This window comes from Cinclus cinclus, chromosome 1 (genome assembly GCF_963662255.1).
Source record: "Cinclus cinclus chromosome 1, bCinCin1.1, whole genome shotgun sequence".
NCBI lineage: Eukaryota > Metazoa > Chordata > Aves > Passeriformes > Cinclidae > Cinclus > Cinclus cinclus.
In genome coordinates, this window is record NC_085046.1 from 134144761 (window position 1) to 134288939 (window position 144179).

General features: G+C 38.5%; 2 protein-coding genes across 7 annotated transcripts in view; both read right to left on the reverse strand.

The window, feature by feature from the left end:
• Positions 1 to 3843: 3843 nt before the first annotated feature.
• Positions 3844 to 104236, reverse strand: RSPO2 (R-spondin 2). 2 transcript variants are annotated; one of them, XM_062503424.1, is made up of 5 exons: positions 104143 to 104236; positions 48490 to 48678; positions 42450 to 42593; positions 41525 to 41713; positions 3844 to 4253 (listed from the first exon to the last, which is right to left on the reverse strand). In XM_062503424.1, the coding sequence occupies exons 1-5, from the start codon at positions 104234 to 104236 to the stop codon at positions 4144 to 4146; spliced, it is 726 nt and encodes a 241-aa protein (XP_062359408.1). In that variant the 3' UTR covers positions 3844 to 4143. The 2 variants fall into 2 exon arrangements, with proteins under 2 accessions (XP_062359408.1, XP_062359399.1); XM_062503415.1 differs by lacking the exon at positions 3844 to 4253 and adding an exon at positions 41356 to 41483 and having other exon boundaries at positions 41519 to 41713.
• A 23787-nt stretch (positions 104237 to 128023) lies between these two features.
• EIF3E (eukaryotic translation initiation factor 3 subunit E) overlaps positions 128024 to 144179 on the reverse strand; it is a 20329-nt gene continuing 4173 nt past the window's right edge. For 2 of the 5 annotated variants that reach the window (XM_062491261.1, XM_062491253.1), the window contains 12 exons: positions 143331 to 143448; positions 140675 to 140717; positions 140116 to 140220; positions 137970 to 138095; positions 136438 to 136562; positions 135599 to 135725; positions 133521 to 133622; positions 132718 to 132827; positions 132154 to 132219; positions 129836 to 129938; positions 129254 to 129388; positions 128024 to 128185 (listed from right to left, as the gene is read on the reverse strand). In XM_062491261.1, coding sequence (XP_062347245.1) covers positions 128147 to 128185; positions 129254 to 129388; positions 129836 to 129938; positions 132154 to 132219; positions 132718 to 132827; positions 133521 to 133622; positions 135599 to 135725; positions 136438 to 136562; positions 137970 to 138095; positions 140116 to 140220; positions 140675 to 140717; positions 143331 to 143448 — 1199 coding nt within the window. In that variant the 3' untranslated portion in view covers positions 128024 to 128146. Of the gene's footprint in view, positions 128186 to 129253; positions 129389 to 129835; positions 129939 to 132148; positions 132220 to 132717; positions 132828 to 133520; positions 133623 to 135598; positions 135726 to 136437; positions 136563 to 137969; positions 138096 to 140115; positions 140221 to 140674; positions 140718 to 143330; positions 143449 to 144179 lie in introns of those variants that run through there. The other 3 variants (XM_062491278.1, XM_062491269.1, XR_009933124.1) reach the window with 2 other exon arrangements.

The following is a 144179-nucleotide window of genomic DNA, read 5'->3' on the forward strand; positions in this document are numbered from 1 at the left end:
AAGAAATTATGCCAGGTTCAGCACAGAGCTTTTGGTAAAGAACTAAACAAAAAGCTGACAGTGGTTTCTGGGTTACACTTTCAGAAGGGTACATTTTGTTCTTCTTGGTGTCAGTCCAAAATAACTTCGGTCTAGAGCTTACTGGAATTCATGCTGGCTTACACCATTGGACATGAAAGTGAACTGGTGTCAAAAGACAAATACATTTTGTTGGTGAAGAGAGTTTGAATTGAAAAAACTCTCATACTCTCTGATAAGTAGTAGCATCAGCCTTCAGTAACATCACCCACTTTAAAAAGTACAGCACTTGTGCCAGAAATATCTGGCTATTTTTATTCTATATTTTATTTCATCTGCATAACAAAGTTGAAGCACTGAATTTTATTTTAATCTGTCTGGAAATGACCGGTCTTCTCATTTTATAAAGTTTCAATCAGGATTTTAGCAATATTTTTGTTCTAAAAAGTTAACGTGGCATTTAATTAATTTTTGGTCTATGTTCAGCTAATATGGATGAAAATCTAATTTTTTTTTCTGCTCTGCAGTTTTCTGTAACTCATACTGATAAATGGAAATATATCATGCATGTAAGCGCTATAACTATTCACCATTCTTTTGCTGATATCTTTATATTGAGCAAAAAGCTGTAAGAGAACAATTTCCTTATACTGACATTTGTATTATGGAAGGTTTGCATTAACATAATGTGGAATGTAACATTATCTTTTTTCCCCAGGAATCAACAAAGAGAACAATATAGCATATAAGAGACATATAACATTTTTTTCTCACTATCAAGAGCAGCTGAGATGTAATAAAGACCACTCAGCCACAAAATAATTGCTTTAAAGATGCACCTGGGGTTGTTTTTCTTTTTTTTTTTACTTTTTTCTTTCTTTTTCTGCTTGGTTTTATTTGGTTTGTTTTGTTTTAATTTAGAGACAGATATTAGGAGGCCAGGATAAGCTAAGGCAAACTGAGAATAGAGATATTCTAAATACACAGTACAGTATGCAATTGTCTTTTCTGGGACATGTCAATAAGATATAAAATAGAGTAAGCTTTTGAAAAAGTACTTTCTATTCCTCATAGCAACATAACAGCTTTTTAAAACTAATGACTACAGCATATAAAGTTATTTGTCCTCCTAATTTGAATCTTTTGTGGTTAAAATACATTTCCAATAGTGGATATATGATTCCAATTGAATCATTAAACTAGGGCATAAAATCCTTGTGAACACAAAAGTTCCACTGCTCTGAAACTTTCTCCTGTTTGAGAGAAATAGATTTAAATGGCAGTAACAGCTATGAAAGAGGGCAAAAGGTGGCAACTTTGTCAGCTGCTTACCAGAAAAGAACTCAGATCTTTGTTAATCCACTTCTGATCAAATTTAATGGAAATAAGAAGCACATTTGGCACAGGTTGTTTTTACGCTATCCAGCCTTAAAAACTTCTTCTTCACTTTATCAAGAAACAGTATCTGAAGATAACTCTGAGGTAGCCCTGTTTCAAGAAAATATTTGGACTAGCTGATCTCTCAAGGTCATAGATTCATCAAATCATAGAATATCTCAAGATGGAAAAGACCTATAAGCATCACTGAGTCCAATCCCTGCTCCTCACAGGAGAACCTAAAACTAAGCCATATTACTAAGAGCATTGTCCAGACACTCCTTGAGGTCCTGACACGCTTGGTGCCATGACCACTTCCCTGAGGAGCCTGTGGCCAAATGCCCTCTCGGTGCAGAGCCTTTTCCTAATGCCCAAGGAATGGTCCTTTCCAGCCTGCAGAGTACGATCCTACAAAACCCCAGTGCTATGAACACACTGACAGGGTCCACCATGCAAAGGCAGGATGTCTAGGACAAAGGAGGAACCACAGAGGACTACTCAGGGATAATTTTTTTTCATTCCACACTCCCATGAAAACTCTAAATGCAAAGGTGAGTGGAACAGTAGAAATCAATACACATCTAATGCTTGGGGTCTTTTCAAACAAAACAATTGTATGGAAAACCCTCACATTTTTTACTCCAGTAGAAGAAAATCTGCATCCCCCACCTTCTGCAATTTTATCACACGTATGAAATTCCAAAATAATATGCTATATGAATTAAAAAGGACCAAAAATATTATACTCAGAAGCTTGTGACGCCATTTTATTGTATTTTGTAGCATTCTTTCCATGACGTGCCTAATACAATATTTGTAACCACTACTGAAAGGCTTGTATGAGGGCATTAACTGCACTTACAGCCAAATTTGATAACCAATAAGCAAACAGACAGCTACAGTTCTTATTGTCTTTTTTTTTTTTTAAGTGAGCATTATATGTCCAAAATAACATCCCAGGATTAGAACAATCTTACTGTCTGTAACATTATTATGTTCTAGGTAAATATGAACATGCAGTGAAAACCTCACAGTTGAGTTGAAGCCCACAAGCAGTTTGATGGAAAAATCATATGTGTCTAACTACTGTACATTTTGGTAGTAAAGCTTGTCATAGCTAAATACAGATACATTTGTGCTTACAGATGCTTTATTTCCCTTGTTTATTTGAAAAGCATATAACTCATAAAACTATGTGGTATTATTGGGATTGTTCTAAAGTATATGTAAAAAAGAGGTTTGTGGAGGTCTGGGGTCTGTTTTGCTGTTTCAGATTTTAGTACAGGTCGTATGCAAGTTTTAGGCTTAAAAGTGAAATTATTTCTCTTAAGTGACAGCTTAAACAACAGGCATTTTAGTGCAGGCTTTCCCTGTCAGGTATCCAAAAATCACCTTGAATGCTAACTCAATAATTCTAGATTTCCATATTACATATCCTGTGCCATTTTTATGTTCTACACTGAAAATTGTCTCCACCTCTCCCCCCAAAAATATCCCAGAACAAAAAACAGCTGCAAAATAAATTTAAGTTTCTACAAATAGTTGGAAATACTGGGGAATCAATGTTTTCTATACTTTTGAATGGCTGACCTCACATGACTATATTTTTTTGTTTGTTTCTCCCTTATTCAGGGAGAAAAAATATTAATTTTCTTATCTGACTGCATCAGGACTACTGAAATAAAACACTTCATTACATTGGGGAAAAAAAAATAAGAAACTACACATACAGTCTTAGATACCAAGAACTTTACAGGTAATTTCTCTCCTGACACTCAAAACTTCTATCATAATCATGCCTCATCTTAAAAAAACATTAAACTTCTTTTTCTGAGACAAAATACATGGGGGCTGAGACAGAAGTACTGAATAGCAGAAAGAATTTGTGGATTACTGGTCTGGCAAGTATACTTCAAAGCTCACACTTCATTGTGAGGTTCAGTGCAAGGCAGTTCTGCAAAGGAGTGTGCTTTGCAAATGAAAAATAAAGAATCCAGTTTGTAACTATTGAGGAACATGAGAAGATAGTTAAAACATAGAAAAAAGTAAACATTTACTGGATTATTTAAAGTATGTTACTAGAACCAACGGGACATACCTTTAAACATGTATAAAGCATTATACATAAAAATGCATAGATGTACAGTAAATATGTTCATTTATACGTAGACAGAGTAGTATGTACACACGGAGTCTGTTGTGCTCGGTCTAAGCAGTGAATCCTGCAGCACGTTGTCTTAATTCAGTTTTATTATACAACTGTGTTGACGTAGCAGGTGTGAAAACAATGTGCATTAACACTAAGTAGGTAAGTCATATCCATTTACTCTTGAAATGTACAAATATAGGAAACAAAGGCCATAAATGCAATTGTACCTACACCTCCAATACTTCTTTTTTTTCTTATTTATTTAAATATGCATAAGTCCACCTTCTGGTGCTGGCGCAGGTTTCTTTCCTTGTCAACATGTTGACCAGGCACTCAGAAAAATATCTCTGATGCATTTCAGGACCACTTCCACTGATCCAACTGAGTGCACTCCTGACCTTGACGTCTTCAGGTCAAAAATGAGGAAAAAATAAAATAAAAAATATATAAATAAAACAAACAAGCTCATGGGCTTTATTTTCACAAGTTATTTGCCACCAATACTGTCAAAGCAGCTGAACTGTAGTGCATCCATGAGCAGGAGCATATAGCAGCTTTTGTGCACTTTGCAAAAAAATACATTAAGGAAAATCAGGTCTTTACTGGCTAGTTTTATCTGTTGCTAAAAAGATGCTGTGCTGCTTCTGAGCCCTTTCCATTAAATTCTTTTTCTTCTTTTTTTTGTCCTTCGTTTTTGCTGGCCTTCTCCCTAAAAAAAAAGAAAAAAAAGAATGAAAAACAAATAATAGCAATGAGTCAAGTAAAGAATCCAGAAGTGATATAAAAACCGCAACAAAAACAACTCAATGGTACAGAAATTTTCAATAGGGATTGCAATGGTAATGCTGGCTAAAGAGCTTCAATCATCAGTGAAAACACAAGTTTTCAGTATGTTACAAAAGGAAGCAGGATCCCCCGCTTTCATCACTTGTCCACAGGCTCAATTTTTCTGGTATGAATAACCATGTTGATGCAGGTTTCATTTTTGCCAGGGTGAGTTACACAAGCAGCATTATGCAAGTGCCCAAGGCCCAGAGCCAAATGAGTATGCAGACTCCTTACCCACTGGAAGCTGGATATATGCCTCATACCCTTGTGTAAATTTGCTTGAGTGAGTAATCCTATCTAAGTCCCATCCAATACATCTGTGATTTCAATGAGAAATTTGGCATTACAGCCCAAGAACTTGGTTGGATGCCATCCTACATGCTTTAGCAGAAACAGTACCACCTCTGAGAAGAGCTGTTGATATTGCTTATTGGTACATTGTGCCTAATTCTCATGGTTTATAACTGTGCAGAAACAAAAATTTAATTATGTCCTTCTGCTATTGGAAGTTTACTGAAAAATAAACAAAATTGGGAAATCAGGATAAATTCAGAAAAAAAAAGGTTTACAAGCTTTATGAATGAGAAAGTTTTTCCTGTTTAGCTCTAATAATAAATCAGTGCCCTTTGGTTATCACATCAAAGATAGCATGGACAGAAAAAATGTCAGATATAAAGGCCCTCATTGAGCAGTGCATTACCTTTTAAGTATATGCTTAAATCCTATCAAGTCTAGTAGGATTTAAGGAGACGACCAAATGTTGTCGGATGTGAGAATGGTCTGGATTTTCTTGGCAGTATCATATACTAAATATGTGATCAGTGGTAAAAAAATAAGGTTATTAAACACTAGAAGCACCAAATTAATAAACTTTCAGGAGCATTTAATGGATTCAAGAAGACAGTAAAAAGAAATTTGATTAGCAAATTACATAAAAATGTGAAAATGCACTTTTCATCTACATGGTCAGTACATTATGAATTGGGAAAAAATTTGCCAGTCTGGTTTTGTCTTACTTCTGTATAGTTTCTTAATTTAAAAGGTCCAAACCAGTGCAAAGAGTTTTTCTCTATTTGATAATAACACTGAATAAGTCTGATAATAAAGTTATTAAAATTTATGATTCATTAAAAATATATACATACTTCAGGTTACATATTTGTAATACACTTTCTAGGCTACTATTCTCTAGGAATTATTGGAGTCCTTGTATATAAAATAGGACACAAAGGTAACAAGAACATGAGTTTAGTCCATATTAAAAATCATAAGGGCCCTTGGAGTTTACTTCTGCTTCTCATTAAAGTCTGGCATTAAAGTTACTATGGCATTTTGCCATTTTTAAATCTAGTTAATCCTACACAATAAATCCTCAGTCCAACCAAGCATTAATCAAAGCAGCTTTTAAGTTTAAACTCTTTAGTAACCGTGTATCTAATGATGAGGCACACCTAATGAGGTCGCAGGGAAGGAACACTTGACACAAAGTGGCATTACACTAAGGTGGTTTGAATTATAAAAATTTCAATATATTTTTTCATGAAATGCTACTGGTTGGTATATTTTAAGGCATCAGAACTTGCGTAAATGTATTGTTGAACACTGTATTCTAACTTGAACTTTCAATATTCTACTTTTTTTTACCCAAATCTCTGAAATGCTTATTAAGGAAGAGTAGATGAGAGGAAATTATGTGAGAAAAGTGACCAATTCTGCTGGTCAATTGATTCTTCCAAGACTAGCAGAATCAACAGGAGCATTACTGGAAATTTCCTACCCAGTTTGCTCAGTGATCTTATCTTCTGGGGTTTTTCACTAAATAGACAAAGTAGTAAAAGAAATATAAACTTCAGTCAGTGCCTCATCTAGTTTGTCTATGACCTCCTCCAGAGAAATAGATTAATTGCTTACTACAAGTTTAAGGCAGTGAAAGACGCTATGATTTTTCTTCTAAAAAACTGAGCTGCATTGATAAAATGACACACAACAGAGTTGGTATCTCCAGGCCCTAGAAAGTAGCTCCTGCAACACAAACATCAAATCATATTGCCAGCACACTCCTCACAGGATATCCTTAAAATAGAAATGAATGGGACTAGAGTTCAATGATTTGACACCGCTGTGCAATAAACAGATTACAATGCTTCTGCAGCAATTGTCTCCATACCTGCCTTTTTTATTCCAAGGGAGACCAAGGGCAAATTACCTTCTTCTACATGTGCTGTGGCCTAGCAACCCATGCAGAGGCAGTATCCATCCCTGAGCCACTGATAAATGATAGTTTGTTCTTCTGTTAGGAGCACTTTGGCTGCTCACTATATCTCAAATTGCCCTGCTTTACAGATTACGTTTCATTATTTTCAGGACAATATTAAACCTCACAGAGAAAATCAGGATGATTTGGTGATGTTGAGTCCCAAATCCCAAAAGTAATTTTAAGCAGAAAACGGAATATAAAAGGTATTTCTTGGGTAATCATCAGCTCATATTTTTGGTAGAACACAACAGAGATTAGAGATTAGCAAGAAAAAACTGTTTACAAAGACTAGAGTCCAAACAAAGTATGCTGCTGAAGTCCCCGTGTATAAGAACTTTTATTAAATGCAGATTACAATTACAAGGCTTATTTTATCAGCAGAAACACAGTGAACAGAAGTGCCTTCTGAATACCTTGCTACAGACATCTTTCAAAGATCACGACTTTTACGATATGCAAAGTAGGTCCTCTGAGAGGATTTGTGAGCCAAGATATCCCATTTTCCCAACTGGAGGGCAGTGGGACAAGGACAGCCAATGGAGCAGACTGTCCCCAGGGCCAGGATGGCAGCAGCTACCTCTGCTCTGTGTCATGGACAGGTGTGGACAACCCCTGCGCAGGTTGTGTGCACAATCTCCCCCACACCTTGCCACACTCACTTCCTGCTCCTTACTAAGGAGCCCTGACCCCATTTGTGTCTCCATAGGAAGCAGCAGGGCTCTACCACGCTTGGATCTGCTGTGCAGTTGAAAAGGAGTGGATTTTTTTAGTAGCAATGTATTACAGTCCAGTACCTGCTGTGGCACAAAAAAAAAGGTAATTCCTGACTGAAGCAAATGAGGAGGGTGAGCAAAAGGACTCTGTCTCTTTAAAGGGGTTTTATCACCATCAAAAACAGGCTATAATATTATTGTACAGAACAGAAAGTGACAACACAAGAGAACTGGAGAGGGCATGTAGTGATAGGGCAGGAAGAAATATCTTTAAACTGAAGGAGGGTTGGTTAAGATTAGATATCTAGAAGAAATTATTTACTGCGAGGGTGGTGAGGCACAGTTACAGCTTGCCCAGGGAAGTTGTGCCTGCCCCACCCCTGGAAGTGTTCAAGGCCAAGTATGGATGAGGCTTTGACCAATCCAGTCTAGTGGAAGGTGTCCCTGCCCGTGGCAGTGGTTTGGAAGTAGATGATCTTTAAGGTCCCTTCCAACTCAAACCATTCTGTGGTTATATGAATATCTGAGACACTAAGTCTGATCCAATTACTTTATAAACTCCTCCTGACTAGAAGCAGTATCCAAGCAAGCAAACAATCATTGCAACTGCCAAGGACCACAGCCCTAGTTTAAAGTGACATTACATCCTTCCTAGTGGAAGGATGCTCATCTGCTTGTCACCTGGCAGATAGCAATGCACCTTGTTTCTGCTTTCCAGATTATAAGTCTCCAGATCAGTCCTCATCTTCAAACTTTTTTTTATTACTCTTGTCTTTATTTTTTTAAGAGACTGATGCTAGCAGCAGGGGGAGCAAATACAAATAATTCATAAAAAGAATAGGATATCTGAGCACTGTTCAAGTTACTGTATTCTTATATTTATTTTGACTGTGTATTCCCTTGCATACGAACTAGCTAACTAGCTTTTCCTCAGAAAGTATATTTTATCTCTGTCTAAAAACAGGCTCCTCAATTTCTGTTATCGAAGTCAACTCTGAACATGATTTACACAAATTGTTTAATTCTCTGTAAAGTCATATGTATGCACTGAAATGTATAAGGCCAATAAAGATGTGAAATGTAGCTGAATTCAGTGTTCAACTACCTACCAAAAAAAGCCTTGAAAGCCCAATCTATCATTCTGTATCTTGCATTTCTGCACTGGTTATTTTTGCAGAAGTAATATTGGTAAAGCCATTAATTTAAACTCTTAAGTCCAATTTTTAAAAATTCAGTTTCGCAGTTTGCTTTATAAATTACCAATGAGCAAGTCTTTATTTTTTAAGTAACTTATCCCAATGGGTGGCGTCTTTACAGTATTATTCATTAAACTTCTGTTTGGATCACTTAGTTCTGGTAGGTAGCTGGGCAATAATTATGCTATGTAATGAAATGTTATCATTAGCTAACCTTGTACCACATCTTTTAATGGCAACATATAGGTAATGTTCCAATAACATATATATAATGCAATTGTAACATAAATTCCTGAAAAAATATTATTTATGTTAATATACCCAGCAATTGTCTGTACACCAAAGAGAAACAGCTAGCAAAAAAAAAAAAAACAAAAAAAACAAAAAAAAAACAAAAAACCAAAAAAAAAAACAAAAAACCTTAAGCTGGGTCTTGCTGGGATATTTCTCTTCATTTTATGTTGCTTTTGCACCATTTTATCAGTGTTCCTCCTACAACTTATGCACTTGTGTTCAGTTTTCTGGTTTGTTTCATAACCCAAGCTAAAAGATGCTCGGAAAAACTGCATATTCCTCCTGTACGGACCCACCTGGTCAACTGAGGTTACACATGACCTTGTTTAGAAGGACCCTTTATCAGCTTCTGCCAGCTGCAAAGGCAGCTTTCTCCAGACAGAATTTGGGCAGCCGATTCCTAATACCCAGGGCAGTCCTGAGTTAAAAGACAGCAGATGTATTCACAGGGGCTTCCAGCCACATTTCTTGAGATTCTTGACTCAGCCAGACAGCAGCAGTTCAGTGTCTGCACTGTCCTTCATGCGGTGTATAAACACTGCAGCCCCTACTGCTGTCCTAACAAATCCTGCCCACCGGGAGCTTCAGCTGAGGAAGTACAGTATAGAGCCACACGAGGGCAGCAAATTTAAAACATTTAATAAAAGGGGAAAACAAAACAAAACGACCATCTGCACTATTATTTCACAGTGTAATTTCAGCAGTCTTACACACAAATCATCATATTAGAGCTATCAGAATGCTTAATACTCCCTTCCTTATTTAAAATATTTTTCTCTTCTATGGATGAATAATAAGCCATGAGATTTACACTTGTGTGCCTGTTTGCCTTCTGTGGATTTTCATACACAGAACTTTCACTAGTAGCAGCAAAGGCACAGGGGAGTCCTAAGATAACAGCAGACCCTGCCAAATACACTTTTCAGTCTTTTCTTCCCTTTCACTTGTCCTTTTAGGGGCTAAATAATGCACATTCATACATCATGCTCCTACAGCCGCAGTTCTACCACAGACCTCATGTGTGGCAACATTTCATCCATGTGGGAAACTAGAAAAGTTATCAAGTCATTTTACTGAAGGATGGCAACATCAGAGAACTAATGACGGCAGTGGAAAGATGATAGATTCTCAATGATCAACCTGTCAAGGAGATCAACTCAAGAGAAAGATGGCAGGTCACAGAATTGTAGAATAGAATCATTATGGTTGGAAAGGTCATCTAAGATCATCCAACCACCAATAAAGCACCACCACCATGTTTGCCACTAAACCCTGTCACAATCATAGAATCACAGAACCATTTAGGTTGGAAAAGACCTCTAAGATTGAGTCCAGTCAATCACCAGTTTGTCAACCAGACCATGGCATTAAGTGCCATGTCCAGTCTTTTCTTGAACACTTCTAGGAATGGTGACTCCAACCCCCTCCCTGGTTTAACAACCCCTTCTGTGAATAATTTCCTTCTGATGTCCTGCCTGAACCTTCCCTGGCACAGCTTGAGCCGATGTCTTCTAATCCCATCACTTGCTGCCTGGGTGAAGACCCCAACCCCTACAGCCTGGCTACAGCCTCCTTTCTTGTAGTTGCAGGGAGCAATAAGGTCTCCCCGATCCTCCTCTTCTCCAGGGGAAGCACACCCAAGCTGCCTCAGCCATTCCTCAGGCCAGCTTCAGGAGGATCTGCCTCTGGCAGGATGCTGGTCATGCACAGACCCACAAATGCCTCATCACTTACTTTGCATTTGAACCACACATCAAGCTACAGATAAACACTGACTGCAAAAATCCAAAAACCAAGCAAACAAAGAATTCAGTCCAGAAATTATTCCCCAGAAATAATTTATTTCCCAGGGCTTTCAGTTAAAAATTCTGGATACTGAAGATGCCAGAGAAATGCACAAATTGTTAAGAAATCTTATAAACACACACTCAATGGAAAAAAAAATCCCCACTGCTACAGAGTCATCCTCCTCCTAAAGTACGATTTACGAACCAGCATTGACAAGTGGCCCACAAGAAGGAGACATACAGAGCTTTAATAATTTTGCAAACCCCAATCCATGGGCATCTCTACCAATGTCACCCACTACTGAATTCATGACAGTTTTCCTAAACTAGTTTGCATTTCTGGATTTTTTTAATGAAATAACATTTAAGTTGAAATTGGCTGTGATCAATATGTGCTTTAGGAGGAATATGATTTGGAGGAAATCAGACAAAGTAAAATATCTTTTGGGGGAAGGAGTGAAAAACATTTGTTCTTGGATGGTGACACTGGAAAATAATTAAAGTTGAGGAGATGCAACAGGAATTGTCAAGTGTCAGAAACCACTTCCTCATTTTTCTGGGTGAATTTATGATGTCATTTGACCAAGCCTTGTGAACACATACTTGCCTCTGAAGACACCAGAAGGGATGGAATGATCACACAGAGTGCACCAGCTGCCCACAATACCATTTCAAATCCCCAAAGACCAGAATGTGTAAAGGTGGGTTAATAAACATTAGCAAAGCACTGAAACATGGTAACAATGAACATCACAGAAAGTAAGGAATTCTTTAATAATTCTTCATTTGCAAGGGTTAAATAATGTTCAGCAAATGAGCTATTAGAACAATTACTGAATAAGAATATAAAAAAATTCATACCATAATTATAGCCATCATCACAACAGATAAAAATAAGAAGCATATGAAGGCACTTCTTTCTTCATCTTTGAAATACCTCAGTTTGCAAGCTTACTGCTCTTCTTTTATTCTTTTTGGCGTAAGACTGGTAGCTAATGGTATAAATATATATTCCCAGACTAATAAAATTATTAATAGACTAAGAAGTGGGATTCAGTTACAAATACAGAGTTTGATGTTTTGTGTACATTCTTGTCTATTTGATGTCAGCTTTCCTGACGAAATCAGAAAAAATTCTGTCTTGAGTAAACCTTTCAACTTCTACACAAACCATTACAAAAGCACTCAGTGCAAAGCTGATCTTATTGAGTACCTGACATCCAAAATGCTGAAAGTTTATTTTCAACTTAATAATGTCACAACTTTAGGTAAATTATATCTATCCCAACCACCACTTAGTGTTGTGTGTACTTGATGTTTGCATACACTAGACATCAGCTACTGAGATGAAACCTAATTTAAAAGATTCAAAGATTAATTCTTCAAGTAAAAGAAATATCAAAATATTTCGAGTTTCTGCATCTAAATCCTGCTAGGTTTTTGTTTTGACATATCCATTAAGAAATTAAAGGTATTGCTACTTAGGACAAGAATAAGCAAAGCGAAGTTTTTCTTTTTTTTTCCCAAAATACCCATCTATTTTTCAACTGGCCTGAATACAAACAAACTAACCAATACTATAATCTGATGTTCTTTCCTTCTGGACAATATAGTGTCATCAGACACTGTCATCTGTTTAAGAAATACTGATTCCTACACAAAGAATGGAATTTACATGCCACAGCCTATTGAAAGTTCAGTAGAGTTTCCCTCAACTTTAGGGCAAATTAACTGGAAAAAGAGTCATCTTACACAGCTGAAATACAATGACTTTCCCACAGTGCAGTTTTCCAGCATATGCAGTAGAGGGCAATGAGATATGAACAGAAAACTGGCTTGCACTTCCAACATTTCCAGGAATATTATTTTTGTATTTGTAGAAGTACATATTCATGAAATAATATGGAAAGTGAAAGACTGAAAATTCACAAACATACACAGAGAAGAAAGCAAAAGTAAGCACTCTCGGGGAAGAGGAAAACAAATAAACTCAAGGGAATGTGGAAGCTCAATAAAACTCTCGTAGGAGCCCCATGTTTAACTGAATATACAGATACTCAAATGTTGGGTCCCACTGTCCTCTCAGTCACATTTGTGGGAAAACAGGTGAGTCTCCACTGCAGCCAAAATGTTTGTCTAATGTAAATTAAGCTCAGAATTCAAACAATATGAATATCAGTTGCATGCAGGGTACTCACTATTCTTATCCTAATCAAGAGCATGTCAGGTCAGATACTTTGCAAGCAGAGCCAAGCACAATATTTACAATGAATGGTTTGGGCTTGGTTATTTTCCTTCCTTTTACAGAGAAATATAAAGGAAATTTCAAAATAATAATTAAAAAAACCCACACTGTCAAGAGTATGCATACACATGTAAATATATTCTAACTCTTAAGGCAACAGTTATAGTTAAAAACTAACTGGCTTGAACTTCTCTAGGTTTCACTGGATACTAATCTGGCTTTAAAACTCCCTCTGCTCAGTATTTCAAAATCGATTATTTATTTTTCTTCCTGTTTCCAAGTAAATTTAATTTTTTTTTAATCACATCACACTGGGAATGAATGAAAAAATGAATTCTATTGAAACAATATTTATTTGTGGCACCCCCAAAGTTTAATTTCATACTGGAAATTGCATTTTACTCAATTAAGGGTTTTTTACAGAGAGGAAGATTATACTGAGAAATTAATTTTTTAAGAGATATATTTTCTTCTGTGGTATACTATTTAGTCATGAATGGTTGGTCCTTTTTTAATTCCCTTCAAGGATTCAGGTCAAGAACTGAAGACACCATAACTGAAGACTGAAGAACTGAAATTTGTCCCAGGATAATTTTCTTTTATTTTCTTCCTTTTTTATAACTGAAACAGCTCAAATATTGTTTTTATTATCCCTCATGCCTCTATTTAGGTATTGCATAGTAAATTCTATAGATGTTCAGGAAGAAAGAAGCCTAAATTAAACACCCGAAAACAAACCAAAGTACAGTCTAGCAGGAAGACTCATTCTAAACAATAACTGGAAGTGAACATTGATGTATCATTTCTAATAAGATGTAAAATTGTTGCCTCGTTCTTCTTCTGTAGTAAGGAGTGTACCAGGTGAACTGCTGCCCTGCACTGCTCACTGACACTGGATTTGTACTGTCAAGGTGCCAGGATATTCACAGTGTCTGTCTGAATTTGGTCAGGTAGTCTCTGTTTATCCCTAACTCCACTGCCCAATACAGTCCACACCTTTCCCTTCTCCATGGGCATTTGATCAGAACAATGATCCAAATTCAGCTTTGAGAACCTCCCTTTTCCTGTACATCCCACACATTATGGCCACAGACTTCTCCGTAGTGATGCTGGGTCTGCATTATTAAATTCAGCAGTGTCAGAGAACATCTCCAGACCCCACCTCAGTTGTCTGTCATGCTCTCTGTTCTTTCCAGAGAGGCAGCACAGCACAGGGCTGCTCCTGCAGGGATCTCCCTGGCTTGGGAGCTCTGAGAGGAACAATATGGATGTGGCACAAGCTGTGTCCCCAGCAGCTTTAGTGAGCTACGAGGGAGATAGTGACTATCTCAGAACTGTGGCCAGACAGGAGTTACATGATGGTTCTGGGTTACATGGCTTTATCCCTAGATTTGTTACAGTAGCTTTCTTGCTAGCATAATAAGAAGCACTTTCCCAAGACTATGAGGCCCTAATAATTCATACCTGCATACCTTTTCAAAGTCTGTAGATTAAATAATAAATACATGGGCAAATTAGATAATATATATCTCCTTTAGAATGCCTACACTTTACATTAATATAATTGAAAATATGTTTTATTGTTTAAAATTTAAGATGATGCAGTGATTACAAATGAGAATTGGGGTCAAGAGAACCTTTAGAGAGATCTCTTGCATAAACATGAGAAATGAAACATTAGTTTCATATGCTGTTGAGGCTACTAACCTGTTGAAGAAATTTGTCCAATCTAAATGTGAAGGCAAGAGGAGATGGAGGGTCCAATACTTTGCTAATTGCTCCACCAGTTAATCATTAATCTACCAGTTAATTTTCTCCACCAGAACTTTTGTCCAGTTCCAAACCTGAATTTTATTATGCAGGTAATTTTTATCAAATTGTTCATTTCTGTCCTAGATCAGACTGTAAATAAATATTTGTTCATCATCTGAGAAGTTAAACGTATGTCAGATTTTGTGCACCTTTTAAAGTTTATTTTGTAGTCCTCAGATAATTCTTTTTCACTTGTACCTGCAGTTTCCAACTGAACTGTTTAGTTTTCAAACATCGTCTGTAAAATACAGTTCTCAGTCTGGATGTCAGAATTCTGAAATTGATTTATTTTTCTTCTTCTTTATTACCAAAGTTATAGAGAAAGGAATCACATTTGAAAATTTTCCGTATATGTTGTAGTGGACACAAATTATTTATTTTGAGAAACACTGTTTTTTGGATGCCATTCTTCATCCTGGAGGTATGCTTTCCTAGTTCTATAACTCTTTGATCCTCCAGAATAACTTCACATTTAACAACATGAAAAGCAATTGTGATTGCTTTACACAGTAACTTACATTTTTTTCTTTGGGTCTACTCTACAGTGTATTTTAGGGTGTAGTCTATAGGATAGTTTACCATTATTCTCAAATTATTCATTTTTCTAAAAGATGTTTATATAACTGACTAAAACAATAAGTAATGCTTACAGATACATCTAGAGGCCATCATCACTTTTTCCTAGACATTCAGCCAGCAAATGCTTTAATTTTGTTTTGTCGTAAAGATAAAGAAAATTTAATAGGTCTATTAATGTCCTAAGTCTGAACACATTCAAGTATGGTAGGTAGATCTGAACATGACTCCTGTGATGCTTCTGTTAGCTTAATTTCTACAACTTCAAGTATTAATTGAAAAGGAACAAACTTTGCAGAAGTTTTCCATATATGACTGTACAGTATTAATCTCACAAAAAAGAAATTCTAATTTTAAAGTAATAATGTTTGGTTAAACTCTTCTGATGGTATGACAAAGCCAAACAAAGAAAACAAAAACAACCTGGGCTGGACTTTAACCATATGCCTGTAACACCTTTCACATCAGAAGCTGCAATAAGCAAAATGTGATCTCTCAGGGTGGTGCCTCAGAACCCAAGTCTGTTATTTATCTTCACTATTGAAATGTGTGTCTAGGAGAAGCCATTAGAAACATAACTGGAGTGTATGTTCAGAATGAAACCAGCATTAAAATTACAGGGAATGTCCCTTTTCTGAACCCAGCTGCAGCTGCTGGGGACACTTTTGTCCAAGCTCTTCCTCGGTGCCCACCAATCCAGCAGCTACTAGTCACAGCTTTGCAGGCAGAAGAGGCTGTAATAAAATTGTTGGCCCATGGAAGCAAAGTGTAGCGCCTGCAGGAAGGCTCAGCCTCACCTGTGCTGCTGGAGGCTGGGTGGAAAACTGTGCACATCTGTGTCCCTTCTCTGGACAGCTGTGCACTCCCACGTCCCTTCTCCTGACAGCTGTGCACGTGTGTCCCTTCTCTGGACTGCTGTGCACTCCCACGTCCCTTCTCCTGACAGCTGTGCATGTGTGTCCCTTCTCTGGACAGCTGTGCACTCCCATGTCCCATCTCCTGATGGCTGTGTACTCCCACGTTCCTTCTCTGGACAGATGTGCATTCCCATGTCCCTTCCTCTGGCACAGCTGCAGGAACACCTACAGCAAGGCAGTGCTGGCCTCATGTACAGCAACCACCCAAAATTGAACAAAGGCTTATCTGAACATTTTATCAGTAAATTGCAATAAGGCCGTGTCAATAAATTTATCCACAGGAGCTATTCATGTGCTTAAATATGCTAAACAACAAATATGTATTTCAACCCTAAGTGTATCAGTGCTTAAACACATTGTACTTAAAAGCATGTACTTTTACATTCAGCGCTGACCTGAAGAATACAACTAAAAAGATGTGGCTTTTTCCCTCCCAGAGGTAAGATTCTGATTTGCTGGGGAATCAATGAATGGTCTGCAGCATCTCTTTCACAGGAGCCTAGCACTGCAGATGCTCTCAGCACCACAGCAGGCTGTCTTTCCCCTCAGATTCCCCTCATATACACAGCAGCTGGAGACACACTTGGCATCACATGATATAAGAAACAATATAACATGGTGTCCAGTAATACATGTGGAGTGTACAAATATGTTCTCTTAATCTGAAATATATCTGCAGGAAAGACACTACTATAACATCTACCATTAGTTTAAACAACGTGTCAAAACTGAGTTGAAAAACAGCAGATTTTCTTGCATGAAACATTTGAAAGTATATATTCACTGAAAATTCAACTGAAAGTTGAAGGAAAATATGTGGGTATTTTCTTAAGAAGAAAAGGAAAAAAAAATACGTGAAACAAACACACCATGTAGCTTAAAGGCTACTTGCCATAAAAGGCTTTTCCTGACTGGAAGTTACAGTACAGATGTGCTTAAAAACAGATGTACATCAAAGACTGTTGATTAGAAGCACAGAGAGAAGTAATTATCAGTTTCAGTTTTTTTAAAAAAGAAATTCTTTATTCTAATACCAATAAAACCCTAGTATGTACAGAATGATTCTATGGGTTTAATTAGCCATATGAAAAATATAAATGAATTTGCTATTCCAGCTCCACATCATCAGATTCTTATGGCTACTTTGGGTGAGCTTGTAATGTATGTGAGATCTTGCCTTTATTATTATGTGACAGTATTAGTTTAAAGACTGAAACTGGTCAAGTTCTTTTGGGGTTTTTCCTTTTCTTTCCTTAGAAATGCCTGATGCAAATAATTCTTTGCACACCAGAGGTACTGGGCTGGCAGTCAGAGACTGGAATACAGTACAGCAGCACAAACTACAGTCCTTGCTAAGCTGGTAGCCAGCTGCAAGTGCTACACCTTTAAAAAAAATCAGTAACCTGGTGTGGTAGGTGGCATCCCTGCCCACTGCAGGAGGGTTGGAACTAGAGGGTCATTAAGGTCCCTCCCAATTAAAATAATTTATATGAAAATAAACAGATCCAGAGCACAGGTTTGAACACTGTCCTGAAATACTAGCAGGTATCCTGGCATGTTTCTTGTGCCAACTGTCTTCCAAGAACGCTACCTTCCTGTTTGTCTGCTCTTTGCAAAAGATTAAGAGACAATGAAACATTTACCTGAACACTTGAGACTTCACTAACTTCAAATTTACAGCTGTTTTTCAAGATGAACAATTTTTACAGATTAGATGTATGACCGATAAATGCCTGGACTGGAATACATGGTCCTGAAAACCAGACATGCAAGTTGAGGTTTAACCCAACAGGCAGCTAAACACTGCACAGCCATTTGCTAATTCCTCTTCAATGGGATGGGGGAGGAGAACTTGAAAAGAGGCAACATTCATGGGTTGTGATAAAAACAATTTCACAGGACAGAAAAAGAAGGGAAAATAACAGTAACAACAATACCCACGATGATGAGAGAATATAGAATACAAGTGATACACAGTGCAATTGCCCAGCCAGTCCTTGAGAAGTGGCTGCTAGCCTCCAGCCAATTCAATGCCATGTGGTCTGGAATATCCCTTTGTTCAGATGGGGTCAGCTGTCCTGGCTGTGTCCCCTCCCAGTTTTTTGTGTCCCCTCCAACTCCTTCCTTGCTGGCAGGGCAGCATGAGAAGCTGAGAAGTCCTCACCTTAGTGTAAACATTGTTCAGCAACAGCCAATGCACAAGTGTGCTATCAATATTTATTTTCATCCTAAATCTGAGCACTCTACCAGCTACTAGGAAGAAAATTATTACAAATGTATGACTTTGGCTACATACTTGGACTGGCTGATGTTTTAAGTGCTGGAAGGAACTATTAATTTGGACCAAGCTCAGCTAAGTGATTATCAGCTTCTCACATTGAGGTATGACTGATCTCTACCAAACGCTAATTATTTCATCATGTCAGCAAACACTCATTTCTTGGCCAGCACATTCATCACAATCTATTCCATATGTTGATTTAAACTCCCCTGTAAGACTAATAGTGGATGACAACTGGATCATTTAGGGTGTGACATTCTTACCAAATCTCAATTGTTTATTTTCTCTACTGAGACAATTAAACTACTATTACAGCCAGTTTCCTTCTCTCGAACTCAGACTGGAAGCATTTTCTTCTTCTCATTTACTGACTTCACAGAAATCCTTTCAAAATCCTGTCTGAATTTATTCTCCTTCCAATTTTGCATAATATCTCATAGTTTCCTTCTGTGTAGCCAAATGATTACTTACTCCCCCATTCTAACTAGCTGTTTTTAAAACTTCTTTCCACATATACGGGCTTTGAAAAATGTGATTTCTGTTGTAGCTCACTTCTGTGTAAATAAACTTTGGGTAATAGCTCTTTCCTCAAACCTGATTTCAATAGGAAATGTAAAGCACAGTTCACAGTTCAAAAGAAATGTTTGTACTACAGAATAAGCATTTCTCACTGATTTGTCTGTCAATTACAGGCAACTTAAATCTGCACAATTATTGGATTATTAGTTAAAAATTGCCAGTGTTGAAACATGTCTCCATCAGAACTATGGTAACATCCTAAGTAAGAGTAACAGGGTAGATTAACTCTCATATCTCCATGATGAACATTCACAAATTCATTAATCATTATTCATATGTAATTAACTAAACCAAAAAGTCCTGCCACCTGCAGCATAAGCATGACATCTAGAAAAAGAGTTTTAAAATGTACATCAGGACGTAATATAAACATCATACCTTAAGTTACAGAGTTATTTATATATTCAGATTTTCATTGATGCACAGTTAGCTTTTCAAAGGAAAATATCTTAGACGTTTGAACATTTCTAGAATACTGAAAAAATTTGACCACTTTAAAATACAAATCTGCCCAACAGACAAAACACACAGTAACATTTAAGAGTGATTAATAAGGTAAGAGCAACAAATCAATTACTCATTGTCAGGAAATGTGTCTATTCAGATTAAGTGATCATAATATTTTTTTTCCCAACAAATACAATTCTCTGATCTTTAAACAATACATTGTTTTGAAATACCTCTGATTTTATAAATTAGATGACTGATTTATCTTTTAATATCTGGATAAACATACAAGTGAAATTTTTGTGAATTAAGACTTTCCAAGCCAAGTCTCAACTGTGAGGGATTTTTTATGATTAAGAATGAATTCCTGGAAAACATGGTTTATCATAGAAAACTGGCAAAACTTACATAGTATTTGCCCTAAGAGGCGCCACTGTAATGGGCTGCAGATCTATGAATAGGCCAAGAACAGAAGCTAAAACTAACACTGAACAATACAATATGTTACTAAGTGGGAAGACAGGGTTTTCTTTTTTAAAAATTTAATAGATGGGATTGATTTCATCCATAATTTACATAATGAACAATTTAACTAGCTTCATCATTTCTCCAAAAAACATTGTTTTGATAAATGATTCTCTTCTGAAATTTCATCTGGCAATGAAATTTTGGTCATCTTTGAAGAACTGATTTATTCTCTTCATATGTACAAGAATTATTACTTGGAAAAATAATTGAGCTTTCAAACAACAGACCAGATATAAGTTACTATCACTAGGAGAATTTTGCTCATTCCATGCTGGCCATAAGTCTTGGACAATCACTGAAACTCAAATTTCAAAAATCCTTAAAAGCCTATATGCATAATTGGCTGCAAGAGTCAGCTGGTGGCATCAGAATACAAAAACATGACAGTGGCTGCTCTGGGTCAACCAAGGATCCACCAAAACCACTACTGCAGCAGTAGCCCAAAATTAACACATCAGTAATAGTATAAAAGTAGAACAAAGACATATATTCCCTTTCACAAGAAACTTCCCTAACTCACACGAGGCCTGCTATGGCCATGGACATATGGAGGCACTCACTCCAAGCAGAAGGGCTTGGAAACAGGTTTCTGCTGGAGAACGTTTGTCCCAGTCAAACCCTTGTAAGTGGAAGCCTCAGGCTGACTTTCCACCATTCAGGAGCTTCTTTGCCACTTCATGATGCTAATCCTGCAAATCAGGCTAGGACCATGTAACTATGACATTCTGATTTAAGATTTTTTGGCTGATAATAGATCAGGACAAACTTTTTTGCACAAAAGGGACAGATGACTTTATGTGAAACCGAAAAGTATGAAATCTAGGTTTATTTTAAAAGCATGAGACATGGATTGAATCTGCAAGTCTCACATGTATTGCCTGAGACGTGAGAGATCCTAAACAGTAAGGGAAAATGTGAACTGCTGTATGAGATTACACTATAGAGAGCAAAAGAAAGAGTGGAGGTACAGCTCACCATAACAGAGTTTTCACACTAAAATCAGGATATTTTACATGGCTTTCAAGTACCAAAGTTTGGAAAGACAGGCCCAGGATGGTAGTTACAAAAAATGAAAGCATGTGGAGACATTAATTTCTGATAAAATGAATGGCTAAAACTCCTGTTATGACTACGTCAGGCAACGCACTGAGTAAGATTTCTATCACCTTTAGGAAAAAGACAGAAAATTACTTTCACTGTGATTAAATGGGGTTGGAAAAGAGAAAAGCATCTGTTAATATTCTGTTCTGAGGCAAGCTTATTCAGCCAACTGTTGTGTTAATGCAAATGGTAACAGTTTGTTGCAGATGTGCAGTGGAATATAATGCAGCCAAATCCTCTGGGCTTTTTGAAGTAAGAAGCTATACACAGAAGATGTTGCTGTGTTTAAAAACCACTGTAAAGAGAATTTTAAGAACAGTGCCCCTTGCTTCAACTACCAACACTGCAAATGTTCAGTTGTAAACCTTATTTGGAGGAGATTAAGACATAGGTCGACTCAGAATCAAAGTCCAAGTGGCTAAAGGATTTCAGGCTTCTGTACTGACATTTCAAGGCAGACAGAATCTTTTTAGGTTCTAGTCACTTATTATGTTGATTTTAATTATTATTGTAGCAGAGAGACAGAGATAGAGTGACTATAAAATACAGGGATTATTTTAGGAGAGTGAGAAAGAGACACAAATGGTGCTAATGTCTCATTTTTAAGAATCAAACATCCACAGTATAGCAAGGAACTACATTCTATTTTCAGCCACACCAATTAAACAGCAGATATTTTCCTGACATTATACATCTCAGATAAGTTCTCATTAATTTTTTTCCATAGTGTTCCACAAGTTTCAGAAATTTTCTCTACAATCACCCTCAATGTTCCAGTGAGGTGGGCAGCTTCCCATCAGTCATCTAGTCATATAAATTGCCCTTCCCCAGTAAAGCAATAGACTAAAAGTCTCAGGTGAACTAAAATGGCAGGTTCTCTAAATTACATAGCACAAAAGCACATGTTATGTGACTTTTTCAAAAATTAATAATGGAGAACCACGTAATTAAGAAAAAAGCCATGAACATTTTACCCCTGGCAATATAGTTACATTTTAGGATAGCTAATATAACAATTTTGATTAATTTACCAACACTTCAAATTTGAAATCAAATTATGCATAGCAGAGAATGTTTGAAGTAAAAAAAAACTTTGAGCTTAAAAAGAGAGATCATCTGGTCCAACACCTCCTGCTCAAGCAGGACATTGCAGAGCCATTTGCCCCAGATTCTGTTCAAATGGCTTTGGAACATCTCCAGACTGGAAGACTGCACAACTACTTTGCACAGTCTGTGCCAGGAGTTGGTTGCCTTAGAGTGAAAAAGTGTTTGCTGATATTCAGAAGGAACCTCCTATGTTTCAGTTGATGCTCGTTGCCTTTTCTCCACTCTCCCTTGAGAATACATTAAATACATTAAATACATTAAATACATCAGTAAAATCCCCCTGAGTCCTCTCTCTAGGCTGAACAGCTTTGCCTATCTCTCTCTTAGCTCTTCCCCACTTCCAGCAGAGACACTCCAGTCCCTTCAATCATCTTCACTTAACCCTTCACTGAACTCACTCCACTATGTCCATGTCTCTTGTACTGGAGAGCCCAGAGGTGGACACACTACTCCAGTTGTGTCCTCACCACAGCTGAGTAGAGTGGAAGGATCTCCCTCATCCCACTGGCAATGCTTCCAATCCAGCAAAGGACATCATTAACCTTCTAGGCTGTAGAGGCTGTAATGGCACATTGCTGGCTCAAATACATAAATATATTGATATTTCTTATTTAAAAGTTAGATAAATATATTCCATCCACTTAGATTACCTATTAAATACAAAATGGTATCATCACCAAACATCAAAATTATTGGGCAGACTGATAAAAATCATCACTCTAGATTAATTACATAAATTAATTTATTTTACACAGGTTGAAAGAGCTTGCAAAATTGAAAGAGTGAATTACAGCATTTATGAGTAAAAGGAAAAGACATACACAGTAGAAACCTGTGTTTATTGGAGAAAAATAAAGTAGAAGCATAGGAAGCAGAAGTTAACCAGGGAAGTCAGGAGGAATATGGTTAAACAGGAGAAATGTGTCAAAAACTAAAGGAAGAAGAAAGCATTCAGGGGTCCAGAAATAGTTTTGGAAAGTGCTAGAAGTCTGTCAGTCACTAGATACCAACACCATGACAGAAGAAATGTTGACATGTTGACATTTTGGTGAAATCATTCACAAAATAAAGTAATTACTAATTTAATGCTTTTAAAATTAAATATTGTAATTATTTTGTGGAGGGCAGAAAACACATCATTATGCATGTCTGCTATGCTCAATAATTTCGAAAATGGAGGTTTTGGTGAAGCTACAACAATTTCACTAATAGTTGAAATTGTGATTTTCAGTATGCACTGTGCCAGCACAGTGTAAGAGTGGATCAATCTTTGTACAAGCATCCTGAGTGGAGAGTCACTCCATCAAACAAGAATATCAAATCTTGTCTCAGTACAGGACTGAAAAAATACATGATTTGAACGGAATATTATGAAATACTATGAATTTTCTTTTTCCTCAAGGGACTTAAGAAAACATATCAATTTTTTGTGGTTATGTTAGAGAGTTAAATTTTAAAAAAATAAATACCCAGAAGTAGAAATGTCCCAACAAAAATTCACAGTATGAGCAACAGCCATGTCTCCTCTCCAAGCTGCATGACTCCATTGAAAATCATTTATTTTAGTAACCAAGAATTGAAGTTCTAGGGTTATTTAGGAGCCACATCTTGACATTTAGAAAAATAACTGTATATCAAGTATCACAATTATACACAGTACAATAGCAGCATAATCACACAAAACAAAACACAATCCATTAACCACAATTTGAATATTTTCATATACTTCTGCAATTACTACTTTTAGCCAGTACTGGAAGCTCCAAAATCCTGGAGGAAAGTTTTTTCTTATGGCATGATTTTGAGAGATTTTACATTCCTTTTTAATGGTAAGATAAATTAAATCATGACTAAGACTTTTTGCAATGATATAGAAAGCTAAATATTCTTGAGGTCATGGCTAGGATTCTAGAGCTGTGGGTTAATACCCAGACTGTATTCAAAGACATACTGTGCTACCATTATTCCAAACTAGCATGTAATTCACAGGTAGCTACAACACAAAAATCTCTATCCTGCTATTCTGTCCCTTGACTTAAGCCTTTCAAAAATAGGTATTAAATACTTGAAAACAAATTGTGTATATATTCGCTGATATCAAGCAATTCCAAGAATAGTGCAACACCATTTTTAGTGCCAAACTCTTTCAAACTCCCATTTCTAAGCTAGTCAGAGAGGGCTCCTTGGGGAGTGTTCAGCACATCTGACCACTAAGTTATTTGTCTCGTTTGGACTGATACGTGTAACTGCAACATAGTCAGAAGTACTTCATAAATTAGGACACTGCTTCTGAGGAAAACAAGAGAACATGATTTTATGGGACTATTTTATAATCTAGAATTTTATAATCTTGTAGTTTAGTGTAGAGAAGTATAAGACTACAAAAATCTCCCAGCACACCCTGCAGTACCATTTCTCTGGGCAGAAAAGACTAACTTTACAATGAACATTTTCCCAAGCTTCTGAGGGATTTAGAACAGTGAGTCCATTTTGAAGTTAGTAAAGCATTTTTATAAAAGCTGAAGGAAACTTTGAACACACTCATCCCTCTGAAAGAATACTCTTCAGTAGCAAATGTTCAAAAGTGTTTAGCACTCCGTAGGGTTTGATAATAACAAAATTGTTATGGAACAAACTTTTGAAAGCCTGAACAATTGCAGCTGTGTATTAAAAGAAACACCAAAAGTGAAAGATAAAAAATTATTCCAGCTCCAAGTGTCTTCTGGAGTTAGGAAATACCAGCAAGCCTGGAAGCACACAAACAATTTTGGTTCTGTGCATGTACACATATATTTTAGTAGTATTATTATTATATCTAAACAGATGACTATTGTCTCAATCTTTATAATATGGGGTGTCAGTTTTTAGGGATAACACAATAAGCTTGAGGTGTAAATGAACATTATATATACCAAACTTAATCAGAAAACATCTAAGTACACGCAAAAGCTAAATGTGTTGACTGGCAGAAAAATAAAAGCAGAATAATAAATGCTGGCTCTTGAGGTAAAGTCACTCAGACAAAAATGTTTCTACATTTTAACATTATATACACAATTAGATACTCAATTTCCTGGTATTTTTCCATCAAAATAAAGCTAGACAGTAACAAACACTGTATGAAGCAAGGAAGATCGAGATCTGATATTTACCTTCATTATTTTTATAAGTCTGGCAGAAAAACACTCCAAAACTTCCAAACTAGACAAAGTAACTCTGACATTTATCTTCAGAAGTGTAAGATGACCATAAGTACAATTTAGCTTCTTTTTAACACGAAAATATGTTTGCTAGCAAAGATGAGATTGTGGAGCTGGTTTAGTATTAACTTCTGCCAGGCATAAACAACGTTTCTCTGAGTTACTACTTACTCATATGGCTAATGGCAGTAACTATTATCACTTCATTTTCTGTAAAATGGCTTAGGCTGGAAACCTCCCACACTTGACCCTTGTGACAACTCATAACTGTTAAACAATCGGCAAGTGCTTGCTTTACAAATCTCATACCTGAGGTAGCATGGTGACATCACTACCCTTCAACAGCCCTTTAAAATGAGATCTTTTGATTTTAACTTATTCTTAGCTGAACACCATATTCATGTGAACACTGCTGTAATCGGACAACTTCAATCATCTCAGCTTTGAAAACCACAAGTAGCACATTTTAAAAGAAAGCTATGTTTTACTAACGGAACGTGAAGACAAGTATTTTTATCTGAAGCAGGAAATTGCTGTGCTTAATACAGGATTTGGAAAGTCTGACTATATCACAACTGGGTTTAGTGCAATCTCTTTTTGGACACACAATTATACCTATTCAAGACAAATGAAACTGCTGACAGAAACCAAGGAAGTAAATTACCAGCTATTATTTTGCTCAGTCACAATTCATTGCATTAGCTAATTTTTTAGAGCTCAATAGAGAATATGAATTTCTAATCTTCTCAAATTAGCATGCCAGATAGTGCATTGAAGTGTTCCTTCACCAATAACACTTGATTTTTTGCTGCTGACTAGGTTTTACATAAATACCATGAAAACCAAATGTTTTCACACAGAAATACATCAGAGTTTTCACATGAATACCTAAAGTGAGACAGTGTTTCAGCAAACACTGAAAACTCTAAACCAGCACTTCTAAACATGTTTTTTTTAGGGTTGGATATCAGGTAAAATTTGACAATTACATTGAGTCAAAAATCATAAGCCAGTCACAAATAAAATTTAAAACCACTGGATTTTAATGGAATAATTAATTTCCAGTGCTTTTCACTTAATTTCTGGTGCTGAAACATCCAAAGTGTCCATTTGCTCTAACTTTTGCCTGCAGCTATAAAGACTGGAAAAACAGCTGAAACATTAAAATTATTATGTGGTGGTTCCAGCAGCTGAGCTTTAAGAAATCAGGAAACTGATTACACAAATTACTCAAGAAAGCAATACAGGGAACTACCAAAAATGTTCTCATTACGACTTTATTCTCTAAATCATTTTAGGAAGTAATAAGGTGAAACCTTTTTATAACAATTCCTGCAAGTGATACATGGTAACTTTCACAGTTCAAAGAGTTCTGCTGAAGGAAGTACCTGAGCTTCCTCACAAGTGTCCACAAGGAACAAATACTCTTACAGATTTCAGGGCAATTGTACCTTTTCTTTGGCAGCTGAAGAATTGCCACACTGACAGTACTGGAGTTTCACTCTCAAAAAAAGTGTCTTTCCAAAATCAGTCACTTTTGGTTGAGGGAGAAGAAAAATGCTTGCACATGACACCATTCTCAGAAGATCTCCGCTACTCTTTTGTCTGTTGTTGTCTTAGAACACGACAATTTTAAAAACTTCAGTAAGTGGTACAAAAGGTAAACACACCGATTCAATTGCTATTGAGCTGAGATGAAGCCTTTACCAATTCTAGAGAATTTACACAGTAACTGTCCAACTAGATGAAATTGTGGTTCACATAGAAAAATAAAACTCCTTTCAATAGATCTATGCCCTTTTTTAATAGCCATGAAAGATGATACAGAGATGCTGACTTGACCAACTGTCTAAAAAATAACAATCATTTTTAAGTGGTTGTTTTGAAGCATGTTGCTCCCAGCTTTGAAGTGCATGCACTGATGCAGACATTTGTAAATCCAAGTCCTACAAGACTATTTAAACTCTTATTCTGTACTCAGTTGAGGAAAGTGTATCACTTTTTGTAGGTTGTTTTATTATTTCTTCTAGGATAACCTTTGCTGGATTAGAGAGAGGTTCTAAAATTGCTCAATGAAGTGAGAAGGACTTTAGTTATATTTTAGCTCCTATTAACTTTTAAGTTCTGAGATTCCATTACTTCATGGAACAAGTAACAATTACAAAACAGATAAATTTGCTTCTCATTTAAACTAACCAAGCAATTAAACTTTTCTGGCTTTGATGGGACTTCTAATAACCCTCAAAAAGTTCACGCTCATCAATGCTATGAGAGATTAATAGCAATTTATCTATAAAACACCACTAACCTATGCCAGATAAGCATCTCACCCAAAGAATTGGGAGGTGAATGCTTTATAAGCTTGAGTCACAGTTTGAGATGTTGTAGACCTGTGACATTGTAATAAAAGGGGGAGAAAGTTCCCCTCCAAAGAAACTGAATTTCCTTTATCTCTCTGAAAGAAAATGTTCAGATGTTTGGAAGAAAACTAAGAGAAAAGTAAAATATTATTATTTCACAATATACTCCACCCAAAAAAACATTATTCTGGGGAAGACATATGAATCAACTTTTTTTTAGAGCTTGAAATTTGAAGAACAATTACTTATTTAATTAAAAAGACTCCAGTTGAAAGAACTGTTCAGCATGTTATAAGACTTCTCTCAAAACACTATGCTCTTTTTCAGGTCATCTCTATTCCTGAGTTCTGCAGAAATAATAAATCATCTACTCTTTTTCCTTGCCACAGCTGCAATAAAAGAATGAACTTTATCTCCCAGGATTTTTCCATTTGTATGTCTAGGGCTCATGATCCACTGGCGTCCCCTGCTCTCAAAAGAGGAATTATTGCAGCCTACATTCAGGCTGGCACTGGATTGCAGACACAATTAACAAAGTCTGGTGGCAGAATGATCATGTGCTGAGTGCTGCGAATTACAGCTGATAGCATCTGTTCATCCCACACAGAACATATATAGAATAATTTTCAGTGATTGTGAAAAACTGATTCTGATCTTACATCAAATGTCAGTAATTTATATTATCACACTGACACAATCTGTAATGATCTTGTAACAACTTCCTTTTTCTTCACACTTACCTCCATTTATTTTGCCACAGTACTTTCTTTTAGCTAGAAACCTCCCACCAGTTACTCCAGTTGCCTAATCAGAGCAATGACCTGAAGCCTGACACAGGACTTGCTCAGTAGATATTTTTCATCTGACAAGTTTTTATGGCCCAGAAATTTCTTCAGCCATCAGTTATCAAGTACAAAGTACTTTTTCCTGTTGTAAATACACTCAAAGAGTCCTACCCATATATCACTCAGTGCAATATGGCAGAGTTGCAAACTGATTTTTAGTGCCTATCCCCTGCACAATGTTTTGCAATGCTTAACATTATCTTCCATATTTGACCAAATTGTGGATTTTCTTTTCAGACACTAACAGAAATTAATGTTCAGATGTTATAAGGAACAGATGGTAAATGAGGAGGTAACAAAATAATCTGGTCCATAAATTCAGAGCAAAACTGAAAAGCCGAAATTTAACCATCTTTTCAGTAGTTTATAACTAACTTTGTTTCAGAACCCTTTTAAAAATTTGTCATGTCAAGTAGTAGATAAATGTAGCAACTTCATCAGTATTGAAGAAACTATAGTATTATAGATGCAATCTAGCTTCAGGGCAGCTATGCTAGATGTGATCAAAGCTGCTTGGTACTTGCCTCTAGTCAACAGCTAAGGTTTCATTGTGCAACTTTAAAAGCAATGAATTAAAAGAGTTTGACAGTTTTTTCTTTCTACAGTGCTGAACTTTTTGTATAAGTACAGTTGGCAACCCATTCAAAATGTCCACATTTGTATCTGACAGAGAAGCAGAATAATTTAAGAGCTGGCTGCCATTTCCATCAGGAGTTACTCTAACAAGTGCCATGGTGTTAACATGGGATATTGATGACGTTGGAAATCCCTGTGGTCTTTATGTTCCATGATATCTCAAGCAGCTATGTTGGAGTTGCAAGTCATGCCTCTTGTTTAAACTTAAAGTTTTTAATAAATTTTGCATGATGTAAAGCACCTGCTTTGGTGTCCTACTGCTGCTGCTCTTTGCAACTAAATACCTCTGACTTGGTACCAGGTTTGCAGAAGTCATCACACTTACATGTATGATCAGCTAAGAATGCCAAGGAATGCTCATAGGAAACCAATAAAAGGCTTAAAATAGACAAATATATGAACAGCCAAGCTAATATAGTTGTGTAAGTAGAATAGTCTTAAAACATGACCTAAAAACTTGCTATTGTGTCTGCAATATTTCTACAGAATAAATAGATGTGCACAGCATACAATTGAATTGTCAAACTAGAATGTACTGTGTAAGGCTGTATAAACTCAGCCTCATTTGAACCCAAATAGCATTCTACCTGGTTCACACTTTATGAAGAAACACAAACTGGTAGACTCTCACATTAAATGGCAAAGATGATGTGAGATACTTATTCAGTGGAGGACACTTTAAGACAGACTTTTGGGGCCCCTTCAAAATCTAAAGAGTGCTAGTTTAGACACACAGAATAAATATGTTTAAGATAGAGGATGTATCGCACAAAAGGGCCCTGCATTGTGTCCATCATAATTAATACTGCTTCTGTGTTGGAGCGTTTGGTGCAGAATGTTTATACTGACAAAGTATTGAGATACCTCCCTGGTATTGCATTGCTCTTTACATGTTACTACTCATTTTAGGCTAATTTATTCTTAAGACTATGCTCAGAATATATTTAAACCGACTGATTTTTAATGGATACAATACCATGCAACATCAATGCAGAGTGGGGATGCCCTGTCCATCATGAGAAATTCTTGCTTTCTCTCACTCTTTTCCTATGCTCAGGTTCCCACTCCTTTACCAAACACTATCTGCAGAATCCAAATCCAAACATTATCTGCAGTAATATTTTAGTTCTTCAGAATGAACCAGGGATTCGAAGTGTTCAAGAGTTAAGTTCTTTGCATTCACCTCTGAGGTGTAAAGAAAAATATACTACAGGAATCAGTGGTGCCCAAATTTCCAATATGAAATAAAACTATCTCAAGTTATCTCAGAAAGCTCTAAAAGACAACAACAAAAGGGAAAAAAAAAACAAAACAAAAAAAAAACCAAGCAACAATTAAAAAGAAAGAAAAAAGAATAGCGGATCTGTTCTTCCATTCCCCTTCTGCGATTGCCCTTCTGCTGTGCATGAGAGGGAAAGATGCAGACATACCTGGAACCTTTCTGTGAAGGACTTTCACTGTACAGCCCTAAAAATCAGTGCAGTTGACTCCAGCCTAGTTCTAGCACTGGTGGTCACACAAGTGAGAGCATGTGGGGAGATTGCTCCTTCACATATTCCCTCTTGGCACTCCCCCTTCACTCCTCTAGCTGTCTGCTGCAAAATAATTAAATTAAATCTGGCCTGTAGCAGAGTACTGGAAGCTGCTGCATTTATGCATCAAGCAGTGTGCCTTTCCAGAGTTACTGTGAGCCTCTCTGTAATAATTAGACAGGAATAAATCTCACAAGAGAATGAGTTCCCCAAGCTAGCATTCTTGATCTATGCTCCCATAGAGCAAATCACAGCTCTTCATCCCAAACACAGTACCTCATGACCTGGAAACATTATCTATGCACAGCACCATGCCAGATCTAATAAATCCTGTGTCTCAGCAGGGACCATTAACTCCTGTGCAGTATTATGCTGACACTTTTAAACTCTCAATTTCTTGAGCTACTTCATGCAGCATTGGCTTAGGAGTCTCTGAACTACACATCACTGTAGAATTGCACACTCTTTGTCTGATTTTAAAAGGCATGGGAAGCCATTCGTTGAATCAGCATGTGTGCATAGGCTTTACCTTCTCCTGCTGGCTGACAAAGCCATTAATTAGGAACCATATGTCTGTACCTCCATGATTTTTTTTCTGTCTAAAGAACCAAAAAGGAAGAAACATTCACTCTATTTCTCAGATTCTCCTCTCTCCTTCTCTTTCCTGGCTTCTTTACGCTCCACATTTGTGTTCTCTGGCTGTAGGATAAGAAGTGAACAACTTCTGCTGAATTTAGCCTGAAGCTGGGAGGCCCTGTCTTAGGCTACCTTAGGTTGCCACCAAGTGTCAAGCAAGCATGACACAGAGCATTCAAAATGATTCTCCAGAATTAAAAAGCTATTATCTTGGCTAGAGACAAGACATCACAATCACAGTTACAGCCGTGTAATGAGTCTCTGTCTTGACAGTCAAGCAGCTGCTGTTAGCTTGTGCACACTGCTGGCCTACTACTACAAGTAGGAGGGTGATCTATACTTAGATAATTTTTATTGGTACTGGATAAGGAGTACTGAGCTGATGGTCACTCACACAAACAATCACTGATATCAGTGACACCAAGACCGGAGGAAACCTGGGCTGCTGTGATCACACACTGGTGGAGTTTGTAGTCCTGAGCAATATGGGTCAGGCAAAGAGAAAAGTTGGGACCCTGAATTTTAGGAAAGCAGAATTCCAGCTGGTCAAGGAATTGTTCAATAGGACCCTGGTCTTATTTCTATTAGTCAATAGAAATCCCTGGTTTCCCTCCAGGAAACTTCCCTCAGGGACAAGGGGTTAGAAAAGAGCTGGTAGAATTTTAAGGATGCTTTCCATAGAACACAAGAGCACACAATTCCCAAGTGTAAGAAATCAGGAAAGCAAGGCAAGAGAGTGGCATGGCTGAGTTGAGACTTACTGGTCAAACTAAAGGGCAAGAAATAAACGCACAGGCACTGGAAGCAGGGCCAGGTATTCTGGGAAAAATATAGGCACTCTTCCTGGTTGTGTGGAGATGCAGTCAGGATGGCCAAGGTACAGCTGGATTTAACTTGGGGAGGGACAAAAAGAATAACAGGAAGGGTTTTACAGGTGTGCCAGCTAGAAAAGGAAAGTCAAAGAAAGTGTAAGCCCTGATGAGCAAAACTGACAAAACTGGTAACAACAGATGAGGAGAACAGTGAGGTACTCAACAACTTTTTTTGCCTCAGTCTTCCCCAGCAACCTCTCTTCCCACACCACTTGAGTGGAAGACGGGGGGAGTAAAATCCATCCTACTGTAACAGAAGATCAGGTTCATGACTGCCCAAAGATGTAGCTGATGTAGTTGCCAACTCCCTGTCCGTGATGTTTGAAAAATCATGGCAGTCAGATGAAATACCAGGTGACTGAAAAAAGGGAGTCACTATACCCACTTTTTTAAAGTGTAGGAGGCACAACCCTGGGAAATACTGATCTGTCAGCTTTACCTTTGTGCATGAGGATACCATGGAACAGCCAGGATGCAGCCCTTGTACCAATGCTATGTATACAAATACTATCTGTATAGCCTAGTGGGTTTATTACTTAAGAAGAGACTTCTCTGCAAAGAAAGCCTTATTGAACCTTTAAAAACTAAGAAAGGATGATTGCTCTCTAGTCATGCCACACCTGAGGCAGATGGCTCTCCAGACCTGCCATACCCAGGCTTGTGGTTTGGCAGAGGATATACATAGAATTGTGCCTAACTGATCCTAAGGGAGAAATGTGTAATCTCAGGCAGGTGAGCATTTTCTGGTTTCTCTGCTGTGACTGAAATGGCTGTACCATAATGTACAAAAAATAGCTCTTTGGTCAAGAATTAGAAATGAGTACATATATGGCTTTTCCTCCTACAAATGGATTGTGGTTTCAGAATGAACAAGAGACAAAAACCAACAGGAGTTACTTCATAAGGGTAATCACAATAAAATCCATCAAGTACCTTTTATGGACAAATTCAATCTGTGCACTTGGATCAGCCACAGCTCTTTTCAGTATTTGTATTTCCATGTGGATTAGCAGCTGGCTCTCCTTCAGTATTTTTAAACAACCCTGAATTGTAATAATTGCCATGGGACTATCCTAACTCATACTCTGGTACACTGTTATTCATTAAAACCAGATAACTCCCATAGGAGACACTGCAACACTCAATACTCATGCTACTTCTGAAGTATGGTGTACTTAAAGAAACACACATGTTAAAAGTACTTATCTGGTTTAAGATATAATAATGGCAATAAATAAATACATTGTGCATATTACCTATTAATGATTGGGAAAAGTATGTTAATATCTTCCCAAGAAAATAGCTCCTATTACTTTAATTAAAAAGGAGGATGAAGGATAATTCATACTCAGAAGGAAGAGGAAAATGCACTTGAGTTGGCTTTTCTGCACTGCTAGTAATGCCCTTGAAAGCCTTTAAAAATAAGTTGAAAATGTATCCTGCCTATATGATAAAATAATACATAAACTTCCACAGACTGAATCATCCTGATAAAGTCCATTACAAGATATGCTTTGGGCAGCGATACTGAAGAGGAAAACTAAAACAGAAATCAAATTACAACAATGCTTTTCTACAAAAGTGTTTTGCTAATGTCATGAAAAGTACCCTCTACAGGTCACTTGAGACAGATTTAATTTCTAGTTTATGCATTTTTAAATTCTGCTTCATTCAAAGAGACTGAAGTCCCTTAAAACTTTAAAATGTAATCCATCCGTTAAAAAAGCAAATCAAACCCTCACTTCACTACAACAGCACTCCGAGGAAGTTCAGGTTAGTTCTTTCTATCTAAGCTAAATTACAAGTTTCAATACAAATACTGCATTATTGCACCATATTCACACAAACCCACAAATTTTAGTAATTGTAATCGTTGGTCCTTGATGAATAGTACTTGGTTTCACAATTGAACATGACTGCTACTCAAACTGATGTTCAGGTTTATGTGGTTTATAAAAACTACAACTTTTCAAACATGAGTCAAAATGGATTGCATTTTCCCTTTAGAAAATAATTAAGGAATGGATTTCTCCCAACAATCTAAAAGAAAAATAAAAGCAATTATTTAAAAGTCACAGTAAGCTTATACTTGAGCTCATTTTAATGAATATGAATCAAATGCATGCCTAATAGAGTTATTTGCTCTCATAGCCAGAAAAAAAAAAAAAAAAGCACAAGAAATATCCACGTAATTTTTTGTTTCTAAGAAGAAAGATTACAGAAAACATGATACTTTAATGCTGAAAAGAAAAATCAGTTTCTTGCTAAATTTGAGTTACTTTATGGTATGTTATCACCTGAGAGGTACACTGGCTAACTTTTACCTGCAAATCTAAAAAGAATCAGGTATAGAAGGGCTCCAATACAGGCACATGCATGCATGTACATCTAACTGTCAAGGAATGTAAATGTCACGAAAACATAACCCAAATTCTCCATGTATTTCTGTATTTTCCACTTTAATACAAATAACAACTTACAAATCATCATCTCTGAAATGAGCATATGAAGACGAATATAACTAAGACAAATGAAGGGAGACTAATGTCTGAGGATTGTGAGAGTAATGGCTAATCCTGGTTTTCTCACAAATGACCTGATTTAAGCAGGAGGCTGGATTAAATGACCCTCCGTGTTCCTTTCCAACCTGAAAATACTTATTCAATTTTCACTTTTTTTTATTGTTACCAAACAAATGAAAACATTTCTGTTCTGAAAACATTAGAAGCCAGTACAAACTTAATTGACTATGGATGATATAACTATAGCTCCTGCCTATGTGCCTTAATTAAAATTAATTAAAATAATAGTCTAGTTGCAGGCAATCCCAATGAAATGAGCACTATTATGTGCTTCATTTTCTTCAGGGTCTAGATTTCCTTTGCAATTAGTTTTCACTGGCTGCAGTTCCTTCTGAATGTGATCAGCTAAAGGGCAGAAAAAGACACATATTTTAATACTTGCAGCACAACATTCTCTGTGCAAAGTAGATGTTGACAATCCAGACAAGCAGAATCTGCAGCTGACAAAGGCCTGTTTCCTGAACAAATGTACTAACAAGCATGCCAGGCTCTGATGGTTCAACCACACTGTAAAACAGTTCCTGTTTCTTGGAAAGCCTCCAAAATACATCAGACTACTATTTTATCCTTTCTTGCTCTCACTTATTAGGTCTTTCACAAAATGTGCAGAATGGCCATCAAGTAAAATACTCACAAAAATATTTCTCATTACTATTGCTTTCCTACCCTGAAATGTGTAATTAAGTATTTTAGTGGAGTTTACTTCTTGTAAACTGATGCTGAAACAGGTTTTCCTTCTCTCCTTCAAAAGCTTTGAGTCATGATTTGTAAATGAAAATGATGAGTTGTATTTTCAGACAAGCTTCAGGTGCTCTTGGTCAGAGTGGCATGCAAAAAAAACACATCAAGGAGGAAAACCTGCTTGGTGACACCAGGATTCTAGCAGAGCCAGTACTCAGTGGAGCTACACTTAATGCATCTTCTACCTGTCTGGTGAGTGCAAAAAAGGGCAGATTTGGTCCAATACACTGCAAAATTTATAGATAGCTGTAGTAGACAATACCAGGATAATTGTTGTATATTCTATGTACTACAGTCTTGTTTAAATAACCAGTAAGTCCTGTAAATCCTAATTTTAGTCTTACAGTTATAAATAATATTCCAATGTCTTAAAAAAACATGCAATACTAACAAAGTAGCACAATCTGTTTGTAAATCTTGTCATCTTTCCCTAAACCACAATGGTTTCTGGTTGCTAGCATCTCTGGTCAGATCATGCCTCAACCTATAAGATAATATTTTCTAAGTGGGACCATTTTCTTCTACGTCTAACTTGACACATGCATTCATGTCACGACTTAACTAGCAATGGAATGAAATTCTCAATTTACTTAAAATGTCAATAAAAATCCTTTAAGATGTGAAAAGTCACAGCAACTCCAAAATACAGTCTTATAGCTGCATTTCTATAGTTCTGCTGGTCTTTCAGTGTTTTCTTAGACTGCCATAGTGCATTAACTAAAATAGAGATACATTGTACTATGGATCTTTTAGATCCTATGCATGATTTTGAAGTGTGCAGCATTCAGCCAAATACAACTAAGTGAACAGGTCAAATAATAAATAAATCAAGAAATCAGCGCTTTGAGCTAAGCTTTTATCCTGGTTAAGGCTAAACTTGGAAATGCATGAAACAATGGTTAGCATTATATTCAAAACATGACACATAATTTGCATATAATTTGAACTGGAATAAAATAGGCCAAATGAAGATATTTTAGCACTATAGCAACCACAGTAAAGATTTGGCTTGCTCCTATTCCCTACAACCAGTCATTCCAGCTTTTCTCTAATTTAGAGCAGAAGTTATCAGAAATTTTGCAAAACTCAGACAGGAAGAACAGTGTTCTTTCAGTATATACCCACAACAGGTTCTGCCATTCAGACAGAATTATTCAGACTGGTCTCCAGTCCAAACATTGTAGGATCAAGATTCCCAATTCAACATCCTCAGTAGGACTGACACCACTCAGACTAGGCTGTTGAAGAGTTTGTCAAGCCAGGTCTTAGAAACTTCCAAGGATGGTGCCTACACATTGTACTGGACCAATCCAGCCAAATACTTGACAGTCCTCATGGACGAGGCAACAGCATTTGCTGTTCCTACCAGCCTTTGCCAGTTAAGATATCTGTTCTTGTGGCAACATAGCACAACCAACAGGAAACAGAAAATATGGTGATTATGTTTTCTGAGACACAACAAGAGAATGCCCTAGCCTTGACTCAAAGGGCAGATGGTGTTTGTAGGTATTTCCCACTGAGAGAGAGTGCAAGTGCAGTGTATAAATTAAGGTCTCAAAAGAGTCCCAGCTCTTTCAACATTGGTACTATAATATAGATGCATCAAAAAGCTCAAAAGAATGTGATCAACTGTCTGATCAAAAAGATGATTCTGAGTTCTGGTGTTACATTTATTTTGACTGTTTTTTATTTCACACTTATGAGGAAAATATTCATTGTAGCCAAAAAGAACTTCTTGAAATTCATGCATCTGGGAAGGAAGTACTTCCTGAAAAAATATGTGCTGGGTATAGACAGACTGGGGAGCAGTTCTCCTGGGAAGGTCCTGATGAAACTTGAGCTAAATGTGTGCCAACTTTGTGCTGTAGCAGCAGCGATCACTTCCTTCAATCTGCTGACCTGTTAAAACAGTGTGACAGCAGATTAAGGGAAGTGATCATCTCCCTTTATATAACATTCATCAGACCACATCTAGAATACCACATACAGCTTTGGGTCCCCCAGTTCAAGAAAAGAAAAATACTGATAGAATTTTGCACAGCATCACTGACATGGTCAGGAGCTGAAGAGTTTACCCTGTGAAGAGAGACTGAAGGAACTGGGTCTATTGAGCCTGGAAAACAGAAGGCTTTGGTGACCTAGAAGGACTTGGGGATGCTGGTGGATGAGAGGCTGGACCAGCAATGTGCTCTTCCAGAAGTACTAGTTGGGCATAGAGTAATATTAAAGTTTCAGCTCAAAGGACTGCAGTCTGATGAACACTAAAATAGCAGAGGGCTGGTTTGCTTGCTTATGTAACACTTAATATGAAAAATTAAATCAACCTGCAGGTTCCTGGAGAGTACAAACAGAAGAGGAGCAATTACTGAGGGAAGCATGAGAAACATACAAATAAGATGTACAAATAAAGATTTATAGTAAATATATGGGAAAACATGAAGAGAGAAATATTTATCAGTCTATTGTGCATTTCTGACTGCTGATTTCCCCATTGTTTTTTTAAATTCTGGCTTTCTCTCTTTTTGAACTAAAGAGGAGAAAACTCCTTATCAGGAAGAGACCAGCATGGGTAGAAGGTGGCCTGAACAATCCAAGTCTCCTTTGTCTCCAACCTCTCAAAGTAGAATTCACATGGCTGTCAAGACACAGGGTAACTTACAAAACATTAACAGATACACAAATGTGGCATTTCCATACAGTAATAATAGTTAAATCAATAACCACTGAAACTAAGAAAATATCTCTAAGTAACAAATATGAAATCAATGTTATTCTTATGTTGCTGGCTTCAGTAGAAAAGTTAAAGTTAAGTTTAAAAAAGTTAAATCATCTTTCACTTGTATTCCAGGTTGTATCTCTACAACTCTACAGGTACTGAGAAAGTGATACATAATTCATCAAAAAACTGGAGCTGGGTGACACCTTCAAAATATGAAGCTGAAATAGTAGGAAAACAGAAATTAACTCTGCTTCGACTGCAAATGCATAAAAATCTGTTTTGGAAGTTTCCCTGTAGTGTAGACCATAAATAGTAACTTCCAAATACACAGAAGTAGAAAGCACATGACAAAAGAACTTTGTTTGACCCTATTCTACCAAAAATATCCTTACTTCCTGTGCTCAGCTTAATCCATCACAATCTTCAATCATCTTAGCTGTATAATCCAATACTTATTCTCCACATTTGTGTGAGTTTATGTACTGAGAGTATTAGGATGAAAGGATTTTTTAACAGCCTCTCAACTGACATTTACAGGGGATTATGGTTATTCAGTCTCCCTGAGGTACTAACCTTACAATTTTTTTCTCTTATTTCTTCAGTTTAAAAGTTCAGCTACAAAATTCCTAACATTAGGAAAACACCATATTTTTAAAGACACAGAAACTCTTCCTTAGCAACCAGAACCTGTAACCTGTGTCTGTGCCTCCCACTATGTCACAGTGATCAAATAGGCAATAAAACATTTTGAGTGTCTAAAGGGGCAACCTGCTAACTAAAAGATGATAAAGGAACAGTGTCTTCTATGTGTTTTCTATGTGTTTTTATGAGGTGTTTTCTATGATGGCCCAGAAGCAGTATTAAACACTGTATTCAGTGTGGAGAGTTCAAACCTGAAGTTTTGTACACATTTATTTTTATCCCTGAAAAGAGATGCAGGTAATTCCCCACTATGGACTGTAATCTTTAGGATTTACTGGAGCCCATGAAGGAATACTGCAAGTACTACATTAAATTTGTATTTGCAGCAACAACTTTCCTGATATGTGGTGGAAAAAAGCAAAGATTTGATCAGAGATCTTAATATAGAGACAATATGGGCACCATATCCTCACTCTTAGGAGAGCCACTGTGCCTTTGAAAAGATAAATTTGAGATGTAAATCTTTAAGCAGTGACCTGAATTGCTGGACAAGAAGATTTGAAACAGCCTAAGAGAATATGACATAAAAAGGTATGAATATTTGATAGCTCAAATTAACATAGTTACATGAGCATGATGCAGCATTCTTGAATAATATGGCTCACTTAAGCACACTTCTCAAATTATTCACAACAATTTGAATAATTTGTATCCTAACTAAATTATCAAGACTAAACCCACATTTCTTCTTGCTAGGAGTTTTTATAGAAGTTGGATATTGCATCCATAAAATATCTCCCTTTATGCACACTGAGTACCTAAATGACAAAGTCTGTACCACAGGAAGTTGAATTGAAAAAATTCTCAAATTTTCTCAAATTTTCCTCTACAAGCTAAACTGCCTGCATTTGCAGGGAAATGAAAAGAAAGAAAGAAAAAACCCCACTGATTGGAGGTTTAGCAGAACTTGACATGGACCCTTTTTTTTTCCCTTTCATTCTAGTAGTAAAACATTTCCTCATCTGATCTGATTGCTAGCTCCATTTGGGCTTCAGAGTCTGTTAGGAGTAACTGGATCACTCAGCAGGCTGCAAGCACTAGTAAGTGTAGCTACCTTTATGCAGAGGCAGCTGAGCAGCATCCAAGGATACCATGACACATACCATGGCAGCCCAGATCAGACTTCATTTTTACATTTTCTTCTTCTTTCCTATAGAGATGCTTATTTTGTAGGTTCCATTCCTCAATGCCTTTGAGAAGTTTATTTAAGTTGCAGATTAACTGTGCTGCATGATGCACCCCCATACCTCTGTGACTATGCCCTAGGTGTCCCTCCATGTGCGCATGAATACAGGGAGGGGGACAGGGAAGCAAAGTACATCATAGACTGTCAGCCTGGATAACAGAGAATCAACTTTATAAACTCTTACAACTGTCTTGCAGCCCTAAAGATGGTGCTTACAGAGATTTAACCTATATCCATAAGTTAAAACTCTATATTTAACATACATACACCCTGGTAGGAAGAATGTTCAAGCCAAGACAGACATCTTCAGCAATCCCAGAATAAAAAGCAACTCATTTAAGTACCTTTTCTAAGGCTGTTTCAGGTCTATCTTATTCATCATATTAAGGCTTTCCTCAGGATTCTTCAATGTTTATTTCTATTTTTATTTGTCTGATTTCACAGTTGACCCAGCTAGCAGTAGGAGGTTGAACTAGAGATCTCTTGAAGTCCATTCTTTATTTAACCCTGTGATTCCAAAAGGAATGGCATCTTTATCACCTGCTGATCACCCATCTCTCCTACAAATTTTGAAACCTGTTTAAGTGGTCAGGATACATACCTGAGAGGTTAAACTTCTCAACTTAAAAGATAGCAAAAAACTCTTTACCAGTGAAGTCTCAGTTTGGAGCCTAAAAACCAATCCCAAATTTGAAACTCTATTTCCATTTTCACATCAGCATCACTTCTTAAGTCTTGCAACACCACGATTAAGAAATTTGATTTTATTTACTTGGGGCAATTGCCATAGGAATTTTCATGCTGAAAATCTTGATATCTATCACTGTTCTACCTGTATCACATCTGTCCCAGTTTGGTTTCACTCTACTACACTCAAAAGAAATAACATGTTCCAGCTAACAATGTCATGTGTAATTAACTTCTTTTAATGTAAATACCCATCACACCAACACTGTGTGTGCCACCTGGAGAGACATTTAGAATCATAATATTTCCTGCCATGTGCAGAACAAGTTGTCCTTCCACCATCAGCATCATTTCCATGCTGAAGCTCAAATTGCAACCTGTTACAGTTCTTCCATGAGGCTCCTGTTTGAAGCACCCTCAGTACCACACCAGGAAAAACAAAATTTCACAGTCTGCAGAAGGACAGATTACTCCCATGCTGAGTGTTTCCCTGGAGTCTCACTATACAGACTAGGACTGATGTAATATTGCTGCTTTTCAGCCTTGGCTGACAGAACAGAGACAGAATTTGGCCTTCAGCTCATAAAGATTATTCTGGCATGAGCTACACTTACCTCCTGGACAATGCCTCATGGCCATTTTACACCGTCTGGACTCTGCAATGGTTGGACATGGTATTGTGTCTTTTGCTGGCTTCTTCACAATTTGTCTTGTTCTCGTTTCCAGGCCCCACTTAAATCCACATGTTTTGTTATTTCTGCTGCAAGTTCCCCACTCACTCCATTGACCCACTTCACAGCCTTCTGATAAATCAAAAGAAAAACACAGGTGAGCAATTCTTCTGGTTTTGGGGGCTTTTTCTTTTTTTTTTTTTAATTGGAATACACTGTACACTGTTAGAAAGCAACACTTGACAATTTAACTATCTACTATTATTTTTATAGCGGGTAAAAGCTAGAAAAAAAATTAGAATTTCTTACAGAACCTGAATCTTTTTAGCCAGCATCAACCCAACCAAAAAAGAAAAACAAAAAACACAAAATATGATATGTTATGACAGTCCCAAATATTGAAAAACTCTCCTAAAATAATTACTTCTTAAATAATTGACTTTTAAAATAACTGATTTATATTCTCTAGCTGAAATATAGATCCTGTTTGGTTGTCACCTGGGTTTTAAAACTTCAGAAGTTCACATTTCAATCATGAAAGGCAAGCAATACTCTTGAAAGAAAGAGTGTTTTCTGACACAAGACCTGAAATCTTATGAATTCTGAGTTGCAAATCTTCAAACAAAGTGATTTTACAGTTAAGGGGACAGAACTTTCTGATGCACAACAGAGTGGCATTCCCAATGAAGCAGTATTTTAAAGTTTCAGAAAAAGTAGTAACATTTTCAGTAAAGAAATCAATAATAATATATTGCTGAGTATTTCCTGATAAGAAATACTAAGCATCATTGTTAAGTAGTGCCATATTTGAACATGACCACCTGGCAAAAGAGCTATTTCAGCAGCACTGCTGTGCTAGAAGACTCACCCACACATTCCATAAGCTCTTCCAAGGCTGCAAGTCCAGCAGGACATCCTCGAAAGCAGCGACCTCTGTGTGAGTAAAAGCCAGCTTTGCATTTGGTACAAAAGTCTCGGCTAAAGCAGGAGTCGCAGTTTTCTATTCTGCATCCTAAATCAAAAGGATCGTAAGGAACAATGAGACAGCAAAGTTAGGGTAAGACTAAAACTGAAGGGACTTATAAAGCAATAAAACAGCAAAGCCAGAAATGCTGTAATACTGTCATCCTGAAATCCATCTGGTATATAGACGAAATCAGAGGTAACTGTGTTTACCACATTTTCCTCTATGTCCTTCTAACCCTGTTTTCTTAAACCAAATTGTAGATAAAACCCCTAGTTTAATTATATTTGAGTTAATGACACCTTTTTGGAGGAAAAATGCTCAGAATAAATTATTTTTATGTGTAAGTAATTTCAATGAAACTGAGATGCAACAAATTATTTTGGGAAGTATGGATGTATTTTTTCTTCAGTTGATAATTTATTACTGAAAGCAAGATACATTTTTTTTTCTATGAGTTGACCCTATAAATATCTGAATGGATGCTTTCATGAAGTTTATCTGATGTCCCTGTCTACACATATGGATGCGCAAAAAGTCTCAATTTTTCTGAATTTAACTCCTCTCTATTATTGAGACATTCAATCCACAAAATATAACCATTTTTAAATGACTAGGAGACATCCACCATAACCAATAGATTAAAAAGAAAGTCAAAACCCCCAAAAAACCAAACCAAACAACTACTACTGCCTTTCTGAAATACAGCATTTCTCTGAAAATTTAAGAGGAATATGACACGCAGTAGATGACAGACTCAGGTGTAGGCTTTTCAGAAGTATCCTATTCTATATTAAAACACGTCAACTCGGAAATTAACCAGTTATCAATCATCATATGCATACCATATATACCTACAAAAAATACCAGGGAAAAATATACCAAAGATTTAAAAGGATAAGCCATTATATTTGGAAGAGTAATGATCATTTTATAGTTATTTTTTAAAAAATCTAATCCTTTAGCTAACAAAATTAAATAAACTACATTAACTGTATCCTCTCTTCAGCTGCCTGAAGCCACAGCAAGAAACACTTTTTATTCATGTCATGCAATGATATAATAATATTTTTTGTCATTCTGTCACTCATTTATTCTTCATTCTTTTATAATAAAAAAAAAAGTACAAACCATAAGGTAACTATTCTGAAATAGCAATTAGTAAATATCTCAAATCAACACTTCAAATTTAGCCAATCTTTATGAAACAGATTCTAATATTTATTCTTGAACTTCAGCAGGCCACCCTGAACAAAACAGGGCACCCTACAATACTAAAAGAGTGTGTGTGAGTGTGAATGTGTAAAACTCTTTGTTAGCAATTAGGGAAATAGGAGGCTTTTTAGATCAGATTTCTTGTGGCATTGGACAAATAAGGCAGATTGAACAAAAAGAAAAATGTATATTTCAAGTGGTGGTGACCCTTGCTTGGTTAAAAGGAATGTGCACATCAGTTTGAAACCTTGCCCAAAGATAACCTCTGCTGGCTCTATTTAGACAAAACTACACATAACCTGAATGCTCCCAACTCCTGCATCGAGCATTTTTCAAAGGGGCTTCTAAAACTCAAGTTCATGTAAGCAGCACAAGTTGGGTCTCTTGTCCACACTTCAGTTTATAGGAAATTCCTTAGAATAATAAATTCTTTTTCACAGATGGAACCAGTCCCTAAGGAACAGGATCCTGGTCAATGTCTACACAGTGACCCTGCAAAATCACTTTCCTAGATTAATGAATTGCAAGGCAAAACCAACTAGGTGAGCTGCTCTGGAGATGTACCACCATATTTAATTGCTAATCTGGTTCATTACATTCAAGGTGTTCTGCAAATATTTTATTAAATGCAATGCTTATGTCAAGCATCATGTCTGTTTCAATATTCAGAAAATACGTTTTCCTCTTGCCCACCCGAGACACTTGAAAAGACATCAAGGTTTTTACAAACCATGTAGTCCCAATGATAAGATGCAGAACGTTAAAAGAAAAATCAGCATCTTGCAACCCTCCCTCACATCCAAGTGACACAACATTTTTTAAACAAGATTTTAACTATTGATTTCAAAAAACGTGTAGGGAATAGCATGCTAAAAGCTTTTCTGTGGGTGTGGAAGAGGAACTAAAGGAAAAACTTTCAACAAAATTACCCTTTGATATGACACAGACATGCTTGGCAGGTGGAAGCCGGCCTCACTTTACACTGGGGATTCTCTCCATAAAACTATCTCTATTTAATGTAAGTACTTATGTAAATAACCCATATTTAAACATTAAATGAACTAATAAATCCTATTTCGTACTTCAAAACTCCCATCTAGTTCGTATTTTCTGCTTTACCTGCAATGCCAGTTTCCTTTTGTGTTACAGCTGAGATAATTATCTTTTAGAAGCTTTAGTAGGTGAAGGCTGGGTGGAGTGAACCTTGGAAGAAGATTGGGTGGAGATTTCCACCAAGACAGTTTATTTTCATTTTTTCCTGTGAAAATAAACTGTTCCAAACATGAAAGACCTATTATTTAATCTGCATCAGATGCAATTTAGGGGAAAATACTGGAAGAGTATTAAGAGTACTGTAAGAATTATGAAATTCAAATATTAATTCATCAGAGTGGTATTCATCATAATGCTTAGGGTTACTCAGTGCTAATCATAATGATAATTTAACTGCAGCTGAAGATAAACTAGGAGTGACAGCAACCTGACTCTTCTATAATTTCACCAATCCCCAGACTGTCCCCATGACCATGAGACTCACTCCTTCCAACTCCTGCTCCCATCCCCCTGCTGCTCACTAGAACAGCATTGGTGCTACAGATCTACCTTCACACTGCCATCCCCAAGTGTCCACTGACACTGCACCAATCTGTCACTGACCAGCAACACCTTCTGCACTAATTCTCTACAGAATTTTATGGTAATTGAACCCACTGACTGCTACAGTTGCAATTACAACAGTCACAAAGGGTCATAAACTCTACTATACTACATAAGTATACTTCAAGCAACAACATGTTAATGAAGTCTTGCTATTTTGTAACAGTGTTAAAAAATTCATTATTTTCTTGATACATTGAATTAATTACAGGTTTTTATTAATTGTTCAATTTTTTAAAAGTTTCTCTTTGTCTTGTTTTTACTGAAGGTGGATGGAAGGGGAAATTACAATGCTGGGCCCACCTAGGAGAAAGAGGGAGAACCTAAACAAATAAGTAGTCAACTAAAACTGAAGTGAGCTGTAATTTCTAACCTCAGAGTTGTTTCTCCTCCTAACATTATAAAGGTGGCCATGGACTAAGCTGAAAGGTTCAAAATAGGCTTGATCCATTATTCAGTCCAACCACCAAACTGACATGTTTCATCTTAATCTTGCAATTCAGTTCTGTTTTTACCTTATGGGATTATCTCTTGTTGGAGCAGTTCAGTTCAAAGTCATTAATTATTAAAAAAAATATTGGAATATTAATACAGCATAGGTTGTCTCTTGGGCATTCTTCTACAGAAGAGATTCAACACTTTCTAAGTTCACGTCCAAAAGGATTGTATTCACATACTGCAGTGTTCAAGGTGGAAATCATATCCAGCAGGAAACTCTACACTGATTTCTAGAGACAAGCAATCTCAAATTTCATTATTCACTCTCACTAGAAAAATAGTCTAGAACCACTTAGGAAATTCTAGGCATACATACTGTTTACACATAGAACAGAAAATTTGTTTTGAAATCCAAAATTTCCATCATTTTAGAGCTGCTGCGCTTGGCTGTGGTATTTATTGTGTTACATTTGGCACTGATAGTGTTTGGCTTTTAAAATCAAGACATTTTCCATAAAAATATGTTATATAGTTTTCCTAACAAAAATGGGAATGTGTTCCAGTAAAAAAATATTAAAATGCTTTTGTGCCTATGAAGACATTATTAGGACAGAAATTATTTCAGTTTATATAATTCATGCCCTGTAACTCCCATAAGGATTTTAATATTGCCATTTTTTTTACTATTTTTAACTGAGATAATGCTCTCTGAGCAATGGAATCTGTAAGCATACCTAAGAAGAGCAAGTAGGAAGAAATCTATTCAGTTTTTAAGGATGTTTATTTCAACTCGACTTCACTGAACAAAATGCCTGTGTGTCCACAATACTTCATATGTGCAAACCAAGATCACCAAACCAAGGAAAAAAAAAGAGAAGTGATGTATAAATACATCAGTCTAAAGTTGGCAGTTACACTACCATAAAAATCTACAACACAAAAATCATCAGAGGAGAACTAGGACTGGTCCATAAATGCAAGTGCATTATTATTCTCACAGGGGGAGACTGTCAAAGGCATAAGGCTGAGATAAACATCAAGTGCTCAACACATGTCAGTGTGGGTTAGACACAACTTGCATTTATGATTTCCAAAATCTATCCTGTAATTCAGGGGGAAAAACCACTTTCCATAAGTGGCAAAACAAACAAAAAAAACAACATTAAATTCACCCTCTACCTCCTGCAATTAACTTTTCTATTTTTTTTTTCTTTTCAAGAAAGTAAAGGTTACTGCCAATACAGACTACTTTGCCTTTCTCACAAGCACAGTACAGGCTAATACAAATAAATCAATCTATTTCCTAAACCCACAAATATATTCAAAAACATTTTTACATGGGGAAGTATTTACAGCCCAGTTTTGAAAGGTTTCAAGTAGATAAGTTGTTGAATTCACAAATGTGTTATAAAAATTAAGGCCAAGATTCTAAATTACTTTACAGAATGGATGCATAAACCATATACTGTCTCATTTAATTTTTTATCAAAACTTAACCACCTGGTACAGATTAGACAGCACTCTGCAATATTACACAGCAGCTGGGAATACTGTATCCATGGAGCCTACGCAGGGAATGGGAAGAAAGAGGTGGGATAGGTTGGGACAGGTCCAAGCATGGCTATAAGTGTTCCTCATCCAGCCCAGACTGCCACTGAGTGACCTCATGTGAGTCTCAAGATTATGTGTGATGTGAAAACCAGCACAGCTTTCTCACGGCTCGGTGTTCCCAATGACATGGCACAGCATTAAGGGAAAAGTGCCACACGTTTAATAGACACTTGATTATTGCAGGAAACAAAGAAAAACTATTTCTCACTTCAGGTTCTTATGTCAGGTAACCTGATTCTGGTTAGACTATGACAAAAACATTCTCCCCATAAATAGGAATTAGAAGTAACAGCAGTGATTAATAATCCATATGGGTAATACTCCACGTATGAGCATATGGAAAAATCAATACAAATCAGCACAGCTGCCAGAGAGAGGTGAACTAATGTGAGATACCAGAGCTCTCATGGATTTTAACAGTTGTGCTTCTAGGCACAAACATGCAAACAGGGAATCTTGTTGCACATTAGCAGGTTGTAAATTTCCAAATAAAATGTTTCACTAAAAGTGAAAGGTTGGTTGTTTGTTTTTAATAGTACATCTGTTTTATTAAATTAGCAACACTTACATATTAAAGCATGTCTGGTGTGAGGTGTCTGGTCACCTGAAATTTGTGTGGGAACAAAAAATATATGACAAGAAGCCCACCCATATATTAGTGTTTATACTGACTGACACCTATATGTTAAATTCACTCTGAAACCTTTTTATTTTCCAAGAGTGGGAATTTGTTTCTTAAAACTAGGAGTATCTGCGTGAATCATGTATTTTTTCCCCTAGATTACCCGTCCAATTAAACTAAAAATAATAACAATAAAAAATAGGTCAGTTCATCAACTAGTTAATCTTCTGAATGTTATATATCTCAGAACAAGCTGGGACCTTCTTTAGCAAAGAAGTTTAAAGATGATCTTGAGACATCTGTGAAAATACAACTCTGTTTCACAACATATCATCTTAAAAACTGAGCATGAATTATGGCCTTCTGACAAAAATGAGTGTAAGGGTTCAAAAAATAACTCACTTGAGCATCTGTTCATATCTGGCGTTCGAAGCCCATAGTACCCCGACGGGCAGGAATGCAAGCATTCCCCATACTGCCTCATCCCTTCTCTTCGCAGGAAGAAGAATAACTTGTGTTGGCATCTGATGCACCCATTATCCTTTGAACATGATAAGCAACCTTTGCAAATTGGATTTGGTCCATAGTTAGCTGCAAAATAAGAAGATAAATTACACTTTAAGAGCTTTGAGAAGTATTTTGGCTAGAGATCCTCTATCCTCTAAAGTGTTACTCATCTTTTGCATGACAACAAAAAGTTTCAAAAGGAGGGTTCTGAAAGTGCATTCACTTTCAGACATCTGCGCTGGCACTGAATAAAAAGAAATGCAATATCTACATTTTTAATTGTATGTAGGGCAGTTTAATGATTTTATACATATTTAAAATGCAAGCACAGGCAAGCAGACAGCAAGCTTTATAATGCTCAAATTATAAAGTTAAATAAAAATGCAATGCTGGATTCTAGTTTGAAGCTGGGGACATAAGTACACAACAGCAACAACATATAAGAACTTCAGCACCCTGTTATATGCACATGGAATTCTATGCCCATGGAAAACAAGCAACACCACCAATACAATTTCTGATTTGTAAAGCAAGCAATATTGAGTACAGAAGCCTCTGTAGAGCCGGTACAGCACCGGCAATATCTGCTGTTCCCTCGCTCTCAGGGTCCTAGAACAGCTGTCTTCTTGCACTCTTCTTGATATGAGTATCAAGAAATATTTTTCAAAAAAGAGTAGTTTTAAGTGCCTTTTTCTACAAATTTTTATCCAAAATGGGCTGAAAACCATGTACCATTACCAAAGGAGCACATTTTGTGCAGGCTGCCATTTTAGGTCACCAGTTGCTGTGCATTCAAATCAATGGTCTGATTTTGTTGGATTAATTTCTTTTTTTCGTTTAAATTACTTGGCTGATAACAGCGACACAAAGTTCAGCCACATCACTCTTTGTTCTTACGAGTTTTTGTTATTCTGCCTTTCTGCAAACTTGCAGAAGACTCTTTTGTCCCCATGGGCTGTCCAGTCCTTCTCAGGTGCTGGGTCAGCACAGTAGGTTAGCAGAGAGAGGATGACTCAAGACATTCCTGAAACCAGCATAACTTTGCAGGACTGTTTTAAATATTAAATTGGCTACAGGACTTCACAGAAATTTGCCAGTTCAAACCTGGTTTACTGAAAACAAAAGAAAAGTATTGCACAACAAAGGAAAATGTCTTTGGGGTCTCAAGAGGTTTTTAATAGAGGCCACCCATGGAGCAGCTCACCAAAAGGCCCTATGTTTAATTGTTATATTTTTAAATATTTAAAATTATTCATACCCTTACGTAGAGATCTGGTACTTTTACCTTGTATGGCTGGATAATTGAGGTTGTTCAACTGATGACTTCACCAGCAGAGTCAGCAACGAAAACAAGGAAAAGCCCACCACCCTCTGGAACCAGTAGCTGATAAGCTTTACTCTCACCTTCTCACATCTGCACACCACATTCCAATTCCCTCTCTGCTCCCATCCCCCCCACAGGACTCACTATGTTCAGCATGACAGCATTCAACTCCGATCTTGCACAAATAATCCTAGTGGGTGGCAGGCAGGACAACAAGCAACGCAATCTGGTGTGAAACAGCTCAGTTGGTGGGACACTTTGAGTGCTGGAGTCCTCTGGTACCAGGCTCACTAGGTGAGATCCTCTTGATGGGAAAAGAATGCTTACCCTTCATGGTGTAATTATGATTCTTCAGCACTCTGTTAACCCTTTTGTAATGAGACACCCTAACAGACCAACTGCCCTGCACTCCTAAAACAGCTCCCACCTCCTGTTGCCTAAAAGACTTGAGATACAGCTTTTCCTACACTTCATCTTGCAACTATTTTCATTCTCAACCCGCCTCTTCAAAGACATACAAGAAGACAAACAAACAAATGATGAACTAGGGATGGATGCATCCCTCCTCTCACTGTCGGCAGGGATTGCCTTACTGTAACCACATCAAATAATATGTGACCATGTATGCCAAAGCAATAGTTGCTTAACACATGGTGGGCAACCCTGTAGACTTCTGACTTCTCTTTTAGTCTCCTTGGATGTTACTCTCAGTAAACCTTTACCTCCGGCTTATTCAAGGTTCTTCAGAGAAGCCTGTATTATAATAAAAGTGTTTAAAGAAACAAAGCAAAAGCAAGGATGAAAAATGCCTGAACTTATTCACGACTCAGAGTGTTTTGTGGAGTTCAAAACAGCTGAGACCATGTATATGATTTTGACTTAGGGCCAAGCCAATTGCTGAACAGCATGAATATTGCTACAGGCTGCTATATACATATATATGTACATGTATGTATATATATATACACACACACATACATATATATGGATACAGATAAATGCTGTATATATAGGGATATAGCCAAAGACAACAAAATGGCAGGCCTGCTGGGAACAGACAGGGAAAAAAGTGTCTCAAAGGGACAAAAAGATCTTTCCATGTGAGTTAGCAGGGCTCACTGAAAGAGCTCTACAGAGATTTGAAGGGAGAAAAGGATAAAACAAGGTTCACTGAAGTCTGAGAGCAGTATGCCAACACCTGAGGGACAGGGTACTAGCAAGGCCTGTCAGTCTGCTGTCTCAGTGGAGGTAGGGGTGTTTTGGTTCTCTAGAGCTTAGTGATGGTGAGAATAGGGTTGAGTGTTTGTGAGTAAGAGCTGGGGGAAGGCCAACAAGGCAGGTAACACAGCAGGAGTCCGTGAGAGACGCTGCCCCCCCCCCCCCCCCAACCAGGAGAAAGAGGCAGGTAAAATATTCTCTAAGAAGCTGGGAGAAGTCTAACAATTACTCCTCCATGGGGAGTTTCAATTTACCAGATGTCTGTTCAAAACACAGCACAGCAAAGAGGAAAGAGCCTAGGAGATTCCTGGAACGTGGGGGCACGCAACCTCCTGACAGGGCTCGTGAGGGAGCAAACAAGGGAAGGTAATTAACTGCTGGACCGGTTGTTTGGGAGTGGAGAAAGACTTGTGGGATGATCACCAAATGGTAAGTTTTGGTGAAGTAAGGAAGGGGGTCACCAAACCTCTACCTTGGGGCAATAGAGTCCAAGAAAGCTAGAAAGTCCTCAAGAAGGAAATTCTAAAGACACAGGAGCAGGCTGGTGCCACATGCCAAAAGATGATCCAGGAGGAAAGAATACTAGCTGAACAGAGTGTTTTGGCAGGAACTCGGGGAAAAAAAATCCAGAGTTTATAACCTTTGGAAGAAGGGGCAGACAACTCAGGAGGACTCCAAGGATATCATGAGGTTATGCAGGGAAAAAAATTACAAGAGCCAAAGCCCAATAAGAACCTCATCTGCTACTTCCATAAATAACAGTAATAATATTTCTATAAATACCTTAGCAACAGCAGTAGAGCTAAGGAGATTCTCCATTCCTTACTGTATGTAAGGGGAAACAAAGTGACAGAGGACAAGGAAAAGGCTGAGGTACATAATGTCTTCTTTTCTTCAGTCTGTAACAGTAATAAGTCCAGTCTTTTTCTGGTACCCAGCCCCCTGAGCTGAAAGACAGAGCAGAATGAAGCCTTCATGATCCACGGGGAAATGGTCAGCAACCATCAGACCCATCCATTTTTATGTGGATGAAATCCACACAAGGATACTGGGGGAGCTGGTGGAGGATCATTCACTGGTCAACCAGGGATGTTCCAGCTGACTGGAGGTTGGCCAATGTGAAACCCATCCAGAAGATGAGTCAGAAAGAGGATAAGGGAGCTATAGGCCCATCAGTCTGACCTCAGTGCTGGGGAAGGTCATGGAGCAAATCAACTGAAGTGATCACATGAAGTGCCACCATGCAGCATACACAGGACAAGCGTGTTATCAGGCCCAGCCAGCACGATAGGAAAGGCAGGTCCTGCCTGCCTGCTCAACCTCATCTTCCTCTATGACAAGACGATCCACGAAATACATGAAGGAAAGGCTATAGATGTTTCTACATGGATCTTAGTAGCACCTTAGACACCATTTCCCACAGCATTGTCCTGGAGAAACTGACTGCTCATAGCTTGGATGGGTGTACTCTTCATTCAGTAAAACACCAGGCTGGATGACTGGGCTTAGAGAGTGGTGGCAAATAAAGCTGGCAGCTGGTCACCAGTGGTGCTCTCCAGGGCTGAGTACTGGGCCAGTCCTGTTTACTGTCTTTTTCAGTGATCCAGACATGGGGACTGCGGGTACCCTCTGTCAGTTTGCAGTTGACGTAAGTTGGGCAGGAGTGTTGATCTGCTGGAGAGTAGGAAGGCTCTGCAGAGGGATCTGGACAGGCTGGATCTATGGATCAAAGCTGAGAGTATGAGTTTCAGTAAGGTCAAGTGCTAGGTCCTGCACTTGGGTCACAGGTCGAACCCCATGCAATGCTAAAGGCTGGGAAAAGAGTGGCTGAAAAGTTGCCCTGCGGCTCAACACGAGCCAGCATGTGCCCAGGTGGCCAAGAAGGCCAATGGCATCCTGGCCTGTATCAGCAATAGGCTGGGCAGCAGGACCAGGGCAGGGATTGTCCCTCTGTGCCAGGCAGCAGTGAGGCCACAGCTCAGAAGCTGTGTTGGGCTTTAGGCCCTTTATTACAGGACACTGAGGGGCTGGAGTGTGTCCAGAGAAGGGCAATGCTGCTGGTGAAGGGTCTGGAGCACAAGTCCTATGAGATGCTGCTGAGGGAGCTGGCGTTGTTTATCATGGAGAAAAGGAGGGTCAGAGAGCACAACATTCTCTACAAATACCTGAAAGAAAGTTCTAGAAAGATGGAGTTCAGTCTTTTCTCCCAAGTAACAAGCTATATGATGAGAAAAAACGGCCACAAGTTGTGCCAGGGAGGTTTAGATTGGATATTGGGAAATGTTTTTTCCATGGAAAGGGTTGCAAAGCCTTGGAAAGGGCTCCCCAGGGAAGTGGTTGAATCACTATCCCTGAAGTTATTAAAAAAATGTGTAGATGTGGTGATTAGGAACATGGTTTAGTGGTGGACTTGGCAGTGCTGGGTTAATGGCTATATTCAAAGACCCTAGAGGTCTTTTCCAACTTAAACAATTCTATGATCTGGTGCAAGAATTAGGCCCTGGAGCAGTTACATATCAGGCCCCATGTAGGTCTCTTTGCCATCTTCTCCTATGGATTTCCATGCAAATTCTGACTTCTTGGCCACAAAATGTGTCTGAGTTTGGCTCTACTGTCCAACTCTCCTTTATTACTGCCACATGTTCATCTTCCCAAGCACCTTTTCTGTCTGTTTCTGGTAAGATGTCTATAAAGACATTAATAGATATTGATAACCCTTTCTTTCTGCAGGAAAATTTAATTATGCTGACTCCTCTGGGCTTCAGCTCCATAGAAAAGGAGCTAACAGCATAAAATAATCTTCCATTATCTTATGCTATTATTTGTTCAGGCACACCTTTCACAGCTTAAGGCCAACACAAGATATATCAAAGAGTTCTGTAATATATTAATTCTGTAAATCGTGTCGGTTTCCCAAACCATGACATCTGAACACTCCTCCTTCTTCATCTCCTGAGCAGCCTTAAAATTTTTTTTTTTATTTCTATAGTTGTAGTTTTTTACCTTCTTATAAGAATGCTGTGAGATTCAAAACTTGTAAACTGCTCTGAAATCCTCAGATATATTGTATTATTGTTACTTAAATGAACAATTATGTAACTCACACATTGAATTTGGACAGTGTTCAAAATCATCACTTAAGTAATGGTCACATATTGATGAATTTCCCTGTTGGTCTCCTAGCTTTTTTCTTTCTTCAGCACATGAAGAAATTAAAAATCACTGAAGAATTATAATGGTAAGGGGAAGATAACATGATTTCTGTGTTGCATTGCAAAGAGCAAACTTTGTGAAAAATTTGAAAACTTCCCACTTAGGAATGCTACTTAGGCATTAAACAGAATAATTTCCAGGAAATTTGTATATAGTAAGTTACTGTAAAGTGTGTACCACTGAATCGATCCTCTTCCACATTGTTGTTGCTTGTTTTCTTTTCAGAGCTTCATATACATTAACAAATCAAATACCATAGCACTGGTTTTGAGGTCATATAAGGATGCCATCTTGAAGATACCCACTTACCTGTGCCACTTTTAGCCCTATGTACATAGGCCGTAATTAAATCCTATAAAATCCTCCCTGCCTCAAATTCTTCCCTTCCCATCTCAGTTTCTTCAGACAGCAAATTGGATGTATTGTTGTCACATGCAGCTTTTCCAGGACACTGTTTGGAGAGGAAGAAAATGCCTCCACCTTCAATAGAAACATCTATACACTTCCTTCTTATTTTTCTCATAACTTATTTTTTCCCCTCTATATTTGTTTGTAAGAAAAAATAACAAGTTTATAAAACATGGTCTATCACATTTCAGATTACTGACTGCATCATATGTAAAACATCATGCTACTCATCCTTATTTCATCCTGCCTGGAGCACCCTCCTCATCTCTGTGTGCCAGGCAGGCAGGTCTCCTCCAGCCAAATCCCTCATGGAGACTTGCTCCTTCCAGAAGGCCCACAAATGTTAACCAGTGTCAGAGTGCTGTTGTCATCACATCACAAAACTGAAAATGCACACATGCTGTAAGTTAGCACCATCCTCTGGCTCTCAAATCACATTTTTGCCCTGGTTCTCTCTTAAGACTGTAAGGTCCTTGCAGCAGGAGTAACGTTTTGTACAGCCACATAAGTATGTACACAGGTATGAACACTGCATATAAACACAAGCACACACCTTAATACAGGTAATGCATTTTCTATTCCTTCTGCTTCTTCAGCTATAGTCCAGAGCACCTCTGTACTTAAAGAAAAAGCATTTACAGACTTGACTCCTCAAATAGTTCTTTTATTTTAAATCTGATATTAAATTTGCCAAGTTTCAAAAGGTTACTTGAGAACACAGATTGGTACCCAAACACTGAACGAAACACTTCTGAACACTAAGGGTGTTCAAAATTTCATGGTTTGGATCCATATCAAATAAAATCAAATGTCAGCTAATTACTTTAACTCTTGTCTAGATCAAATGTATTTAAGCCACATTGCTGAAGCAGTTTTAAGTGAGTTGTTATGACTATTTGAAATCACAAGAGAATCAAAATGAGTCTAGCCTGTTCCCCACAAGAATACAAGTTGTTCTGTAAGCAAGAGAACTTAGAGCATTTGATTTTCTGTGATCTTCCTGTCCTGCAGCTCATGCTACAATTGCTTCTGATTTGTGTTTTTCTTGTGTACCCATTTGTTAGGTGTCACAAAGGTCTTTTGGATTTGGTGCTTCGGCTCACCACACGAACCTGGTATTTTTACTCTTCTGTAAAACCCAGGCTGAAATAGACAAATGAATCCAAACCCAGTTGGAGAAAGAGAAGATCCTGGCAGAGAAACAAGCAGTAAAGTCATTCCCTAAACAACATTTCTGTAGAGATCCAAGCTAACATGCTCACTATGTCCCTAATATCACTTGCTATCTGGTTGCTGTGTCCCTGGCAGCCTTTGGTCTTTTGAGCTCTCTGAAGTCAGAAACCGAGCTTGCTGATCCAATGGCCAGCTTAATGACACTCACCCTCACTGGGATTGCAGCCACAGGAATGCTGGTAACTGGATTTTAGTACAGATCTAGCAGAAATGTCTCCAAGACACTTACCACTATAAACATGAGATGTGCAGATGGGACTCAGAGGAGGTGAGGAACTAAAAGACCACTACAAGCTACATTCATTGCAAAATAGTAGATTTCATAATGCTGAATTAAATTAATGCTTTGAAGATATCCCATACACATCTCAATAAAATACACTTGTGCATGTTTGCAGGGGCACCAAGGAATTGAACAAAATATACGGCCTTACAGATAAACCAATACTACATAGGCACTACAGCTGTAACACTGCAAGTTCAGAAGCTCGCCAAGAAAAATACCTATTTTTCATTAGAACTTTGTAAAAGCAAAAGTTTTAGGCAGAAAACTTCAATTAAAAAAACACTAGTTTGTTTCTAGTAATTATCTTTAAGAGAATTTAAAAATTCAAGGTCAAAGGGGATTTTTACGAACAATTAGGCCAATGGCCTGTACAAAGAAGCCGCAGAACTTTTGCTTTACTGAAACATATCATTTAAGAAACCATTCAATCTTAATTTTTAAATTGTCAGTGGGAAGGAAACCACCACAACCTTTGTTAAGATATCATAGGGGCTAATCACTCACACTGTCGAAAATGTGCAGTGGAATTTTGAACTTCAAGGACCAACCACTGGACCTTTTTATGTCTTTGCCTGCCAGTTTGTTAACAGTTTTTCAACGTTTTTTTTCCCAAAGCAGACCCTCTGATCAGGTCAAGTCCTAGCTTTCTCATGGGTAAGATAAACAGAGAAAGATTCCAGAATGTCTCACCACAAGGCAAAGTATTCAGTCCTTTGATCAATCCTTTACAATTTTATTAACAGGCTTATGGATACTCAAAAAAACCTCAGCACTGGAAAAGCAGCTGTACTGATGCAAAATAAAGAAGTGATGTAACTTCTCTACTTTTCCTAGATTTTACTCCTGTAACATTCATGTGTTATGTAAATTGTTTTGACCGTGAAGATACCATCTCCCGAGCACCATGTTGCTCTGGGTAGGACACAGCCATTTTTTTGTTATACAGGAGTTCACCAAGTGCTCCTTCTCAGGGAACCAGGCCTTCACCACTCAGGATCATTTTTCTCTAAAGTTTTCCACAACCAAGAAAACACACGTTCCTCAGTCTTCCTCTGAAGACAGATTAACCATAGGGTGGCATTTCACTTCAATAGGTTTGGCATAAATATCATCAGATTTTGCTTGTAAATGAGCAGTTTTGTCTGGATATTTATTCTTCGTTCACTACCTTTGGAGGTCTTCATTACATTTTCAATATCACAATTTTATGCTTAAACTACTCTGACTTATCAGCTCATTTCATTACTTCATTATTAATACAATGTCCTTCTGGTTATTCTAGTGCAAGCTTCCAAGAGACTTGTCTTCATTACATCTATACTCAAAAGACAGTGGCATTTTATTCCACTTCCAAATCAAAACATTTTACTGTTGCTACACAGCTATCCAACTGAATATCTCCAGAATTTTCTGTATGGCTTTCCCCCCCACCATGACATGGAGAATCACTATGAGGATCAGTTTGATATTATTCTACTTCGGCACCCTGGAAAGTCTCAAGAAATCACCTACACGTTGGATATTTTGAAAGATTAATTACTCTAGGCATTAGAACAATTGCATGCTGACTACCAAGGTCAGAAGTCTACTTTACCAAATAATTACATATATATTGGTTTCAGGATGCTTGGTTATCTAGATGTTTTGATAACATTACTGATTTTCTTTCCAGCTGGGAGAACTGCTACTAACAGAGGTATCTCAGCCATCTTTCTCCATTTGACCATCTGGTGCTTTTAAAGGCATCTTTCATAGTTCATTTTCTGGATACCTATTGTCGTCTGGAAACATTTAACTCTTCTTGTTCTCTTCTATTCACTGTTTAGTCTACCAATCCTCACTTGCCTTAACTCTACTGAATGTTGCTTCCTTCTTCTACTTGGGATGTGAATTCTCCTCCACAATTTCTCTCTGTTTAGTTCCGAGACATTTCTTCTTCCCCTGAAAATGCAGCAGTCTGGTTGCTCAGACTGCTTGCATTTCCCCAGTGTTTCCCCACTGATGGTATTTGTCTTTCCAGTATGGAAATCCAGAGCTGTCACAAATTTACATTTTATCCATGGGAAGTTCATTCTGCCTACAGGATGGAAAAAAATACAGAACATCTGTTGCATGTCACAAACATGACCCCATCACCTGTCTTCCTAAAAAACAACTACAGAAACACAGAGAGGAAAGTGTCATACTCCCTGTTGCAATGTCCTAGGAAATGTTAGCTTTTGTTGATATTTTCTGTTTACAGATTCACCAGCTTTATTCTAGGCCTTCCTGTTGTAACTGAGAGTAACTCAATACACATACTTGAAACACTGGTGATAAAAGGTCCAAGTACCACAACCATAGAGTATACTCAGAGATCAAAATATAGGATGAAATAATTTTTTTTTGAAAAAAAGCCCTGCTCCATTGTATTCAAGCAAACAGGACAGCTAAAGAACCTGCCCAGGAAAAAAACAACAAGTCTTACCAACCACCTGGTTCACAAATACCACTCAAAGGTCATTTCTTTTGAAGCCCAGCTCCCCACCCATTCCCCACCAAGTACTCATTTTGGTATTCAAAAGTCTTGCACGAAACACATTCTTGTGTGTGTTGACAATTCCATTTCTGAGTTTTAATTTATAGACCAATCCATTTCAGACACAGTAAGAAATTCATTACTTCAACAAATGAACCAGCCACTTCTTTTAATCAACTGAAGTTGCTGATTTGTAAAGTGGCTGCTTCAGTTTTCATCACACTGAGAAGAGTCCATCCAAAATGACCTCTGTTTCATCTCCTTGTGAGTTGATAGATTGATGCTTTTTTAGAAACCCAATAGGCCTAATATTACTGAAACACAGAAAATACCTGCCAATTGCATACTATTTGCACAACTCTGGGCAGTTTTGCCTACTCCAAATCTCAAAGGTCTTTTTCTTACCTAACATCTTCCATTTCTGTAAAAATATTCATTATGTAAGCTTTGCATAAACTCCCATTGGGTTTTAGGATACTTTATGAGTCCCAGATAATGTGATGAAATGTCAGCAGCATCATATATAGTAATCTCAAGAAATTCTAATTATAAAACTCACGAGGGCTTTTAACATACAGCACTTTTGAAGGATAATTTGTCTCTCAAATGCTGTTATTTAGATTTTACATTAATTACACTTCCTCCTTTTTACATATCTATAGAGCAAAATGTAGAAATCCCCCTTAGAAAGAAGTTGCTGCTCTTCCTCAAACCCCAGAAATTCAGACAGGGAGGAAGAGCTTTGGAGGACCATTGGCTTTGGCCACAGCACAGATTGTTTATATCTGATGAAGACTGCACAAATCAAATGATGGGACAGAGGCCTGACAGCCAGTCTGCTCTGCCCTTCAGATCTACCCCAATGTTCAGCTCTTTCTGAAATGCCATTCATGCAATAATGGGGCTCTTTTGTCTTAGTGAAATGAGGGTAGGGGGTAAAATATGTGGAAACTGAGAAGTTACATTCACATCCTAACATAAATTGTAATTCTATTGAAATTACAAGGCAAAATACAGCTGCTGCTCCCTGGCTGGAACGCTCCACAATGACTCCCCAGACACATGATCTGCAACCAAGAGGGATGGAAGGGAGGGTGGAGCAGAGTGGAGATACCACAGCCAGGCTCTGTAGAAATCCTTGCAGGGAGGGGAACTCGATGGTACTTGCAGCTGATAAACTACACAGCACCTGCTGGCCAGGGGAGATAGGAGAAGGTGTCCAGCTCCTGAGTCAGCAAGTGTAGTGAAATTGCTCTCCTCAGATGAACTCGGTTCATTGTAACTTAATTTTAATATAGATTGTCCATCCAAAGTTACCAGACTCCAAGATATGACCACTCATCACCACATATGCTCTATATTTTTTACTGTGTTTTCAAGAGCAAATCAAGATAATTTTACACCACTCAGTGACAAAGGTATGTATGACTAGAGCCACTCAAGCTCCACCAAAACATAAAGAAATAGTAAGTTGAGAATGAGGAAATGTTAGGGAAGGACTCGGTTTTAACTGCTGGGACCAGTCAACAGGCTGAACCTGTTTCCCCCCGACAGGGACAGTTTTTGGGTAAAAAACAATACTCCGTGCACGCTGAATACTTTTATTGGGCATTAGCAATATTGTTTTGAATACATTCTTGCAGACAGATACTATCACTGGCAATCCTCAAACCTTAATCTGCCACAATTTAATATTAATAAAGAGTGTTATTCTGTAAACTGTTAGTGTGAATCTTTCATGGCACAAGCAGCCATTGGCAGCAGGTAACGCACTCAGAGTGGGAAGACTCTCTGAGGAGTCTCCTTCATGCTGTTGGGGTGTGTCCCTGCCTAAGTCAGCCAAACCACCCTCTGATCCAGGACTGTTCAGTGAAGAACCCTGTAGTGGGATGCTGACACACTGGCTGGGCACAAGGCTCTCAGCTTTCCTGGGGCACTTACAGACAAATGAAATACTAAGGGTCGAGGAAATCTCCCCACACTAAGGGTTGAGGAAATCTCCTCTTTCCACAGGACAGTGGCCCAGCAGGCTGGTTTTAATGAAGGGACAGCTACAGCTCCCTTCCTCCAGGCCACCATGCAGTAACTCACCAGTCTCAGCTCTGCTGCAGACACTGGGTGCCTCGCCAGGAGCGTGTCTGCTGAAGAACCTGGCTGCTCAGACAGGGAACCTGCACGGAGCTGACCTTAAACCACCTACAGCAGAAATTGTGGGTTTTCAAAACCAATTGCTGTGTCCTCCCAAACAGTTTTTTGAAAAATCACATTCCTCAGCTGAGGCTTTATCTCTTTTTCACTTAGGACTACTATGTCTTACCCATATGTGAGGCACAGAAGCTTCTTCTAGGCTTTGTATGCAGGAAGAGATGTTCAGGGAAGACAGTACATGAAAACCACCATGTTCCTCAGCTTATGTCAAATGGGTGTTTTATTTGCCTTCCATTAAAAATAAATTTCATTGGGAAGCATGAGCAGATGTTCAAACCAAGGCTAGTAGCTACATTTCTAATATGGAAAAATAGTCATGTCTCTTCTGGAAGCTAGAAGAAGTCTAGAAGCTAGACTTACTATACCTCAGACCAACTCTTTATATATAGTGCTAGTATGAAAGCTGCAAAGGGAAACAAAACTTAAAACAACAACTCCTTTACTCTTTCCTCATAACACCATGCCAGTGGTGAGGTCTGGCTAGTGGAGTCCACAAGGCAGAGTTTTTTCACCTCTCAGATGGTTATAAGTCACCTGGACACCATTCTCAAAACTTTTCCATTTCAGATTCTCATGCTATAGTCATTCAGAAATGCAGAGGCTGACACAGCCTATTTCTTATTTACAAAATTGTACAGGAATGCATTTTCTCCATGTATGTAATCTGTGCCACTATCTGATAGCTCATTCAACACAAATTTTATCCAACATATTGCTGGTGTAAATCAACATCTGGAACACAAATCCTATTGGAACAAAGTCTCAGGCATTTTTAAAAATTCACTTTTTTCCAAGTCTTTTAATATCTAGAATATTTCAGCTAGCTGCTGTGAATAAGACTAATCTTAGCATGCAGGTGAATAAACAGAGATTTGATTTTTCCCCTTTGATGGTGGGTTTACTTTGTCTTCCATTGTAAATTATAACTTTTCCAAGCACTGAAAACTGCAGGGATTCAATGCAGAGGCATTCCAACAAAAACACAGTTACAAATCCAGATCCACCCAAACCACAGAAGACATAACATTATTGGCAGCACTGAAGCTATAGATATGAAGATCCAGAACACTCTGCTTAAGGCACAAAGTACAATTATATACAAGAAGACTTTATGCATGATAGGTAATATATCACTTTATCTTTTCATACTTTTACTGAAAAATTCCAAAAAAAGTTAGAAAAGACTAAGGAACAGGAAAAAAATGTAGTTAGAGAAGGAGTTTAAGCAAAACCTTTCTTTTCACTTCCCAGAAGATGAAATGAAACTTATACCTAAAGTCATAGATATCAAATCTGGACTCATACAGAAATTCCAGCAGAAATAAACAGAAGCAAAGACTAAGTAGCTATTTGCATTGTTATATTAGGTACCAGTAACCTAATGACCACACCTCAACTATTGATACAGTCACATTTTATTGTTCAACAGAACTGGCACATAAAGGAAATGACAAAGGAAACAAAAATATATGCTTGCAACTGTACAATTTTACAATGCAATTTTAAATCTGTAACAGTGAAGAATATGCCTTAGTTCTCCAGATTATGCAGCAGTGAACACACCACTTAGTGTTTCATGAATACCAAACATCTGAAATATTAAACAGCATGTAAATGGAGGTTTTGTTTTTTTTTTCATTTAAGAACACTGTTAAATGGAAAGATACAGAAAGTGATAGCCTCTAGGAACAAAAAAATTCAAGGTTTAGATAGCTGTGAATAGTCTAGAACATGTAATGTCCTTAGATATGAGTAGCTAAGTAGGGAATTTTAAATGTATGTAAGGTTATATTCACAGTATCAAAAGTTTTGCAGAAGGAATATTGCACAGCTCTTTATATTAAGCAAAGCTAGCTCTGACTTAAGCTTCAGTGAGGGCCTGTAGAAGCAGATTTGCCAGATGACCAAGCCTGATGGAGGTAACCAGGATTTTGGGCTAGGCATCATATGTTGAGAATGATGTTTCGACCACACAAAAGGAAATTGCTTCTCAGAGTACTGTGGAGGACTAAGCCAGTAGTTTCCAGGTAGATATGACTTGTCTGAAGAGAAACTGAGTTGGGTACTGTGTAGATGCAACACTGAATTTCCTCAGTACGGCAGCTGGCAGAGAGTAGGTAATGATTTGGGGTTTTTTTGCAACAGAAAACTGATAGTACTTAAGGTTCCATGATGTCTTCTTGGGCTGAATCCATTACATCTCAAGTAGACTTTTTTGGCAAAATTTTCCTGAAGCACTGGGCAGGGAAGAAATACTGTCTTATCCTTGCCCAGGAAGGAAATTCAAAGCTACATGGATACTGTGGTTACTCCAAGAATTACTCAGTTTGAGCAAGTTCAGGACTTCAAGTGGTATCACAAAAGTCCTGAATAGTTCAACAAAGGCACTGCCATTTCAAGCCCCAAATAGATAAAACCTAATTGACCTGGCCTGGCATGATACCTGACCTTACTTCAAGCAGGATATTGCTAAGGGAAGTCAAAAATCCTGCCGGAGAGGTCACTTCCACAGGACTCACCCTGTGGACCTACAATCTGCATGTGAAGTATCAGATTTCAATTCTTGCCTGAAGAAGGAGGCAGCTTGAGCTACATGATGGGAAACACACTTTGATGAAGAAGGAATAGATAACAAAGCAAATGAGGATATGCAAAATTTTCTGCACAGCCACGTATGTTCCTTTACACAGGAGTTCCCATGGAGAGAGACAAGAAATACCAGTGAATGAAATAGAAACAAACCATTTTAGAAATGTGTGTAACTGCAAATAAGATAACAAAAAGGGTATCTTTACAGCTGGAAGTACCCTTTCCCACACAGAGTGAGTCATCTTAAGAGACAAAAATTGCTTACAAAAGGAAAAGAACTATAGGACCAATGCAGCTGAGCTCAAATGACATGAAATTCAGGAAAGAGCAAGACAATATCTACTACTGGCCAATAACCTGCTAACAATTCCCCACAGAGATACCTCTTGAAAAGAAACACCTTAGTTTATAAATTACCCATAGCCTCATACTTCAGGGCCCAGCCAATAACCTTGGAAGATTACCAACTCTAACATGCAACCAGCAGATACAGCTCCCCAAGAACAAAGGAAAATTATTTTTCTTCCTCTGGACAACCAGAGACTGACCATGATGAGGGGGAAATAATATGCTAGATCAAAACCCATGTCTAATTCATATATGTCTCCAACATACTTAGAGTCAAGCTAGTTATCAGATTACATACATAAAGGAATTTTCTTCCCTCAAATCAGCTCAGACTTGCAGCATGTGGCATGGTTTACTAGCTGGGACTATCTGGGCAATTTTCATTTGGTTAATTCTCACTTTTCCAAGGACCAGAAGTGGTTTGTGGCTGCTTGGTTACTGCTGTAGTCTGTGATACATAGCTCATCAACCTTTGAATTGGAGTGCCTTGTGCCAATTTGAATCTTCAGTCTGCATACATCTGAGTAAAAGGTAATAATACTTGTCAATGTATTTTAGTAACAGTCCTTCCTGGTCATAACAAAACAGATTTCAATATGCTAAATAAATCACTTTAATTTTTATTCACTTTTATTACAAAGGCTGTACCTCTGAGAGGAGGAATGAACTAGCTCAGTGAGCCCTCACTTTAGGATGAGACACACTTATGTTCAAGCAATAATCTGGGCATAGCTGTTGGGTGAATAACTTTAGCTTTTCTTACCCTTTCCTCTTTCTTAAAAGTGAGATAATAGAACTTAACTATTTCTGAATGGAAAGAGGGTCAGTGGCTTAAAGTAAGAAGTTACATGGGCTTACATTTTATTTTGAAAAGAGAGAGAAAGAAGAGTTCAATTATCAAAAATGGGACAATTTCATTTCTGGAGCATTTCATAAAAGAGAAATTAATCTTCCAAAGTTCTCCTATCAGTTCTCAGAACTTTTCATTCTAGAGACCACCAGACATAAAAACTACATAAGCCACTGTAAAAACAGCTATTGAAAAATGCTGAAAAATTTTCCAATGAGGCACTGAAAGCCTGGCAGCTAAATAGATATTCAAACAGGTTTTTGTTTTCAAGATTGCTGTGCCTGAACAGACTCCAATCATTTCAACTAGGACAGTAGTCAGGAATGCTCCAGTTTTAAGTCTCCTGGTACAGTTTTCTGAATGATGTTTGTTGGTATTTTTCCAGAAACAGAGTACAGTGTAGTACAGCCTTGGTGCAACTGCGGTCTTTAACTCAACCTGTTCATGATTACAACTCCCATTACAAGACATTTTGACTCAAAGTAATTAACTGGAAGAAAGAAGAATTCTCTTCCCAGTGAAAACAGATGATATGCAGTTTCAGTAAAGACAAAAACCCTTCCTCAAGAAAGCTTGTGGAAAGCCCAAATAACAACACCTGAGTAAAGAAAATCCTAGCCACACTGTTATTTAACAAGAGAAGCCTAAAAATTTATAGTACTAAACATGCTCTCCTATTTATTTGTTCAAAGTACCATATTAAGACTTAAAAAAAAAAAGAAGTAATGTTCTACATTCACAAAACTATATGTATTAAAAAAAAAACCTTTGTGTGGGTATGTCTGGGATCTAAAAAAGTCTAAATGACTGAGAATAAATTTATTTAATTGCATGTGAAGTGAAAGCTCATGTCCTGGGAAGGAGAGAGCACTCAAAGGACCCTTAATAAACCTGTTTTCTTCACAATTTTTTCATAGGAAGAAAGCAATATATTTGTAGCTCAGACTTAGTTGAGTTTTTTCAGTTTCTAAGATTTTTAGGGGGTATTTGTGACACATAAAGCTGCAGCTGAGAATCATAAGGACATTTTCATCTCTATCAGCAGAGGTATATTTTTAGGAAGTCATAACACAATTTTTGCCTCTGCAAAAACATCATTAAGCACATTTATATTCAAATGTCTATTTCAACACTTTACTTAAAATGAAACCTTGAGATACATAATCTCTATAGTTTTGGGGTTTTGTTTGTTTGCTTTTATTATTTTTCTGACACTGTGAAGCATTCAGAAAACAAGCTATCCTAACCTCAAGTATATTTTTTTAAAATTGAATAAATTATGCGGTTCGAATATTCTTCAAGGTACAGTTCCTCTCCAAAACATGACTGCTAAACCAACAACGTGGTGTTTCACAGCTGAGTCTCAAGGACTGGCCAGAATAGTTTGCTCAAGTTATGAGCACGTGTGTGCATCTCTGTACATGCACACATATACACATGCATTTATAGTCCCTGCCAAAACCAGCCTTACAAAACAACTAATTAAACTATGTCATAAAAAGGGTTTGTATTTCCCTCAAAGGTTTTGTACTCTCTATGCTTTCTTTTAAACGACTTTAAAAACATGGCCTTCATAATTAAAAGATGCAAGTAAAAGCAGAATATAGGCTGCATTTTAGTTCATTGTTCTTTAAAGATACAAGAATTTTTTGTAACAATGTTGACTTTGCAAACCAAAAGTCGAAACAAGCAAAACCAAGACAACCAACCACCATTCTAGCTGTGGAGCTAGAATGACAGAGAATTAATACAATACGCTCCCATAGAAGATCTTGTCTTATAAAAGATTTCTTATATTTACAAGGTTATAGTATCTATGTTTTTTTATTTTGAAATCATCATGCCTCGACATAGCACTTATTCACTGTAATCTAAACATTCCTTTCCTGCAGATTACAATCATTAAGATAGATGCAGCATAACCCTAAGCATGAGACAACTCCTAGTTTTCATGTCCTCTTATGCCTAACAAGTAACATCACTATCTCCTTATAGTCAGGGTCATGGCACAAGGCTTGATGGTCCAGCTCACTGAGATCAAGCATCTGGCACCTCAAGCATCCAGCCCTGTATAAATGGGCTCCAGTGCCTCCACATGGAGCTGTGAGCTCCCGAGTCTGCCCCACTGCCTTCACACTGGGCATTACAGGCAGCCAGCCCTGAGAAGTTTGTGATCACAGTCAATTCTTTACCTGCCTCCAGCTACTACCTCTTTCCACATGAGCAGGAGCATTGGCCCACATGATTCTGACACTGAATTTGGGACAAACCAAACTCCAAGCTAACATTGGGGCTGTTTTCCTTTTAATAAAAACTCACCTTACATTTGCCTGAACAAAAAATGAAACATAAGGATCTGACCACAATAAAAGATAAAGTAGACTATTTGGGATTACTATGGCATATGCAGGAGAGATAATCATCTGTGATTATGAGAGTCAAATATTTCATTGCAGCCAGAGAAGAAAACTGGATCTTGAAAACAGCTTCCCCTCTCTGCAAGCTTTCTGTAGGGATTGTTTGATGATGCAGTGCAGTCAGGTCAGACTAGGATTCTGGCCAAAACATATCAAATCTCCTGAAAAGAGGTAATGAAAGGGGAGAGGGAAGAGGGAGATATATCTGTATATACATATATATACACCCATTAATATATATAAATAATGGCACCTTACTATATGTCCACTCTCTCCTTCTCCACTCCTCATATATACATATCACCATTCCCCATGGAGCTATTAAACTCTGTGTACAGCTCCTTAAAATTACTGTAACCATCTGATTTTTATAACTTCCCACTCCAGGCTTTCATTAACCCCAGACTCACTTGATGCCAAGTCTTCCTTCCTGGAGCACCAAGGCTATGTGTGGAGTCCAGCTGGCGAGTCAGGGAGACGTTGTAAATTGGAAGAATGTGCTGGAGCTACTTAAAGTTGTGGTGAACCAAAGGAAAAGGACCAATTGCACAGAAGATTTAGGAAATGGATAGAAGGTGTTAAAATATCTATCAAGAACTTTATTTGTGAAATGACATCCAGAGCACAGAAAACCTAACACTAAGACAAACCAAAATCATTCACCCAGACATGCTTCTGCAGAGTGACCCATAAAAGCAGACCCTGAACAGCCACCATACACCTATCATCATACATCTCCTGACTTCTAGAGATGCAACACCAACAGAAAACAGCAGATTTCCCAATCTTGTTGATGTGCCTCTTATTTCAAAAGCTGCCAGTCTTTAATTGCTTTTCAGCAACAACCTCATATGGTATGCCTTGGCTGGGAACATATTTTTATAGCCAGTTATAGCTCCCTATCTCCAAATGGAAACACTGACAGGTTTCTAATTCCAAAAATATTATCAGGAACCATAACAAAATGAGTCTGGTTTAAAACATAACCTGTGACCTGGAAAGTAATTCTTAATACTTTGTGTTTCAACATTATGTGTGCTTTTTCAGGGTTGGTTAAATGTAAAAAATAGAAACTGAAAAAGAATCCCAGGTGCCAAAAGAAAAGTTTTCCCTCACTCTCCACTACGGTCCTCAATGAACAGCTGCCTCTTTCATCTCCATAACTGGAGAGAAAAACAGACTTGTGGCATATACCTATACAAAAACATGGTGCTATGCTTAGCTCTGCTTTGCCACAAGCACTGTAAAACACATTCATTTTACTTTAGCTTTTAAAAATTATTGATATATGAAGAAGATTGAAGGATACACGAACAATTTCACAGAACCATTTGTGTTTGAAGGGACACTCAAAGGTCATGTAATTCCAACCCCCCGCAATAAGCAGGGACATCTTCAACTAGAACAGGTTCCTCAGAGCCCTGTTCAATCTGAATGTTTCCAGGGATGGGGCATCCACAACCTCTCTGGGCATCCACAACCTCTGGTTCCAGTATTTCATGACCCTCATGTTAAAAAACTTCTTCATTATATCTAGTCTGAATCAACCCTCTCTTAGTTTAAAATGATTATTGCTCATCCTATCACAAACACCATTCTTGTGTCGGGGGACCCAGAGCTGCATGCAGCACTTCAGGTGGGATCTCAGTAGACTGGAGTAGAGAGGAAGAAACATCTTCCATGCTTGCCACACTGCTCTTAATGCAGCCCAGGACACATTTTGCTTTCTGGGCTGCAAGTGCTCATGGCTGGGTCATGTCCAGCCTCTCACCCACCAGCACCTCCAAGTCCTTCTGGGCAGGGCTGCTCTCAATCTGTCCATCCCCCAGCCTGGATTGATACTGGGTATTGCCCCTATCCAGGTGCAGCGCCAGCACTTGCTGAACCTCAGCCTTGCTGAACCTCATGAGGTTCCCATGGGTCCATGTTTCCAGTTTGTCCAGGTCCATATGGATGGCACCCCTTCCCACACTGCTCAGCTTGGTGTCTTCCACAAATTTGCTGAAAGTGCACTTGATGCCACTGTGTCAATATTGAAGATATTGAACAGCACTGGGCCCAGTTTGGGCACCTGAGGGACACCATTTGATGCCACTCTCCATCAGGACATTAAGTTTGGGACCACACATCCTCTCCACAGCACTGCAGCAGTTTATCTATGGACAACCCTAACTAGATTCTGAAGAAGTTGCCTCAAAACAAATCTATCTCACATGCAAAATTCTCTGTTTACACAAACTCACACAAAATGTTCTGGTTACTCTAACTCACTCACAAAATAAACTTTAATGCTAGAGACCTGTACTCTGTCTCATTAAAATTCAAATAAAATCACCACAAATGTTTGACTCTGCAAACAACAATTAATCTGCCAATTCAGCAATTGTTTGAATTGATTAGAAAAATAAATTCAGAATTTATTAGAAAAATAATATAAAATAGAAGAGAATTTTATATGTCACACTATGCTTCTACACCACTAGTGTGATGACTTTCTAAACAAAGTTTTCTAGTGTATTCTGTTCCCTAACTGCATAACTCTTTAGCTGAATCTGCCTAATACTTCAAAATCCTGTGATACAAAAACAGTTATTCTTATTAACAGGAATGTTGAGAAAATATTATTCCACTTTAAAGATCTTTCTGTTTCAAAAGTCTTCATTCGAGTGAAGGATAATTTAGGAATAAATAATTCAAAGATAAACCAGATTGTGGTGCTACCCATCTGACAAGAGCATTGCACCAAGAGCAGGAACAAGGCATTTGGGAACTGGCATCACAGGGGCTTCCCAGGCACTCGCACCCTTCCAGCATATTTAAGGCTAAGGGGAAGCCCACACCACCAGGACACAGCAGTCTGCTCTCCCCACAGTGCCTGGGAAGCCAGTGGAGAAAGCAGCCAAAATGCTGACAGCCCTGGAACGTGGTGGTAAAATGAGAGCTCCAGCTCACAGGAGCTGCCGCAATCCTCACTCCAAGCTCCAGCCTCCACAGCATCTTTCCCGACTAAAAAATATTGCCCCAGGGAAGCCCATCAGACTAAGAGGGATTTATATGCCAGTGGTTTCTGCAGTGATTCCAAGATGGTCTAGACTGAGTAGTATGTAATGACCTGCTGACTGACAACACTTAAGTACACCCACATTTATTTCTCGACTAACAATCTCCCAGCTATTGTGTTCAGTAGTAGCAGTGTCCCCCTGACTCTCTGGAAGCAGACAGGCTACCATAGAGTGCAAACACATACACGGCACATATTTTAGAACCACCTTGCTTCTTAACCATATCCATCAAATTTTACTTTTTTCTATGCCTCTCTTTCTCAGTCAACAATAAAAGATATAGAATTAAGGAGTTCTGACTTAAAATCAGAAGAAATTATAACTATTACTAGATAACTCAGAGCTGAAACAGCACACTGCGAGACACAAATTAAGTTACTTAGGATACACTTTACTGCCAAACTTACTGGAGTAAGACTAGAGGACATGTATTTATCAATACATAGTCTACATAGTTCACACATAACTGCCATCTCCTTTGAAAAGCTGCCTGAAATCTCTGTTTTCCTTAAGAAAAAAGAGCCTTAATTATAGCTTCCTCCAACTGTAACACTCTTAGCTCTTAAATCCTTATTTATACTGCCAGCAATTAAAAAAATGTATACTTGCTGTCCATGGAATTGTGATAAAATATAAGAATTTTGATAAAATATAAGAACTTTAAAGTGCTTTGGTACTGTCAAATTACCATTTCTCTCCCTTTCACTTTCCCCCACTCTACGTTGCTGAACAAATTTTGGAACATAACACCTGTCGTGCTTGGCTTTATCCCAGACAAATTAACTTGAAATCATAATTTAGCATTTATGATGCCTTTTCAAAAAATATTTGGCAAGTGAATCTCAGTCAGATTTCCTTTCACAAGAGTTTTCTTGAGCAAACATGGCTTTAAGACACCAAGAAAATAATTTATACCAGGAATCAGAGTAATATATCAAAATTTTCTCCTGCAAAACTAAATGCACTTTCATTACATAAGTGATAAAATATATGACTAAAACTTGTGGACAGTTTATTGATTCTAGGCTAGAATCATCATATAGTTAAAAAACCCTGCTAAGTAGAGGAGTGGGCACACATATCACAGAAAACATACCTCAGCAATCTTCTGTTGATGTTTAGTTAACTAAATGAGGTATACTTTGCACCCAGAAATGGTGAAAAAAACCCCACGAACACTGCACAGCAAAGCAATACTGGATGTAGACTCTGCAATGTTATATCACTTATAAAACAAAATCTTTGAACTAGAAATTGCATTACAGCCACTGATACTTCAGGAAGCTGCGGCTTGCTGCTTGGAATGCTTCGTTCATGTATTATTTTTAGGAATGTAGACATCTAAATAAAATTTTGTAGGGACACAAGGTTATCTAAGGGTGAAACTCAGTTTATCATATTCAAAAACATGAGAGAAAAGGAATAGAGAACAATAAGTGATACTGAGACAGTCTTTTTGAAGAACCTGGTGATTAAGAGAGAAAGAAAAGTTTGTCATAACTCTCTCAGTCCAAGTTGTGCTTCCGAAAATCTGAACCACCATAAGGTTTAGGAAGACTTTCAGATAAAGAGATGATCTTTTTGATGCCACTTCTTTTCAAGAACCAATTTCTACCCCATAAATAGCTGGTTAAGAAGCAAGAAATGCCTTGGCTGGTAATGAGCAAGCTGAAGAGTTTTTCCAGGTTTATTCAGCTGAGTGCTTTTCATTTCTACTTAAAAATGGGTATGATCTTTCTCACAGCTTTGCTCCTGCTGATGGCACAGGTATTGCTAGAGTCTGCTGAGGAGAAAAACACCTCTAAAGCCTTCAACTGGCCCACAAGAAATCTCTTCATTGTACCAGCATCTGCTTATACTTTTCCTCATAAAGGAAAGTTCCAGAAAAATGCTGTCTGACCACGTCCTTCTGCAGCCCCTGTGCAACCACCTAGCAAAGCTTGGATCTCTGTGGAATAACCTGCATTCTCTAATTCAGTGCACAGAGAATTGAGAATATCTCAGTTAGGAAGAAAGACACTCAGGCATTTACATGTCCAAGTACGCAATTACTTGCTTCTGTGGCAGAGAAGTAGATCACATCAACTTTTTACCCCACAGGGCCATGAGCTTGGCTGGTCTGAGGGTACATGGGAACATCAAGGACATTCAGAAAGAGTTTAAACAAGTTTGTAAGGAGATGGGTGTGCAACAATTTTACAGGAGGAGAACACGCATGTGGAAGTATAGACAAAAAGAATTCAAAAATGAAAATTACTCCATCACATTCACACCATTTTCCTGCTATTCCTCCTTGAATATATTGCAAGCAACCTTACTCCAGGCCAGAATGCATTTGACTTGAGATCTTCAGTTCTTTGCTGTATGAGATGCATATTAACAAAGGAGAAGCAGAAATTCAGTAACAAGGAAGCCTAAGTTAAAGTTCAACAAAGGAGTTTTGTATGCTGCACGTAGGTTCCCTATCTATAGTTCTACTTTACAATAAAACGGCAATTAAGTTTGTATAGTAAGATGCTTAAAACCATTCCTACTACCTTCTTTTATAATCCACCCCCATGGTGTTTATGCTTGGCTCCACAGTCCAATTTTGATGGATGGAGAGGCTGTGGGTTATGCATTTAAACTCTGTACTGAACCAGTAGAACATTTACCAGCATTCAGCTGATTTAGTTATTTAAATCATAGGAATTTTATATACTTTGGGGATTGCCTTTCTGCTGTTTGCATTTTAGAAGCCGCGCCATTCCACCCCCATCAATCCCGCTGTGTACAGGAAGTCACACTCCTTTTCTATCAGTGGGATTTTATGCTTGTGTGTGTCTGTGTGCCTGAGCCTGTATCCAATGTTAAACCACTTCCTCAGGCTTCAGGGAAAGATTGTTGAAGAAAGTGGTGTGCAGAGGAGTGGATGTAAACCAAAATTTTCATGTAAAAAGGAAGATAAAATAAATCCTAAGGTAAAGCCAGTAAAGGAGTTTGTTAACAGTCTGATTCACAGTGCTGGTTGACTTCAGGTCCAGCCTGTCCCAGTTCAGATGCACAATTGACCATGGTTTATAGGATGAATTCTTTGTACTATGAAAGCCCTCTCAATGCTTTTAGAGATGCTTCAAATTTTGTCAACTATGTTCTCTGACAGTCTGCAGTTCTATGCTTACCACCTAAACGTCAGCTGCCATTTCTGCATGATGTTGGGACAGACTAGGTACTAAGATCCAGCTGGAAGTTAACAAGCTGAACCTGGCTCATTGCCTTTTCCCTGGAGGAAGCAAACCAGCCAGCTGCCTCTAACACAGCTGGGCTGGGAGCATCTGCCACCCCGCAACGTCACAGCCTTGGAGAAACCTGAGCAGTGCAGTTTTCTCAAGTGGAAGGAGGGAGTCAGCAGAGCTACAAGTTGCTGTTTATCAGAGGAGCAATGAGGAGAGAAGCAGCAGAGCTTGGCCTCCAACTCAGGTTGCCCTAAGCTTCTGATGCTGCTGTCTCCCAAGAAGAAATCCAAACCTAGCTCATATGCCCAGTGGTTAAAATCAGACCACCTTAGGCTAAATAAAAACTTGACCATTAAATCTCCCATGGTAGTATGTTACCTGTAAAGTCCTCAGAACAGAAGATCAAGAAGAAAGCTCTTTGGAATCAGATCAAAAATGTTGAAATTTTTAACTGTTAATCCTTAAACCTTCCCTCTTGCTTTGCAGTGGCAAAATGATAGATGACACTTTGCACAGCTCAGAGATAACTTGGATGTTTTTCATCCCTTTGGAGAGGAGTCTCACAATGGCACTCAGCTGGAAAGGCAGGGAGCTGCCAGGATCCCTGAGGCACAGAAAGTGTTATTGGAGTTCCTCCTGGGCAGCTGCAATATTTCTGCCCATTCATCAGCTTTTCCTCAAAGGCTTCTGCAGCTTAGGAGATCTCCTCCCAAATGCCCTTTTGGCATAAACTGTTCCACCAGTAGAAATTAACAGGTTATGGTGAAGTGGGATTTAGAACAGGAAAAAAGAAGTTAGATACCCTGAACAAATCTGAAAACATCACTTTTGATAAAGAGGATTGATCAACCATTGATTTCTTTTTTTAACTGATCTCCACCTGCTGGTAGTAGGTGTTATGTTTTGACACTGCAATACAAGAGAATGCAAGGTAAAGTACCTGACCTTAGAAACAGTAATTAATACAAATTTCAGAAAACAATACCCAAAAAGGAAAGCTACACATAGACACACACTCAATCTCTGTGGCTGAACAGGTCCACTATTGGTAGCAGAGACATGCTCTTCTAGGAAAAGGGGACACCAAGACTCAGTGTGGCTAAAGAGAAAAGAAGGCAGATGACAACCCAGACTGACATGGACTCCTACTGCAATACCCCAAATCACTTCATTCTCAAATAGAAGAGATAATTAAATAAAACTGCATTTAGTAAAACAGGGAGAGAGTTAAATCTATTGTTTTTGTTACAAAGTAGTTTGGAGAGTTTAAAAGCAGTTACTATATCAGTTTATTCTTTGAACTGTTTAAACAAAGGACTAGTCTCATCTCCTTTTGGCTGCTGCTCTTGCAGAGCATCAATCTCAAAATATCATGTGTCAAAATAAACAAATAAAAACGCATCCAAAAGTGAAAAATCTCATCAAATGTGTCCAAGTGTCTTTGGCAATATCAGGCACAAATACAAGAGAGAACAGACTGGTTTTTGATAAACTAATACATAAACTTCTGACTGTAACTAGAAAGTGCACAAATGGAAGATTCTGGTATACAGCTGGAGGGAAAAAAAAAAAGAAGTCATGTTTAGAAACCACAAAATAACATCTGCTTACATATGTGGTGCAATTTTAAGTATGTTCCTGTGAGAGCTCCCATCTTTACATAATTATTATGCAGAGCTTTTGCACATATTAAGGACAGCAACTTTCTAAAGAAAGCACCATGATAGAGACACAAGGCTAAATTCTGTTCAGATCCACTAGTAGCTGGAGGAATTCACTATCACCTTAATCCACCTCACCAAGCAATTTCATGAAAACAGCTCCAACATGGTCAAAATGGAAAGTGTACTGACACTCCTTACTTCCAGTGGTCTTGAAACCAGCCTTGTTTGACTGGATATTTAAAATCAGTTGTCTGCATACATTTGAATTTGTTTGGAAACATGAGTATGGAAAGTAACTTTCAAAGTTACAGCAGAGTTTAGGGAACATATGGCATCAAATTAACATGCTTGGGACAATAAATCAATCAATTAAGCCACATCCCAGAGATTTATTCTTTCACTTGACATCATACAGCAAGTACCTGTTCCCTCCTCAACAACTGAAGTGGCACAGCTGAATACCCTAACACTTCCCTAGCTGCACTGAGTAATATTCACTAACAATTGCTAACAGGGATAATAGGTGTTTGAAGAAGAACTAATTAATCTAATGATGTGTAAGAAGTTGCAACACATGCTGCTCTAAAAAAATCTTACTTTAATGTACAGGTGTACACAAGTCTAATATGTTCACCTGCATGTGACCAGTAACTTCACCACAAGCAAAATTACACACTTCATGTGGAATCAGATCATAAATGAAAATGCTTGGTTTTCCATTCAAATAACCATGGAAATCCCTGTTTTTTTGCAGTAGAGAGGGGAAAAATAATCCCAACACTCGAGAAACTAAATTAAAATTCCTCATAGAAATAAAAATTAATTTGCCGAACATATTTTCAGTAAATCTCTCAAACCCATGAAACATGAGTCACACCAACTCTCAAAGAACTTTTAAAAAGCAGTTTACAAACTCCCTTTGATCAAAACTGGAGACCATAAAAGCCACCTACAAGGTCAGCTGTAGAGACCATCAAGAAATACAGGGGCCACACAGAAGCACTTGCCTACACAGACAAAACAAATACAACACATATAAGATTTCAACACATTTTCAACTCCTTTTAGAGTTGGCAGAAAAATACATGTTCCCTTGAGTCTCATTGAAACTGTAAACTTTACCCAGGTCTCAGCTTTGAGTCTGTTGAAATAGCTGTGTTTTCCATGGTGTATTTTGTGTTGACTACAAATGTTGGAAAAAAATACATATGCTCTTTCCTTTTTTTTTTCCTTTCCTTTTTCCTCTCTGCTGTCCAAGTCAGTAGGTGAACATATGGGACTACATGGAGAACAAACTATCACACGCTGCGGAAATTCTAAAACAAACACACCACAATGTAAGTATTAGAGAAAAAGAACAGTGACTACAATCAAAATAAACAAATAGGAGTTAAACAGAAGGCAGAAGCCAGTCAAGCAGAAGTGCTAAAAGCAAAACTATTTAAGAACCAATCCATTGCCCTAGCCATCTAACAATAAAAAAGCCCAGGGTGCTATGTAAATCCAGACAGGAACCAGAGGAAAAAATATTATTTTGCACATTTATACATACAGAATATGATGGAGAGATTAATACTGCTGTGTAAATGAACATACTAAGATTAGAAGCTTAGCAGAACATCTTTCTAGGCAAGCCAGATATTTAATGTACTATGGCAAGATGCACCACAAACAATACTGCTGAATAATTTGAAACTTTTAAGTTGCTTTAACAGAATTGGAGACAAGCATTTTTCTTTATTTGTTTAGGTATTTTCACCAGCTTATTAGTTTAGTTGATTAGATAGTTGTAAGAAAAAGGATGTCACTCACAGAAGTATGTTAGCTTCATGCACTTGAAGGCTTGTAGGATATAATGATTCCAACTTTTGTAAAATTAAGTATTAGGAAATACAGGAATGAAGAACAGGACAGGACCTGTGCATGATGCACAATGTAAAACACATGTTTAGGTTTAATCTTAAAAGTGTTTTTTCTACAATAATCCTTTATTGTAAAGGAATGATACATCCAAAATATCACTGAAATTTCAGTCTTTAGACTCCATTAAAACTTTCCGGACAAGAGCCCACTTATGGGTATCCCAAGCTTTGACAAATGTATTTATTTTCAGAAATTCACAGTTCATAATTTTGTGTTGCTCTACAATATTAAAACAAATGTTCTGCTTTACTAAAGTTGGTAAGGTGATTTCATTTCCATCTCATGTACTATTCTCATGTCATAAAAAAGTACACCCTAGTAACAAAATTTACCTGGAGTTTGGAATTTACCTCACCCAACTTCAGCAGGTAAAATCTTAAGGATTCATTCTTAGGTTAACCCTTTGGGGTAAGACAAACTACCCTTGGAGACACTCATCATGCTCCACTGACTAGAGGGGAACATAAAAGTTAAGGGGGATGAGCATCCCTGCTGAGCTGCCCTATTTGTCTCACTGACTAATGGCTAAGCCAGACAGAGCCTAACCTTAAATGAAGTTAAATGAAATGAGTCCCTCTCTAAACTTTAATCGAAGCCAATATTGTACTTTGCTGTCACATCCTTGCATGACACAACAGGGGTGCTACACTTCAGGGGTAGGTGGAGAGACACTTGCCAATAGTCCCTGTTTATAAGGCAGCAGCTCAAAAAAAAAATCCTCATTTGCATAAATATCTAACAGAAGAAGTTGAGAAGCTACAGTGGATTGTTATTGTTGTTATTGCTACTATTATTTCCCAAGAGGTTTTAAAGTATATTTTTGTTGTACATTTTGCTGGGAACTATGGTCACTGAGCAGCACACAAATTCATAACATCTCCCTAAAGTTGCCTCTAAAGACCCCTTTTATTACAATTTATTAATCACGTTTAAAACTCCTTAACCATGTAAGAAAATTACTTTGGGCTTAAATTTCAGTACAATTACCTTTCAGTGGTTGAATTTCCAGCATTGAGATTTAAGGGGATTTTCTGGAGTTTAATGTTTTTTGTACATATGTGCCCTTAGCATTACTGTACTGTTATGCTATAGGAAATGAGGGACTTGTACTTAGAGAACACCAGCTTCTTGTTAAATTCAATCAGCAGACAAACAACTGCGCCTTTGTCACAGAAGCCCAAGTTCAAATGCATAAGGATCAGATAATGAAGAAAAAAATAATCTTATATGACACAATATGCTTTCACTTTATTTACAAAGTGAATGCACAAGTATCTAAATCAGATGCTCTGGGACCAAAGCAGCTTAAATTATTGTATTTTATAGCCTGAAATATTCTTAAGGAGCTGCATGTTATAACAGAATATACCGTATTAAAATTACGTTAAAATCAGATTCTTTCGGTAGCCTTAAAAACAAAAGAGAAGAAAACAAAACTAAACACAAATAAATTCCCTTAAGCTCCAGAAATAATTTTTAAAATTAAGGAAGAGGGGTTAAAATAATCAGAATTAATTTTCAGAAACAAATTACCATCTCAACATCCTTGTCTTTTATGTTCCGAATATATAACAGGAAGTAGGAATTGTCAGAGGTATGTTCAACTATGCCTAAATTATAGCTATAAAGCCAGCTAGCCTGGTTGTTAGAGAACTTCTAGTTAGAACCTACTCAGATTACATGCAGATAATAAAAAGAATTAAGCTAGGAAGCTGAAGGGTTTTTTTGACCAAGTTATTTAAACATGAATCCAATTACTGAAGTTTCATGGAGCAGCTGTCTCACTCCATTCAGTTTTCCCTAAAACAAAGATGATATGGCTGTATTGCAGCACTGAACAATCCTGAATTAATGTGGGCAAAAGAAATCTCTCCTACAACATTCTGCTGTGGGAGGGGGTGTTGAAGAATCCCTTTTAACATAATAAAAATGATGATGATATAATGAATAATTATTATGGGATTTTATAGCTGGAAGGCATGGTAGTTATTTCAAAGCCATTTGTAACCAACAGCCTTATAAAAAGCTAGAATGTATTACATATGTGCAGAAGGTAATTGCAAGCATGTATCCAATCCCAACATCTGAAATAACTAATGTATTATGTTTGTTACTGCAGTAACTACCGCTTGATGAAAAAAGTGAACTTATGAATAACTACATTAATTAATAATCAGCCCTTTTGAAAGGACAAATGATGACTTATAAATAAACTTCTATAAGAGGAGACCTTTCCTGTCCTTCTCTGATAGCTATATCATTCCCTTCCAGCAGCAAACTGTTTCTTTGGTGAAATGCAGAACCTCCAAAGATATTGCCAACATTTAAGAGATGGGAGAATGGGATCTTAAATATACAGGTCCTGGATTCCTGTGATAAATAAAAGAACAAGCAATGGCATTTCTCTCTTTTCAAAAAAAAAAAAAAAAAAAAAAACAAAAAAAAACCAACTAAACAAACAAAAAACACTATGAAGGAAAAATAGATTAAGCAATGCCTAAGTTTGCAGTCAGTTTGTATAACAGCCTAGAAATGCATGGGGCTACTTCACAGACGAAGTGTTCCATTTTTTTTTGCTTAATTTTCCTTTTTTTATAGAAATAGCAATTCCAGTAAGTTTTGAGGAAACTGTTTTACTTCATTATCACAAGGCAACACTGTGACATCACTCAAGAAGTGGCCCACGTGCCTTTTCTGTCTCTCTGGGAGTTAAAAATGGAACCCCACTGCTGCTAGGTCCATGTAGCAAAAGAACACTTAGTTTGGTAAGTGATCTCCCTCCCTGTCTTGAGCTCTGCCTGTGAGCTTCATCATCTCATTTCCCCCGCCCTGTTTTGCTGATGAGGAGGGAGAGAGTGGCTGGGCACACATCTGACCTCCAGCCAAGGGCAGCCCCCCATGACCAGACACATGCAGCCATCCTGAGATGAAGGGTGAATATCCATGTGGAAGTGGGAGATGCATCTGAACATGGGCAGCTGCTTTGAAAAGAAGAATGAAATGCTCTGAATATGACTTTGAGGGGGTCAACTACATGTAGTAAAACAGTTCCTTTCAAAGCCAGTCTACTCTTTTGTTTTTTAAAGCTTAACATTTCATGGAATTAATAATTCAATATGAAAGAGATTTTGAATGAAATTATTTTGATATTTACTAGTTTTTCAAAATAATCTTGGAAAAGACAATGTTTATATGCTTGTTTTGTAAAATTTTTAATTTTGACACCTCAACCAAACACAGTAAGAACTTCAACAGTATGCAGTAACTCCCTTGTGTATGCTCAAATACTTACAAACAAACACATTTACATACAATATTCTGAAAAACAGAATTTTTAATGTAAAAACAGTTGATTAGCTTTCTGTCTATGCCCTTTAAATAGAGCTATGGCCTTGGTTTTCTACCAAAGCATGGTAGAATCTCATTAGTGTATACCTATGTGAACGTCCAGAATTCCTGCAATCAGTTTCCATCAGTAGTTGCTGCCAGCCCTCCAGAAGATGTGTTGGTGCCACTGGGCAGTTCTGATCCACAGAGCAGCAGACCCAGATGGGTGTGAATGGAGAAGCAGAACAGCTTGATGTGATGAGGGTGAGCACATTTCTCACCGGGGGTGCAAATGAAGGAGGGAAAATTGTTACATTTTTTAGCATGCTTCCCACGGGAATATTGATCAAGAATCCAGTGATCTGATTTTCAATATGAAAGAAGTGTCTAGGCCAGGCAGCACATGTGTACAGTCACTGAGTTTAGAAATACTCCCAGGTGTAAGCACGATTTTGGCAGGGGGAGAAGGAGATGCAGGCCATCAAACTGTTTAAATAATGCAGCCCTAGGCTAGCTATCCATTAGTACCTTGGCTATTTATAACTTAGATGTTATAAATAGAGCTGTTTTATTAAAATGCTTAACCATGAAACACCTTTTAAGAAATAGTTATTAATATTTCCGTATCACAAATTATCACTGGTACAGGAAGATTGCATTCTGTGTTCCTAGATACATCTACTATTCTAATCTCTATTCTGAAAGAGCATAAACTAAAGTATGCATTGAAATGATTGTTGTAAAATTCAAGTGGCATACTTGAAGTGCTGCTGCTTGTTCAAAATTAGTTCTTCCTCATGAGCAAGGATACTGCATTTCAGTTTCAAGGAACTTAAAGGGACAATGCAAGCAACACTGATGCCTGTTCTCTGTAGCAATATAAACTATATTCCTGTTAGTTTGAATCCATTAATGAATTAATCTTTGTCAGAAGAGTGTCTATAAAGGAGATTCTTAAAAGACCCCAAGGACATTATAGCACTGATGGTTTACCATTATGTGGTATAACAAAGTTTTACTTAACCAGTTCTAAAAGCAGACATATGGAGCCCATTAAACCTCTCTCTTTTTTGTGGTGTAATTCTGAATGGCTGTATTATACTACTTATTTAAAATATGGATTGTAACTTCCACCGCCAATTAATAAGAGTTCTACACAGTGCATGCAATTTATAAGATGCACAAACTTTGTCCATCAGCACCTAAAACTTAAACGCTCTTGAGAACTGTATTTCAGTTAGCTGTTAGAAATAGAAGATTAATATGATGAGATCCAAGTAACTTTGACACTAATTAATTCAGGGACACACAGTTTAGTTGCTGTGTTTAGTTGCCATTTTTGAAGCAACAAATAGGTGCTTCTCCTGTAAATCCCCTGATATTTTGAGTAGTTTGGGGGGGGGTTTGTTGCTGTTGTTTTTAATGTATACATTGTTATCCTCCGTCACACATGCATAATCATTTTCTACCACAATATTCCCAAATAAGGAATTTCCATTTACTTCTTAAACAAATATTTTTAAAAGAATCCCTCATATGAAACTAATCAACTTAGCTGATTTCCCTTCCACAATAAAGCTGCCTTCTTCACCATTCCTTCCACTTGGTGCCGCATTCTGTTCCCTTACATTAGCATTATCTTTCACCACCTTGGTTTCCTTATTTATACTCTCTAGGACTTCCTGATTGAAGTATTCAGACATTGATCTTGCATGTGGTTACTGAATTCAGTAGAGTTCATCACAGACCTACAAAATGCCTTGCATTATACCTTAGTTCAAGATAAAAGCTACAATAAAAAAAATCCAAGAGGCAAGGAACAAAGTGCACACTCAAGATTCAAGGGACCATGTTTCTGTAATGCATCCTACCCAAATAATGAACAGCATGGAAGTAAAGTTTAAGAAATATTTAGAAAAATATAGCTGCACTGCAGTTGTATGCATACATTTATATATGGACTCTCAATCAAAATGTATGCCAGTCAAAATCACAGCAGAGGGTAACTAAATAAGGTAGTCACAGGATTAACTTCCTTATCTTTGTTCATCCCTTTATTGCTGGGAAACGTAGTTAAAATGCTAAGATTTAGTAAATTGCTCAAGTAGTTAAGAAGGAATATTTTCAAAGTCCTAAATGGAGATAAAGGAATTAACTCCCCTCTTTATTGACAGCTACAAATTTTCAAGTCCATACAACTACCAAATTCAACTTAACACACATTGACTACCAAGAAGTTTTAGGTTTTGCTACAAGTTCTAAGAGAATCTGAAAGTCCACAAACAAAAAAATCTCACACAGACGCTGGCCATTAGAAGTAGAAACATTGAAGAAGAAGGGAGGGAAGAGAAGACCACACATTCCTGGCACTGGAACAGGTTGCCCAGAGGAGTTATGGACAGCCCATCCCTGGAAGCATTCAAGGCCAGGGTGGATGGAGCTCTGAGCAACTTGGTTTAGTGAAAGGTGTCCTGCCCACGGCAGGGGGGTTAAACTAGATGATCTTTGAGGTCCCTTCCAACCCAAGCCATTCTATGATTCTATGATTTAAGACTGACTGTTCTTCTCACAGGCCAACCTGCAGCCTGTGAAGTGTTACAAAGCCACAGAAATGAGAATGTGCAAGGTTCTTTACTGGGCAGATCCACATCCCACTCAGCCCATCATCTGCTCAGTTCAGATAAGGAGGAGACCAAGAGCAGGTGATCATATCCTGGAAGATGTTGGTGATTAACACACATCAGCACCTGTTAAATGCTACAAACACAGCTAGACTTTGATGAATGTAAGATTCCCAATTAAATGTTTGAACCATACTATCACTTGCAACTTCACAGTGACACTTCTGCAGCTTTTTTGTTCCTGTTTTGGCCTCATTGGCTTATCCTGAATGGGAAAGAGAAAGATCCTCTCTCTCCACATGAACCCAAGAAAATACTTTCCTTTGAAAATCAGCTCTTACACTTTATCTCCTTTCTCCAGTTATGAAACTGTGGACACATCATACAGCAATCAAATAACCAAGAATTGACAATCAAATATAACACACAGCATATATTCTCAGATGAGTCACTCTACTCTCTACATTTTTGATTTGTTGGTTTCTTTGCTGAGCAATCATCAGCTAATTACTGGGCTAACTATAGAACACCAAAATAGTTACATCTGCTCAGACACAGCCACGAAGGAAAGAAAATATTTCGCATTTCATACTTGAGTTAAAATGAAAGTGTACATAATGATAGTTTTCAAGAGATCTCATTACAGCTTTGCTTCAGCTATTCCCAATTTTTGAAACAAGTATGTCCTTTATGTTTTTGAGAGGACTGCACAGCTCCATTAACTAATGCCATAACCCTACCTTCAGGGTACACTCCCAGGTCTTGCAATACATTTGAGCAAATTTGGGTTCCTCAGTTCAATATCTGGAAAATTCCAATAGATCAGGTAACATTACAAAAACAGAAACAATTCTTCTACAGAACATTTGGCACGACTTTTTTTTCATTGCTTTTGCATCCCACACACAAAAAGTGAGCAAGGAATAACATCTCATGCTACCATGGCTGTTAACTGTTCTTTTAGACAGTAAAGTCTACCTGATGGACAGGACAGAGCCGACCACCTACAGCACCCTGGGATTCATGGCAAAGATCTCTATATCCAGGAAAGTTTCTGCAGGGTCCTCCACTGCATCAGCAAGCTGTTAAAATCATTATTGTGTCAACACAGAAATGTATCTCTCCCCACTGACAGTTGTTCAAATGGTGAATTTGGCAAGAGTACTTGCCAAAAAGGCAACTGGCTGTTGTTCAAGGAAAACAATGCAACATGGACAACAGGCAGGCAAGTCATGCTGCAACAACAGCTTTTAAAAGTAGAAGGGGAAAAGAAACAAACAAACAAAAAAAAAACCAACAACAAAAAAAACTTTTTCTGAGGGTTCTCATCCTTTTTTTTTTTTAAGGAACTGTAAGAGGAATATCTGCTACTGTTACAGCTACAGGTAGGGGTGCTGGTGGATATTAAGTTTCCAATTATTTGTTACAACACAGCTGCGAGCAATTAGACAGTTTACATATGACTGGTCGGAGCCCAGCGCACATTATGTGGACCATCAGGTCCTGCAGCCTAAACACAATTCTTGATTTAATGGATAAATTAATTTTGTTAAACCACTTCAAATAGAGGAATGTTTTCTGAATCTGTGTGCAGGCTGTTAATATAGTTCTATGAAATCTCATTCCAAAGAGATCACAGCACATTTTGTCAGATCCAATAAAAACTGCACCCCAAAATTCCACACCAATTAATTTGGTACTGTTTTCTGGGGCTGCTTGTAGGCTTCTAGACTGACATCTTGTTTGGCAATTATTTTTCTTTTCACTGAATGATACTTTCTATGATAGTTGTCTGCTTTTCATGAAAAAGGTGGGGTTTTTTTCCTATTTCTCTGCCAAACCTTGACCACCAATAGAAAGCACAATTTTATTTTTCCCCACCAAGTCCTGTTTTTCCACATTCTGTGCTGTGGAAGCATAGTATACTTGGTCCCAAATGAGAGGTCTGAGGATTAAGAAAGGGACAAAGTAAGGCTACAGATTCACTGTATTTCTTATTGCTCAACTGCCAGTGCCATGGACTTATCTGATTCATACAAAAGACATTAATGAAGACCTGAAATTTTTGCTATGCTGGCTTGTAAGAAAAAGGAAATAATATATCAGCACGCTAATGCAATACACTAATTTTGCTGCATTATTAAATCAGTAAGTAATTAACTTATCATTAATTTGGTGATTTCAAAAGAATGTCTCCTCCATTTATAAAATGACTGTTCTTTTACTTATGCAAATGTACTTATGCAAAGTCTGTCTGGCTTGGAAGCCAAAACAAACATATCTTCAGGACAAACTCCATGGACTAGAAAGGGAAACTTTACAAAAGAAACATGATGTCTTTCGGTATAAGCAATACAAATCTCTACAGCACACAGTGGGTTTGATGTACTCTGGGTAAAAGAACCTATTTTAGGACAACAGGACCATTTATGAACTTCAAAAATTTTTGAAACATCACAAATCACCCCTGTAAGCAGTTGTGTGAGCAGGCAGTCTGGTCCTGGAGCGCCCAGTAGAGAGAGGCAAATGGGGCCCAGCAAGGAGCTCAAGGCTTCTGCAGCGTTGGAGTGAGGCAGTGGCTGAGCTGAGCCCGGTCTGCATCCTGTCCTGTGCCAGAGGAAGGGCCTGTCCAGGTCAGCAGAGCAAGGGCTGAGGGACAGTTTGTCTCCTGGGGCAAGTCCAGCTAAATAGAGTGGGATTCCTGAAGGGGTGAACATCTCCTGAAAGCAGCTGTGAGTCCAGCCCCCGTATTTTGTGCACCATGTGGGAGCTTGAATTGATTTAATCTGGCAAAAAGGATCTAAAAGGGGATCCAAGCTGTCTTTGGTACCAAGTGAAAAAGTTTGTTAGTTTGGTCAATGTTGGCCATATTTCCAAGCACTCCATGGTGAGGCTGTGCCAGATGAGATGGAAAAAAGCTGGGGAGCTGCTGGACAGTGGCTTACACAGGGAAATCCAAGCAACTGCAGAAATGTATTACTGAGTTTAGTAACAGAAATGGAAGAACCACTAACCAATGATAGCTTGCATATTTCTTGCAGCCATGGTAAAGAAGAATTGGTACTGGCTGCTCAGGGAAGTCCCCATGAGGTCCCATCCCTTCAGAAAACATGGATGGGGTGTTTAGGGGAGTAGTTTAATGGTGGACGTAGCAATGCTGGGTTAACACGTTCGGGTCATCGCAATTAGAGGTCCTTTCCAAGCATAATTCAATTACATAATGAGGACTCTTGAGCAATATTTTGTCTTTCACCTTTTTCAAGCAGAAGTATAATATCTTGACAATCCAAGAGGAAAACAGTGCATGGGAGAATTAAAACTGCATTCAAAAGGCTTTCAAGCTTCCTTTCTGTGTGCATGCTCCCCACAGATAAGATAGACACATTCCAATGTGGAGACCAGTGTTTGGAGGCTGATTTTCCCCACTAAGCAACTCATTTATTGGCAACTGAAACCATTACCATCACTTCCAAACTCCTCATAGCAGATGCTATCGTTAGGAATTAATTCTTTCTCACCTTTCAAGTGATATGTTCAACTTTCAGATTAAATTTGGGAAGGAAAACCAGTCCCACACTAAAAGATCATGGTAACATAGAACAGCTCGGTTTACTGCTTCATAGACTAGGATTACATTTATTATTATTCCCAATGTAAAAAAGTAGCCACTCTCATAACTGAGGAGTTGTCTTCTTATCTAAGATTTACTGATGAATTCTTCACATATTCTTTAGTTTTCCCTCTTTCTTGCCTCAATGAAGAATACTGAGCTGGAGGTAATAAAGGTACTGGCCCTGTCTATTTAAGCTGTGTCCAGACAGATGCAACAGGCATCAACATATAATGTCAAACAGTTGAAATTTCTCAAGGTCTTTTTCTCTTAACCCCAACACAAACTAATAGCAGATGAGCCTTGTCAACAATTTGCTAGTTGCTTAGTACACTCCAGCTATCATGTTCTAGACTGCACACTACATGTCTGGTTGGCATTAAAGTACATAATGAAGAACATATTTGCATCCTGTATTTTTCCAATTTTAATCACTATATTACAGGCTTAACAGGCTTACAGTTCATGTCAGGACCCAAATTGTTCTAATAAAATATGAAGCATTTATCTACTGAGAGGCTGAAAAGAGCAAAGTTTGTTTATTGCCAAGTCTGAAACAATGCTAACTGGAGTGTGTGTTACTTAATCTCATTCATGCCCATAAGATTTTACATGCTAAAACTAAGCTGAGTAAATAAAATTCAGAAACTTGAAGGAAATCCCATTCTCTTATTTTTATTGAGCATTAGTAACAAGCTTGGCTCTATAGTGGAAATAGCCTGTTTTCCAGCTCACTTCAGCTACATCTAAGGCACCTAAGGCTTCATTATAATCTTCACATATGACATGAGAACTAAGAACTACCAGTTCCTACCAGAACCCAGGAAAAGCAGTAAATAAGCAAAGCTTCTTCACAAACACATCCAACTGTTACAACATTTTGTCTGACACTTGTAAACCAGTGGTGATATTCTCATTCCACCCAGGCCAGCATAAGTAATTCATCTCACAGGGCCAGAAGTCTCCCTATATCTCTGCCCTATGGAATTTACAGAGCAGTTTAAGCAAATTGAAATGCTGTGCTCTAAAGTCCAAGCATTAGATTTCAATCATTGTCTTACTTCTAGGAAGAAAGCTTCTAAAAAACATCCCAGATAAAGGCACTAAAAGAAGAAAATATGTAAGGAACAGATCTCAGATCTTCAAGATTCGACAGATCTACAAATATGTGACCAGAAAAAAAACACATAGCAGAACACAAGCAAAACCAAAATACTAGACAACAGAATTTAATTTATTTCTCAGATGGGCAGTGTCTTCACCATTGTAGGGCTGTTGCAAGACTATGCAAGGAGCAAATGTCCCATTTTCCAGAAAAAGAGAGGTGGACACAGGACATTTTCTGAACAACTTCACCAAGGTCACGTGTGTTGAGAACCGGGAAATGAAAATATACCTTCTGTGTATGTGAGAGAGTGCCTTATCACTGCAGTCATTCTGCTCTAAATATTTAGCAAAATCAATTAATCATTGCAAAACAATAATTCATACAATTCTGAAAATACCTCAAATTACTAGATTTTAAAAAAACTTCAAAATTCCCTACAAAGTTATCTTCCAAGACAAAAATGAACCAATTATGCCATTTCAATAAGGACAGGTTTTTTTGGATGTTGGGAGACAAGAAGGTGGTATTTCAAATAAACATGGAATTTTCAGCAATATGCTTTGAGAAAGTGCTGGATTTGCAGGCAAATCAAAGAGTTTATAGACACTTGGACAAGCAGTGAAGGAAGAATAAATTATATTTATGCTGCCCTAGCCACACATGGCTGAGAAGTGGAGCAGCAAAACAATTTAAGTAGAGAGGGGAGGGTAGAAGAGCAAAATAGATGTCTTTAGACATAGTGGAAAAATTGGATTGAAAAATTAGAACTTTGAATATACAAAAGTATCTGATTTAGAAAATGATCTATTAAAAAGGCAACTCAAACTGAATGCTTCCACACTGCATAAACTTAGCTGCAAGACATCACTCTAATTCGACCCAACACCACTGAGCTTTACATCCTGCTTGTACTTGCCACATTCAAAACATCCACCAAATATTCTGTCATCCTCCCTGTTGTCAACTCCAGGCATCAGAGTCTGAGACTTCAAAGAAGATGGACCAGACTTAGAAATCTTGAACTAGAACAGATGGAGCATGTTTGCTTTCAGAAACATATAGCTATCTCCACATTTTGCAGGAACACTATTAAAAATGAAATTAAATATACTAGCTTCTGTATTTCAGATCCATTTAAGACACAGCAGGCTGGGTGTCATCCTGAAAAATGACAACCAATGACTACAGCACTTCTTTTAAATTCAAATGAGAATTCCTTCATAAAGAAGATAAAAATGTATTCAATTTACCTGTGTACTCTCAGTGCTTACCATTCAATACATTTTAAGCAGAAATTAGAATTAATATTTGGCAAGGGCCTATTGAATTTTTTTTCATAATTCCATGGAAATGCAAATACAGTCTTAAAAATGTAAAACAAGTCATATGTTTCTAAAAAACTACTTGGTAAAAAAACCTATTATCAGCTACTTGGCTGATTACACAGATTATGTTTGCAATGTGAATAATAAGAGAGTGGAGAATTAAAGAAAAGATAGTGACAGCTCTGAAGAGGCAAACACAAAAATGGTATCTTCTTTTCTTATATTCTTAATATAAGAAATATACATTTCTTAATTTTGAGAATACCTTAAGTGTTTGAAGCTATGTTCCCACTTTCAGGTAAGGTAAACTTAGTAAGGTGTTCAGCTTAGTAACTCTAACTGTGGGCCTCTAAGACATCTTAATTGCACAGCCCAGTTCTGAGGTATCTGATAACATAGTTACCTCAGTTTGGAAGGAAATTAAAAATAATTTGGGGGTTTGTTTGCTTTTGGGGTTTTTTGGGTTTTTTTGGTTTTTTGTGAATACATTAATTCTTCATATAACAATTCCACCTACTGGAAATACCTACCTGCAACTGAAGAGCTGCATCCTCTGTATCCGAAAGTTTAAATATCAGGATAAAACCCCATTTAAATACTTTCAAACACTTAACTAGTAATGAAAACAGGCAGTAGCAGTTTCTGCACCCTGCAGAGCATGGATGTAGAGTCAAACAGATTTTTCTATCCCAGTTCTGATAGACATGATAGCACAGAAGACTTCACATCAGATAGAGCCAGCACTTCCTAAAGCTCCTAAAACACTGTCATAAATGCAATGTTCTCATGCTGGTGTGTGCTCAGTCAATAAACCTGGAGGCAGGAAACTTATTTATGTGCTTATTATCCTTCATAATAACCATATAAATGCCTAGAGATTAACACTCTAGGACCTGTTAGCCATGCATGCCACTGATATAATTTAAACTGCACTGTGATAAAACACCACCCTCTATTCCAAAGGTACTGTGGCACAGGAGGGAGAGAGACTTACAGTGCCTGCTTAAGCTTCTCAGTATTTATTTAAGAAAAAGAGAGAGAGAAAAAAAACTTGTAGACACACATGCAAAAATCCGTTATGGGGTGGTGGGGTAGAAGAATCTGGTTTTAAACATACTGACCAGCTCTGTTGGTAAGAGAACCAGGCACCTTGGATTCAAATTTCATGCTCTCACCACTAAACCACAATCCCTGCAGTGCATTTAAGTAAAGCTGTAAAATGGAACATCAAACAGCATATGCAAAGCTCTAGGATGTACTTGAATATTATTAAGAGCATTCAACTAATCAGATTTTTTCTTAGCTAAACATATATAAACATAAGAAAAAATATTGCACAGAGTAGAATATCATGGGGATCTCCATATGATTACTATAAGGACAGTTTCTGTTACAAACTAAGAATGAATAACAAAAGCAAGAAACAAACACATTAACAAGCTGCGATAACTATGTTTGTGGCTAAGCATAATGCTTAAATCTTAGTCACAATTTCATAATTTAGTGGTATGAGATGTAAATGCAAAAGAAGGTTAACTGTAAATAGTTCTGATGTTAAATCATTGCAATATAAGTCTCTTGAGAGACAGGCTATTCCTCCACAGCACTGCATTTCATTGTGTGCTTTTTTTCATTACATATCCACCAAACTTAACTGTGACTTGAGGTATTTTTAAAGATCAACCCCAGTATGTAGACTCAATTACCATTTTGTGTTGAAAAGGAAACTCTGCAACAAAAATTCTACATGGAAACTTTTATACTGAGCAGAAGCATGGCTCACTCCAGCAGCAGCCAGTGCTTTAGAGAAAAGTATCAGAAATCTCTGGATGGTAATGGCAAATTCATCTCCCATTTAAAAGTATTCCCAGTCTGTGATACTCAAGTCTATATCTAGAAGCATGAGACTAAGTAATTCCTCTAAAAAATTTATAATATTAATACGAAAATTTGCAATTTTTTATTGCTATATAAAAGCTTACCCACTTTACCATTCAATAGTCAAACCTCAGATTTAGCACAGATGGCTATAGGGGCCTGCTGTGGTGAACATCTGTTCTAGTTGCATGATGTTGGCACAATCAGTCATTTAATTTTCTTCAAACCCTATCTCAATTCTGTAGCAGACTTGAGCAAAAGGAGAACACCACTTGTGATTTGTTTTTCCAGAGGTACAAAGCATCCCCAGCTGTCTTTCTCTTCTACTTCAATTTGTAATCCCAGGACTCCATTTCCACACCTATAAGAGACACCCATCACTTCAGAAAAGTGCATGGGAATGCATCCTGAGCGCTCTAAAACACTATCAAGAAACAGAAGAACACATGATTTTCAAAGACACAATGACAGTAAACGTGTTGTTAAGAATAAGGTCACTGAGTTTGCTAACACCACCTAAACAGAAAGCAAATACCATTGAATGAAGTATCATCGATACTAACAACTCCACTGGTCTTGTCTTGGAATATTGAAGTGTCAGTGCATGTATTTTTTTTGAAGCTGTCCACATCTATGGATATGAACTACACGTGTAGCTGCTTATCAGCTAGAGTGTATACACTGTGCTCCCAACAGGATAAAAGCAACAGAATGCAGATGAAAAAAATGTTGACTTTAGTAATTAGAAAAAGCCAGCTGCAGCTAATAAGGAGAAGGAATGTTAAACTGAGACCTTTTTATTTTTTTTTAAGCTTACTACAGCTGAGACACAGAAGCCAAGTAAATCACTGAACTCTTTCACTCTATGATGGCTGGTAGAAAACTGTGCACAGAAAAACTACTGTAGTTGGTCTGGTAGGAACACATGCCCTAAATGGAGGTCTTCATTCAGGCCAAGCTTTGGCAAATTCTAATCCTTCTCAGGTGACATTACATGTATTCAACCACATCAAGTTGATCTCTTCAAATATTTTCCTTCCTCTCCTTCTTAAGCCTTCCAGAGTGTGTTTAAGTAGCACAGACTAATGTTATTTTACCCAATGAGCCTCATGCTACATCAGGCTCAATATGCAATAGTTTCACTTAGGACCTGCTTGGAAAGCTATTAGAGAAAAGCCCTCTTCCAAAGCTAAAATAAACCCCTACATATTGATGCCACTGCTAATTACAATAACTGAAATAAAAGTTGAAAGCAGCGAGACTTTTACAGGAGTCTGATGAAAGAGTTAAATAATTAAACAGTTCTCAAATATAGCATCACCAATTTGACAGCAATATCCTAGAGCAAGGACCATCTCAGGAATATCCACTTTGCCTGAGACATACTGACATCTCCCCCAGATTTACTACAAAATGAGGGAGACCAGAGTCAGGTCTAGTATCTTAATTACTACATCCACAGTGCACATTTTGGCATCTGTAAATATTTGAGAGAAGGAAAATGGAGGAGCAAGGAACTTGTGGGATGAAAAATTAGCATTACAGAGAATTTTTTTAATGACAACCTGTGCTACTGCTAAATACCAAGAAGATTCTCTGGGTTGATTTTAGTACTCCAACAACACCAATGGGACTGCAATTGCACATGATTCTGTCACTTATCCTAAGGCTTCCTAAAGGAATGGACTGTTTCCTCTCCACAGCTGGCTATTACTAAAAATAAAATAGCAAGTTCAAGCCAGGTAGCCAATAAATTTCCAAACCATCTCTCACAGAATGGCTGAACTTGGAAGGAAGTTTCTGGAGGTGAAAGGACCCATTTGGTCTGATTATCCTGTTCAAGTAGGGCCGAACAAATGCTGCTGTCCAGGAGCACATGTGTATGACTTTTGAGTATCTCCAAGGACAGATACTCCACAACCTCTCTGGACAACACATGCCAGTCCTCAGTCACCTGCACTGTAAAGAAGTCTTTCCTGATGTTCAGAGGGTACCTCCCATGTTTCAGTTTGTGCTCATTGCTTCTCATTCTGTTACTGAGCACCAGGCAAGAGCCTGGTCCTGACCTAATTCACCCTCCCTTTCAGCTACATTGATGAGAACCCCTTTGTGCCTTCTCTGGGCTGAACAGTCCCAGCTCTCTCAACCATTCCTCACAGGAGAGATGCTCCAGTCCCTTAATCATTTTTGTGGTCCTTTGCTGAACTCTCTCTAGTACTGAGGAGCCCAGAGAAGGACACAGCATTCAGCTGTGCTTCACCCTTGCTGACTGAAGTGGAATGATCACCTGTTGGTAATCCAGACCACTATAGGCCTTCCTAGCAGTACGGGAACTACTGGCTGGCTCGTGTTCAGCACAGCATCCACCATGTCCCCAGGGCCCTTTCTGCCAAGCTGTTTTCCTGCTGATTGCCCCCCAGCTCATAGAGATGTATGGGGTTGTTCTTTCCCAGCTGCAGGGCTTTGCACTTCTTGTTGAAATTTATGGGTTTTCTTTTGATTTCTCGAGCTTGTTGAGGTCCCTGGATTGAGAGTATTTTCCAGAATACTGCCGGCAAGATGCAAATAAGATTTTTTTAAAAACCCATATCCCGTATTATCCTCTTTTTGTACTCAAAGTAGAGCAAAACTAGATTCCCTTTAACACAATACACAAGTCTCTGTATTGGGTTGCAGAGACCATACAAAAAGAGATGGATGGAGCACTTACAACATGCAGAACAATTAGAGAATTATTATCTTTCTTGCTCAAAGAGATACAGATGAGGCTGAACACTAAACTAAATGGTGGAAATATTTTTTTTTCTGCAAGTACACGCCTTCAACACAGAGGGGCTACATAATCCAGTGAATATGGAGAATCAAAACTAGAGATCAGATACCAAACTTTGTTCCAAACCACTAATAAAAAGGATATTCTATGCCTCTTCTTCCTCTCCAGATGTCAGTTTTGCTTACTGAACCCTTCAAAAGGAGTATAAATATATATATTTACTACTCTGCATCTGTAGAGCACTAGATAGACACTGTGTAGAACTACAGGTTCTGTTCACTTAAATATAAATTTTGCAGATTTGCTCCTCAGTTTCAAACCACACATTTTACATCAAAGCAGGTCAGTTTTCTATTTTTATAAGAATCTATATTAAATAACCAAACCAACCCCCTCAAAAAAACAGAGTAAACTGGAGCCAAAGTAAGCGTTATAGCAAAAAAGAAAAAAAGAAGTTACTTTAAACACTACAAAAAATATTGCAGATTCCTTTGATTTTAATTCCTAATTACAGCCATAAGCCCTTCCTAAAATTGTATTCCAAAACAACTTGGAAGGCCACAAATGAAATTCAGCACAGTCTGAGACTAATAAAATAATTATGAGACACACTTGTAATTATGCAGTTTCATTATAGCTAAAAAGAGAAGCCATGACCCAGTGTCATCTCAGCATCAGCAAAGGTGCTGCGATCCAGCATATTGCAATAGTGCTTTAAGAAATAGAGTTGGAAGCCAAAGTACCCATCCAAAAGCACCACTTCAATTAGATGATGACATTATTTACATCCCTACTGCCATAGGATTAACATTTCACATTGGAAAGCTACTTAGCATTTGCAGGAAAGAGGGATTTATTTTCTGTTATCATTTTCATTGATGTATATGTACGTGTGTATACGTATATATATTTATGAATCACAGCCTTTACAGGTAGAAAAACTAACAATGAAAGCAGTCCCTCTGACATCCTAAAGGTACCCTCTTACCAGGGAGGCAGAATTCCCAACACTGGACTACATCAGGTAAAACCAAACATGCAATATATAATAATGATTACCATGTGCAATCAGTATTTCCTGAAAAACTTAAAAAAGACCAAGACAGATGCATGCAGGCCAGGCACATTCTGCATGGCCCAGGCAAGGAACTTAAGTTGAAGAAGTGTTCTGCTGCCACAGGAGTAGATCACAACAGCAAAGGCACACAGTTACCCTACTCCAAAAGGTGCCTTGCCTCAGATGTCCCTCAGAGTGTCAGTTTTCCTTGCACTCAGCAAAGTAAGGAAGGGAACACTGCCCATTTTGGAGAAGACGGGAAACCAAATTTAGAGGTAAAACCACCTCCTGAGAATGTTTCCAGTGAAAGTAAACCACGTAACCTGATGCCAACAGATAAATAAGCAAACTGCCTGTGAAATGCTCTTTAGGTTTAGGTTTCTTGCAAGAGTGAAGCATCTCAGATCAGAGGCTAGTTGTATTTCACAATAATTGCTAAAAGCTTTAAGCAAACTTAAACCAGCAGCTGCTGTGTTGTGAACACAACCTAATGCATCTTGTGTGCATCACAGTGATTGTGCCAAGTTACAGTTATTCCTGCTGAGTCAAAACTGAATCCATGCCCGTCCCATTATGAGTGTGCACTGTGTAAACTGAGATGCAAACCAGGTCTGAACTAGCTTGAAGGGCCAAAGAACATGTCTGCTATAGGAAGGGAATCCTGGACAGATTTCTGATTTCTGCTCTGGTGACCTTAGTTCAGAGGCTGTCATCTAAGCAGGGCCAAGACTACAGGGCCTCACCTCAGCTCATCCATCTCAATATAGATAAAGCAAAAGATAATGGAACTTTAGTGGCCATTCAAAAAGAGTGTCAGCCACATGCTTGGCAGTGGAAACACTGTGTAAGTTGGAAGGTTTATAATAAAAACACATGGTATCTACCAAAATTTTTGAGTAATTCCAGAAAGAAGAAAGAGTGGATCAGTAACATCTATCTTTACTAAGCACAACTGCTGTTTCAGTTGTTTCCATCTTGCCCATAAAGTTTTAGTATGGACAAGATGGGTTTTGTCAGTGCTGCTATACACGTGCAGATTAATCTGTGCATGCACAACAGCCTTTTGTCTGATGTGGCTAGTTTGGAGTTTTTTTGGTATTTCAAAGGTGGCAACCATACGGCTGAGAAGACCATACATTACTGCAGAGTATATGTTGTGTGCAACATATTTCAGCCAGCATTTCAACTCAAAAAAGAAAATAATGTGCTTGGATCAGGAAGTTTGTATTTCATGGCAGCACTGCAATTCTCTAACACAAATACACTTGCCCCTTTGCAGTGCAAAAGCAGTACAAGTATCTTCCAAGATAAAAAGGCACAAACACTGTTTTCATTACTGCACATAATCTGCTTTGGAGCTAGCACTCATGCAACTGTCCAGTGATTTAAAAAAAATACCATCCTAAAAGCCAACATCACAAACATTACTCATCTTCCATGTCCCTTCCTCCATCTCACTACATCTATGTTTGGGTCTAGTTTTCATCAAGATGAAGAAAATCTTGACAATTCTCACGAAAAACATAGACAAAAGCTTCTGTGAGGTAAATTTGAGACTCAGTCCATAAACCATGTCCTTTTGATTATTTTTAGATTTAAATCCTAGAGAGAAAAAATATTTTTGCAAACAGAATCACAGTAGAATTACCTTCATGATAATTTGGGTCTGTGTTACCTGTACATGAGATTTGCCATTATCCTCATCAAATAACACACATTTCCACTGAAAGTGTGTGTGTATGGGTGGTATTCGAAACAAAATTACAGAACTGTACAACTCTTCTAAATTTTCTGCATGTAACCTGTAATTGCTTACATTTCCCAAGTTACAGTCTTCTGACCACCTCATAAAATCAACAAAAGAGGAAATAAAGGAGAAAACATTACCTCATAAAAGGACAAAAGCTTATAGATACATCAAGTACTTGTCTCTACTGAAATTTGTATTTCAGAAATAAATACATAACAGATCAATTACTGCATTGAAGAACATGAAGGTTTTTTGTACTTCTCACCAGATCTTAACAGATGGGATCTTAAAAACCACCCACTGATCACATCTTCAAGGTATCTCAAATTCTAACTTCTCTGCTTTCCCGCAAAAATTCATCTCTTCCCCACATTATAATTCTATTCCTTTCTTTAATATCCTTTTTGCATTTGACAGTTTGCATAGTCAAGTCCACAAACAAGAGGAAATTTCTGAAAGTTTAACTGCCAATCTTTTATATGCTGTCCCCTAAAGAGAAATTTTAAACTAAAATTTGAAGTTAAGTAACAACCACTCGCATCAAAATAGGATAAGATTAAAGCAGAGCTATAGAAGTTCACTGGAGTGTTTCATTCAAAGGTATTTAGGTAGATTGTCTCAAACACAAGGATGAGACAGTGTGATCTCTACACATCCAGAAGATGCTAGCAGCTGTTCCATGGACCACAGTTTGACAGACAAAGGTCACAGATGTGTGTAGCTGTTTGAAATCAAAGAGCTAAGACATAAAAACCCCAAAGTAAGGACATAAACTAAAGTCTCAAATCCTTTTAGGTTCAGAGGAAAATATCATTACAGTCCATTATTTCACAGGAGTTACACTTGTCATCTCCATTCCATGCTCAGAACATGGGTTTCACACCAATTAAGTATTTTGAAATGGTATTATGCGTAGATGCCAATTTCATGTAATTCCTCCATCTCGCCCATCCCCTCCACTGCAGAAACTTCACCAGAAAGGTGAAATTAGAGTGCTGGCAAACTTATGCTTTCACTCTTGTCTTTCCTGTGCTTGACAATGTGTTGCATCACCATCTGCCTTTTTGGGGCAGAGAACACCACCTTGGTCCCTTTCAACCTCATTTCTCCTGAGAGTTTTGAAAAGTATTAGTGAAAATGGACAGGAGCCAAATACAGAGAGAATAAAGTGACAGAGCTAGAATTCAAGTCAGCCTTACAAGGGACCTTACTGCTCACAGATATGCTAAGCTCAACAAGTGTAACACTAAGGTGTGATCAGTAAGTGGTCTTCATGGATGGAGCTGCCTGGACAAAACCGTGGTGTAGGCAGGAAAGAGAGCTCTGCATCTCCCTTATGGTGCTCCAAGCAAGATCCAATTGACACTTCAACACCTTACTTTCTAAGATGTATTAGTTAGAATCCAAGTATCAAAAAGTGGTACAAAGCCTATTCCGTCCTCTACACCAAAAAATTACTTGGGGACAGGTTTAAACCCACTGCTACTGTCCCAAAAAGTGATATATTTACTCCTCTTGCACAAAATTACGTTGAAGCATTACACTGACACCAAAGCATTACATCTGCTAAACACATACTACAAATACAATGAGTAAACAAACCCTGGCAGCACCTAATTTCAGTGTCCAAAGCACGCCACGATGAAAGGATCAAGCTGTTACATTTGTGCATTATCAACAGCCAACACATATGAAGTCATGCTTTTCACTAAGAAAAGGATTAGAAAATACTTGGAGCCTAGACAAATACAGAAGGTTCTCCAACTGCACCTGAGCAAAACTTTGAGGTGAAAAGAAAGGGCATGCTTGAAGAATTGAATTTATTAAAAAATACCTGAAACTTATTCTCTAATACAGGAGATACTAGAGCTTTCAGGGACTGTATCTGTTAAAGTAAAGAGCTGCACCAACATTTAATTCTAATATAGGTGTGGATCCTTTCTCACTGGGGGCTGATTTCAGTTTAGTTCAGGGGCTAACACTAAAAATGTACAGCTGAACTACACTTCAATTACAGATAGAGGTAATCAAGTAATCCTATATTTAGTTAGGAATATACATTCTGATCAAAAGCAGGCACCTACCACAGGATGAGTTAAATTGTACCAACAGTCTGATGGACTGCACCAATTAGCACTACATCAATTATAAAAGAAAACTTAGACCTTCATGTTCCAGATAGTTACCTCTAGTCACATCAATCCCACCCCAGAATTCAAAATCAAGGATTTATTTTTGGAAATGATGTTATGGTGAGCTATAGCTTTCAAGTTAGAGGTACAGTAAGATGGGCAACGTTTTCAATCTGTGATGATCTGCAGGTTTGACTAGATAGTCCCTCTAGTTAGCTAAAGTTTTTGGTATTAAAAAATAGCTAGATGATCAGAAATTAAATGCAGATCTCCATGGGATAGTCAGTCTTGGCAGGAAGAGCAACAGAAAGAAAAAGCCCAACAAAGAAACCGCCCATTTTTTATTTCTTTATTCTTTGAATTTTGATAGCAAGCACCTCTTCCACTTTCTACCTTTTAAAAATTTCATATTTTCCATATTTTTAAAGGCAGCTTATGTAAACAACACCATGGTAACATACTTGAACAGTAATTATACTGGCCTGTATATTGTAAATGACACATTGAATTGAGAAACTGCATTCTTGCTGTTATCACCACAATTATCCCTATATTAGTGTAAAAACTTACTTTCAGTATCTGTCATGCATTTTGAGCTGCTTTAGTGAGAGTCTTCAACCAAATCTTTGAAAATGTGTATCCACTCCATCCCCCAAAAGGCAAAAATTTGCAGTTAAGACAAGTTTATCAACCATACAAATCTAAGCTCTTCATCATAGTGTAAATCTTACTGTAGATTTTAACACAACAGCATGTACACAGACTTCAAGGTCTGATCAGGCACACCCATCTAGCCCAGCATCCTGACCCCATGTCACCTATAATGGAACCTGAAGGGCTGGATACAGGTAAGGAAAAGCATACACACACCCCAACACCGTGCCAGAACATGCTCCCCCTTTCTAGCTTCCCCTATAACAGGTCTATGGGATACCCAAAGGTGTCAAATGCATAGGATTTGCCCCAAGGTATCCTACCTAGTGTCTGGTTGCTGAAGAGAGTCATGTTAATACCAAGCCCAGAAGTAAATCTTTTAAATATAAGCAGCACTAAAAACCAACTTCGGGAAGCTGAATCAAACACCTAAACTTAGATGTCTGTTTCAACAGTGAATCCTGCAATTGGTGTTTTGAGCATTCTCCTGCAAAGCCCCACAAACCATTTGAGCATTGCTTATCCTCAGTAACACTGCATCATTAGCTAGTTCAGTATTCAGTCATTCACACAAATTTTGATTTTTGGTTTAAGAAGCTTCCTCAGATGTACCAAATAATAAGTGTAAATAGCTAAAGGTTTAAAAGTTCTAACTTTTCAAGGATTGCAGCATTAGACCATGCTAACTGCTGTCGTAACAATGTGTTATAAAAATGAATAATAACTAATAATTTTTGAATAGTTGCTACACTACAAACCACACTCCAAAGCATTTCTCCAGATCTTGAGTGCCTAGAAAATAACTACTTGTGTTAGCACACCTCAGTTGTTTTACAGTTTCTGTTTCAACTGCTTAATGTGACACCTGAGGAAAATAAGTATCTCAAAGTATAACTTCCGCATAGGATTTTAGGTCTTAACCCACAGATAAAAAGTCAACTGTCCTTCAAACATAAAACATGTTTCAACCTCAAAGAAAAGAGAGAATAGCTAATAATAGCTAAAATATTTGGATAATGCTAGACAATTAAAAGTCATATAGTATGACTCTTTTGAGATACATACCCTTTAGGAGCTAGTACAGTCCTTGTAAAAGTGGATGTAGTATTTATTACAGTCAAGCACTTCCAACATATTTTTTTTTCCCTAATGCTCAGATGGATCTATTTTCCCAAAGCCTGACCACACAGTCCAGCTGAGACAGGTTCCAAGATTATACCAGGTAAGTACCTTGCTAGGAAAGCTAAATCACAATCCTCAAGATACCCAAGAAGGTTTTTCTTCTAGTTGAAAATCCATGTAATAGCTTCCTATAATAGCAGGTTTGTGGTCGATTCCCATCTTACATTAAGATGATAAAGATTTAATTGACAATTTCAAACCCAGTGACCATGCCCCTCCATATATGCATATTCTTCAATTAACACTTTGCACAAAGTTATATTGCGGTCTGAGAAACACTTGGGAAATTTCCTGCCCCAGGTATTCCTCCTGTTTCTACCTGTGGATATTTTGCCATCACCACTGTCACTCATTCACCCACTGCCACAGGTATTCCACCTTTATGTATCACTAACACAGAGTTTAAGCATCTAGGACACAAGTATTCACCTTAGCCCTTGTGACACTCCATGAATAGGAACTAAATGGAAAGGCAAGTATTTTACATCCACAGGTTTTGAGTTCTTGGATATAAAAAACTTCTGGTTTAATTATGCGAACATGTCCCATTCACATTTTTTTACTATTCCAGTGCTGGTCTTACCAAGTGTAGAGAGCCTCTCTGTAGACTCGAAAGTCTTCCCATCAAGGCACTGCTATCATATTGACTTTTTCCCTTGGGGAATTTTGTTAGCATCTGTTTTTTGATGGCTGTCTATAATGATCCCTATATTCTCTTCTGTCAAAACTTTTGCAGAATACCATCATGCCTCCCAGTAAACCAGCCTGAGATTCTTCATTTCTGTGTACCCCCAGTTTGACTTGTGGTACTCTTTGGAAAATTTTCATCATATCTCAAAGGGAAAACCTCTGGTCTTTCATGCACCCTGTGAAATTCAGTGAAATGTTAAGACATAAAGCTGTCCATCTTACACTGACTGTTAATGAAATCTGAAAAAGAAATACAAATTTTCATTGAAGAAGACTTACAAGAGAGACAAAAAATCAAGTTATACAATTCAACAAGGAAAGATTAGGCTTAACCAGCCATCATGTTATACCACTGAGCTTTAAGCTAGGTAACCCTTAAACAGGTTTTCAAATATCTTCTGTGGGAAAGGCAAAAAGGCCATAATTACCTGCTGAAGGCAGTGACTTCCAGAGAGAATTTGGTGGGATGCTTTAAGTCAAGTAAGGTTCTGTTCTGAGCAACTATACAAAGCAATATTCTAATAAACTGGAAAAGTAACCAAGAGCAGCAGTGGAATAAATAGAGCCTGTTGATTATTACGTGTTTATAAAAAAAAAAATTTAGTGATGTGACGTTGACTAACAAAACATAAATCAGTGCAAGGTAGAAACTGCTTTCTGAACCCTGTTTTATTATTCTGCTTCTACTGTAATGTGGCAAGCCTTGATTTGGGAAAGGGTTGCAAGCAGATGGTGAATGAGGAATTCTGGGAACGTCTCCTCAAATTTACTTAAGTCTTCTTTACTAGAGTATTCTACATCAGCAACAAATCCACACAAGCACCAATACAGGCACGTTCACTTAAGAGTTTATTGTGCATTTAGCTGCTTTAAAAAAATCAGCTACACATTATATTTGCCCATAATTCCAGACTGAATGCAGTTGATTCCTACCACACAGGAGACTACATCTGTGCCAAAAATTGTATTTCATTAAGAAAATGATATTACGGAGCATCTGAGATCATGTAACAGACAAAACAGAATGCCAGAGAAATTTTAACTGCCAGTACCCCACAGTGACTGCCTGATTATTTGCAGATGGGATATGGAAAAATTGTGAAATTATTGGAATTTTGGGTCCTGTATGAAAGCATTTCTTCAGACTGGATGTGTCATGGCAAATATCCACTATAATTTGAATACATTCTTAGATTGTCCTTTCAGTGCTTAGAAATGGCTATGCTTACTTCTTTAGACTTATTAACTGAAAAAGACTGCATTCTTCAAAGCCCAAAACAAAACCCTTAGGTGATAGCACAAAACAGTGCCAGTAAGTCAACTGTCAATACTGATCGTATTTATCCAATAATTAAACTAAAAACTAATTTAAACCAATCTCTTTTGGAAAAGCCAACTGTTCAACAAGCACAACAATTGGTCTAGGATCAATCAGTGAACATGAGATCAATTAAAACCAGCTTAAGTTTTTGTAGGAGGACAATTCACACAACTTGAGTTCGATGTCTATTCATTTCAGTACTCCCACAATGCAGCCCTTAAGCTCTGTTGTAAAGCAGAAATACCACTATCACCCTCCGCTGTCTAGCCAGCACTCTAAGTAGTTCCACATTTAATTAAAGACACAGTATACCCTTTGTTAGGCACAGATAGTCTGGTCACTTTAAAGGACTGCTATCGTTTTAGCCACACACACATAAATTAAACTCTGGAAACCATCTGTTGAAAAACCATCAAAACCAAACTGCCTCACAATTTTATTTGTGCCTACTCTGAAGGTGATATATGCATGAAAGTGATGAAAGTGCAAACTATTTTCTTTTCACTGTTTTATTACTGTTTGTAGCACCTTAACACTGGAGATGTTAACTCCCTCCCCTTCCAAATAATACCGCTAAAAGTGCAATTCTTTCAGAAATTCGGATTTCTCAGCAGCTTGAGCCACCTTATTTTCAGCAAACTTTAGAAGTGAGGAGGATCCATGGCCGAGAAGATAACAGGAAAACGGACAGAAAAATAATTCAGAATACGTGGAAAATAAAAACATTTTACAATAAGGTGAACCCACCCTACCACTAAAAAAAAAAAAAAAAAAAAAGAAACCAGCCGAAGCTTCGGCGGGGCCGCCAGCCGGAAAGCGCTGCAGTAACCTCTCCGTCCACACGGGAGCTGTACTGGCACATTGCACCGCTCCGGCTCCCAAGCTCCGGCATCCCGACACCAGCGTTTAGGGAAACCAATGAAGCCCCAGCGCAGCATTTATGTCTTTTCCTCAAAGGGATCTGCACGTTTCCAGAAAAGTTGACGGCACAGAAATCCGCTGGGCCAGGCGCGGTGCGCTCCGCCTCCGCGGCTCTCCCGGCGGCCCAGCCCCGCGGGAGCGGCACGGCAGAGCCGGAGGATGGAAAGGAAGAAGGCGCCTTTCTGCCTCGGAAACGTCCACGGAAAGCAGCCTCAAAGTCCGTCCCATGGACACGCGACTCTTAACTGCGTGGGCTATCAGCGATCCCCCGCGAGCCGCTGGACGAGGAGCGACGGCGACATCAGCGACGTCCCCCGCCCGCCGCGGTCCCTCCCGCGGTGGGCAGCGGCCAGCGAGACCCCGGCCCCGCGGGGAGGACACGCCGCGGGGACCGGGGGCCGTGCCCCTACCGCTGGACATTCGCGTCCCCGGCAGCCCCGGGCTCCGGCTGGTCCCTTCCCATCGGAGCTCGCGTCCTCGCCGCTCCTCCCGCTCCCGGCTCGACCCCCGCCGCAGGACGGCGGCGAGCAGCCCCGCGGAGCGGTCTCCACGCCGGCACGGCCCCGCGCTCCCGGGCTCGCCCCCGCTGCCGCCCCACGTGCCGGCCCGGGGGCAGCGGAGCCGGAGCGCGGCTCACCTGCCGGAGATGGGCCCTTCCTTCCCCACGGGCGCTCCCGCAGCTGCCCCGGCCGGCGTCCCGGGTGAGCAGACGGCGGTACTCACCTCTCTTGCTGCGTCTCCAGCGGCCGGGCTGGCAGTGGCCGTAATCCATGCAGTTCAGGATGATCAAGGCAAAGGAGAAGAGGCGAAACTGCATCCTGAGCCGCTGGGTGGGCAGCCTCCTCCGGCGGCAGCGAGGGGCGGCGAGGCCGGCGGCGTGCGGGGCGAGGAGGGGCCGGCGGAGGGTCGCGGGGCAGCGGCTGCCGCTGGGGACCGCAGGAGTTTACACGCCTCTTGCCGCCCTTCTCGGGCGCTGCGAACTCACCGCCGCTTCCAGCATCTCCCCCGTGCTGCAGGGAGAGAGAGGTGAAAAGCTTGGACCCGGGCTTTCCTGGCCCTCCCCTGCTCTGGCTCTCCCCAAAAACAACCAGACAGAGAAGAAAATCGCAGCCCGGGTGGGGGCAGGAGCGGGGCCGCGGAGCGGAGTCACCGAGAGCCCCAAGCCTGTCCCAGAGCGACGGACGAGCGCTGCCGCCGGCCCCCGCACGCCCCGGGACGGGCTGTCAGCCGGGGGACAGCGCTATTTATCCCGGCGCGGGGCGCTCCCCGCCCACACGCGCTCAGGTCGCGGCTCGGCGTGGCGATGCCGTCTCCCCCCCCCCTACCTCCCGCGGCGCGGCCCCGCGGCCGCCCCGTCCCGCCGCCGGGTCCCGAGCGCGGCTCCGCGCCGCGGGGCAGCCCCACGGGGGCTCGGCGGGGCGGGCGGCGGGGGCTCCCGGGCACATGCGGGCGGTGTCCGCGCCGGGCCCCCGGCCGCCCGCCGCCCTGCGCTGCTTTTATGCGGCGAGGCGGGGGCGCGGGCGGCGGGGCCGTGCGGGCTCCGCGGGGATGCGGTACGTGGGTGGTGCCGGGCCCCGGCCCTCCCGCCGCCCAGCCCTGGCGCCGCCCGCCTCCGCCGGGCCCTAACGCCAGCCGGCCCCAGAGCCGCTGATGCTTTCGCCTGGAGGCTCTTCCTCGGCGGGCTTCTACTTTCCCCGCAAAGCCTCCTCGTCCTTTCTCTTTCTCTGCCCTGCTTACAGCCTGGGGAAACCTAGTCCTTGCTTCTCGCCCTGTTCTTTCTCTCTTTTTTTTTTATTTTTTCCTTTCCCTTTTCGTTTCTTCTTGGTAATCATGTCTTTCGGCCCTGGTTTTAAGACCTTGATTGATTTATTCTGCCACCCCTCCCCCCCTTTCCTTCTGGCTTCGTAAAGTCTGGTCTCACACGTTTCAAAGTTTCTTCCCTGAAACACCACTTTCGTTGTCTTGGCAAGATGGCTCTAGAAGTCCTAAAGTGTGACTTCAGCAAGTGATTTGCACTGGTTTCCAGCCACATCTCTACTTGGCAAAGGTATGGTAAAGCTAGTAAAATGGGAATCCCAATGGTACAGATAAGGAAGGCTGAAACAAGAGGGATGCCAAATGTTTCCAAGTGAATTTAGTTTTGATAGAGGAAAGTCTGTTAATTCCTCGTAACATCCACTACATTGATTCCACAGTGCCATTTCTCTCCCTGCTCCCCACTCACAGCCTGTTCCCCAGCACTACAAGTCTGGCCAGACCGTGACCCTTTGCTTGTGGTGCTCGTCCCGTTGTGTCTGACCTAATGAGCCCCGTAGGACCCGGGACTCTATGGAGCAGGTGCAAAAGCTGGGAGGCAGAGTGAATCTCATACAGCTGGTGCAAAGTCAGGTCTAATAAACCCAGCTGGATCCAGAATCGAGGCTGTGTCTGTGCTGGGTGTTTCTGCTCCTCCTTCTTGACCCCACCCCCCCCCCCCCCCCCCCCCCCCCCAAACTCTGCACTAATAATTCTGGTGTTGAAATACCTGAGCTGCCTCGGGATGGAGCCAGCTAGGTTCTCACAAAAGCAGATGTACTCTTTCCACAGCAGAGCTGGCCTTAGAAAGAGCATAACTGTGTTCATGTGGCACTGTGCCTGAGCTAATATATCGTGTTAGACCCAAGCTGGCTTTTCATCCATGGTCTGAACAATATAACCACAGATAAGTGAAGTCTGACTGTATAGTGCTTGCCATATCACCCTGAGACCTCTGAATTTTTAACTGCATTTACTCTATAATATTCCTCTGGAGCAGAGAAGGGTCAGTATAATCAGTTTCCATACTGAAGGCTGACTTAAAAAGAGGGTAAATAACCTGCCTGAAATCAAAAGCGGGGTATGAGACTGTGTCCTGAGTTTCCCAAGCTCTCATTTATTTCTCTAATCCCTGTGCTACCCTTCTTTATATTTTTTTGTGGTGTATTGTAGTAGCACTACACTAATTTAATCACTAATAAAAAATACAAAGATTTTTTGAAAGTTACCATACAGTAGGGATTGAGTGCATCATCAGCATGTTTGCAGAGGACACCAAGCTGAGTGATGCAGCTGACTCACCTGAAAGATGGGATCTGTTCAGAGGAACCTGGACAAGCTCAAGAAATGGGCACATGAGAGTCTCATGAGATTTAACAAGACCAAGTGCAAGGTGCTGCATCTGGATTGGGGTAACCCCCAGTACTAATACAAGAACAGCCCTGCTCAGAAGGACTTGGGGTCACTGGCAGATGAGAGGCTGGACATGATTCAGCAATGTGCACTTGCAGCCCAGAAAGACAAATGAGTCCAAAGGAGGCCACAAAGATGATTAGAGGGATTGAGCACTTTTTCAGGAAAGCCTGAGAGAATTGGGAATATTCAGTCTGGAAGAGAGAAGGCTTTGGGGTGACCTAATTGCAGCCTTCCAGTACTTGAAGGGAGCCTACGTGAAAAGAGAAGAGAGAATTTTTACAAGGGGCTGTAGTGACACAAGGGGCTGTAGTGAAAGAAGGTGGTTCTATATTAGCTATTAGGAAGAAATTTTTTTTCTGTGAGGGTGAGGAGACACTGTCACAGATTGTCCAGAGAAACTACACTGCCCATTCCTGGAAATGCACAAAGCTAGGTTGGATGGAACTCTGAGCAGCTTGATCTAGTGGAAGGTGCCCCTGCTCATGGCAGGAAGGTTGGAGCTAAATGTTCTTTAAGGTTCCTTCCAACCCAAGTCATTTTATGATTCTGTGATATGAGTATTTTCTGCTGCAAAATATTTATTTATTGTAATTGTCCTTATGGGGTTACAGTGCATGAGATTCCACTGTGCTATGCAGAGCACCAGTACCTTTCAGTGCTGTCAGAATTACAAAGATGTCACCTGTCAACTAATTAACACAGATCTAGGAACTCAGTCAGTCAAGGTCAGTCTAACTCAGCGTCAGTGGTTTCCAAGTGGGTCTGGAGTAGATGGTAAGGGAAAGAGTGCCAAAAAAAGGCATGTATGTATGTGGCTTATGGTCTTTATTTTCCCCAACCTACTCACACAATGAAACTTTTCTGTAAAACTTGTTGCAACTGAGGCCATAATTTATTTCAAGTGTGTTTGCTGTTAACTGGAGCTCTCCAAGATGTGTAGTCCCTGTATCCACTCTAATGTCATGTGACATGTTGTATACCCTAGACAGCTAAAAGTGAGACTTTTTGCACTAGCACTATCTTTAGTGCGTGTGCTTGAGAGTTTCTGATGCCGAAATAAGTGTACCAGCACCCTAGAGATCCTCCCAAGCTTTAATGCCAGGGAGAGAGATCAAACTACAAGGGGAAATCAAACAAAGGTGTTAACTACACTTCTATGAGGACTCCAGGAACTAATCTCCCTTACTGTTTCACATCTTCAAACCCATAATTATGCAACTTTGACTCTACAACAGTTAACTAGAGTCTTGGAGTCCATTTTGCAAACAGTGATACCAGGACCTCTCCATTAACACAGCTCCACTTCTGGAAGTGTCTGAAATAAAAGGATGAAAGGACTTCCTGACAGGTGCCCTGCTGGCCCTGACAATGTCTGGCACCTCTCAAAGTGTGGTGTCAGTGGCCTGGAAGCCAAACCAGAGTCTGTAGAGCCCAGAACATTTTTACAGTCAGAGGGGTGAAAGTCAGGGGCTCCAAGAGATTAATAAGCAGAGGAGGGAAAAATGCTTGGATGAGTTCAGTAGGACATGGTAGACCTTTGTCTCTGCAGCTTCACTTCAATTAACAGAGAGGAATCGACTGTAGGTGTGGCACTTTGTGTGTACTGCGTCTCTAATGAGCTCTGCACTCATTCTAAGGTGGGCTTTGTCACAGTGAGGAACTGGGAAAATATCTGAGCATGTTCAATTAACATAGTCACAGAAGGAATGCTTTAGTCAAGGCCCAAGTAGATGATGTGGCAATGATTGAAATACCAGATGATGACAGTCTGGGAAACAGCTTTAGCAATGGGGATAGCTAAGAACGGGTGTATTCTACATAGATTATTCAAAACTCTCAGCAGCCAAATTAATGTATTTCAGTACTGCTGAGATGATTCATTACACACTGTTCAAAAATCATATTATTTTCGAGAACTAAATTTCAGTTCATAGAAAATTAATTTTTATGTGTTGTGCTCTATAGAGGTTTCACTGGCTGTAAAAGATCTTACATTCTACATTTCAGCTGTATTAAAGCCAAAGCACTGCTGCTTTTACAATATAAAGTAATTGTAATTGAATCTTTCTATTCTTTATTGTGCTCCATAGGATTTGATCTGTAAGTATCCTAACTTCATAATCTTAAAATGAACAACACTAAGGTTTACTTTAAAAGAAATTTCTCCATATTCTCATAACTGGGCAACTCATTGCTACTTGAAAGTCATGATCTTTCCTAAGACAGAATCTCAGCAATAACATGTAAGTCTTAGCAGCCTTATGTTGCTAGTAAAGATATATCTTTATTTTCAGTGAAAGAAATGAATGAATCTGACAAGGTTTTTATCTAACCTTCAAAAAGAAATATATAAAACCCAGCTTCAAACTTTTTATTTCTAAGTCAGTATTGACTTTCTTTAAATTCTTAAAATATACTTAGTTCATTAGTTCTTCAAAATGTCATCTGAAATAATAATAATAATAATAATAATAATAATAATAATAATAATAGTAGTAGTAGTAGTAGTAGTAATGGAATATTGTGCCCAGGTCTGGAGCAGTAGTCCTGTGAAGGAAATCTGAAGATGCTGGGTTTGTTCACCCTGAAGAAGAGGATTTAGAGGATGGTTCCTTTCCACACCTATGAGGTCACTGAGCAGGAAGTGCCAGGATCCTTATGGAGGTGCTGGACAGAAGAATGGGAGACAGTGGTCATGTACTGAAACAGGGGAAATTTGCACTAAGTATGACAGAAAATAATTTTCCCTCTGAGGATGAATAAGAAATGGAAGGGTTTTGCCCAGAGAAGTTGTGGAATCTCCTTCCTACAACAAGGCCTTAAGCAGCCTGGTCTGGCCTCTGCTGATTGTATTTACTTTTAACAAGGGGTTGCACCCAGGACCCCCCAAGGTCCCTACCAACCTTCATGATGTGTCAATCCTATAAAACCCAGGGGCTCCCAAAACAGGCAGAGAGGACTGCCCTGCACACCTCTGGACACCCACGTTGCTTCCATTCAAACCCTGGGGAGATCAAAATACTGTCATCCTTCTGACTCTTCTCCCTCTCTGAAACATGATCAAACTCTTCCATTTTTACCTCCTTGTGCAGGCTTTGCTCTTGCAGAGCTCCCAACAGTGTCCATGACCATTTTGCCTGAAGAGCAAATTCATCAATTCATCAATGCTGTATGTTTTTGTTAAGGGCTTAGAGAAGAAGATACAGGGGAAAAGGGATAAAATCTCTAAAATAGCTTCTGTAGCTCTCAAATGTAATTTTCACTTATTTCTGGAAAATTAAAGAAAGAAAAATATAAGAAAGAAACACAGAACATAGTAAGAAAAATATGGTTTAAATGGTGTTTATCCTCCTTTCCCAGTTTAGACTGGCACCATACTACCAGTTTCTGCCTGCCATCTCTGGACACCATGTTTCTCTTGCAGTGTGCAAGAGCCAGTGTCCTCCTGTGTGGATACTGCATTCTGAAGGTGAAAGTTCAGATTCCAGTCTGGAAGCTGCAGAAAATCCACTTCTTTTGGAGAATGGTGATTTTAGTTTGCCAGCACATAGATCACAAAATTACTGAAAAATTAATGTATACCAAAGTTCAGGCTTTCTGTTTTGAAATGCTTTTCATGGCACTACAGCTGCAGAGGAGGTTTGCTACACATGTATAGATGGGTTTAAATTTGCTTTAATATGGCCTCAACAGAATGACTTCACAAGGAGCTGGAATGCAAAAATGAAACGGTGAGCTGGTATTTGCATAGTTCCTTTACAAAGATTTTACATCATGTGCCCTAAGCTTTATGCAATCACTGCTTTATCTCTCATACACATAGAAACCCACCCTTCCCCCCACAAAAAATTGTAGACTAACTGAGTTTGGAAGGGACTCTGGAAGATCATCTTCTGCTCAAAGCAGAGCTAACTTCAAAGTTAGGTCAGATTAGTGAGAGCCTTATCGAGTTGAGGTTTGAAAAAGTTCAAGGTGGAAGATTCCACAGGTTCTCTGGGTGACTTCTTCCAGTCCTTGTCCATCCTCATAGTGAAAATTTTTGCCTTATCTCCAGAGAAAACTTTTCTCATTGCAAGTTGTAATCATTGCCCTTTTGCTTTCCTCTGCAAACCCCATCATCTTATAAGCTCCCTTTTATACCTGAATATATATATATAGATATGTTTGTAGATGTATATTATTATATTATATTATATATCTAATAACTATGTATAAAATTATATATATATAATATATTCTGTTTTAAATGTATGTTGACTTTTTATTTCTACTTTGCTTCTCTTCTGTTTCCTTATCATCTATGCATCAAATGGAGAAAATAATTAAGATATTTCTTAAAAGCGACATCCTTGAGACTAACCGTATAATCTTGAAATATCTGGTTTGTTTTCCCACTGTTTCTGTTGGTTGCAGAAGGAAAGGGAGCAAAGATGACTGTGTACCTGTAAACACAGAACTGTTACCACAATGAGGAATAACAATCAAAAGTGGCTCTCAAAATTAGAAGAGTAATATGATGGAAACTTTTTTATTGAAATGTCAGAATCCATGGATTATTTTCTTGTAACAGAAGCATTATTCAGCATAGACATATCTTGTATTCAACATCTTTTCTTAATAACTTTCTAATTTAGTAACTGGCTTTAGAGATGTGTTCCAAGTACAATTTAGAGATATTTACTATTTAATGTTAATAAAGGCTAAGTGTTAAATGTTGTGATGTTAAGAGCATGTTTTCTCCAGCATATCTACTTAGCAATAAAGTGATTGCAATATTTGTTGGAATATACAAGAAGTATCTCTGCCAAATGATAATAAAGAAGGGAGTTTTAAAAGAATTTTGGACAGTTGAGAACTCTTAGATAAAATCCTGAATTTGTGTAGTTAATCTACACCAAGTTTCAAAAGTAAAATTGTCTCCAGTAATAAAAAAACATATGTTCAAGACAGTTTTATAATCTGCAGAATATTATACTTCTCCACTGTCACATCATTGCTTACTCCTTGTCATATATATTGAACAAACAGCTCAGGAAAACAAATTAAAAGAGAACTCATGAACATTCTCTCTGAAACACTGTCATCCCCTTTAGCCCAGCTCAGAAGAGAGCCTGGAGCAGTAGGTGATCCTACTGGAGGAGTAAATAGTGACAGGAATAGGAAAGGGGAGCATGATCCCAGTGCAATTGGAATGCCAGCCCCCAACATGACTTTGTACAAAAACCTAAGTACAGAAAGGAAGGGTCCTGGTGAAAGGGCAACAAGAGCCTACGTTTGGTTTTGTTAGAGTAATTTTACAGACTTAACTGAAGACATATTTTTAAAATGTGAGAGTCACAAAAATACAGCTCTTAATTTTAAAAAAGTGCAATAAACCACAGTAGAATATTGTTTTGTTTGAGCTTTATACCCTGCCAGTCATGATGGGAGCTGAATGTCAGTTTTTACTTCATTGCATGTTTTGGAGAAGTGCACCATATCTATCTTCTGGAACCAAAATTAGACTAAATTCTGTCCTTACAATAAAATAGAGATAAAACATAAGGGGGGGGGGGGGGGGGAAAGTGAAAATTTAAGGTCATCATTCTTCAGAACAATTCTTCAAAGTAAAATTAAATTAGAGAATAGGGCAGAGAAACTGTGATGGCTGCCATTTCAACAGTACCTCAGGGGCTGAGAAAACTGCTGGAGCCAAAAGCATGAACCACAGAACATTAGCAGTTGTAGCCTGTAGCCATGCCTATCTTCTGATGATCAGCAGAAAGCCCATAAATCATGCTCCTTAGGGACTGAAAGGCTTAAATAAGTATTAAAGGACTCAGTCATGCACTGGCAGAATAATGCATATGATAACCTAGAAGATTTAATTTCTACTTTATTTTGGATTTTTTTTTCTGTCCACTGAGCCCTTTAAAGCAGAGGAGTATGTAGAGCTATGCCAAATGCAGATATTTCACTTTCCTTTCCCTGAAGTCAATACTGAAGTTTTTTATCATCACTTTGAGGGATATTTTCAGATCAGCTGGACCTCTGTGTTGATTTTCATTATTTAATGTCAACTTCTTTCCTTGGGGAAAATATTAAGTTTAGATTTTTTTAAGTGGCATGAAAATTAACAAAGGGAATATTACAAACCACATGGTTCAGTCTAAAAAAAGCTACTGATCATCTTCAATACCCTCATGACAGTCCCAAACCTTCCTTTACCCCAATGCTGGTTTGGCACACAGCTGGCAGCTGAATATTTTATGACTGATAGCTGGCTTGGTGAATACAACTAATAATATCTCTGGGCCCAAGTCCACTCCCTGCTGTTTAGTACTTCTGGGGAACAGCATCTTGCACAGTAAGCAATTGCTGAAGTATCAAAATCTACATTTTAACTGCCCATCATGGGAGATGCAGAGAGATGTGGCTGGGACAATTTCAGGCAATGGATTTTTAAAAGGGAATTAGTGCTGTGCTACTGCTGGCCTCTTACAAAGTGTCACCTTCAAATCTTAAGATGCTTTTTCAATAATAGGGAAAGATAAGGTACCTTGTCCCTTACCCCTTATATATGGGATAGAAATCAGGGGCTAAATCCCTGAAGAGCATATTTGAAAGTCTGCAACTAAATGTTACCTGAATTGCTGCACCTAAATCCAAAATGGAAATAACCAATAATAATTTTTAAAAAATCCAAAAACAACAAGTACAACAACAGCAAAAACAAACAAAAACCCCAACTATCTTGGCTTGCTTCTCAGCTGGAGGTTTTAAATTCTATAGCACCATTTAGCTTGATTTCAAAGACCCTGGAGGCTTTGCTTCTACCTGAAACTGGCAAATGTGGAAGGCTGAGACCCTCTTCAGCAAATACATTCTCAAACCTTAATTGCAAAACAAATATGAAATGTTTATCACTATTTTCAGCCTATGCCCCTAGCCCTGCCAGTGTGGTTTATCAGATGCATTCTGAGAAAATCCACTTCTTGAGCTCTGTCAGGCTTCGTCCTGTCACCACTTCCCTGGGGACACTGTTCCAGTGTCCAGCCACCTTCTGATACCACCTTTTTCCAGCATCCAAACTAAACCTCCCCTGACACAGCTTCAGGCCATTCCCTTGGGTCCTGTCACTGCTCACCACAGAGCAGGGATCAGTTCCTGCCCCTCCTTTTCCCTTCATGAGGAAGCTGTAACTGCAGTGATGTCTCTCCTCAGTCTCCTCCAGGCTGAACAGACCAAGTGACCTCAGCGTCTCCTCATAGATCTTCCCCTCAAGGCCCTTCAGCATTTTTGTTTCTCTCCCTTGGACACTCTCTAATAGTGTAATACCTTGCTCATGTTGTGGCACCCAAATCCGTCCCAGCACTGGAGGTGAGGCTGCCCCAGCTCAGAGCAGAGCAGGACAATCCCTCCCTTGCCTGGCTGGTGATGCTGTGCCTGATGTCCCCAGGACAGGGTTGGCCCTCCTGGCTGCCAGGGCACTGCTGACTTGTATCCAACTTTCCATGGCCCAGGACCCCCAGGGACCTTTCCATGGCACTCAGTCTCTCATTCCCCAGTCTGTACCTACATCCTGGGTTGTTGCATCCCAGGAGCAGAATCCTGCACTGTCCCTTGTTGAACTGCATGTGGTTGGTGATTGCCCAGTTCTATAATTTTTCTGGGGGGACTCCCTGCCTTCATGGGACTCAACAGCTCCTCTCAGTTTTGCATTGTCTGAGAATTTGCTCAGTACCCCATCCAGTCCCAAGTCACTTATGAAGATGTTGAAGAGCACAGGGCCAAGGATGGACTCCTGCAGAACCCCGTTAGTGACAGGTCTCCAGTCTGACGTCACCCTATTCACTGTCACCCTTTGTGCCCAACCCCTGAACCAGTTGTTCACCCATCACAGGATGTGTTTATCCAGCTGCATGGAACAGTATCAAAGAGACACATGACATTATGGGGTAATTTTGAAAAGAAAGTTATGGATTTGGGTCTGTTCTCTGACAAAATGGCTGTAGGTAAGGGCACATGGTGATCACATTTTTCAATCCTCCTCACTGGTTAAAGCAGTATCTCCCTTAGGGTGGCTTTTTGGAGAGATGCAGGAACACTGCTGCCTCCCAAATACCTTTGAGCAGGACATCACTCACAGGCAACTGTAACCCAGCTCCCCTAACAGCTTCCTTAGTAGCTCCATGTGATGCCTTGGACAGGTGTCAGCTTTTGAACATTTGTGATGGGAGCAGAGGTGTCTGGGTCACTGGCTTACAGCTAACTGTGGTTTCATGACTTTTAAAAAATGCCCTTCACAAGTCAAGGATGAGAGCAGGACCATAAAGTGGCCCAGCATTAGCAGTGTTTGCTGAGCCTCATTCAGGTGCCTCAGACTGAGGTGTCTTCTCATCCAAATTAAAGGCAACCCGTGCCAAGATGCTTTGTATTGGTATCTGCTTCTCTAATGTCATTTGATAGACTGATGCAGCCAAGTATCTGCTTGCTGGGTCAGCTGAGGCGGCTGTGGTTCTGTGAAAGGTTGTGTGAGTATTGCTTTGCTACCTCAGGTTATAACTCACATGTAATGCTACAGATTTTTTGAGACATGCTTGATGCTTAAATTATGATCATCTGCAGGAATAGGGTGGAAAATAAAGGCAGGGAACGCCACATAAAATCAGTCTTGCTAGGTAAGTTTTTCCATGCTCTTCTTTTTGTAATAAGAAATTACTGTCATGAGGGTGCATGCATTTGAATTCTCAAATTTCAGTTCTCTCTGTGCTTGGATATGATCTACTCAGAGCAAAAATCAGTGGGCACAGAAGATGTACAAGTCCAGGATGATAGGATCACAGCATAGAGTTTTGTGAGGGAGCTATCCTGCTAACCTTTTATCAAAAATAACCACTGCCTGCTTGGAGGAGGTCTGGAGAAAGGTAAATGGCATTATCCATGGAGGGGACAGGAGCAGGAGCTCTTGCCCAGCCAGCAGCAGGGCATCCAGCAGCTGCCAAACCAAAGGAAACCACAGCTCACAACTGTAAAACCAGCCATTATTAAAAGGGAATATGGAAAGAGGGGAGAAGTTTTGAAAAGTTTATGTAAACTTATGGGGAGGGAAGGTAGCAAATCATGCTTACCAGTGGCAGGAGTAGCAATAGAGTAGAAGCATTAAACTCTTGGCAAGACTTAGAGCAGATTTTTCCATTCCACTGATGTTTTTCTCACTCTCTCTGGTCATATATCATTCTTACATTAAAGTTTGCTCCTGAAAAATGCTTTACTCTGAAAAAAAAACTCATTTCTCCTATAAAATGCAAAATGCAAACTACCTTTAAATGAAGGTGCTACCTCCAGGACCCCTTCCATTCATGTTTATGCTCAGGGTATGACTCAGATATTCACAACAGAAGCAAGACACTACTTCATCTTCCGAGGACCATCAAACCAAGCTTTCTTTCAGACCTGCATCAGAACTCCATCCTGTCCTCTCCTGTGCCAAATCCTGGCCACAATCATTTTGAAATTGCTGGGAGAAATTTATTTTGGACATTTCCAACTATTGTTCTTTTATGTATGATTTGTGTTTAGGGGAGACCTTGGACCCATGTCATGCCAGCCTTGAGGAATACACTTCCAGCAATTTCTGGGTCCTGATGTTAGCTCTGGCACAGCTGCATTGCTACACTATAGTTTTGTATTAAATCTGGGTAAGTTGCAGTGTTTGGCACTGGCACATTTCCATTCACTGGTCTCATGTGTGAGGAAATTATCACAGAATCACAGGATGGCTGAGGTTGGAATGGACCTCTGAAAGCCACCTGCTCCAACCTCCTGCTCATGTAGCAACAGGTGCTTGCCCAGCTATGTCCAAGGAACACTTTGGACAACCTGTGTTTGATCATACTCAGAGTAAAAAAAATAGGGGGGGGTGGGGGGGTGGGTAGGGCAATGTTCAGATTAAATTTCATTTTTTAGCCTTGTGACCACTGTCTCTCAACTTGTCACCAGACAACACTGGGAAGATGGTTGGTTTACTCTTTTTCATCCCCTCCCACCAGGTGTTTATGTATACACATGAGTAAGATTCCCCCAAGCCTTCTCTCTTCCAGACTGGAAGTCCCAGGTTTTTCAGCCTCTTCTCCCAAGTGAGATGCTCTAGTCCCCATTTGCTGGGCTCACTCCAGCAAGTCCATGCCTCTCTTGAACTGGAAATGAATGGTGGGTCTTCTGAGATGGCACAGAGAGGCCAAGTGAAATGGACACTTGTTTTGATGTCCAGGTCTGAGACTGCTTAGGAAGCCTGAGGACAAAAGATCTGGACCTGGTTGTGGACAGCCTAATGAGGCCAATAAACTGTCATGACCATACAATTCCAGATCCAGAAGAACAGAGGCCATAAAAATTATATTACAAATATTATTTTAACATCTAACCTCGTAGTGTTGTTTACGATGGGTGAGAGATTTGGATGAGGTAGCTACAGCATGTTTAATTAAATGCCAAATTGTCAACAACTGTTGTTCCATTTGACTCTGCAACACACACAACATAATGATTTTCATTATTTGCTTTTTCAATCTTCCAGCAAGATACTCTGTAAGTGGGGACTTTTTTATAAAGGCAAGTAGTACATTAATAGAGAAAACACACCAGAGTAGCTAATGAAAAAAATATAATATTTTTAATAAAAAATATATGTTAAAAGCCCAAACTATATATTTCATACATGTCGAGTGTGAGACTGAGGACACAAAATCCTGCAAGACTTTGTAACTTGTTCAAACAAGCAGTAGAAGAAAGCCATCCTTTCTCGTCCCAGTAGTAGAAAAGGCAACCACCTGAAGTAAGCAATTAGCATAGCTTTGCTCAGAATGATTGCTTTTGCAGATATATCTTATCCCTCAGATATCACTAGCTGATACCTCAGGTAAAATAAATCCGCTTTGTCACTTCGTTTACACTGAAGAGTTTTTGTTATGCCAAAACCTTTCCATAAACTACATCATATTGTACGCAAAGTAGAGAAAGCGTTTGTGTTGGGGTTGCTGGATTCCCAAACAATATATCGATTCCTTTTTGTAGATATAGCTGCTTTGCTTTGAAAAGAGCACTTAAACATTGATTATAAGGGAGCGATTATCAAACCTGCTGGGGCAGACCTGATTCAAAAAACATTTAGGAATTGCAAAACCAGACAAGCCCCCTAGTGCCATGTGAAAGGTAAGATGTTGAGGTTCAAATCTTTGTTCTAAAATCAGGAAAAAGAGGGATATAAGCCTGGTTCTAAATGTCCAGGACACACACTCAGGCTGTACAGCTGGCAAATCCCTCTTCTCCTTCTCTGTTTGTTTTCCTGACAGAACAGGTCTCAGAGAATGCTGACCAGGTAGGTTGGACTCCAGGAAAAGGAACATAACTTCAGCTCCTGCAAAGTTCAGCCTGCATGTATGGAATTGGGCATTTAGCCATACGGGGAATTCAGAAGTCTCAAGGGTTATATTGCAGCTGTAGAAGGCATAGAAAGTTTAAATTTTGGATGTATGCACCTGAAAATGAAACTACTTTCTATCGCTAATTCAGCCTGTGGTGTGATGACAGATGGGATAATGGTTTTCAAAGACATTCCACACTGATTGTAAACCCACTACCTGGCTGAAGAAAGGTGGTTGAATACTGTTTTCTTCTGCATTTCTTCCCATGAAATTAACATAACCTTTCCTACAAACTAACACATCTCTTCCTTCTCACTTCTTTGTCAGTAACTATTATTGAAACAAGCAAAAAAAAATAAAATGCCATTCTGTCAGTTTTAGAAGATTTGAGTAAAGACTGCAGGAAACCTGTGACAGACTTGATGCCAGACATGAAAATATAGATAGCTATGCTGTTCACCTGAAAGCAAGACAATTTTGGGAACACACAGTGTGCCTAGGGCAATAGTGCTGCAGGAATAGAGCACATCTTCACTGTGTGATATTTACAGGGCAATCCCTAGATTGCTGTAGTTTAGGGGGCTTTTAACACAGAGATTAAACCTGTCCTGCAAGTGAAACTCGAAGGGTGAGCCAGCAGACAGGTGCTAGCAGAGCAGCAGTGCTTTGGGATTCACCATGGGCTGTGCACACCTGCTGAGAACACCCAGGTCTTCCTGGAATTCTTCATCTGCACCAAGTCCTGCAACATAGCATCCTCATTGCTACTAATATCCTTATGAGGAATAGCCTGAGGCTATTTACTAAAACTTTTAGGGGCAGATGAGAAAAATGCAAAGAATAGGCTTAAGGCCCCAATTTTTCAGTGAGCTTTATACCTTTTCCATTCATAAGTTTGACAGATGCATCTGGAAGCACAATGTAGAAGGATCTTGAAAGCAGGACTGGAGTTGGAAGTTCCTGACTAACACAACAGCTACGTTTCCAGTTCCATATTCCAGGCCATTTGACAGCATCAAGACACACAAACCACCTATAGTGCTTGGAACAGCTAGGCTCTGGAAATTTTTAACCTCATTTTAGATCAGCCTAGCAATAATAAATTGATTCTTAAGGTTCCTGGCAGGCTGCCCCAACATGAGAAGCCTTCTATCCCTTGTTGAATTAAAGGATCATTCAGCCAGACTTCTCTAGCTCATGGAGGTTTGGACTGCAGTGACTTCTTGGTCCCAGCCATCCCCACGTTATGTTATTTATTTGTGGTGTTTTGTAGAAGAGCTCCTGTGCAAATTAGAGCTTGGAGGCTTTGTCCAATGGATAGTAAGAGCTGCAGAGTGCCATTCCCCCAGTGGCAAGTCTTCTTCACTGTCACTTAATAAATCACTATTCCAAACACAAGAGAAAAAATATAAATATGTTGGAAATTTAAAATTGGATCTTCTCTGTCATTCTTCTCTCATCACAAATAAACCAGAAAGAAAAGAAAGATGCTTGTGGTACTAGAAGCCTTTGGATTGTCATAAATACTAACCAAAATCTCCAATAAGCTGCCAACCAGACTACTTCCCTCAAGTTTATTATTCCATTTCTGTTTCTGCCATGTAACTCCTCAGCTGCAATATTTCCATGCAAACAGCATGGTGTGTCCAAAATATCTTATCTTACATTAGAGAGAAAAAAAAATAAATCAGGAAGAATACTGTATCTTTTCCCCATATGGCTACAACTATGCAAAGCCAAAATGGTTTCTCTCTTGGCAGGCAGGATACCTAATGAGCCAACACATAGAAAACAGATAAAATTAAAAGACAAACAGCAGAGCATGTTTCATCATCTTTCTTTTCCCATCTTGTTTTGTCCAGGTATTATGTCCCAGTTATTACCACTAACGCCAACAAATATTTAGAAATTACATTTCAATCAATGTCATTGGCTGATGTGCCCCATGCATTGATGCAAATTTAACATGTCTCCACCCTATTCGTGGTTATCCGGAGATTTTCTCTTGTCTGTATCTCTGGTCTAATTTCTTCCTAACTTTGCCTAGCACTTTTTTGATTCTTCTTATCTGACAGCTTCTTTTCTCTTTCTTTTTCATAACGTGCTCTATGTTGTTTCACACTGTCCCTGTACTTTCCCCAGGCTCCTCCTCCCTTGGCCTTCTCCGGTTTCTTTAGACATCCCTTTCAAACACTCTTCTGGAGTAGAGGCTTCTCCCATTACTTCCCTTAACATCCTTTATCTTTACTCCCTTATACGAGTCCATAATAATTTCTCAGTTTGAGAACAATACAGATGAAAAAACCCTCAGAGGGAAAATAGTGTATTTCAAATTCCCTGCTGCTCCAGAAGCGGTGATGTTGATTTGATGGTTCCTGCATCACGGATATTTAACAAATGGATTGATGCCACTTGTTACCTGCCAGCTGATGGATATCCCCTTATATCCCATTTACTTTTCTCACAAGCGTAGCACCAACAGACAGAAGGAAAGGGGAGGGCTGTGCTGGTTTTCTACATGGGACCAACTCAGAAGCTGTAGGGGAAGTGAAGATAAAGAGAACATGGTGGGGTACTGGAATAAGTGGCCTTAAACTAACACCACATATACCTCTTTGTGGGTTCTTCTTCCTGCACATTCAACAGTCCTGCTGAGTCTGGCTCTTTTCAGGAGCAAAGAACATAGATTATAGCTCATTAATAACATTTAATATCTAATTTTTCCTTTCTTTTTTTTTTTTTTACCCAGGAAAACACTTAGTATTTTATCAACATTCAGTTCTGTTGACTTCTAACAAGCTTTTTAGGGGGAATTTTTTTTTTCTTTGAGCGGGTTTTGGTGGTAAGTAGGAGTGAAGAAAGAAATTCAATAAGCCTGCAGGCAATTGCTGCATTGGCAGTGTGTATTGCTTTTCATTTTGGAATTGGCATGAAGGCCCTCCAAGTAACATAAGATCTCTTTTTGAGAGAATTGACAGATAAATTATATACACAAGATGCAGTCGGATAGTTTCTGAGGGGATGAGGATTGAGTGAACTCAAAATGGAAACCTCATTTCAAATCAGGGATATTCCTTCACTGTACTATTGACACAAGGCACCTTTGATCCAAAAGGCTCAGTACTCCACTAAATGTAGCCAAAATTCGAAATGATGTGGCTGTCTAAATTAAGTTCCTCAATCTATAGCTGGTTATACCAGTAACAATAATCACAAGTATTTGACCTCTTACAAATTATGTTTATTTGGCAGGGACACTGCAAATTATTAGTACCTTTAAGATGTGTAATTATAGTTTAAACTCCATATTTGTTGAAAACACTCATTAAATTTGTCCAGGAAACTAATATCTAACCATGTTGAAAGCCAAAATAGATGAGTGTTCTTGTTACTTTTAGCCTAATTTGAACCTCCTGGAGACTCACAGAAATTAACTGATGTTTCCAATTCTGGGTAATGTTTGCTTTATATTCAAATAATACAAAATATTTGATTATATTTTTCTACTAATAATTTCCAGTATGTGTTTTCAAAGCTTTGGAAGCTGACTGCCCCGAGTTTCAGATCCTTAAAGGAGATTTATAAGGCAATATGAAGTGTGGAACAGGGAAGAAAAGAAGTTGAAATAAGCCCCTCCCTACATACGCAGTATGGAAGGCAGAGCACTAAACAAATAGTACTAGTTAGGTCAAAAATAAACCCATGGAAAAGAAACAAACAGGTTGTTCTCTGTTCTATACACTAATCAAACTTCAAAATTTCCTGTATTGCAGACAAAGTTTCTTTGTTTAAATTCATTAGGAAAAGGGTTTTTACATCAAGGAAATCATACAACACAAGATTTGTGCAAGTAAGAAGGAGGAACTGCAGTTTGATGTAGGATAAACTACTACTGTCTAAATGTCATCACCTTTTGTCTCTTCAAAAATACATCAATCTGGCATCATAGGAGGAAAAATGCACCTTAAACCAGTAGGAATAGGGAAAAAATGTCTACATTATGCATTATGCAAAAAATTATTACCAAATAACACAATGCATTTCTGTGGGCCCTACTGTAAAATATGAAATCATAGAGAAATAATTAACACCCCAAAACTCCAGAGGTACTTTGACTTCTAATTCCTAAGAGGGGACATAAAGCATATATTTCTTTGCCATGAGATTAAACAAGAAATCTCTGTCCAAGCCATATGTAGAATCTTGATCCTTCTGCAGGCAGCCTCACTGTCCAGCATCCACAAGGTGAATACTTCTACACATTCAGTGAATGCCTCTTTGGCACAGCACAAAATTTCCTTAAATACCAAAACTTCTGGTCTCTGCAGGAACACAATTCAGTCTTCTCAACATGGGTATAAACAGATAATTATCTTAAACCATTGCTTCCACATGCCTTGCCCAGGGTCATTATTAGAGGAGTATCATCTGCATGTTCCCAACTCTAACAAACTCACACAGTGCAGTTCCCAACCTGTGGTCACTTCAGCCAAGGCAGCTGGAGCTGAGCAGCATGACCAGCACCTTTCCAAACTGTTACTGCGGTGTGTGCCAGCTCTCACAAGCATCTCATTTTTTTTCCAGGCAAATTCTTACATTTACAATAGATATTCACTGCAACAAGAAGTTCAACCTACTGAAAATTGAACTTTTATGTTCTTTGTGTTAAAATTTCTCTTCATGGCCAACTTAGCATATTCAGGGTTGGTTAGCTCCAGGAAAATGAGAGACAACATGACAATAATCTAATTCATACACTCTTTAAACTGTGGAATGTGTATGCTGCACTATAATTTCACCTGCTGCTAAAGCTCAGTTTTGTCCAGGGCACATATGCCACAGTGCACGTATGAACACAGACCCTCACACAGAGGATACTTTGGGACATAATGGAGGGAAAAGTTTAGACTTTTCCATTGGCACAGGGCATATGGGTGAGGCCTGCCATGCCTGGTCTAGTCTGCTACCATGCAGCCTATTATTTTACAAGGGGAAATATGGATTATTCATTCCCTTAATTAAAAATATCCTCCTATCACTGAGGATGCACCCAGCAAGAAACAAATAGATCACTTTTGAAGATGTGTGTGATGCCAAGGAAGATGTGCTTATGTGGCCTATTCCTTTGCCCAAGCTTCTAAGAAACCACAGCCACCCTCTGTGTTAACAATTAATGGAGCGTATTTGGAGAGCTGTACATCAGTGGTGGTTTTGCTCTTGGCAAAGCATTTTCACAAAGAAAAGAAAAATATTCATTAGGAAAATATTCATTAGGAGGCTTGCAGATTTGCATTTTCACAACTTTAAATTACATTTTACTTAGGCAGGGTTGCATGATACGAGTAAAGAAGGAAATTATTCTACAGCCAGTCAGCCGGCTACTCATGCACAGCAATAAACCTGTTTCACCATTTGGCTTCTATTGCCAGTTGCCATCCTTTCTAAGGAGACTTCTATTAATGAATGCAGCTGCAGGGAGCTCACATGCACCTCCCATAGTTCCTGGGTAGTCTATTCTTGGTACTAATCACCTTACCATGCTGTCAGCTTCAGAAGTCTTGTTCTACAGAGGAAGGCATCTACTTGTTGCCATCTTGTTCATTTACAAAGATAGTTCATACATTCATACACCGAATCTGCCTCTGACTTACAAAATGATCAAGAAAAGCCAAGTCCACCTTTCAGCCCCTCTGTGCTCTCAGCGTTTTCTGTTGATCCCCTACATTTGCTTATTCCTCATTCTGACTCACAGCAGTCAGCACTCTTTGTTGGCACAACAGTCTTCAGCTATAAAACCCAGTGACGACTTGGAGTAGAAAATATGTCTGCTTTTCCAAGCTGAAAGTGGGATTTAGTTTAAGCTTTTATTTTAATGTACAACTTACACTCATCTTATTTTGCTTCCCTCCTGGACAGTCCAGGTTACATAAACAATTACAAGGAAGAGCAGAAGTCCCTCCCTTGCAGTTCTTCCAGTCTCACATGCCATAAAAGGAGCCCCTTACCAGAAGCAGCACAGTTGCCTTACCCAACCCTCCTATTAAAGATCCTTGAATGGATTTTGCAGGTTTAATTTCTGATGGCATTTCAACATGGGAATTGAGAAGGTGTTTATTGAAACTATTAAAATTTTATTAAAATAATTACAAACATGGCAACACAGCTACAAATAAGATAGATGAAATATTTTAACCCCAAGATGACCACAGCTTTACATGTCACAATCACTTTAAGAGAAAACAACAATCTATTTTCTCCAAAAGAGGGAAAACTTGATAATTTACCATTGTATCTGATCAACAAATTCACTGAAAAAATAAACAAACTTAATTTTAAAAGATCCTTGGACCAGAAGTACAAGATTTCCCCATCTTTCACCCTTAATTCCTTCTCCCTTCCAAAAACTAAAGGAAAGAGAGGGAAGTTTTAAGAGTCTTCTTCTCCCCTTTCCAAGTCCTCTTTTAGCAGTTACTACAAGTACTTTTTTCTTTTTTTTTTTTTTGTAAAAGCAAAGCCAAAGCAAGAGGCATGAAGTAGACCGACCTTATCTTCATGTAATTTAGAGAACAACCATCCTTGGATGTTTATAAAATATTGCTACTAATGAGATTGCTAAAGCTTAGTCAATGGAAAGTTATGACAGAATTTGCAATTGTCATGCTTGAAGAAAGTTTCATCTACTGCCAACCTACTGCAAACTCACACTCTGGCCAGCTTCACCCTGTGCCTGAGAACAAACTTTGCCTTCCTCCTTCTGCTCTCCCCTGCCTGTGTAATTCAATCATAAGTCAGTTATTTGTGAAGGTGTCCCAGATTCCCCAGGCAGGGACGGCAGCACATTCTCCATAACCATGGTGACAGTCCAGCCAAGCACACATTCAGTACATGGAAAAGCCCTCGGGTGACTGCTGGCAGAGCTGAGGGCTGTTGCAGCACCACCAGGAGAGCCCATGACAGGGCTTGTTCTTGGAGATTTAGGTTCAGAGCAGCTTTCCTCTCTGAATAGCAGTGTTAGCGCACACAGAAAAAAATTGAGGGGACTGAATTCTTCCTGGGCTGCTGAAAGCACAGTAGATTTACTTCAAGAGGTACCTGGAACTAAAGTCCTTCATAGCAACATTTTGAATGAGACATTTCCCTTTCAGCCACTGAAACTAGGCGAGATCTATCAATTTACAAGAATAATTTTTAGAAACATCACCTTAAGTGTGTAACAGCAGGTGGGTTTCAGAACACATACACCGCTCTCCAACTATACAACCGCTCTTCTGTCTATTATTTTGTTTTAAAGAATGACAAGAACATTTTCTAAACTTCTCCTAAGCAGAGATGATGGGTACTGACTGAAGTACTAAAAACAATAATTAGCTTAAAACCCTTTTCCATCTAAAATTGCAATTTCAGAAAACAGGAAGCATTACATACAATACAATTGCATCTATCTGAGATGTCACCAGTGAATATAGTTTGCTCTGAATCTTGCATCTATTATATGATCTCTATTTTAGTAAACTGACTAGCAAATGTCTCTTCTGGAAATCAGTATAAATTATTTTGAAAACCTGTCCTGAAACAACCCACCTGTGTACTAAAATCATGAGTGATGACAGCACCAGGATTTAAATGACAGTGCAAAACCAAGAAACTCATACCCTGCTACCCTCCTTAAAAAAAAAAAAAAAAAAAAATCAGAATCAACCCCTAAAGCAATAGTTTTACATCCACAAGTTGAATAAACTTCACCCTTTGAGTTTCCTAAGGACCAAATAAAGGAGTAATGATTGTTTCTTTATTGAACATGAAGGTCATAAAAGTATTGGGGCTTGTGAGCTGGACTTTAAATCTTTAATGGGAGACCCTTTGACACACAGAGGATTGTGGTGGTGCAAGAATTAAGAGATACAGAAGAGACAGAAAGATACTTTGTTGTTCAGTAATTTTACAGAAGGTAGTTAGAGTTTTGAATAGAAGTTTTGCTTTAAGGCTTTCACATTTACACAGCATTCTCAAGCCTAAAAACTTCATGGAACTGACATGACACAAAATTACCAAGCATTTCAGTAGTGCTACAATCTGCATGTGCCTTTTCTGCACCTACACAGCTGGTACATGAAAGGTCCAAAACACAGGGAACAGAAAGCTATGATATAACACAGTATCTCACTCCTGGGATGATTTAAAATCTGTACTTTTAAGTAAATTCTTCCAGTCAAAGGAAAAGCTGCATGTGGGCCCTTTCCCTGCTGTTTACAAAGCAACATTCCTATTTTATCTCATTTAAAAATTCTTTAATTATTACACAACTGCACTTCTATGTGTTAAGAGGGAACATGGTATTACACAATCTGGATTGCTCTAAAGTGACTTTTGGGGCTGTAATATAGTGAATCTACAGACTGTAACTGAGTCAATCCCTTGACTTGGGGAATAAGGAACTTGGCCTAGAGCATGCTCAGCCTTAGAAAACTGTTCATCAAGAACTTGTTCACTCCATGCATTTCAGGTTCTTCATCCCCATCCTAGGAACCAATCCTACACATAAAGTGAATCCTTGTGCTTTAGACTAACTTTCTTGCACCATGGTTATAGGCCAGCAACAATCTACTTTTAGCTGCTTATTGCTACCACTTCTTAAATTCCAGTTGCTCAGCCAAGGAAAGGACCTTTGAAGGCCAGAGTCCAACTCCCTCCTCAAAGCAGGTTTCGGTCTATCAGGGTGCTGAGGTACTTAGTAAATCCAAAGGTGGAGATTGCATATCCTTTCTGGGTGACTGTTCCTAGTGCTTGATGATCTTCTAGGTAATAAAGTTTAGAATATTGTTATTTCCACTTAAATCTAACTGGATTTTTCCCATGTTTCAATTTGTGTCCATTGCCACTGATCCTGCCTCCATCCAGCTTGAAGACTTGACTTGATGTGAATCTTCCCACAGAAGGGACTGAACATAACAATAAAAACTGGTCTTAACCTTAAGGCCATCACTAAACTGTTTCTCCTTTCCCAGGAAACATGTAATTCCAGACAACAAGCAGGAGTGTTGGCAAGCTAAAACAACTTGATATATGTAGATGAGTCTCAGAACTTAAGGGGTTAAGAGGGAAACAAGGACACAGTTGGAACAAGCTGAAGGTGAGTCATTGGTGTTTCCCTCAACCTCCAACAGGAAACTGTATGCAGTGTAGTGATAGTGCCTGGTCCTTTCCAACATCCACACTCACCTCCATGATTAGTCACTATACTTGACAGAACTCAGAAAAAGGATCTGTGATTTTTCTCTTAAAGATACTAAGGCATATTCTGCAGTGCAGAGCTAAGGAAATCCAAACAAGTGTGAAACAGTAGTTGAACACCCCAGAAACTTACAAACCCCCTCCAAATTCCAACAGCTGAAATAAAGTTTTGTTCCCTTACATTTACATCATTAATCTTAAGAACTTCACATTTCAGAATGGAAGTTTGAGAACATCAAACTGTCACCTGTCAGGCTTTTGTAACCTTCCCTCCCAACCAAAAACACTCCAGAAAGCTTACAACACAGGGCAAGATTAAAAACGCGATTTCAAAGAGTAAAGATTCTGAAGCATAAACACAAGAGGTCTACTCAAATTATTGTACGTGTAGGCTATGTTAGGTTTCATAAAAGTTACTGGCTACATATGCCTTCACTCTTCCAAGCTTCTTCTGCAACAACCAAAAACACAGAAATGCAGAAAGATTTTGGCTTGACCACACGTTCAAACATGGTCTACTTGTTTGTACCACAAACTCCTAATTTCTTTAAAATGCAACACTTGCAATAGGCAATAATCGATAAATCCTTGGTTCCAAACTCAGACAGAATGCAAAAGCATTCTTTGGTACAAACAAACCTAACACAACTGACATCCTAAATTCTGCAAAATGTGATCAAAAATGCCGTAGAATACTGTGATGTCAAGAAGTCCTGATATAATGTAAAATCTATTTGAATCAAACACACACAGACTGATAAAAGTAGCCAATTTTATTCAAATAAGGTTAGTTCTAACATATAATTACTTTTCTCAAAAAGGTTACATATTTATGTGCTTTTTAGCCAAATAAACAGATTTGTCCCCAATGTAGAAGTGTTTCAATAGAATCCAGAGTCTTGAGTAGCCCAGTTAGGTGCCTAAAAATGAATACAGAAGATTAGAAATTACTGTATTAACTAATACTTACTGAAATTTATAACATTAATTTAAACTGTTCTAATACTGCATATGGATATAAAGTGGGAAAGTCGTTAATAATGAAGGATACCTATAAGATTAAAGCAAGTGTTGATATACCAGACACACATACTGCAACTGAGTTGTACAACTCGAGTCCTCCAAGCTAGTAGTTTCAAAAATGAGAGGTTCTAGAAGATCCAATATAAATCTAAGAATAATTTCTCAGCTATATTTTTAAAAGAAAGTAATGGCACACAAGTTTCACACAACTTCCCATGAACAGAATAAACTAGTGCACCACTGCCTGTCCAACTTCCACCAGTACTTCAGCCAAGCACGGAGAAAGCACAATAAAATTTTTAATGCTTAAGCTCTATAACTGTGTGGTTTGTTCAGATTTTTTTGGTTTGTTTTAAAGATGTATGGCTGGGCCTCAGAGCCATCCCTGTTACAGTGCTGTTCTCCCTCACAGAGCTTCCCATATTGTAATGTGGAGGGAAGGAAAACCAGATCTTGCCAACTTTCTCATTTTCAATGGTTCTACAAACCTTTCAATGACTATTACATTTTCCAGAATTTCACTAAATGGGTTTAACAGTTGGGGTTTCGTAGATTTCTTCTTCCATGTTCTAATCTTAGGCACCATTCATTCTTCTTTCAATACCACATATACACCTACAATAGTTTTGAGTACAACTCACTTGGAAAAAGTATTGCAACTACTTTTGTGTCACATTTCATAATCTGCCCTTTCCTGGTGGTGAAGGAGACCATTTAAAGGAAGCAGAGCAGCAAATGAAAGAAACAGTTACGCAACAGAATAAAATCTAATAAAATCTAAAGAAAGCAAGAACCACTGTCTAATTCTCACCATGGCTAAGTAAGTCTTTCCCAATGCAATTCCTAATATTAGAACTAGGAGTAGGTACATCTGGTGAATTAAGACATAGGTTAAGAATTACACTTAAATTTATCTCTAATAAAAAAAGACAGCAAGAGTTCAGAAAAACATAACTTATACCAACCTCAGATCTACCACTCTGATTCAGTTTCTTTTCAATGTTCATGGCCAACATCTGACTACGAAAAGACAGGCTTTTGGTCTTTTCAATCACTTGTTGATAAGGTGAGACTGCATTGTTGCCCATAACTACATGGCCCTAAAACCCAGCAAAGAGAGAAGAAATTTAAAAATTGCTCAGCATGCAAGGATCTTTTATATAATGGTTTGCTTTTAGAACTTTCAGAGATCATCTTACAAACAAGAGCAAAACATAGAAAATATAATACAGTTTATCCAGGACCAGAAAGTTTTGATTTCTACTGCTTTTCTTTGCCAATGAAGTAAAAGAAATTTAATGAAAAACTCAACAAATTAACTTGGATCCATCTGGCTTTAAACTGAAAGAGAGCAGGTTTAGATTAGATTACTATGAGGGTGGAACAGGTTGCTCAGAAAAACTGTGTGTGCTGCACCCCTGAAAGTGCTCAAGGCCAGGCTGGATGAAGCTCTGAACAATCTGGTACACTGAGAGGTGTCCCTGCAGGGAGGTTGTAACTAGACAGGTCTTCAACAAAAACCATTCTATGACTCTGTACAGTCTTACCAGCTTTGAATCCAATTTGGCATCTAATCGTGCATTTCGAATTAGATTGACAATCCATCTTTCAGCTTCTTCAGGAGTCATATTCAGTTTATCTGCCAACATACTAAAAGATAACCATCTTATTAAATGACAAAATAGAATCTCTGATGCTGGTGAACATAACAAGGGACTATGGAACACAAGTCAAACCAACACATAGTATGGCACAGTCCAATATTCAATAAATACTGCAAAGCTGGGAAGCTTATTTTCATTTGACTGAAATGACTTTAAAACTTACATACATGCTCTCCTGCACATCTCCCACCCCCACTGCAAATAAGAAATTTATATTCCAAAGTGTATACTTACTCCTTACTCCTTCTGAACTATACAATTGCTTTAAAATCTTGACCTGCACAGTTCTCCTATGCTCCTATTAAACTTTGTTTACACATTCTTGAAAAAATTGTCATTTAAGTAATTTCACTATTAACATAAAACCACCACCATTATAAAAAATACCAACCAAACTTTTCTTCTTATTTAAATGGAATCAGCAGTCGAGAAAGTATAGACTAACAAATAAAAAAAAAAATGTTTAGCAAAAAAACTTCAAAGTTTAGGAGCAAGATCCATGAGAGAGAGCTTGGTATCAAGGATATGACTGATACACTATGCTAAAACGTCTTGCAACTTCAAGGAAGAAAGGTGGGGGAGGAGGCAAGAAAGGAAAATTCTTAAACAAGCACTCTTGTCCAGGAATAATTCCTCCTAATAGTGTTTCCTGTGGCTTTCCAGCTAACTCCTTCAGCTTCCTGCTGGCAGTTGGCTCACACAGGGCATTTGTAATGCTCATTCTTCCATCAGCTTTCAGACTAAGGTAACAAACATGAGGTAAGGGCTACAAGCATGACTAAAAAGCCAGCTGGATACCCTGAGTTGTACAAGAGGTCAATTTCTCACCGTTTTACAGAATCTTGTCTAAACATCTTTTTCTCCACCTGCAAAAGTGATTTTCTTCTTGACTATTATTTGCATCATGAAAATACTTTATAAACTATCAATTATTAGCTCATCTGCCTGGCTGGACTTCTACATACACTTCTTCATACATTTGTCTCTCCTATAAGGTCTTGATCTCTCACCTTTCTCCCAACTATAAAAGCAAATTCCATTTTTTTTTCCATAGATAAAGATGAAGTGAAGAGCAAAAATAAATCCAAAGTAACTTTAAATACTGGATTTACACTGACTCACTTAATCAAAATAAGACAACAAACGGGTAACAAGTGTTTGAACTTGGCAAAATAAGGGGAAGTAAAATCCAACCCCAGTTGCTACTGTACTAGTCGACCTTTTAATCTGAGTTTGAATGAGCAATTGTAAAGGCAGAAGAGAGCAAAAGACATCAGGGATGGAAATTTCTGTGGGATTATCAGTCTGCTGGACAGAACATGAGAGACTTTAATAGAAAAAAAAATGTACAATCACTTTACTACCCCTAATCAGTGACGTTAAGCATTTGACTTGAAACAAGTAATTTTAAATTGAAAGTACTTGGGGGTGGGTGCAATTCTCACATTTCTCTTTCAGAAACTTTAGTAAAATTTAGATGAATTCCCTTCCAGATGACCACAAGAAAGCCTACTGCCACTACAATGGGGATTAAGCAACCCAGCTTCTATATCACAGTGTGGAACCTCCATTTGTGGAGATAGGGCCCTTACTTGAGGATTCCCGACTAAGGAGCATAACTGAACACAACTGTAGGACCTGCTCAGAGCTGGAATGGGGCTCACAGGATTAAACCAGATGACTTCCAATCTACACTACCTACACTTTCCTTTTTCCTTAGTGAAAGTCCTCATGAAACTGAAGGGGAAGAGAGCACAGATTTCTAGAGAATTGTGGAGGCCAATGGGCCTGCCACAGCTGTGTCCACCACCCTGCCCTGGAGGGATGTCCCTTGAATGGGCTGTGATTAGTTTATCTCAACCCTCCCCTGGTGAGATGCTCATTAAGCAGGCACACCCTCCTTATCATGGTGAGCTATCCCCAAAGGATTCAGGGATCCCACCATGCCCTAATACCCATGTTAATCCTTTGTAACCCATTCGTTTTTCCCCCTTGGTACCACCATTGCTTTCCCCATAAAAACCCCAGCTTTTCCCCAGTTCTCCAAGGGAGCTGTCGTCCCTGGTCCCCTTCACAGAGCTGCTGGATAATAAAGGAATCTCATTGTATGGTGGAATCACCATACAATGCTTCTGTCTCTGTCCCTGAGCTAGCCTGGGATAGCCTCGCAAGCAGAGCTGAAATCACTGAGCTGACCTCACCAAGAGTTGATCACTGGTCGTTTCCCAGGTCGGAGCATCGGACCTCCATGGACCCCCCCCAGCAGCCTGCAGAGAATCATCCCAAGCCAGAAACTATCAAGTGTTTTGCATTTATTACTAGCAAGTAATTTTACCTTTTCCTACTATATCTACATTTTACTACTAGCTCAGCTGCATCAGAAGTGGCTTTTTCTTAAACTGAAGTGTATTTTTAACAAACATACAGCATATATATATAGTATGAGGTCACCAGGACTTTGGTGACACTGGGTATGAAAGTTCCCATTAAATCCAGTAGAGATCCCATTTAAAACCATAGCAGTTTCAGCTTCAAAGTACTGCATATAGAGGTTGCTTTGACGTTAAACAGAATAATTAAGCTCTGAAATATAACTGTAATTCAAGTCCATCACATTAGAGTTACAAAACTAGAAAGAATACTATCCAAGTAAGATTTCAGTTAGGACTTTACCTGACAACTAAATACTTCCTGAAGTTTGCACAGTTTGTAAACTACCCTCCATGGCTGATTTTCTGAACTAAGGAATGAAGACATTCTCTTACCCAATGCTGATGCACTGATGGATGCGACAGAAAGTCTCAAATATAAAGAGACGGGCGTTCTCAATGAAGTCCTCAAGGCATGCCACTAAGAAGAAATCATTCACAAGCACCTGTAAGTGTAAGCAGAAAGGGAACATGAGAGCAAACGTGAGTACAAGTTTATTGGGCGACACTGCCAACAACTAAGAACAGCCCTCAGTACACCTAGAAACATTATACATATACAGTATACCTAAAAACACTATTGCTATGTTCAAAGATGTGGTGAAAAAGCTACAGATTAGCAATATTTTTTGTTGATTCACTGTTCAGCATCTCACTAAATTTAAACTGCATACAACCACGATCACTGAGGTCTGACTCAAGAAAAGAGTAAGGTCATAGCTTGACTGAAGGTCAAACTCTACTGCTATCCTAACCACTGAAGATCCTTTCAATGCAAAATTTGACTGCTCACTCATCTTTCACAACAAAAGGCAAATCTGAGCTTTTCTTCAAGCATTTGTCTAATGGAAAATCTGAAGCTCAGCCAAATGCATGATTACTTATTTGTTGCCTCTTCTAGAACTTCTAAAATATAACATTATTGTAACATTAAAGCTATATCCTTAACAGTAAGTCACATTAAGTTCTACAAAATGAGTTGTCATAAATCCTACCACCACCCAACCATGAATTAAAGTTTATCAGGAAACACTGGCAATGGAATCAAACACCACTTCAAACAAACTAGCAGTCCACTGCAAATCCTAGGGGTCATTACTTAAAGGAAAAAAGAGTCTTATGAATATTTTAAGTCTTACTGTTTCACACTCTCTCAGCTTCTTCTGCGCTCCATCAAAATCAAAGTTAACATACAAGCATTCCACAAACTCTGTGATAGGGTCCCTGTACGTGTAGGACTCCTGTCAAAAAAAGAATTAGGAACAATATCAGAAATCAAGGCCATGTGGTCACTCAAGTATTCCTTATAGTCTTTAAAAAAATTGATAGTGGAAGCAGGTCCATATATCACCTTAAAAAACCCCTGAATTTCCCAACTCCTCTTTATAAAAGCCACAGAAATGTGCTTCCTCCCAATAGTCTGGTTAAACAACCAGAGATGTAGTTTCACCTTCAGCATTTGATGCTGCAATCTTTGGGTTAGGAAAGTGTCAAGAGACTAGAGCTATCTCTGTATCAAACCTCCAAATTTCATAAAATATGATAGAATAGTCTTCTTAAATTCTGTTTTCAAAGGTGAAACCAAATCCTTGAGAACTGAATAATTATTTGATTTTCATGGACAACATAGCTAACAAAAATGCTACTTTCTATACACAAACTACTTACATTTATTTCAGCACTACAGAAGTTAGTTGACTTTTTCAGTTACCAGGCAGAGACAACACTACATCTACATACAATTGTGTAAATTCCAATGTAACAAAACTCCCATTAAGTGCCTCTAATGCATATTTTAAGACAGCTTAAATCAATATGTATCAATATCTGCTTTAGCATACAGTAAGATCAACAGATAAAGGAAATTCCTACGAGAGATATTTTTATTTATGATCAAAGTTATTTTTTCCTTCCATAAAGAATTGTATTTGCAATCACATTATTTAGATTTAAAATTTAGTTCTATACATGTTTTTCACATCAGAAGTACACTTGTTAACCATTATTTGCAAAATGGTCTTAGAATGAGCATCTCTCAGTTTCAATAAACAACAAACTGCTTACCTATCAGTTCAATACTTGCAAAGATGTTGCAAGTATAAACGATCTTACACTGCTACTAGAGCAGTACCACAAGTTATTTCACATCTATGAAACTTCTACCACATCATCACTTAACACCATGAATCATGAAGAGTAGAGGAATACTATGAAATCTGAAAGGTGATTTTAAAACCAAAGCCCAAGTTGGTATTTTCTAAAGGAATACCCTAATGCCAAGCAAGATTAAACAAAAGCAAGAAGCTGTAAAATGTTACTTCAAGTATTAGAAATTCATATTTTATTAGGAGTTCAAAGTTACAATCAGATTTTAAATAAGGTAAAAGATGAGTCATAACACCACTGATTTATTGCTTATGCTACTTTTTGTGAAAACTAATGCTTAAAAACAGTTTAAGTTGTGACTAAAATTTGATCTTTGCATTGACTGTGGTTTGCACATGTAGTTTCCCAAATCCTTGCAGTGGTTATAACTGCTTGCTTGCCTACAGTAACTGTACTGTCATTTTTATATATTTATACATATATATATATATACACACACACACACACATACACAGATACAATGTTTATTACTCACAACATTATCAAATGTTTGAAGTGCATTGGTTTGTATACAAGTGGCTTGCTCATTTCGTATAAAAATCTGGGTAATAACACTGTTGACTGCTAACAACTTTTGCAAGCAATTTTTGTTGTTCTATTCTGTATCTCCATCCTCATGCGACTGTGACAACAGAACTATTTTCAAGAGAATCCACATGAATTCAAATCAACACACACAATTCAGAGGTTTTGAAATGTAAGAAAGAACCCTTATTCATACAACAATTTACTGTACAGAGAGTTGAAAAAGAAGATCAGATTCAAAGCCATTTCACATGTCACTGAATTTTCAGCATTTAATAACACAAAGAACTGGGTGCATACTCTAGTGCATGCATGTGTACATACACTGCTCACATACATGAAAGGAAAAAAAAATTATTCTGTCCTCCCACTGACTGATATGCATTTTACTTCAGTAAAAATTTTCATTGTCAAAAAACAAGTATCAAAATACCTGCCATCCTAACCCGGGTATATTACTAGAAGAAAGTTATCATGAAATCTCCTTAAAACAAGAGAAAAAAAAATCAGATACTGCAGTCCTTACCTGCTGAATAACCTTGACTAGATCTTTCAGCACTTGTCTACGTTTACGAACATCCTTATTTGTTATGACTGCAGTAGTCAAATATCTGAGGATATGCGGGCACATTGTCTGAATTGCATTGAGATACCTAGAAAGAAAAACACAGGTAAGATTCAGAACTCAAAGGTATACTGAAGTTTGCTGATGACATTAAAATAGGAGGAGCTGTTAACACCTCAAAGGCGGAGAGATCCCGACAAAGAAATCTGAGGGCTGGAAAATTACCAACTGCACTAAGTAAAACAAGGGCAAGTGTCAGATTCTGCATCTATAACAGGGCAACACTGGATCTGTGTACAGACTGGGGAATGAGAAGCTGAAGAGCAGAAAGGGATCTGGGAGCCCTGGTCAACCACAAGTTGAATGAGTCACAGTGTGTCCTGGCAGGAAGGAGAGACAGGACAGAGAAGTGTGTCTTGGTGGACATCAGGCACAGAATTACAGCTGGGAAAGGGAGGGGATTGTCCTGTTCTGGTTTGCACTGGAGCAGCCTCACCTTGGTACTGGGTGCAGTTTTGGGTGCCACAACATAAGAAAGCTATCAAGCTATCAGAGATCAGCCAAAGGAGAGCAACAAAGACTGCTAGATATGTAAGACAATCTTCTCACAAATATATTACAGGGTTTCAATCCTCTTGTTTTAGTCTGGGATTTCCCTCAAGAATCTTTTAAAATAGCTTTTTACAAAATCGGAATACAATAATACCTTCACCCTGCAGCCCTGAGCTCAGTAAGCCTGCATATTCATCATCTGCCTTCAATTTGATTTGAAGACCCCCACAGAGTGCAACACAACTTACTGTGGCTGATAGAGAAAAAGGTCAATGATGTTGTCTCTCCCTTTAGGATGATTAAAAAACACGAACAAAGACCAGTGGATGAGCCATGTTCTTTGCTGAAGAGACTGCAGCGGAGAGCTGACAGACTAAGAGAAAACATAACATTGGTTCAAGTCAAACACAACACAAAGTTTGCTCGAATACTAATCCATGGAAACCTGTAATTGCTCAAAATTTCGAGATTTTGCATCAGCTCTTTGTAACTGTCATCATTCTCATGCTGAGTTTGAACTCCAAGTTTTCTGTCATCACAATAATAAATCTACTAAAAGCTATAAGCAAAATAAATTTTCCAATATTCTATTCCAAACTGTTTCCTGAAAGCTGCATTTTTTTATGACAAGAGCAGAGATTTTAGCTCTCCAAGATCACCATACTAACCTAAGTTACTCCCCTTCTTAATTCTGAATTTCTTGTATTCCCTCTACTTGGCTTTTTCACCTTTTCTGTTTTACTTCCTTTCTAAATCCTCACAAGATCTTTTTTTATGCCATAGACCCTCAGACACTGACGAAACTCTATAATCACTTTCAGTAACAAATAAAAAAAGTGCATTATCTTTATTTAAACCTGTTGATAATGGACAAAGGGCTCAGCTCTAAGTACTTGTATTAGCTCCAAATTTCAATAGCACTTCAAACAGACTGCAAAACAACACACTGAAGATGACATGGCAAGCAATCCTCCCTCCAAAGAGCATGACGACAAACTGCTATCATTCTATCCTAAAGAAGTCTTGGGAGCATAATGAACAAGTCAAATGGTCTGTTACAAGCATACAGAATGAAAGACAACAAAATTACCAAAGAAAATCTGTTAACTAATATCTGCCACACAAAGACCAACTGAGGGGGACTGAAAAAAAAAAAAAAAAAAACACCAAACTGTTTTTTCAAGACTCTGGTTCAGGAGAGTAAAACTTTCACGTATGATATGCCAGTGAAACTCTACAAGCAAAGAGGAAGACTGACAGGTCCCTAATCTCATCTCATGCTCTGAGTTAGTACTGCAGCCCCACTCTCCCCCTTAAGTTCTTAGTACTCATCTGAACTCAGGAGAAAGCTGAATTAGCTGAAAACTGTTTCCAAATACAAGCTGTCTTGCATTTGCTGCCAAAGACACTGTCTTAATGAGATAGCATGGTTTAGTAACATGCATTTTATTCTTTCCAGAAAATGAACAGTACAAGTACCTGAAGTTTAAGCAGCAATTTCACACAATGATACCTTGCCCTCAACACATCCTTAAGATTTTTTTGTTTATTGGAAATACATTTGAAAATATAGATGAGAACCTAAGATGTTAAGAGGCAAGCAATTGGTAAAAGAATGCTTCATGAGAATCCTTCAACTTTCCCACTGCCAATAAAAAAGCGTCAAGTGAAAAGGTGGCAACCTACTCCTAAACAAGACTGCAAATCATTTTTATAATAAAACTTGAGTACTAGCACCTCTAACATCTCACTCTGCGAAGACGTCCAAGACTTTACTTACATTATTATCTATTGTCTCCTTTAGCCTTGTGAGGTCTTCCATAGCTGCATCCCAATTTTGCATCAGGATTTCAGATGCCAGTTTTCCCCAAAGAGAACTCAAAGCATTTCTGTCTGTTGCTGGAACCTATGTTCAACAATAGCAAAAAAGTCACACTCTAGAGTATTTTGTTAAAAATTAGTACTTACTTTTAAAATTACAAAGGGTATTTTCTGGCAGTGTTTTACATTTACAAGGTATCAATTCTGCATAGTCCTAACTCTCCAAACTAAGTGTTTTGTTGTTTTGGGTTTTTTTATTTCAGAAAAACAGTTTGGACACACACACACACACAAAAAAAAAAAGTAGTAAAACTTCTTAAGCAGAAATTAGGAAATCCTGTCAAAGTAAGACCGATTCACGCAGCTGCAGTTTAAGTTAAAAAAGAACAACTGAGCACCAGATAACACACTGGCTCCAAATTTTATTTTTTAAATAAAAAATAAAATTATCTTTTTTTGTTCCACCACACAAAAATGCTTCTAAACTAGTAAAACAAGGTTATTATAAGGCAGGTTCCTAAAGAACTCATAACAGTAGGTAACTATCTTCAAAAAGCTGCATACCAAACTCTTCCTGCTAATGCCTTGCCCAGGAGTGTACTTGTTACAGAAATGTCCAGTGGAACTGCAACTTTGCAGCAGTGAACCTGCTTCCTGGAAGGGTAGTCCTAAGGTCAAGCTGTGTTAGTTTTACATAGGAATGAGTTGCACTGTATGATTCAGAATGCCAAATTCTGTTCTCAGACTGGTTACAATAGCTCTTTCACAGACTATGTTTCATCATACAGGGCTTTTAAACAAATCTTCTCCCCTCAGAATTAGCAACAGAAGTCTTATACTATGCCTATTATCAGCACAAAATCACTACTTCATTTTCTGAGGTTACTTGATATACAAGAACACAATGCTATGCCCAGAAAAAAAGGCATGAAGAATTAAGGACAGTCACTCACAAATCTACATATGTAACTTTTATTTCCCCTATTGGTGCATAAAAAGAACCTATAACACTGAAAATCAGCTTTAGCATCAACATTTCAACTAATAATTCAACTCATTCCTACTTTAAGCCCTACTCTTCTGATTAAAGATACATTTTCCAATTTTTCTTCTTTAATTACAGAAATGTGTTGTTTACTCTAGCAGTATTTCAGAGAGTTGAGATTACTTTTAGATGGGAATAGAAACCAGCAAGGAAAAAGCATCGTGGTATGAACCACTACGTTTTCAGCAATCACCGCACAAATCCACGAGATACTGACTTACAAACTGTGCATCTTCCAGGCAAGCCACATGTCAGTTTAGCAGATACTGATTGAGAAGATTCACACGCTCTGTGCTGGTTCCAAATCACTTCATTAGAGACAGCTATGCACAATAACTGCTTTTATTACTTACTGCAGCTGTTCCAGCTACATTATCTGGATTTTCAAGCAGTTACCTTAAATCTCCATTTGTTAGCAAAGCAGCATATTCACTGACCACCAGCAATAAATTTACAGTGATGAGATTCATACAAGACATCAAATCTCTCTTTATACTCAAAATTCACTCCCACCAGTAACAAATGATATGAATTGCAACAAGATGAAAAGAGTTGCTTCAGAGACTATGGATCTGGTTCTACAGTCATCATCTGAACTGTCTACATTTCATAGGGAGATGACTTATACTCTTAAACCCATTACAGAATTCAAGAGAGGATAGATGAGAGTTCAGATAAGAAGCTGGCAGTTCACCATTACTACCAATTACATGCAACCCACCTGCAAGCTTTTCACTGCTGCTGACTACATATGTGCACAAAATCAAGTATTCTTAAAAACAAGTATTAATTTCATTGTATTCTATTAAATGCTACAAGACATACAAATTTGAAGAACAGTTCTGAGTTCTACTTGAAAGTAACGGAATTGCTGAACAACAGTGATGATTATTAACCATTACTGTAAACTTTGGCCTACAGCAATTGCCTCAAAAAGAATACACATATAAAATAAGTATTAAATGCTAAGAATGAATATGGACAATTTACTGGTATTTCATTGAAAATAACACCAAACAAACAAAACTAAACCTCAAACCAACAACCAATGAAAACTTACCAGAACTCTAAAGAAGTAGAGATATTCTGCAGCTCCTGAGTAGTTACCACATTCGTACTGGAATTTTGCATACCTGTAGAGTGTATCTAGGTACTCCTGCCTAAACTGAAAAGGAATACAATAAAAGCTTTTATTCACTAGGAAAAAAAACACACTGTCACAAGCCAATTTTAATAGTAGAGTAAGATTTGAAATCTGTAGCTTTTCAAAAGACATTGTACATAAGAAAAGGCAACAGAAAGCTATTATACTCTCATTCCATGTCATAGAATGAAAGACTATACCAATACTGGAAAAGGTGAAATCTTGCATTACAAAGTAAAGTACACCTAACTTACACAGGTGCAGCTAGCATTAAGCTTCAGGGTTTTTTTGGTGTTTGTTTATTTTCATTTTTTTTAATTTGTATAAAAAATAGAAGTTCAAAGGCTTACATATGCTAGTATTAGGAATTCTGCCTGTCAGCTACATTGACAGGGGACAGGACAAATGCTAGACCATACTTGGTCAAAATGCTCTAAGATGTGAGGGAGGTTCTTCCAGCATCTACAACACTTACCCCATGCTTCTCAGCTAAATAGTCAAACAGCATCCGACCATCTCTACAATAAAAGGATAGAAAGCACTGTTTTTACATAATAAACTGATAGCCACCATGCAACACTACATAATGCAACAAAATTTTAAAAGGTAACACACAAAAAAAAACTGAGCATGAATTTAAAGTAACATTCCTCCACCTGCTCAAAAGTAGCTGCAGAGTCATCCATTACAGTGTCATGAAGTTTCAAAATCTTAAAATTATTCTGATTTTAAGTAATGAATGCCATATGCAACAACTACAGTTAAGAGTGGAAGGTTGTTCTAAATTCGATAGCATCCTTAGCACTTGGTATGAAAGTTAAATTCTGAATTAGAGCGCTTCCCATTCTCATGTTCCAATTTCAGAGCAGTTACTCTAGACAACCTTGATTTTAACAAGAGATGGAAAATAATGGCAAAGACTACAGTAAATAGAAGTAGAAAGGAAACTTATCCTACTGTTAGCACTGAGACAGAGTGGGTCACAAGAGTATCTGTACCACAGCAAATATGTCCAGAACACAGAACCACAAAAAATAACCATAATAGTAATCACTAAACACCTATGATCATGTGATCATATCTCTGAAGACTGCTTTTTATTTAACATTAATACAGAAAGAACAAGCCATATTACCCAGCTCAAAGAGAAGCTTAGCCTCCAAGAGGCAAGCTCCAAGTTCCCCCAGACAAAAATACAGTAACAACTGCATGCAAGAAGTATTTTCTCGTTTACTCTGAAATCAACTGACTGCAAAGATATGAGTCTATTTAATTAGAATTTATAGTAGAAGATTCTACAGGGAAATGGCAAATTGCCAAGTGAGCCAAGAATGACAATCCTTACTCTTACCTCGGAAAGCAACTAAATACTCTCATGGATTTGTTCCAATAAAACAGACTTTAAGGATGAGGAATACTGACTATCACTCTGTAATTTTAAAGTCAGCATCCTCCAACAGTTGCTTAGAGAAGTGAAATGTTTTGGCTTATTCTTTAAAGGACTTCTACCTGCAAAATCTCCTTTTTATTAAACTTTTATTAAAAAAATGGCAAAAGGCAAAGCAAGAATTGTACAAGACTTCTGTTCAATTAGATTTGTATAGTTGTGGAGGAAGACTTTTTAAGGTAGGCTCAATTGCCATAGGAACTGCAACTTTCACTTTTAAAGGTACATCTCCAAAAGCAAGTGACTCCTGGCTTTGTGTAATCTCAAGTCATAAACAAATGCAATTTTGTTTCTTTATGTAATTATCTAAGGTGAACATCCATTCTGAAATCAGATACAAAGGCAGCTTAGTTAATGTTTTTACAGCAAAAGATTAAGTACATCCTGGTGGTATCAGGACAGAACGTAAACTGCTCTTGACATGCTGCAAAGCTAACAGATTTCATGATTCCTACTAACATCTTGTTTTGTGTGCACATTGAGACATAAAACACTGTGCCTCACCATTTCCGCACCGACTAAGATCTAAATTATCTATAAGAAATTCTGAAAACAATGAAGAGTGGAAAAAAGAACAGGTGCAAGGAAGAAAAAAGCATGATAATGTATATTTGAAACAGAGTAAATTCTAATCAAGCTCCTGTCCCTTGAGGGACCCATATTCCTCAGGGAGTTTGTTCACAAAGATATATTCATAGAGAAGATTTCTGCAGACTAGAAAGAAGAGTTTGTACATTCAATACTTTTGTGAGAAATTCCAGAAGTAACATTACAGCCTTCCGGATCAGTGGATGCATAAAGCTTGCCAGCATTAAACCCAAGTACAGGCTTCACCTTCAAATTTCAAGTTGAGCCATACATACAGCATTTAAAATTTTAGGGCAGGTAAGGCTGAGGAAGGGATCCAATTAATATTCCAGTTTTCCAGACACATTTACACCAGCAGCAACAGTGATTCCTATGAAAAGGAAGCAAGGAGCAACTTATGCCAAACAAGTATCAGCCCACCTCTCTGCTGAAGGTGCAGTTCTCCTTCCTACAGAGCCCACTTCAAGTTTAACTATGGTGAAACTCTGATAGACCTTAGACACCATGTGCAGACAAACTCATTCTACTTTAATCAATCCCACAAGAAAATTAGAAGACACTGGATGCATCTTAGAAAGACTATTATGAGCACTACCTTATACCAACAAGCTAGAACAGTTTGGGGGTGGAGCAAGTAAGCAGGAAAAGGACAGAACACCCTAAAGAAATATGTGCTCTGAGGCTGAAAGGATGTTCATCCATCAGGCCTCCCAGACTACTCCATAATATTTTCTGGAATGCAGAAAAGAAAATATGAAATATATCAGCCTGTATTTTCCCTCAAAAAACCCCCCCTAAGTCTGATCTAAGTTAAGCAAAAAAGTGCCTGTGATTGTACTGCACTGGAGGATAACTGCCACTTGTACCAAGCTGATTCACAAACATTAAAGTCAATAGATACATTTTGTACAACAGGGAAAAGCACTGAGAAGAGCACACTGTGTCCAGCAATTTCCATTACCTGACTAGAAGCACTATTTAAATACTGAATGAAAATAAAAGTGTCTTTCTTGCAGTTACTACACAGAAAGCATTCCTAGCAGCAACACTTGAGAGGTACCAACAAGTCATCCTGACAAAGTACGTTAGGAATTACCTAGTGGACTGCATTTGCCTCGTAGTCTCTGGATCCTCAAACATCTTGACTATGGGCTCCGTTTCAGCTTGAAGCTGCTTCAGCTGTGCAACAACAGTTGTTCTTTTCTCACGCAAAGCTGAGCACACAAAGAAAAAGACTTTAATATAATGCTTCAAATTCTTACATGAACCAACCTGTAATTACATAGTGCTGACACTTGAACACATCTTCCCAATTCCTACCTCACCTGTCCTCTCAGTCAAGTCTCAAAACCAGCTGGGTATAACAATTCTGTAACTTAGTAAAAACTTTTAACATTTGGTTCTTTTCCTCCTGTGTGGAGGCCACCAGAGAACAGGTACAGCTGGAGCAGAAACTGTATTAGACAAGGTATCTTCAGGCTTCCACTAAAGGAGAAACAACCTTCATTCAAATTTACTTATTCCAAATAAACTTGCAAAAAAATCAAACAGTCCAGTGATGCCACAAAGACTGATTTTATTCTGACTGATGATCAGGTTCTGAAAGAACATTTAGAGCATACTTAACTAAAAATTGACAGGAAAAATTCCAAGCAGCTCAACCTGCAAATCTAGGATTTTGAATACTGTGCTTAATACAAACATTAGGCCCTTTAGGAAAAATTGTGAGGAAATTCAACTAAGAGTTTTAGGGTGATTATTTTACACAGACCCCAAATTCCTCACCAAGTGCTAGCAATGCAATTAAGTGAAGACTTAAACAAAATTCAGAAGAGCACGTATGCTTAGGAAAAAAAAAAAAAAAAAGAAAAAAATCACCCTGACTATATTGGCTATATGATCCAAGAAACATGTGGGATCAGAGAAGCCAAGACTAAATCCCAGG

Coding starts and splice junctions, on each gene's coding strand:
- RSPO2 (XM_062503415.1), bottom strand. CDS start 104,236: ATGCAGTTTCGCCTCTTCTCCTTTGCCTTGATCATCCTGAACTGCATG. Junction 41,714..42,449: donor AGAGCTTATGGAATGTGTGG/GTGAGTCTTCTA, acceptor TTGATTTATCAG/AAGGCTGTGAAGTGGGTCAA. Junction 41,484..41,518: donor GCATTGTCCAGGAGGTAAGT/GTAGCTCATGCC, acceptor TATGAGCTGAAG/GCCAAATTCTGTCTCTGTTC.